Consider the following 119,986-nt stretch of genomic DNA (forward strand, 5'->3'; position numbering starts at 1 on the left):
GTAATGAAGTATTCAAAATAAATCTATCGTCATAAATCACTTGTTAAAGCTTGCTAGTGTCACAAAAAAACCCCAGGTTTTTCACTGTTTACAACACCCACTTGATCAGCACAATATCGTGACCTCCACACAGCACAGATTCATCCTGGTTTGAGGTTTCTTTGTCTCCTGCCTGGATGTTTTGCATGGATTTGACTTTGAACATAAGGGATTTGCATCCATGTACAGAAACACATTTTGGCAACTTGGATATAAATATTAAAGTAAATGTGGAGTCATGTAATATAATCTTGTAATGAACTAATCACATCTTTGTTATGATGCTTAGAGAATATGATTTCTTTATAGATTTTCAGTTAGAAGCAAACAACCTATTGCACTGCATATGTTGCAAACAAAAGTTTTGTGCTGAGAGATTGCTATTATTTTCTTTCTATCCATGTTTTTCATATTGTTCATTCTCCCTGTATACCTCTACCCACCGCTCCCTCCTCCAGAAATGAACGGAAATTGGTGTGTTGGGGAGGCCACCAGCAGGCAAACAGAGCACGCCTACACCTGAGCTTTTTATAGCCTAATAAGATGACCGCTGGATGGCGGTACTGCAGGGTCAGCGTGTGTGTTATCTGTGCTGTCTGGCAAATCTAGCCCATCATTACAATCCTGATTGGCTGTTGACTCAGACACCTAATGATACAGTCTGTTCATCTTGTACGAGGAATGTGAAAAAACTGGCACTGAGCGTTTTTGACTTTTTATTCCGTTTTTAATGCCTGAAAAGCAACATAGTAATAATAATTCTTTGTGAAAGGCAGGAAATGTGCTGTAAGCTCATGATGCCATCCCGCTGTGTTGTGTCATATCGTGGGATGGCACCGGATCTTGTCAGGGCCTGTAACGCATATGTGGCGAATTAAACATTGCATCATGTCTCTGATAGAAGAAAAACAAATTGTGGTGGTTGTGAGCAGACTTGGAATTTCCTGTTTTTCTCACCACATATTGCATTGTGAAGGCCGACTGTAGTTTGTTTGGTGTGACAGCTTAAAGACACAGAAATGTGCCAGGCAAAAGTCAGTTGTTGCATTAAAACATCCAACGATAACTTTATGAACAGTTCTTTCTGTCCATTTTATTTGCATCAAAAATATAAAAAGAATAAAAATAGTGTTACCGTTGTCCAGTATGATAAATATGAGAAGATATTTCCCTTTAGATGTTGGGGATCAAAGACTATCTGGGAGGGGAGCAGCATCTGTGGCATCTCTTGATGCTCAAGCAGCAGGGAAACTTGCCTAAAAAATCAGTGTGACTCGTTGGTCAGCCTGCATCCTGAGTCTCCATGGAAACAAACTGCTGTATTTTCAGAAAGGTGGATGTAGTCCCTGAGACATCCATTACCACTATGTTTGATGCATCACACAAAGGAAACACAGTGTAACTCTTTGATTAAGAATACCTTAACATGATTCCACCAGTTTGTGTTCAGCCTCCAGGTTAACTGCACAGCCCCGTGAATGCAAGTCGTGCTCAAGATGTCTGCTGGTGCTTCAGGTTTTAACTCTTTATTGCGACACACAGGAGAAGTTGGGAAATAACTCAGTCAGCAGTGACATAAAGCTACAAGTCCACATTCAGTCTCCATAGTAACCAACCACTGGTCAGTGGACATCAGTAGTCCTCAAAATCTATTTGTGCTTTGGGTTTTTACTCTTTGATGATGGACACAGAGGAATGTAACGCCTTTTTTTCAGCCCACATTTAGTATCCTTAGAAATCAACTGCTGAACTGGTCAATAAGCAGAGAAACTCCTAAGAAACCCATTCCTGCTTTTGAATTTATCTCTTTCGTTTAACACTCTGATGACATTGCCCAGAAAGTCAGTGGAACTCCTCGATCAGTGGTAACGTCCATCTACTGGTTCACATTCAGTCTTCTTGGTAACCAACTTTTCTCCTGGCCAGAGCCTGGAGGTAGTCACCAAGAAGTCAGTTTAACTCCTCAGTCATTAGTAACAGTGTCTACCAGTTCATATTCAGACCAGGTAATTCATGGTTCAATACTCACTCATTCACCTCTTCCATTTTTTTGGAACACAACTCCACATAATTCACGGAAAAATCACCTATTTACAGACTTTTGTAGACCCCTCCAGGGGGTCTTTTGTGGGCTCTAGCGTCCCTTATATGACAGTAGCTGACAGGAAAGGGGGAAAGACATGCGGCAAATATCGTCGGGTCCGGGAGTCGAACCCTCGACGGCCGCGTCGAGGATTCAAGGCCTCCAAATATGGGTCGCGCTATCCCCTTTGCCACCACGGCACGCCCAGTAATAAACATTTTTATAGGAGTTTTAAGTATTTGCATATTTCAGCTGTTCACAGTCAGTTGTGGTCCATAAACTGCAGTGACTACCGGGAATCCATTCTTCACACAATGACTATTTTTATTTTCAAAAGAGAGCATTCAACTAATAGCTGTCCTGTTAACATTTTTTTTTCAGATGAGCTCAGGGTTTTATCAGCTCCTCCAGAGTTACAGTGGTCCTCTTGACTGTTTCTTTGATAACTGCCTGGTCTTTCAGTTTGCTGGGTTTTTCAGCTGTGCCATCCTCTTTCTGTGGTGTTCAGTTGAACAATGCTGCATGAGATCTTTGAGCGTGGGATACTGTTAGAAAACCTAATCCTGCTTTAAACCTCTCAGCTACTTCTTGTCTATCATGTCTGTGCTCCCTGGTCTTCACAATGCTGTTTATTCACCAACGTTCTCCAGCAAATCTCTTAGGCATTTACAGGACAGGTGTATTTATACTGAGATTTACGGAAATATACAAACATCTTAAACTTTTTCCGATTTTTACTTGGCAGAATAAAAATATGTATGGATTTATCTCCTAAATCCCTGTAAAACACAATAAAGGTTTTAGTTTTAACATGACAAAATGTGGAAAAAAAGAATGTGAATACTTTTGCAAGACTGTGTAGTTATGTTTTCTATATATAAGCACTTGCTCTTCGCTGCCACACAGACAAAAGTTTTATTTTCATCCAGAGCTGTCTATGTTTCCCACCAGATAAAGGCTGTGATTAATAAAATGGGTTTCTTGGTCCCCTCCAGTCTTCTCTCACCTTCTCTTCTGCTTCTGTGACAAACGCTTGTCTACTTTTGGCTGCACATCTCTCATCCTCTCTCTTTCTTCTCAGAGCCTCTTTCTGGATAACAGTCGTTTTCATCTTCCTATATCTGAATTAAGAGAGAATATTTCTATTTCTCTTTCTTCCCTTACTTCCTTTACGGCTCCCCGTTGCTGCCTCTAGAGCCCTGGTAAATGATGCATGGTAGACTCGCAGCCGCTGAGCAATCATTAGTGAGGTGGCACAGGTGAGCAAGAGAGGCGGATGATGAAGAGACAGGGATATAGAGCGAGAAACAGAGGACAGCAAAAGTCGTGTTTCCGCCCCGAGGCGTTCCCCACGCCGTCACAAAACCAGTTGTTGTTTGTGTAAAACACTAGTCTGTGGCACTGCTTATGCCAGTGGTCATTAATCCACACAAATGCAAACACAGACGCAACACAACTCAGACACTAAAGTGCATACTGGCAATGAAGCCGTAATGGTACTCTCAGAGATGACACTCTGATGTGCAGCGTCCTAAAGCCCTTCTCTCACATAAAAACCAGTCTGGACTGGACCGCTCTGTGTGCTGAGTAGACAATATTATGAAGTGTACATAATGTTTCCCTTGTGAAATTATCACTCAACAATGCCCTGATGCCCCTGAACATAAACAAATTTGGGGTTTATAGTTCATATCAGACCTAATAAACCGAGGCGTTACTTGACAGAGGCCCACAGTGAGTAAGAACCTCCTCCGCACTGAGACGGAGCTACGGGTATGTTTCAGGAAGAACGTCCTCCCCCGGTTATCAATATACAGAATGAATTTGGCTTGATGTAACATTAATAATCTGGTAGCTGATTATTTGACTGTGGGTTTGATGTCTGGTGGAGCCTCTGAATCTGACAGATGTTAAGTTTAATTAGCATTCACACCTACTCTTCTCTGCAGCCGGGAGTCTCGCCCCATCAAAACAACACATTTACAGCGCTGGCGCACATCTTTATGTTTCCGTTTCTAACAACTCGCGCTGTGTAAACAGAATCTTGTGAGATTCTAGAATCTCACAAGAGTGCATCAGTATTTGGTGGCATTAACAGGAACTGTAATTTTAGGTTCATTGTAGACCAGTGTGTCATACACAGACAGTTAACGTGCAACCAGTGTACCCAAGCTGCATGTTTAATTTTAACCTGCTGAAGAAATGAATCAGTTTATGTGTCTTCAGGGTCTTTTCACACTTCTGCCCCAATATTCAGAAACAAACAACAAGACGTCCATCAGAGATTAGCTCAGACGTTATGACTCCAGAATATAAACGCTGCTGTTAGGAGCGATTCTATTCAGTACTGGAGACAATAATGAATTTATATATCAGGTTCAGACCATAAAGCCACTGACCTAGACCTTACATTCGAAAAGTTATTGAACACTTACATAGGGAAAGACACTTGTTGCTGAAATGTGCTATACAAATAAACTTCATTGAAACTTGATAAAATTGAAATTTCGGATTTTGCACAGACTGCGACAAATAATACACCGATATATCCCCATACCAGCTTTGACATGATTCCCGATTGCCTATAACTTTATATTCTAAGTAGCTCAACCTCTATATCTGTCCACACAAATAAATCTCTTGGCTTCAGGTTTAATTCATACAAGAATGTAATAGATGTTTTGAAGCAATCTTTTTGACTGACATATTTTAGCTTTACCCCACACTGCCCCCTACACGTTTGGAAGGTTTATTTTATTTATTTATTTATTTTTTTAAAGGATTTTTTCAAGCTCTAGTGGCCTTTATTTCATAGTGGAGTGACAGGAAAACAGGTTGTGACAGAGGAGGAAGACATGCAGCAAAGGTCAGTGGGCCGGTACACGTTCTTGTGACAGCCACGTTGAGGACCAAACCTCCTTATATGGATCACATGCTTTACCCCTGCACTACCGCCACTCCTGACTACAACATTGTTTTAAAGGGATAGAAATTGTTGTCAACAATATTTGGGAAGACTGTGAAGCCATTAGACAAATTTGATGTGTGTCCAAAATATACCCCTACACTATTACACCACAAGCCTGAACCGTTCATATAAGACCGGATTGAGACAAGTTTTCATACTGCTTTTACCTAAATCTGTTTCCAATGTTATAGAGTTCTGTGAACATTATTACCTAAGCTCACAATAAAATCAGCTCTCTAAAGTTTCGAACTAAAAAAAAAAAAAAAAAATTAAAAAGTTAGACGGAGAACTGACCTTTCACTATATGAATCTATTTTCGTTTGTAAATCAATGTGCTGAACAGCCTACCGGAGGTAGATGTGATATTAAAAGCAACATGCAGACAGGCTCACTTATTTTCAGCATTGTTCTGTCACCTTAAATGTTATTAAGTTTTTTTATTAAGTTTTTTTTTTTTTTTTTTTTACTATTTCCCTCAGCAGCAGAGGCACAGCAGAGTTTCTAGGGCAACAATCAATGTAATTGTCCTAAGTCTGACACATGCAATCTGCTAAAAGCCCTGAAGCCCAAAAGGCCCAGGTGTACCCAGGGATTACAGAGCTGGAGGACAGGTGAAGTCAATGCACAATGATGGTGACACATGCACACGTTTGTTCAGTCGTCTTCTCAAAGGCAAGCACACAGACACACAAGCAGATGCAGCCATACACAAGCCAGCAAACCTTAACATAGTCTCCCTGGGCTTTGCATTTGTTTTGCTTTAGTAAACAAATTTTTCAAAGTTTCATAAGGTGTCACAGATGTGGATCCACCTCATAGCTCTGAAAGCTTATATTGACGCATGAGTAGATTATATAAACAAGGTTCACATGTAAAAAGGTTCTAATCTGAATATTTACATGACTGAAGTGCAGATATGGTTCAGTACTAATAAGTGGTTATGAATGTAGTTTATTTTGCCCTTGATAATGTTCATGTAATTATTGTTTGTCTTTTAACATTAACTCTAAACGAAAGGAAGCCATCATAAAATTATGGGTTGTGTTTATTTTTATTTATCAAAGCTTGTGCTATCATGAAGTTACCTTGAACCTTTATCCCTGGAATTTAATCACTCCTTACTCTTATTCTCTACTGGGCTATTTATAGTGTTTGGACTCAAGGGCTGTCCATGTAAATAGTCACTGACTAAAAATGACCTAACAAAATCTCTATTTTTCAAAAACTCAAAAGCGTAAAAGCTTCAGTCCCAATCTTAACCTCCTTTTATGGTGGCAACATTGGGTTTAGCCAACTGCGTAACAGTGTGGCTTGATAACTGCGCCATTAGAAACCAAAAACATCTCTAGTGGACGGTGAGGGCAGCAGAAAAGATCATTAGTCACCAACTCCCTTCCCTCACAACAACAGACTTACCTAAAAAGCCACAAAAATGGCTGATGACTTCACTCACCCACCACACAATCAATTCTACCTCCTTTGATCAGAGAGAAGGTACCAATGTAGCCATGTCAGCACCACCACAGAGAGAAGTAGCTTGTACGTCGTCATATAAAGCAGTACGGACAGTGAACACTCTTACACACCGCCACCCACCCAAACGTCTTCTCATAAGGTCACTTTGTAACAGAGGTCTTCAACTCCTAGACCTGAAACTCCTAGACCTGAAACTCCTAGACCTGAAATTGAGGAGAAGAAAACAACTTCTCCTCAATACCTTACTGCTTGCAGGAGTGTCTGCACTCAGCATGGGTCTAGAAAATATTAAAACTAACAGGTGCACAACAACCCACGGCAGGTCAACTACACCCTGTTAGTATGTTATTTTGCAGTTCCACTGAAGAAATCAGTAGAAATGTTTGTAAAATATAACATTAAAAGTTAGTTATTCTTGTATATTTACAGAAATGAGAAGATGTCAGTGCCCATAGTATTCAGATTGGAGCAGAAAACAGTAAATTCAAACCAAGAGAGCAATAATCTTTGATTGTATGAAAATGGTTACAGTCTAAAACCTGGATAAAACATTTCAACTTTGTGAAATTGTCAGAAAGCTCCAAGTTAGAGGTAATTTTGAAAGACTTTCCTTCCTACAAGGGTTAATTTAAGGAGTGAATCAGAATACTATTGGCAGCTACTCCTCTGTTCCAAAATGTTTTGTTGATCCATAAAAGGTTCACCTCTGTATTTTGATACAGTGGCTCTCTGTAGTTCACTATAGTGTCAAAGCCTTAGAAACAGCTATGTAAGATCTTTTTACCTACATCATGCTCTGAGTCAGGTTTTATTTAAAGGATTTCTTGATTGCACATGTCAGGCAGTTATCTATTATGAGTATAACTAGTAAAGCTGAACCAAAAATGTCTGTAAATCACAGTTAATTCATGATTCAACAAGGAGGATTATAATAATTTGTCATTGGGTACAGTTGGTTTAATCTAGTTAAATTTGTCTGATATCATTTGTTTGATCTGAAACTGGCGACAACAGAAGGAACCTGAAAGTGAGAATGTAATATTTTAAACCTCACTGTGCATTGGGTAAATAGAAAATGTATGAAATTGAATTTTTGAATTATTAGACATAAAGATTTTGATTTTATGAAACTGTTCAACCATTATCAAGCTTTACAGCTATATTCAGACAACACATGCTTATGTTGTGGCTTTGAGCTATTTAATAATTTAAAATAAACACTGCATATTGTTGAGGAGGCACAAAGTACAATTTTGAGTCACTCATTTTTTAGAGAGAATTGTGAGTTTTTTTCAGTGACGATCAGTCTAATCTGTTGGCATTTATGATTCTATGTTTCAAAAACAAAATCAGTATTTTCTCTTTGCAACAGTGCAGAGCATTGGCTGTACATCAATTTAAAAAAAGAAAGTTGTGGTTTGCTTTAATGTGCACTGTTCTGAACTGGTTTTCAGCATAATGGAAATAATCCTGGTGCTATTGCTCCTTTATGTGAGTCAGGCTTATGCTTGAGTAAAATTATTTACAACAGTCTGCAGTCTGCAGCCAACAGGAACATGCATTGCAGAAGAAGACAGACTATCTTCTCTTCACATGCTGCAAATGGACCAAGTCCCCTGCTGATTTCAGGACAGGAGCAGTGAAGAAACACAGCTAGGAAAAGAATTAAGTTCTTGCAACACAATACAGCTGCGAGTCAGAAATAGCACTGCTGTGAGTCTGCTGTGTTGTAGCAGAAAATTCATGGTTACAAAAACCCATTAGACACAACAACAGAGGAACAAATGCCTGGGGAAAAAAAAGTTTAGCTTTTAATCAAAAAAATGTTTTAAATACTTTACTTTTTTATGTTAGTTGTTGAAGTGAATAGCTATGTAGTTGAAGTAAGGTCAGAGAAAAGGATGAACTTTAACTGTTTAAAAATATTTCAAAAGTATTCACTCATCTTGAACATTTTCATGTTTTGTCATCTTACAACTACAAGTATATTTGATTAGGGTTTCATCTCTGTTTGCTAGAGGTATGTTTGACACATTTACAGCAGTAAACGTCCTTTGAGGTTTGTCTGCACTGGCTTTGCTCATCTAGAGAGCACATACATTTCTTTTCTAATTTCTTTGCAAAATAGCTTAAGCTCAGTCAGATTTCAACAAGGAGTATTTGTGAGCATCACATTTAAAGTGGTGCCACAGATTCTCGATCGGATTTAGTTCTTTGAAGTCAAATTTATTCTTATAGCCCATTTCAACAGCAAGACAGTTCAAAGTGCTTAACATCATAAAAACATAATACAGTAACCTTTGCTTTGATCTTAAACATCTGACTGTAGCTCTGGCTGCATGTTTAGTGATGTTTCTGCTAAGAAGCGAATCTCTGACCCAGTACTTTTTACAGCCTCTGGCAGAAATTCTTGCAAGCTTTTCATGTATTTAACTCCATCAACCCACCAATCAACTCTGGTCTGCTTCCCTGTTCCTGCTGAAGGAAGGCATCCCCACAGCTTAACACTGTCACCTCCATGTGTCACTACAGAAACAGTATGTACTTGGTGATGTGTAGTTTGTTTTCAACCACACATAAGATTATGCATGTGGATTAAAATGGTAAATGTCAGACTCATTTTTGTTCTCTAATGTTCTCTAAGAAAACCTGTGAGGCCTTCACTGAACATAGATTCAAACTGAGATTAAACTACAGGCTGACTAATAAGGTGACTTATGCAAGGAGATGGTTAGGTTTTATTTGGGAGTTTCCAAGTAAAAGAGGCAAAATACGAACAACAAAATTCATTTTATTTTTTAAAAATATTGAAAACCATGAATTATTTTTGCATTATCTTATGTTGGACAATCACGTAAAATGCCTATAAAGTGCACTGCATCAAAAGTGAGGGTAAATAAAAAGAGATTCCTATGAGTAAGTTGACGAATGTTAGTGGTTTTTTCCTATATTTATTTCTAACTCTTCTTGGAGATTATTCTTTTTCTTTTTAAAATGAAATTTTGCGCTTAAAAGCAGCCACTAAGTAATGAGAACTGATATTGAGAAAATTGCTGCTAATTGAAATGTATCATCATGGTCAAAGGTAAAGTAAGAGACTGCCTTTTTTCAATTTATTATCATCACACATCTTATGGTGAACAAAGGAACAAGAAAGCCTGTTTCTAGAATCTCAAACAATTAACTTTATATTCTGACGTCTGATGATCCTGCATCTGATGTTGCAAGACTTTTGTAACAATTTTGTTATTGACAGTCATAGTATTCAATTAAGGCGTACATCCATTCCAATACGGATTGTTTGCCAGATTAAAAGCATCTTTTGAAAATAACGACCTTCAAACACCTAAAATTTTTTATTGGTATGATATAACATTTCTAAGAAATTAATTGTTGTTTTGTTCAGTTATAAGTGGAAAACCATCATAAGAGAAATACAGGCTTGAAAATATTAGCCTGTGTGTTTTAAAAAGTTTACAGCTGTATTCATTAAAAAGTTTGTTTATTTCACACACAGAAGCTTAATGCTACATAAACTGGAAAAAATAACAGACATAAATGCTTTAAATAAATATATCTGTATCTACTGAATCAACACAATACATAGGTATGACTTTTAATATTAAATGAAATGCTATATAATTTTGTAGTTTCGCTGCTATAATGACTATAATTCACTTTGGATCAGTTGACCAACTCCTGTAATAGAAAAATTGAATCAAAGCTTGACTAATGCAATTGTGCACAAAATTGATAAATGAACACATGATCAAATGAATATCATTTTAATATAAATGTAACGCATGTGAACAGACTGTAGAAGTTCCTATGAAAGTTTTGAAGTGAGGCTATTACAATCTAATATTTTCTAAAGAAAGAAAAGCATGGGAAATTGCAGAGCAGAAACCTGACCTGCGTAAATGTGCACAAACCTGGGACCACTGAGGGAAAGGAAGTAGGACACTAGCTTCCATACAAACTCAGGACATCACCAGGGGGGAAAAAATAAGATAAATTCACGCTCATTCCTCAAGTTAAACTCTAATGACGGGCATTATTCATTTTTCCACGGATACCGTGTTCTTGGTCAGCAGACAGCTCGGAGATTGGCTGCTTTATTTTCCCTTATTCACTGCTACCAACATCTATTAAACAAGTTCTGCTCTGGCCTGCAAAAAATAATTAGTCTACCGGATAGGTCAACTTAATCATTCCTGAAAATAATATTCAATTATCTCCACAGCAACTTCTAGAGCACGTCTCCTATTTTTAGAGCCCCCCCTCCTACGTTTTACAGAGATAGGGAATTTGATCCTTTTTATGTCAAGCCTGCAACACAAAGCAGCAGAGAGTCAGTGGTGCCAAACAGACTTGCTGGGTAACCTATTATGCCTTAATAATAGCCCGAGCTTTCTTATTGTGTCTTCCTCTGTGTGGTGCACCTCATATGAGCTCCATCCCACTCGATTACGCCTCTCCTCTTCCTCAGCCTTTCTCTCCACTGCTCCATTCAATGTCCTTGACTTATATCATTGGTTAGCCTTTACAAAGGGCAGAGGAAAATTATGACTTATAGCAAGTTCAGCTTCATCATTATGTGGTAATAAGTGGGGCTACAAAATGTTTGTGGTTTAATTAGAGCTCCAGAACCACTGACATCCCGGTCAACCTGGTCGAGGTAGGCGAAGTGTCACAAAATTCAGAAACATAACATTAACAGAGGAGCTTCTTTCCCCCCAAAGTGTGATGAGTCACAGGCAGATGATGAGGCTTAAAAATAAAACACTGTATTGTCAAGCAACTCTTGCTCTATATATTATTGTCAGTGCCAACAGACAGAGCGTTTGTTATTTTGGCTGCTCATAAAACTTCAATCTGCTGTTTTGTGTCAATAAATGACATAAATATGAGCTGAAAGTTATAAATTTCCCTTTAGAGTTGAGAGCATTTCAAGCCTAACTGTAACAAGAGTTCAGAAACTGGTTCTTAGTTTCCTCACATGCTGTTTTTGTGGACATTTGTTAGGTGTTTTTCCATTAAACTTCCCCAAACCTTCATCCTATTATGCCAAATCAGAGCAAAATCGAGGTTAGAACCAAATTCTGCTTCACCCAGGAGAGTTTTTGATGCTTATAACTCAGAAATCAAAACTTCAAACTTCATTTTTAAAGTCTAATTGATTTAAAAATAAATAAATAAACCCCATTTCAAAATCTGCTCCAATATTTATTTTAAAAAGTGAATTTACAGTAAATTAAATCTAGAAATTTCAAGAAAATCGATAGAAATGGCAGCTTAAAAGTGCAGCAAGTTAAACTTTGCTTAACTTTCTCCACTCTGCAGTTTATGTGTTTGCATTGGGCACAAGTACCATACTAAAAATTGTGTTTATTTATTAATGTGTTAAATAATACTTAGGAAGTGTCACATGTGGTCTAGTTGTTTTAAATGTGCATGTTGGAAAAAAATCAAGGATGATGGATTTATGTTAGAGCTGGAGAAGTGACTGAAAGCAGAAGTCTGTATTTTAAAATATATTTGATTTTAATCAAAGAACTTATATATAAATAAATACTCCAGATCAGCTTTCTTTGAAACAAATGAAATGAATAGAAATATATGGAGAACCCTGAAGCATAAAAGATAAAAATGAGCTACGAAACAAATTTTTACAAAAACTCGATTTTATTGTAACATTTCCAGACTGCACATGGCAGATATGTAGTCTTAATGTTTACAGCTAAAGGCGAAACAAAAATACTAACCGAAGATGAAAGGTGGAAGAAAACATAATCACAAACTGTGGCTTGCACAGACACGCAAACAAAAACCAAATTTGCAGCTCCGCGAGTGAAATTTGTTTGAGACACAACCTGCAAACTCTATTTCACACTGACACATGATGTTGCTCCTACATTCACTGTAAGCATCTCTCTGTCACTCACCGCTTCTCTAGATAAAATAAAAACCTTTTAGAATAATAAATGAACAAACAATTTGTAGGTTTCAACAGATGCTGTTAATGTTCTCCAAGAAATCACTGAGGCCTTCAGAGAGCAGCTGGATTTAGACTGAGATAGATTACACACAGCAGGACTCTGTTTAGAGGTGGAGAGTAGCCAAAGATATAATTTAAGTAGAAGCAAAAGTAGCCGTCCAAGAAATTACTCAAGTAAGAGTACAAAAGTATTCTTTGAAATACTTTTGTATTAGAACGTCAACTTTTGTTTTAAAATTAAATGACGTCATCAGGCAGACAAAAGTATAGTTATGTGGAAATTCTGGTATTTTAAGAACAAAAATAATTTTTTTAAAAATCAACGCAAATAAGTAACATAATTACAAAATAACAAATGTAGACAATAAAAAAAGCTTTTTCCAAAAGCTGATTTTAACATAAAACTTACTGTAAGAAACTAATACTTACACGAGGTAATGTATATACAGTATGTGTGTTAAAACAGGTTATAGTTCTTCCAGTGATATAATGCTTACTGTATTTCTGTTTAACGTAGAATAGAAAAAAAACACAAGAACAATAAAACTTGTGTAGGAACAAGATGTCTCACTTTAACATCAACTGTGTGTGTCTCTGTGTCTCATGCATTTCAGGTTAAAACATGTTTGTTTTTTTCATCCAATGAAATGACTCTGGGTAGAGTGTTCAGATTGCTTCCTCAAGTAAGACCAGTAATAAATTTGTTTAATTAAAAGTAAAAAAGTACAGCAATAAAACTATGTTGACACTTTATTTGAAGGGGTGTGCATAAGACTGGCATTACTGTGTCATAAACATGACATTACTCTGTCATGAACATGACATTACTCTGTCATGAACATGAAGGAGTCTTCATGAATAAGTGTCTTTTGGTAAGTAATGACTCTTTTAACCCAAATCTGCATTAAAAGTTGCATTAAAAGTGTTAACTTGGCATTATTTGGCAAATAATGACTTTTTTATGCAAAGTTGCATTAAAACTTACACTAAAAGTCAATTAAAAGAGTCAGCTTTGCATTAAAAGTGTCATTATTTACTGAATGACATAAAGACTCTTTCATGTTCACAACAGATGTTATGTCATGTTTATGACGGTATAATGTCAGTCTCATGCACACCGCTTCAAAAAAAATAAGTGTTACCAAACGACTAAAAGTTTTGTTTTTCAAAAAGTTACTCAAGTAAATGTAACTAATTTCTACCTGACTCTGACTATATTCACTAAATCTGATTACTTTTGAGAGCAGCAGACTGCACTGGATTTTATTTAGGGGCATCAGACAAAAGGAGGCTGAAAACAAATATGACAACATTTAAGATTTGTATTTGAGAAACAAAAAAACCTGAAATACATGTAAAAATTTTAACAACTTCTGGTTGGTGTTTTGCATAAAATCCATTGAAACTAAATTTTTGTCATGATTAAATAAAATAAATTCGAAAAAAAAAAAAAAATAGGACAAAGGACAAAAAGAGCCATCACTATGACAGACGATGCTCTTTTCTTCTCCGTCCTCTGTACTCTGTGTGGAGCCACTTTTAGACGCAGCCTTATAGAAAAACGACTTCCACAGAGAAGCGTGGCAGTGCTGGAGATCAAGTCACCTCTGGTCTCCACTGCAGATGGTCTCATTTATGAGAGGGTGCTCTCTTGTGGCCACTGAGAGTAAAATATGACCCACGCTTGGATTGACAGGAAATATCCCACTCTCAAAGTCAAAAACGTGGGCTGCTGGACAGACAGACAGACAGACAGACAGACAGACAGACAGACAGATAGATAGATAGATAGATAGATAGATAGATAGATAGATAGATAGATAGATAGATAGATAGATAGATCTGCGCATTTAAATCTATCTGCGCGCTCTCACTCCATGTTTTCTCTATTTCCCTCTCTCTTTTTCTCTCTCTTTCTCTCTCTCTCCACATCTTATTTCCTCCTCTCCTGCTACTACAGTGCACCTTCACTTGTTCAGCCCTCAGTCTGAGAGGAGGAGGATGATGATGACATGTGATTGGCCAGGCGGGGACTGGTAGTCCGGGGGTTGGCACTGCGAGGCTTTTCGTTGCTCCCCGTGTTCATGTTTACACCTTTGCTGACCGGGACGAGAGGAGACGCGGCGCGCCGGGGTCCGGTGGACAAACTCGGGAGTAAAGTCTTTGGGCTATTATTTTTTGCTACAAACTGTCAGCGTTTTATCTTTTGCGCTTCTTTTTTTCTTCTTTTTCTTTTCTTTTCTTTTTTTTTGGGGCGCAGAACTGGACTCGCTTTCGTTTAATTTCTCCGTCCAGCGCAGCGATGCGTCAAAGTTTTTGGTGACTCTCAGTGCATTTGTGCGCTTAGGGCTGGGAACCAGGTCAACCTGACAGATCTTGCCTTTAAACATCGTGACATCTCTAAACACAAACTTTTAATGCGAACGGAATTAAAGTTTTGGCGATGGATGCTTTTTAAACCAAAGGAAAAAGATTAACTCGCGTTTTTGCTCAGTTGATGAACTCGAGGGCGTTCAAGCCAGCCTCATCCTGTGGGTAACGACCGTGCAGGACAGGAGCCCCCCTCGGTGCGGAGGCGCAGCCGAAAAAGATGCGCCCTCTTCGGATGCAGCGTGACCAAATTGCCGGTCCTTTGGTTCTTCTTCTCCTGGTCTGTGGATTTGTGGCGTCTGACACGGGTAAGTTTCAACTCACATGGCGAAACGCACGCACAGCATCCAGCTGTGCTCACAAAGCGAGCATTTTAATCAGTTTGAAGAATTTAAATCAGAGTCATCCAGGTTACCTCTAAACCCCAGAGTGTTATCTATGAAGGGGGAAAGCAGCGCGGGGGTCTGGGACCTCCTGCTGACGAGCGTTTTCTTTCTTTTCCACACAGCAAAGTCTCAGTGTTACAGTAAACCTGAGCTCAGAGCTCTCTTTTCTTCTTGGAGCGGAAAAATCAAAGTCCCCCGGTGCGCAGGGAGTAATTAAGGTTTTGCTCCATGCCTTCCTGGCCTCTCCACAGAGGAAAAGGCAAAGAAAAAGCCATGTGAAATGAAATGACACTTGACAAACTTTCTCATCCTCAATAAAATATAGATCTTTTCAAGCACGGGTTGCTACATTTCCTGGGAACCTGCTTATGAAATGCTGAAGTTATCATTGTAAACTATTTATGCTTCTTCAATGTATTTTTCATTATGTTTGAAAGTTGCATTCAGAGTAGCTCAGACTGAGGAAGGGACAGACTGGGATTTATAAATGAGTGACATGGACTGGTGTAAAGTTCTCACACTGTGGTAACTTTGTGTAAAAATACTACAACATGACAGTATATACACAGAAAATGAATCTAAACATTTTCACAATTGCTTTTTTTTTTACATCTTAAGGGCAACTTCTCTTTTCACTGCATCTAAAATATTTTAAATATTGTAATAATGTCATTATAATTATTATTTAATTTTTTTTTTCATTTTTTTTCATGTTTAACAAAAATGTTGAAAAAACACAACTGGCTGCTTAACTTAAATATGTCGCAAAGCTTTCCAACTGTAGTTTAATAAGATGTTTATTTATTCAAAGTGTTGGGTGGCATTCACATAGTATGATGCTGCCACCATCATGTTGGATTCAGTTTTCACACCACAGCTTCTTTTGTCTTACTTGCTTTTTTTTTAGCATATTTTTATTTTGGAAAGCTAAATAATTTACAACAATTTGATATTTGTAAAGTGTAGATAGCTTCTTTCAGCCAGCTGTCCGGAAGTGTGACAGCAGGTGGGTAATAGGAAGGGAACATTCAGGCACTTTTCCTGACATCTCATCAATTTAAATGGTTGGATCAATGTGGCTGAACATTTTAGCACGTCTGTGAACATAAAAATTTTTAAAATCTTGATACTGGTGATCAGCCCATCCCTGAATTGTTCAAATATTTTTTAGACTGCAAAATATGTTGCTAAAGATTTAAAAACTCAATTTTTAAATCAATTTTCTTAATGTGCTACAATAACTTAAAAAATATATGAAACCTGAAAACAGAACTGAAAAACATCTTTTTTAAATGAAGGTTATAAATAGCAGGTTTCAAATCTTCTTCGCTTGTTTTCCTATTTAGAAATTAAAGTTAGAATTGACTTGAGAAAATTGCAGTTTGTATAAATAAATGCAACATTTCTTAACAGTTCAAAAGTTTCATTTTTCCGTTTTTCATAGAGCTCCCAAGTAGTCTGACCTGTAATCTTTTAAATTGGATGTTTGGATGCTTTGGTGTTTGTCACAACCTCCAGTATGATAAGTTTGGTGATTCCTATGTCAATTTAACACTTTGAGACTCCAACGTCATAGTAATGACTCTTTAAATCTCATTTTGGTTTAGCCTGTTTGTAGCCAAGTATAGAATCATCCTCCCCTCCCTTTGTCCGACCAGATTGAAAAACAAGGCAGAAATCAGAGGGTTTAGTGGATTGTGGATTAAGCTTGGCGTACAGTTGGTTAAAAAAAGAACAATGCAGCGTGCTTTGGGGGCAAAATCTTAGACGGCTCTGAGAAATAAATCTGATCCTCTTTCTCTTTTTTTTTGCTGTTATAGTAGTAATCTTTTGTAGAAATGTATACAGTCTCCCAAGATGTTCATCATTTTTTAAAGGCCAATAAGATATCCCGGCTCATCAGCAGCACCACTACCACCTCTGCTACCAATAGCTCCCAAGGTCCTTGTGGGTCTGTTATTCCCTGAAGCAGGGCAGAAAAGCAGCTTAGGTTTATTAAAGTTGTTAGCCATTCTGAAATCCTTTCATGAGAATTGTTGATAAAAAAAAATATTGTAGGACTGCAGGGAATTCCGATTAGAGAACCAGATTAGGCATGGGGTGGTTACTGGTATGGCATACCACGGTTTAAAAAAGCTATGATTTCAAATATGCTAAAAAAAAATTGCATCATGTCCTTCCAGATATATAAAATCTCCATAAAAACTGGAGGAAGTGCCAGTTCCTCCAGTAGTACTTCCCCCTCCTTTACCTGTTGCAGTGCACTGCCGGTCAGCTGTCTGAAAAGAAAGCCATGGCATACATTTAAAAAACATGGCCAGTGATGTGAAAACTAAAGGACCACCTCACATTATGGGCTTTTATTACAGCCCATTTGTTTTGAAACTTAACTTGGCAAGCTGAGAGCAAGCTCTGTTAAACATTCATCTGTAGATAGTCATCAGAGATCAGTTTGTTAAACCTTGTAAAGACATAAACAGCACAAAAGTTTAATAGTTTGAGCAAGAGTGCAACAAAAATAGCTGAATTAAGAGAGTTTATGTTTTTATTTGTGAATGAATGTTAAAACAAAAGTTAAAATCATTGTATTATAACTGTAATATGTCATGGTAATATGTTATAGGACTCTAGCAGCAGGAATAATGTTGTCTATCCTAAATAAAAGCAACTAAGTCACTCATTTTATTATTAAAACTTTGTGTAAATATGCTTTATCATACCATGGGAATCTCATGCTGTTCCAAGCTTAGAGCACATGTAGAAGGAGGAGGGGGGGTGAAGGAGACAATAGCACAGTGTGCACCAGTAAAGTTTCTGTCTGGGAGAGAGGAAGCGAGAGATATATTTATGGTAGCCATGATGGGATGGACGGATTGCATTTATCTTCTCTCCCATTGTGGGTAAACCTTTCCTCTGCTGCATCATCCCCCCACGATCCTGTCTCAGTTTCTCACCATTTTGTGGATCTGCTGAGCTTTTTACTTTAGAGCTTTTTTTCCCTGTGTTGACATATACATTAATTACCGTGTTGCCAGGAACACTTGTCTCGAGTTACTACCCTGATATCCACTGTTTTTGCAGCGTGCGTGCGGGGGCGTGCGCATAGGGGCATGTGTGTGTGTGTGTGGGCGTGTACAGTCCATTCAAGGCTTCAATATAATTGGAAAATTGAAAGAAGAAAGGGATGTTTATACAAAGTTGGTGTCTTTAAGATGAATAGATTCCCAGCAGCACCAATCAGAGGCAAACTTGTGAGCTTTGTTCAGTTTAGATGATTAAATTTTTCAGTAATGTTCAGTAATTATTTACTTTATTCAGTTCTTTCACTGTTTTTATCATTTTTATTAGTATTTAGTAAAGCTAGCTTGTTCTCGCTCTTCCACAGCCTGATATAGAAAGGTAAAATATCAGCATTTAAAGAACTCCCATCTGCCAAACCGTTCTAAAACAAAAAGCAAAATTATCCAGAAGTTGACATTTTAAATGGTCTTTAGCGTCTCAGTGATTACTGCAGCCTGAGTTGAGAATAAAGACTCATGACCTGAAATCTTAAGATTTTCTAAGGATGCCAAGATTCAAAAATCCAACATGTGCCAAAATAAAAGTCAGAATTTAAAAATAATAACATTGAGAATTGGAAAATCCTTGTCTGACAAAAGTCTTGCTCTCGCTTGCTCTCTCACAGCCTCAATGAACCACAGTCAGGTCTTGACATGTTTTAGAAAATACTATTTTCTTTTGAATATCCTGTTGCATTCAGTAACCATGGTGTTTTCACTGCAACTTAGTCTCTGATCAGGTCAGGACTAATCAGACTGAAAATCAGATGATTCTGACTAGCAGCTGAATTGCTGGCGCTTCTCTTCCCAGCAGGTAAAGGATGAAGCAGGTGGAAGTGTCCAGACTGTAAGACAGCAGGGGAGTGAGTGTGATTTAAATGGGCAGTCGGGAGTTGAGCATCAAGAAGCACAACATGTCAGACATTGAAAGAGAAATTCAACTTGATTTCTCATTTGTGTCAAGTTTTGAAATCTTCCCCGCGAACAATGCTTGAAGCCTCTGGAGAATCTTGTTCTTTAATATTACATGCCAGCGTGTTAAAGGCGTCTGAAATATTTGTGCCCTTGCTCTGTGGAGGGGTCAGGAGACTTCTGCAACTTTCAGACTGCTAGAGCGTGTGGTTTACATTCACGGGAAGGAAGGAATGTGACAACAAAGCTTACCTTGAGCAGACACCTAAGTAGATTTGGCTTCAAAGACACTCAACAGATTGAGATGTCAGATTAGATTCGAGTGTGTCTGAAACATGTAGTCATAACAAAAGTGCTGTCGGGCCGTTGCATCCGCAGAGGTTTGAACAGGTGGTTGGTAGCACGGATAAGCAGCTCTCTGCGAACCAGGCCAGATCCGCGGACCAGTTCTGCTTGCACACCAAGCCGGGCCGCATTCCGTCCTGAGGCAGTGCATTAGTTTTATGGCCGTCAGGCGGCAGGGGATGGGAAGGCTGGCCAGCCCCTGCCCTCTCTGCTGTATTATTCATATGTGCAAAGTGGTCTTTTTTAATATTTAAAATGTGCTTATGATGCTCAAATTCTTGAAATCTGAGATGGCTAAAGAGAAAGAGGTTGGAGGGGAGCCGCTGCTGAGTTCTCCTTAGAGTAACTGACACGGATGGCTACAGGAGGTGGTGAAAAATTTTTAAAGTCCTAGTCCACATTTATAAACTGTGTCGTTTGAGCACGAGGACCAATTGCAGCTTGGAGCTATTAGAGATGATGCCCCTGAGCTGAATAACAAAAATTTTATTTAGGATGATGTTTTCCATCTTTAGGCAAATATGGCAAAAAAAAAAAAGAGGAACAGGAAGAGAAGCGTGTCTGTGAGAAAGACATTGAAAGGCTAATCTCAGGGCAAGGCTTTTAAATATTCTTTATAGGGAAAAGGCTGAAGAAGAAAACTCTGTACCAGTAGCATTCAAGCATCATTAAACCTCTGGCACAGGCCAGACTCAGTGGTACTAAGATGGGAAGGAGGGGGAAAAAATGGAAACGCATTCAATGTGCACAGAAACGAAGTTATTGCTAGCAACATCAGGAGAAACAGTAGTTAAAAAGAAAGATATTGTTGAGAAGGGAGGTGGGGGGTTGAAAGTGAAAAGAGACACACAAATCTACCAAGAGGATGTTTTTATTAAGGCTCTTATCGATGGAAAGAGCTTGCAGTATTAAGAGCAGACATGTTTAATGCTTTGCCAATATGGTGCATGTTAGACGACGCTATAAATCTGCAGCAAACAGCAAAGGGCTCTGTAAGAGAGCAAAACAACAAGGTAAATGGGAGAGGGAGCTGACTATGAAGAGTGCGAAGTGAAATTACTGTTGTAGTTGAAGAAAGACTTTGAGCTGATACTGCCGTGACTGGGATATAGCTTCAAACACAAGCCATTGTTTCTTCTGCAGAGATAGTAAATTAAAGTATTTTATATTGATTTAATCATTTTGGTTTAACTATCTTGTTTATCTCAGACTAGAGGAACTCCTAAAATATGTCCCAGGTTTGAGTCAGTATTAGATTGTCAGAGTATGATAATATTCTGTAAGAATAACACAGTTTCACATTATCATAGTACTCACAAAAGAATTGTGTGTGAAAATGAGTAAAACTGGGAGTAAAATAAGCCTGTATTAGCTGGCCAAAAATCTATAATCAAAACTCACTGCATTTTGAATACTCCACAGGTTCAGACATGGAGCTATGATAATATGTCCGGGGTCTGACCATATCCATGTACTGTATATGATGGAGGAATGCACAGTGCATGTGGAGTGCTCAGCCTAAATGCCTCTGCAATAATCCAGATTATGCTAAAATAATGTTTTCCTTACCTTTTTTGGGGTCATTCATCAACTGCCTTACATGTGAAAGTTGGTCCTGTTTAATCACGTAGACTTCAGATCATTTCCATAAATACTCTCTAATTCTTTAAAGTTATTTTATAAAGACTTTGCATCCCACCTTGTGACTTTCAAAAAGTAGTTTTTAAACAGTTTGTTTTTCAGTGTCATTGGAACTTTAGTTTGCTTTTGGTTTCTTTTGTCTCTTTTGTTTTGCACTTTAAGTCAAAGACATGTTGTTTAGGCTATGGTTTGATTGACTGAGGTCTTCTTGTATTTTTATTCATTCTCTGTTTAGTTCCTTTTTCCTGGTATATTCATTTAATACAGTTTTCCTCCTGCACCCTGTTGTTAATTAGATTCACCTGTTTGTCATCTAGTAATCACCATCCCTGTTGTTGGATGGATGGATAGTTTCAGTGACAGATGGGAGTTGAGTTTCTGCTCTGCCAGCAGGACTGGGTACCCCCTTCCCTTCCATCACGCCCTGTGGGGGCAGATTGGGTGGAGCCGACATGGAGGCATGAAGAAAACCTCTGTGGGGTTCCATTGTACTTTAGATGAATAGGACACTCCAAAGGGCTTTTTCTGCCCCCTTTGTGTGGGGTAAAGAGGGACAGCAAGAGAACACACACGCACACACGCCTTCACAACTTCACCAGGAGCACTGCTTCCTTTTATCTGTTTTCAAAAGGTGTGTCACTATTGCCCAACAATTCATGCAAGTTAAACTTGTTTGAGCTGAAAATGTCTGATTCTCTCGACGATTCATATGCTAAACCAAGCTTGGTGACATCGAATGTTAAGAAGACAGCAGCCTCCCACACATGCTTGCATACACCCACTGCGGTTCCTGCAAAGCAGACTCATGTCCCGTTATGAAGAGGTACCGTTTGTGTGTCTAATACTGGCAGACCTGCTCGGCCGCTGGGAGGAAAAAGTGAGTTAGCACTGGAATTTTCACTTAAAGATCTTAGTGGCACTCGGAGCGTCGTGACCAATAGGATCTGGATTCTCTGCGGGGGATCCAGCCAGATCCAGAGCAACCACTTTTACCCCTAAGTCGGTACACACACACATACACACGTTGTAAAAGCCATAAAAGTGAGGACCGGAGATCGGAGACTGTGTCAGCTCCTGATTGGCTGCTCTCTGGTCCAGCTGTCTGCGTGTGTCCTCGTCTTAAAAGAGGGTTTTTCAGAACATATAGATTTCCCTCATCCTCTTAGTTGAGGTTTTTTTTTTTGTCTTCAAAGCACCAAGTCATCCCTGAAACCACAGTCTGTTAATGGTTTTGTGTGTGTGTGAGTCAGTGTGTAACTGCAGGAAAATATATCTAAGGCTGTGTTGTTATTGCCGTTTACATCAGTGGAGAAAATGTGCTGCACTAATAAAGACAGCAATTTTAAATGGATAGTTCAGGATTTTAAAGTGAGATTCGGCAAAGAGGTTATGTGCACTTAATATGTTACATCACTCTCTTGGTATTTTCATTTAGTATAAATTCAGATTTGTTGGTCCCAGAAGCTGAAGCTAACGGTTAGTCCCAAAAGGGGCCAAGAACAGAGTGGACTTCTATTGCAACCACATCATAGCAGCTACTGGAATGCTCTTTTGCAAACCTTTAACCCATTTCCACATTGGCATGTAAACAGAAGTCAATGGATATTAGAACAACCAATGGAGGTGGTGGACTAGCAATCTTTTCTAGATGAATCATAAACTGTCAACATTGTTTAGTGTTTACAATCAAAGTAGATACAAAATACAAAACGCGGCCAAAGATGCGTTGCGTTTACCCCTGGACCACAGTTTCCCATTTTCATCAAGTTTTATGCACATTTTGGGGCGTGCTGTGGTGGCGCAGGGGGTTAGCACGCCCCACGTTTGGAGGCCTTAGTCCTCTACACGGACGTCGCGGGTTCGACTCCCGGTCCCGACGACCTTTGCCGCATGTCTTCCTCACCCTCCTTCCTGTCTGCCTACTGTGAAAAAAAAAAATATGAGCCACTAGCGCCGCAAAAACTCTTCAGAGAAAAAAATGAAAAAAAAAAAAAAAAGTTTTATGCACATTTTGAAGTATGTTGTTAGAAACAGTTGATAGAAAAGGCAAATTTCCAAAATGAAAGCAACTTTAGTTTTGCAAAAAAGCTTCTACGCTTTCTTGAGATGGTTTTTGACTTTTACAAAAAAGAGTTAATGCACAAAACAGGAAATGGAAACATATTTGCTGAATTAGTTCTGGCATGGCAAACTTTTCCATCGACTGCTTGTTCTCTGCCTTACAACAGGCACAAAATTAAGAGAAATTTTTAAAGGCAAACTTTCAGCATGGAGGCGAGAATTCTCCATCTTTGTGGTCCGTGCTAATTTTCAACTTCTGCATCTTGTTTATTACAAACATAGTTACCATCAACTTCTGCTGAAATTAAAATCTGATTGAGTCGCTCCAAATCATTAGATGGAAACCCGTGTAATTCACATTTCCTCATGTATTTCTTTTTTTTGACATTTCAAATGTTTGCTTAGTATTCGCATGACAATCAGATGGAAACATAGCTACCGATTCTGAAGACAAATAACTTTAGCTCTTCTTTGCCTCAGTGCCTCAGTGGCATCTTCTAAAAGTTGTGTTGCCCAACTTGTCATTGCTTACATATGGTGATCATAACAAGATTTTCCTTATTAGAAAAACCTTGTAGTTTTGAATTTTCACTGGTCAGGGCCAAATCAATTTCAGCCACCTGTTGCATCTCAATGTTTAAGAAAACCCTGCTTTGAAAGTGAAGGACTAATTTTTTTCCCTAGTGTTTGTTTCTTTTACCAATTTCTCACACAAAACTACAACCCTTAAAATCAATATTAATATACCACTGTCATAACTCATTTCTTCTTCCCTCAGTTTCATGAAACTCTAATGGGCATATATACATAGCGTTGTATACTCATCTATGCCAACCTCTTTCGTCCATCTCTTTCACTCCATCATCATTATTTTCAGTAAGAGTTTGAGAATTGCTCTTCAGAAGGCAGCGTGAAAAATCCCATTTTTCTGGGTGTAACGCTTATTAGGGTCCCATCTGCCCTTGAGATACTCATGAATGTGGGGAGGTGTATGGGTTGTCAAGGAAGGGCAGAGGAGGGGACTCCGAGGGGGAGCTTTGTCATTCCTGTGTTTAAGTGGATGTGGGAGCCACTGGGGGGGCTCATGCGAGGTACGATCAGTCTCTTAACGCTGCAGAGCGCACACTGAGCAGCTGGTGTGTCTAAAGCACGGGAATGACACACAGACCTCCCTGGAGAGAGGGGCATACATGTGCACACCTCTGGCAAAAGAAAGAAGACGGAAATCATTTAGCACCCTTAGTCTTTGTGGCACGCAGCTAAGCAACAGCAGGACTTTCAGATCATTAACTTTTTTTCCTTGCTTGGGTTTAAAATTAACTCAGATGATGTCTATTCTATGTATTAGTGAGTGTAGGTGTGTGCAAGAAGGAAAGAGGCACTGCTTTGATGGATTGTGTGTGATAGGCTGCATGTCAGACGGCTGCTGTTCCGTGATTTAATGTAGTGCTTGTTGTGGAGTCAAAGCATCATGTTTGTCTCTTAAGCTCATTGTCCCTGTCTGTTCAGGGCGTTGATCTGCTACTTAATCAGAGGTTGGAAAGCGCGTGGCTAAACTCTTGTTGACTCTTCTGCTTTTTTTTTTTTTTTACTTTCTTTTTCTATTTTCATCCAGAAATGCACTAATCAGTTGGCAGGTGATCAAAATTGGCCAATTTTCCCTTGATTGTCTCTGATGCATGATCTGTGGCTTAATTAGTTAAAAACATCTGAGTACATTTTTTATTTATTAAATGCATAACAAGTAAAAAACATCCATTATTACAAATATAATATTTGAAATGAGATTCCAGGAATCTGATCACCTTGAGTGAAAACACCCCAGTCATGTACAATCAAATGTTAACTATAAATAATATAATTGCTCCAAATAGAATAAAAATAAAGCCTTCATTTGTTCCTTAGTGTGTGTATACTTACAGTATGTTCCCTTAACAAGAGTTATGGATGGCATCCCTACGGGATGATGCTGCCACCACCATGCTTTTGAAGATTAATACAGTAACTCTCCTTTTTGCAACCAGAAGTTTTTCAGACATGTTTTGTTCTTGTAAACTTACCCTTCTTTCAACCATCTAACAGTGTGCAGAAGCAAGAAGAAAAGAGAAGTATTAAGTTATTCCAACATTCAAAAAGTTGGAGAAAACTCAAAATCTTGTGCCTTTACTGGATTCTTATTTAAAGCACTTAAAAATTTTGACATGATGTATGGCAGAAACATTTGGCCTCTATATTGCTTCGCCTTTTTGAGTTGAATAAAATCTTAGGAGAAGCGACATAAGCTTTGATGCATTAACGATCACCTAATTCTGTCAATATGAGTTTGATTCTTCTGCCAAAAAAACTCATGACACATTTTATATCTTCTAGATGTTACTTCCCTGGTCAAAGTTGGACTGAGAGAAAATTTGAAATCAGCAATGGTCTGGAAAAGCCTAATCCTTGCATCTCTACCATTTTACCTTCTTTCAGCTTCTCTTAAACCCTTTCCCATTTTTGATCCTTTAAGATCTTGCGTAGGAAAAAACTCTGCTATACAAAATATAGAGCTTCATCCTCACAGTATAAGCAGATGCATACAAACAGCCACAGTTGCGGCAATAATCCCCATTTCTGAGCAAACACTCTTGGAACCATAGCAAAGAGCAGCGTGAAAGAACGGGATCTGGCCTCATCCACTCTTTAATTCCTCTACCCATCTTCAGCTTTGGGACCTAATTCTTACTTCTCCTCTCTATGCTCTGACTGGGAGCAAGCACACAGGAAAAAAAAGACTCCCTTCTCACTTGAATTCAGGTCTTAATCAAGGGTTGACAAGCATGTCTTGGTTTGTGTGTTTGGTGAGTGTGTGTGTGTGCGCTTCACACTGATGGGAAACAAACTGAATTACTCAGGTATCACTCCGTTTTTCTGCTTGGGTCACAAAGGGGTCGTACTCTCTCTCAGTCAGTCTGCTCATACCGACGTGCCGCTTCTTCACTCTTCTGGCACCTCTTCGGATTGCGCAGAAGGAATCCTGTTGTGGTCACCATGCAAAGTGTCATGCATCAGCCGCTGCGGAGTAAGAAACCATTTGTGCAAAGCAGAGGGATGAGAGATCTCATATAATGTGGCAGATGTACCTGCATGTAATTAAGGCTAGATTTAAGTGTCGGAGCAAACATGCGCATTGAGTGTGTCAGCGGGTGTGTATTTCAAGCCTCTTACCTGCTGCTGACCAGATGGGCTCTACAGACGACCTCACGCTCACCTCTTTTCCCCTTCGCTCTGCTTAGATTAGGTGGTGAGCCGAAGTAAGGCGTAGGCATCGCGGTGGACATACGAAGCCCACCACCCCCCACTGCAACGGCCAGTCCCTCCCCACACACACATCCACAAACAAATGCAGAGCACATATGCAGACCTCATTCTTCATATTAGATATTTCAGATGACAATATGTTGTTTGTGTGTAGGCGTGTGGGGGGGTGTGTGTGTGTGCAGCACAGTCTGCTGTTTATGGGGATTATGAAAGCAGATGGACAGACATGCTGACTGGTGAGGGTTCATTAACTCTGGGTGTCTCTATTCTGACTCTCATGCTGCTGTTACTCAGCCTCAGCTCACAACTAGTTCAGCAGCCAGAACGCATGTGTGTGTTGGTGTGTACTTGTTCAGCTATCCTATTTAGGACCATTACTGGCATATTTAATAAACTACTGAAGACCAATGGGCCATATGGGGACCAAAGCCTGGTCCTGATATAGTGGACCCCCTTTAATATAGGTTTAGAGGTAAGGTGTGAATTAGGTTTTGGTTAAGATCAGGGTTAGCTGTATACTAGTAATTGTTATTGTTAGGGAAAATGTTTGGTTTAGTCATTAAATGCAGTTACTAAAATGAATGGGAGTCAATGCAAAGTCCTAATATGGGTAGAAATACAATACCATATGTGAGATAGAGGAATTATAGATATTTATTGGCTGTTCAGAATGAGCTTGAAGATTCTGCTTGATTGGTTAAATGCTGTTTTCCATTGTTCATTTGGAACTTGGAAATTCTGACGTCACGGTCGGAAAAATCAACTGGAGCAACTTCTGAAGTCTGGGAAACTGGGAACATCTCCATTTATCCCCACTTATTTACTTATTTATGGATGGATGGATGATTTGATTTCTTACCCAGATCAGAAAAAATATTGTAACTCCCTAACTTTCCATAGTTTTTCAACTTATTTCCACACAAATTAAATTTTTTTCCCGATCTCCCTTGTTTTATGAACCAGAAATATTTCTAAAAAATAAAAAAAAAGCAGCAGGTGAAGCACACTTCATCCCATCAAGCCATAGGCAGCAGAGAAGTTTTACTCTGGGGTGACCCAGCATCTTGAGGCTAGGGAGCGTCTCCGCAGCATTCTTCCGCTCTGCTAAGGGAGATGAATAGTTACAGCGGATCATTAAACACAAAGCATTGTCTCCCTTTCTATGGCTTCAACCTTCACACTACAGCCAGCTCTCATCCCTATCTTCTGTGGCTTAATTAAAGGAACATGGATCATGTAGGGACAGACAGACACACACCTGTGGAGAGGCAGACAGGCAGACAGACGGGCTGGCAGATTCCTGGACAGATGGGTTGTTTGGTGCTCCTCTGAGGCCTCATAGCTATCAGACTCAGACAAATTGAGAGCCAGAGGCGTGACCAGAAGTAAGAACATCAATGGGGGAAAAAAATCAGAATGCTGCAAACACACTGATTAATCATTCATTTTACAAAAAGAAAAATTGTCTTTGATGATATTGAATCTTTGTTGTTCCAAATGAAAGTGGCAAGTGCTCGCTGTCTTCACTTCCTCATAATGTGTTAATGATAATTAGTCAACAAAGCAGAAGAAAAAATGTAAGAGAAAATCATCTTTCATGTTCCATTTTTGTCTGATAAAACACTAAAGCAAAAAGCCCACACCAGAAACATTACATCATAAATCACATTTATTTTTAATCAAAACATCTCTAGAAGTGGCTTGATGCCACATGTAGGGCGGACGCCAGGACATGTTGGCGGGCTCATTGTAACCAAGAAAAGAGCTATCACAGCATTTGCATAAGCATTTATCATTATTATTGTTTAAATTCATTTTTAAGTAGCACTAATACATTCAACAAATCTCATCTTGGGGCACTTCACAAAACAAATATGCCCATTCATGTGTAAACATATAAAATCCCATTCTGTTCTATTTTTTTCAATTCAATTGAACTATTGATTTGATTGATTTGATTACATACAAATAATCTAATTCTAATACACTTCAGCTGAATACAGTTGATCATATCATGCCAGTTTGACCAAGATAAAGAAACTCAAGTGATTACATCATGTTATTGACTATGCAGCAAAAATAAAACTTTGTGTAAGAAAAACCAAACAAGACACCAAGTTAATGGGGTCAGTATTAATTTCACTAACTTCGTCTAGGAAAAAGACACTTTTAAACACTGAAGTACTAGTTCATTAGCACTCTGTAGAAAATCTAGGAGAGTATTCAAAGATAATAGCAGTAATATCAGGAATCAAAGATAACACAATCAACTAGTAAGGAGTAGTTTCTATGACACAGAGGGTTGACAAAGTTTGTGGTAGGAATATTTTGTTCAAAGATTTTGTGCAGGAAAGACAGACTAGCTAACCAGAAACGCACCTGGTCCGGAGTACTTTCTGCAGAAATAAAAAGCAGCAGAGTGAACACACTGGGTTAATAACAACTAAAGCTCAGTCAGTGAATGCATCCAGAAGAAGCACACAGTCTTAAAGAAAAGCATGGAGGGGAAATCAAAAATGTAACATCAAGCTATTAGCAGCAATATCCCACTCAATAGATCTGCCCAGTGACACACGCTTGCACAAAAGCCCTGAGGAAGTATTAGTTTCTGTGGAAGGAAAACAAAAGAGGTAACACAAAGTTAATGACAGTCAATAGCTGACGAGGCAAACCACTGACCAAGTTTACTTTCTATGGAAAGAAAAAGACCAAGAAAACAGAAGTAGTTGGCAAAGTTAGTGGTAACTATATATTTGCCAATGGCATCCTCCACTAAAGATTAAAGTGGATATATATTAAAATGGGTGCTATATATTAAGGCACAAGAAAGAAAAACAAGACAACGAAATAAGTTAATGGCAGGAGTAAATTTTTTGATTGCTTTGGCACAAAAGAGAGACAGTTAATAGGTGTACCTTCTATAGAAAACAAACAAAGTATTCAAAGTTATTGGCAGCAGTAATAGCAAATAATGTATAAACAAATAGAAACAGGAGAAATATCTGAAGTTTAAGCTTAAGTCTGAATTAGTCGAGAACTGTAGGAGTTACTGACAAGGAAGAGCCACAAAAAGTAGGCAAAATGTTTGTTGTGTATTATGTGTCCTTGGCATAAGTTCACAGAGAAAGAAAACGGTTTGAACAGATTGTACATAGATATGTAATTATGCAACTCCATGGCAACTCTCTCTCCTGTGAAAAAACTGAAATTTGCACTTGGCTCTGTCGGATGAAAAATGGTACTAATCACTCTCTCGAAACGCATCTTATGCTGCATTCACACTCAGGTTTTATTAAAAATGGCTTCCTGAAATGATGTTTATGACATTTAAAACGAGATCACCGGTAACTTTACTGGTATTACATTAAATTATTTCACCTCTGTTTGTGTACAACTCACAGAAATTGTGAACAATATTCTATAATTGTCTTGAAACAAAATGTATTGTAATTTTATTGATAAATGTTACACAATGTGGTTATTATGCATCTGAGTTTTCTAAACCAAAAGCAACAATAAAAAATAAAATAAAATCTCAAGACCCATCCCATTAATGAGTGAGTGGATATAAAAACCCTTAACAGGTTAATATTTCTCTTCTGTAGCACTAAAAATGATTTTAAATTCAAATCATTAATTTGAGTAAGTTAACTTTTTGGTGGAAAAAAGAAAACCTGAGAAATAATATAACCACTGAGAAGTATGATACTTTCGGATGATTATCCGGCTGACTTTTTCATTATTAGATAAGGTGGCAAAATTTACTTTTAAAATTCATGCAGGCGTAGACTCTGCAAAGAGACACAGGCCCACAGAATCACACATCCTCTTCCTTACTTAACAGAATGTATCTTAAAAACTATTATTCCTCAACTGGGATTTTCTTTTCCTCACTGAATAAATTTAGTCAGATGAATAATTTTTTAATTTTTTTTTTCCATGTGGTGATGAAGGATTAAATAAATTTTCAGGGCTTTTTACACATCAGTACCAGGGGTGAAAATAAATGCATCTGACACCGAGTCAGAGTGTTACATTCTCTTATGCTCCAAAGCAAACTATTCCCATTTCAAATGAAAACAAAAAAAAATGCGAACAAAGAAACAAATCATTTTTTATAATAAAACAGTATCGTATTGTGACTTCACTTCTGCTCCTTTGGTGGGTGTGATGAGATGATTGAGTCTTTATGTTGGGTTCAGCTTAGGAAACTGTGAATAGTGGAGGGAAATAGAACATTTATGAGTGAGTGTCAGCTTCCACCCACGCTGCTGTCAGCGCTGGAGTTCGAACGTGTTTGTGTACCTGCATTACCTGCATAAGCTCGCGTGGATGTGTCGGCATCATGTGTTCGCGGCGCTGTTTTGCGTGGCGTTCGTTCTCTGTGCTGTTTTGAGTGACAGTTATGCGGCAGTGTGGAGTGTGTAAATCTCCTGCCGTTTTAAGCTCTCAGTTGTGGGCCTAACATTAGCACAACAATTTACACATCTGTCCTGAGGCAACTCTGAGAATAATGAAAGCCTCAGTCAAAGAGAAACTCTGAGTCTGTGTGTGTGTGTGTGTGGGAGCGGCAGGAGAGACTGTGTAAACAAGAGACAGAGGAGGTTTATTAAAACCCCACCAGCACTCACCATCCTTTTGTCCCCCTATTCTTAGTGGCCCTCACCTCTTCTCCCCCTCTTTCAGTCAGAGGAGCGATTACATGCCTGTGTCTCTCTTGTCTTTCATCTCTCTGTGAAGAGGAGAGGAATGAAGGTCTTCTGTGGCGTGTAATTACACAGAGACATCCTGGATGAGGGCGTCTGTCTCCAAAAACATACACAAAAAAAAAGGAGGAAGCCCTCCCGTCTTTTTTTTTCTCTTTAAATGCCTCTTGATTGAGGGAGATCTAACAGGAGACGTTTAGCTGCCTTTGATCAGTTTTCTTTACCTGCCACTTATGGAGGCCTGGTGCCATCACAAGTCCATTTATTTCATTAGAAGCCCTGACACTAACAGGCATGGCTCGGCTCCAGCACCGTGGGAATGAAATGCGTCGCTCCTCGATTCGTTTTAGGCACACAGTCATAATCGTGACACATTTAGAGGCTGCTGTTCTAGTCTTGCCCATGAGTCATGTTGTTGAATGATCAGGAAAGGGTGGATTTTTATGGGCCTACAGTGGTAGTGACTTAATCGCTAACTGGCCCAAAGCACATTTGCATTCTGGGAAGTTAATAATGGTCCTTTTTGGAGGCACTGTAAATGAGAAAGTCACTGCACTCTGACTTAATTCTGCTCATAGAAGTGCTGATGCCTACAGATGGCATTTTTTACTGAGTGTGATATGGCCATTTTGTGTGCATGATCAGACACTTAGCTCGTACTTTGGGAACTGCTAACTTTCTAGCAACGCCACTGGTCATTGCAGTATAATTCCTTTATTGCTTCTCATTGCATGCTTGCGACAGTGGGCAAATGCAAATAGAGCTTGCTGAGATGACTCGCTCAAACGCATTCAAAATGTAACAGAACAGAACCAGGTGTTAAATGATCAAAGCTGGTTCTGTCCATGAAAGTGTTACATAATCATAGTTTTCAGTCTGTTTTTGTTGCCCTTTTGTTCTTTCCAACCTGTTACCTGCAGGTTGAAGCATACAGGTGTTTCAATAAATTAAAATGTCGATAAAATGTACATTTTGTCACTACTTCAATTTGAGAAGTGAAAATTATACAATATATAGAGTAATTGCACACGGAGATATTTTTGTCCTTTTCAATTGATTTCTATAAATTTTGTTGGATTATGACAACTAATATAACCCAAAATTCAGCTTCTCAGAAAATCTTAATATAAAAAAAACATAAAAATGTCAGTTTTAACACATAAATCTTATGTTATGTTCTCCACAATAGTAGGTAAGACTGCTGATTTGATAGTTGTCCTCCAGATGGCTGCTGACACTCTCCACAGGAGGGTAAGCCATGAAAGACCGTTGCTAAAGAAGCCGACTGTTCAGAAAGCTGTTTCAAATTAAATTAATGAAAAGTTGAATGGAAGGAAAAACTGTGTTGGCAAATGGTGCTCAGACAGAAGCAATACCACAGCTTTGAGAAGACTGCAGCAGTTTTCCCATTGATGATTTAATTAATCATTTATCTGATGCAATCATTTCAGCCTCACTCTTCAGTAAACCTAATTAACAATGTTTTCATACAAAGCAGATTTCTGGAGCAGTAAGGTAACGGTTTTATATGACTTGTAAAATATGTCAGTGCAGTTCTTGTGTATCACCAAGGTTTTAAAAAAACAGGTTGTCCTTCTTCTTCCTTTTTTTGTTGTGTTTTTGTTCATATTACGGTAGATGTTTTGATGCTTGATGATTACCATTTCTCTAAAACAGAAGCAGCTGTCTGTGGACAGAGAACAGCACATAGAGCAGGTCGCACAACACAGACAAGACAAGCCAATAAAGTTGATCTTCCACTTTGTTGTTGTAAGTGGTGAAAAACTGTGAAACTGACAGAAAAACTCCAAAGTAAGTTGATCAGCAAAACAATGTGAAAAGCTTGCACAGCTTTGCAAGTCACTCAGAAAGACTCTGACTTTTAAACATTGATCTCTTAATATATGGCTTCACAGCTCACTGACTAACACCATTAGTGCAGAAAGCATAAATATCAAGCATATGACACCAATGGAAGGAATCTATAGTTGCTTATAGTAAGTAGCAATGGTTAATTTAAAAATACATCATGATCAGGACATTGATGTAACATTTCGAATTGATTCGGGTCGTTTGTCTTTATTTTTAATCGTTTTCTTCTCGCTCTTCTGTTTGCTTTGTAGCTCTGTTAAACTCTTACTTCCAGATTCAATTCTGTCTCCCTGATTTTTAAAATTATTTATTAATTCGTATTCCACAAGACTGAGCTCATAATTACAACATAAAAATTAGTTCATTTTAATTGGCTTGTGTGCAAATGTAAAAGTGAGGTACAGACTGTTCCTGCAGATTCTTGGATCAAAGTTTCATGACGTTTTGTATTTGTCAGGTTTATGTTTTGATGATAGTCATTATGTGCTCTAGTATATTAGTTCCTTATGCTTTTGCTTTAGAAAAAACTGGGAAATTTCATATTTTAGAATCCAATTTCCACTTGACTATAAAGGTATGCCTCAGTGTATTGAGGAGAACTGTAGTTTCGTTCAACTCTTCTTTTTCCTTTTGTAAATTTGCTTGCGTTTATGGAGTTTTAACTGTTTGTCTGAACTCTCTGGGAGATGAAGAGAGCCTTTTTCTGCTCCTCAAACAGATCTGGCGCCAGACAATAGGCTCAGGTCTCTTGTTGCTCTCAGCTGGGGCTGCTGAATAGGCTGAGAGCATGCAGCTGCTGGACAAAAGCCTGCTCAGCAGAAAGGCGGTCGGTGACCCCGAGGTGTGGCTCTCTGATCCCTGAACCCCTTCCACATGGAGTCAGCACCGAGGGGACTGCAACAGAGACCTGTCATAAACATGGCAAATCAACCAAAATTACATCTTTGAGCTGCCAACTTGTGTTTTTCTAATTGCTTCTAGTGGGAGATGATTAATGAATTAAGAGAATTAGCATTTTGTTAAAGACGAACAGAGAGCAGATGGTTAGACCAAGTGTTGAAAGAGCTGAAGAATACCAACCGCACCCACTTGAAATGATGCAAATTAACATTTCTAATGTTATATGAGATCAGAATGTTGCATGGTACTGGAAATCTATGTCTTTTCTTTTTTTTTCTGGAAATTCACTAAGTAATAAGCTGAATCAGCCGTTCGGACTCTGTGATTGTTGAATGCATGAGTGAAGCCTGTCAGCTTGTAAAGTGATGTACACTCAAAATGTTTTGTTTTTAGTATGGCTGCACAAATTTAGACTTATAGCAATAATAATGTGAGCAATATTTTGATTGTAAAGAGATACTTGGACTCCTGTGAATGTTATCATATAGGTTCTAAGCATTCAGGCTCTCTATGCAAGCAATATAATTGGTGTGACTAGTTTTTTATTGTAGCAGGAAATGTTTTCAGTGGGCATTGAAATAAGGTTGTTTCATTCTTAAAACAGCAGATGCCAATTTTTCAATTAAAACATGTTCTTAAAACAGAAATAATGAGTTTAATTGCTTTCCACTTGCTGTATAAACCAGTCACCACCTGCAGTTTGCAATGAACGCAACTCAGAAACTCACAATCTGCCCAAATGTTTGCGTATTGCATGTTTTCTTAAACGTGTAGAAGGTAACTTTTATAAAAACGTGTTATTTACATATTTACAAAAATTGTCACCATAGTATGAGACAGATGGTGTGTGGGAAAAAATCAGGCTCCTGTTCCTTCTCTTGGTGGTCCTACTGCCATCTGCAGAAATACACAGCTTGGTCAGGAACAACCAATCAGAACCAGGAGGAGGATCTTAGTGCTGTTCTGCTCACCTCCTCCTCCTTGCTAAAGCAACACTCCAGATAGGTTTTTGATGAGGGAATAAAATTATAACATGACTTAAAGCTCAAAAATGTAAATATGTGAAAGACAAATTGTTTATAAAAGTTGCATATCATGTAGCCCTAATTTTACTAAGATGTTTTTTAAAAAACTTGAGTATTTACTTCAAAATGTTTGCGATATGTTAGAAAATGATGCACTTAGTTTGGATTCATCTCTGAAATTGTTCTGTAAAGCATAACAGAGGAAAGCAGTGTTTGTTTGAGCAGCGTTATGTTGTTCTTTAATAAAAGCAAGTCTGAGCCCCAAATGTATTCCTGTTTCTCAAAATAAACACCATCAAAACTCAAATCAAACACGATTTCACACAAATCCCCATAACCGAGAATAAAAGCACCAAATGCAGAGGAGACGCAGCTCCCATCCCTGCACTTGATCACAAGCGGGCTCCCATCCTCCCTCGTTTTGTGTTTATACTGGGGATTACTTTGACCTAATCTCTTTAGACCATAATTCTGATTATACTTTGTATTATTATTATTGCTGTGTCCATTCCCCACTGTCCTGCTGGGATTTCCTGACTGCTGGAGTGCTCCTGTGTTTGGAAAATTGATTAAAACTGCTGACCACTGCCCCAGATAGTACAGACTCAGAGAACTGGATAAAGAAAATAGAAGCAAACACATCTAATATAGTGCTGCTTTTTATATGAGACATCTTCAATTTAATAGAAATGATGGCGAGTATCCTTTACCCAGCTTCACCCCTTCTACTTGTATTTGCATTTGAACATATCTATAATGAAATTCCCTTTATCAACCAGTCAATAGGCATGTGTAACTTTAGCTGCTACATACTTAAAGTGAGACTGTATTCATGCTGGTAAAGCTGATGCTCCATCTGTAGTAAAGCTTCTAGAAAGATGTTCATCTGTTTAATATTCAGATGTCATGTTTAGTGTGCATTTTCAAGACTCTGCAGAAACACCATCTGCGTTTTATGCCTGTTTTTCAAGCTCAGTAATCTTGACTGTAGAACCCTTGAACAAATTACTGTGTGTAAAAAAAATGCTGCAAGTGAAGAAGATATAAAATATGTTTTTGCAGAGCATTGTATCAGATTTCTTTTATTGTTTTTCTAAAATTGCATTTTTAAATTTTCATCTCCCCACTTTTTGGCCAATCAATACTTTACTGGAGTATTGGACACACCACAGTGATATTGTGATTATTATTTATTAATTTATCATATAAAAATGCCCTTCTTAAATGTGGAATTAGCCTTAAAAAACTCTTGAAAATTTTGTTTAGTTTTGATATATGACAAAATTAGAAATCCGATGTGAACCCCCTTTTTAAAACTTTCTTCATGCACTTTTTTGCCACTGTGCACAATAAGGAGGTTTTTAACAATCTCCAAATATGTGAGATTATGTTACCGCATAATAAAATGAATTTATTATAGGGCTTTTTCACATCTTTACAAGAGTTGCAGGTAAATATTGAGGATGCTGTAGTGAAATAACATGTAAATCAGTTTGTACATATATTTTGGGATTTCTTCTTCTTTTGCTTAGTCACAAAATTATTTTTAACTTGTGTCAAAAATCCTTGTTTGGTGCTTTGAGAGTAAAGTAAACTTACACTCAGGTTGTTGCCCAGGCTCAAAACTTTGTTGTTTTTTTTATCGTAGCTTGGAGCTAGACTTTTCTGAAGGTACAAAGACATTAATATACATTACATGGTCTCCAATCATTTTAATGGCTGTGGAAACACAGAAAGCAATCAGTGTCGCAAATAAGAAAAGAGAGACAGAAGGAAGTAAAACGAATATGATGAAGTGAAACTATCTGTGTATTTAAGGGGTTTGAAGATGATAAGAAGAGACGGTTAGCTGAGCAGAAGAGGCAATTTTGGTTGGTGTGAGATTCATCATACTGTTTTGTCTTAGACTCATCATGAGGTGTTCTGTGTAACAAGGTGTGGAAATCAATACCATCCATGTACTTAGGTGCACTTGATCTGATCATCTTGCTCTCTGCTGCCCACAATAAGAGCTGCAATCCACACTCAGACCCTGGGAGGGGAACATACTGATGAAAGCCTGGTTCATCTTCAAGCCATCAACATCCCCTATCTCTCCATTGTCGCCAAATGAGCAATAAATGCAAGCTTTACTACTTCTTCCCTCTTTTTTCCTTCTTTGTATGCACATGCTCAAGGTCTCTTGTTTGAATTAAGCTGCATATTGGTGGGTCCATTAGGAACAGAAAGGTGTGGTGCACAGAATAAAATAACTACTATGTTTCTCCCTCTTTCTAATTCAATGACTGAGCACCTCTGGGTAACATTACAATAAGTACCTTGTGTCCTTGTCTCCCAATGTGATCCTATAATTTATCCTAAATTGGAAAAAACAACCAAGAAAAAGGCGACACTGGAGTACTGTAAAGTGCAGGACAGAGAAACCTTGGCAAGGGTTTGTATTTGTGAGAGCTGCCAGAAATGCACATTCTAATTGCTGATACTGATTTAAGCCAATTCCTACTTTATAAATAAATTGAAAACCGTAAAAAAAAATAAGATGCCAGTAATGTATAAAGAATGGTTGTGAATAACAAAATAAGTAGCGTCAAATGTAACACCTGACAGGAAGAAGCTTTGATTTACTGTTTATGTTTTATCTCTTTTTGCTATAAAGGAATCCTAAAACCAGAGTTGACATTTTTGTCTGTTGCAGCATATTGTTTTAGCAATTACTATAATTAGCATGACAAGAGAGATTAATGATAGCAATGTTGTTAGCTTGGTTAGCACCATTAGTATTTCCAGAAGCAGACCCTTTGTGAATTCGCTGTACAATTAGTGGATACTTATCTTACCTGAGAGTTTTCCAAAAGAATGAAACATCCCGCAGGTTCAGACAAATCTGACTCTTCGCAACAACTAAACAGAGCAACTTCTGCTCAGCTTGCTATTATCTGCTGACATCTAACTCCAGCTTGTGGCAGCTTGACTGAAGGATCAACATGCTTCTGAAAAAAATACACCTTCCCTTATTGAGGTTCCCAACAACTTTTAAGGTATCCTATAACTTAATTTTATAAAAACTCACTGATATTGAAATTGCTAAAGCTGCTGTCTCACTGTTGTATTTGTTGACGCATATGCTGAGGAGTTACATTGGCTCACATGTGAGAAAATGGAGGGAATTTTGTGGAGCATCAAGACCACTTTTGGGAGTGTGTATTGCTTTCAGTGTGACATGTAAACTGTGGTGCTAATATAGTTGAATTTTATGTCCAAAAAATCGAATTTGGCCTGTTAGTGTCAAACGAATAGTAAGACAATTCAACACCGAAGTGTCATTGGTATTCTCATGATGATTAAAGATTCACCATGTAAATAAAGATTGAAAAAAGATCTGTAATTTATTATTTCTGATTGGCTGATCACCAATCTTAGCCCCTGAAGTGTAAACATCCCTGATTTCTCTGTGCATCTCTACTATTTAACAAAAATATTTTTTTATGTTTTACTTCCTATTGATGATTAGGAGAAAAGCTACTTACTTGCTGATTGTAATCTCTGCATAAATAGTTGTTTGCACAGAAGAGCAAAAATCAAGCACAGCTCAAAATGTAGAGAGAAGTGGGTAACATGAAAATTTTCCAAAACCTCAAGCAGTGCAGAAAAGTAGTAAGTTCTGCTCCCTTTTTCATGTGTCACATTCTGAAAATTAAAAGTAGCCATTATACCAACCTATTATTCTTCAGATCAAATTGTAATGACAGTTGAAAGGAACAATAGCAGTCAAGTTGAGGCTTTCATGAGCAAGAAAATAATTTGGTAGTTCTATAAAAATATTTGAAGCACAAATTTGGCTTAAAAAGACCATCGGAACACTTCATCTCACTTTAGTGAGGTGATGAACTGAATGTGCAGCCACACTTATATAAATATGTCCACCATGAATTATGAATCATGAGAGTCATATATAGAGAGAGACACCTTTCCTATGTCCTTAGCAGAGTATTTATCCTCGGATGTGTGAAAATGATCATTCATAAACTTTGACACACTTCAGATGAATTTTTACAACTTCCTTACTGCTAAAATTAAAACAAACTCTTTGGGAGGTGAGAATGAACAGAGGCGGATCCGTGTGGTCGGTTGCATTTTGCAGACAGACACACCAACAGCTCAACACACATAAGTGAAAGATGAAAAATCTCAAAGGCAGAAGGTCACGTTGTGATTTCAGCAGATTTGAGCATCTGCATACATCTCAAAATGCATGTGGACCTTATAAGAGCAATGCTTCTAGGCCATCCAAAATTGCCCAAATATCATGTGACCAGTTTGGGAGATGAAGTTAATAAAAGACCGGGTCGTCTGACTTGCTGATTTGCTCCAAGATGAGTCACAGAAAAACAAAGCATGGATATTAAACTTCAGGAAATGACTTCAATATGCTGTAAAGCTGATAAACCCACATTGTCTGGCATAAATTTTACTTCATGCATATTTGCAGAGAAGCTGCAAACAGAGTTTAATTTCACTCCCGTCTGTCATTTGTTTATATGATTTGGGATCTACTTAAACAGGGCGGCATTTTACTGTGGAATGTGGTTCATACCACTAAGAGAAATGCATATATACCACATGGATTCTGTAATCTGCTTGGATGTTCCTCTGCACATCAACTGCACTCTGCTCTGCAGAGTCGCACAACAACAAAAGCTGGTTCTCCTTATTGTTGTGAAAAATGGAGCTTCACTTGTGAAGTCAGTCATGCTGAATAGATTGTAAATTGTGAGTGAAGTATAAACACCTTTATATCTGCTGACTGCCTTTGTGCCTCACAAATGACCCAGCCATATGAGGGTCAAGCTGTTGTGTTCTTACAATTTCCAGCGCAGCCATGTGGCTATTAAGGAGCTGTGATGCCGTTGCTCTGTGGGCCAGAAGTATAACAAAGGCTCAAGAAATGTCAAAAGCATGAAAAAGAAAATCATAATTTAAACTGATTCTTTAGATGTGCAGTTATAGAATACATTAAGTTACACTAAAGGAATATAATAAAAGTAGGTGAACCCCCCCATGTAAAAAGCATTTCCTATACAAACGGCTCCTGTTAGGGACCACAGCTGCCCTGAAATCCATAAATACTCGAAACCGCCTTGAAGAACGCTTATAATCGCCCATTTTAGTAGTTCAAACATCAAATATACCATAATATGCAATGGAAACCACACAGTAACAGCTATGGTCTTCCTTATCTCCACTGTTGGGGGCGCAGCCAACTAACACGAAGGAAAATGAATGATGTTCATTCACTGGACATCCATTTGCCAATGGACATTAGTCCATTGGCAAATGGACTAATATGATTGCATCATATTAGTCCAATGGACATTAGTCCATTGGCAAAAAAACAAAGAGGAAAATTGGTAAAATAATGAAGAACATCAAGAAGGACCCTGGGTTCCCAAATTTTTCTCACACAGCCCTGCTATAAAAAAAAAATGTCACTAGATTTATATTTGCTACCACCGGCCTTACGAAGCAGTTTAGGTTGTTTTGTGGTCAAAATGTATTTTCCAGGAACATGATAACGTCATAAATAATTATAGAAATCTTCTGACATTTAAAAAAAAATCAGCCTTGTTTAACACCTCTAAATGATGCAAAATGCTTGAGTCATTTAGCTCCTTCTATCATAATTCCAGCTATATTTCAGATATAATAAAAATGTTTATTTATGTGAAGCCAAGCCAGGAGTTTATTCACTACCTGCCTTTCATTTTTTGTGCGTCCTTATTGGCAAGTCTCTGGGCAGCATCAGTTTTAAGGTCAAAGGTCTCAAAAGCGATTATAGAGAGTTAATCTGGCGGACTTTAATAATCCAGACTACGGCAGGGAGAGATTGGCCTCTGTGTTGTGGCTGTGGATACACTGAATAGGACTGGGTGCCTGTTGTTTTAAACCTGCATATAGGTCACATATATATACACACTGTTTCCTAAAGATCATATTGCTCATTTAGTCTGCTGTAACATTAACTGTTTTCTATTTTTTGATATTTTTTTCATCCTACTTATTTTGCTTCAAGGCAAAGCACCTATAATACTTTGATTTGTGCGTCTTTGAGCTCCTTTATCTTGTCTATAAGCAGGGTTTTTTCTTCAGCTTTTCATCCCTAAGTAATCAATACTGCTCTGAAGAATCCAGGTCATCTTGGCTGCTGTGGCTCGTCTGTCTCCACTTCTGTATCCATCAATCGCTGTCAGAGTCTCTGTTCTTGGTACTTTTCACGTTCTTCTATCCTTACCTTCCATCTTCTTGTTCCTGCTCCCAGACTCTTGAAAAATGACTTTGCCCATCTGGACTTAGCTCAGCCCGGACGGTGGGCTATTACTCCTTCAGTTGTGATTAAAAATAGATCCGAGTTCAGAGTCAGAATGAGTGAATTAGTGCCTCATCCTGTCGCTTTTTCTTATACATGAGCCCCAGCAGCTGGAGGTGAATAGAAAATTGAGGATGAAAAGTTGACAGGGACATGTTTAAACCTTTTTTCTCGACCCTGAGTGTGTGTGTGTGTGTGTGTGGGGGGGTGGGCGTGTGTGTGTGCATGCTTGTGTGTGATTGTTTGTGTGGGCAGCTGTGACTGTTTATCAGAGCCGCCTGCGGACCTCTTCGCTGGGTGTTGTCTCACGTCGAGCCGTGTGTTTGAGAGGCTTGTCGAGGTAAAGCTCCTGTCAGCGCCGGGCCGGAGGGAACGGACTGATGAAAGGGCTCTTCATCATCCTAATGGGATACACAAAGCTCTTAACCAGCACTGCTGCCTTGGCTTTAGCTGGGTGAAGGGGAAGAGAGAGGAGGAAGAGGAGTGAAAAGGCCAGGCCGAGTGTACAATCAGAGGACCACACTGAAAAACATACTCAAGTGCACGGGTCAGACTATACACGGTGTAAACATGACAACGCTGCTGGGAGCCAGTGGAAATGGACAAGTCTTGACTCTGGGCGGTCTTTGGTTTGTGAGAGGTTCAGTGAGCCATGGGTATTCAGATCTGGGACAGAGATAATGCCCTGCTGTCCACACAAACCGTGGACATGTGCCCCTGCTCACCTCTGGCAGAGGTCCAAGGGCTGCGCATGAACTCCTAAATATCTCAAATACTGTTTTTAGGTCAATCCCTTTAAACTCTTTTTAACATCTGAATATAAACATAAGCAATTACTCAATGGTGTATAATTCCCAGGTAAGCTTAGCTCCAGTTTGAGTGCATGGTTGAGATTATTTTTTATGTTAGATAAATCCCAGAGACTATCTCTCAATGTTCAGAAGGAAATTTTCCATGAAACCTTATGAAACGAATGCAGAATACATTACATTTGAATGACACCCATCAGTTTTTATACTTTCTGTATTTTTGAACGCAATGTTGCATAGATGTTGTAACAGGACGAAGGTCCCGGGTTCAAATCTCTGTTTTGGCCACTGGAGATAACCACCGTCCCTTCACTGATCATGACTAGAACTGGGTTTAAATCAGGGATAAATGTTACTATCAGGTGTAAATGAGCAATAGGACACTTTTTTTTTTATCAAGCCTGTCAGATTCTGTTTTGTTTTTGGTTGACTCTCTTTTTTTTGAAGAAAGTTAACAAAATGAAGAAAGTTCCTCTGGCCTGGCAGTCTTGTATGGTGAGCTATATGGGCCACATCTAAAACTCTACAAATATTGGAAAAAGAAAACACAAAATGAAATTCCACTTCTGGCACAGAGTTAACTGATTGAGAACAATTGCCCAGTGGCGGCTTAATAAAACTTTATTTTTCATTGTTATTGTCGTAAAGATTTCCCACTGGAGGGGTATGAGTTCAATTACATTAACAGAAAGAATAAAAAAGGTGGAGGTGTTGCTTTGTACATTAAGAATGATCTAAAATATAAGATGATAGAAAAAATGTCAGTGTCAATTGATGAAGTTATGGAATGCATTACTATTGAAATCCAATTTGAGAAGCAGAAAAATATAATGGTCAGCTGTGTGTACAGAGCACCGGCATCTGATACTGACATCTTTACAAATTACATGGAAACATTGTTTGCTAAGATGCATCAAAAGGTAATTTTCATCTGTGGAGATTTTAATATTGATATGTTGAATCCACATATGGTTAAAAGTACATCTAACTTTATTGATTCTATACATAGTTTAGGTTTATATCCACTAATTACTAAACCAAGTAGAATAACAACACAGAGTTCAACCCTGATTGACAATATATTTACTAATTATATGGAAAGTAAATTGAGAAGTGGACTTCTTATAAATGATATCAGTGACCATCTACCAGTGTTTGTTATACTTGAAGATGTTTGCAGAAAAATAAACAAGGTCACAAACATCACTTACAAAAGAATAATATCAGAGGACTCAATAAGAGCATTAAGAAACGATTTACAATCACAGAACTGGAAAGTGTTGTATGAAGAAAGAAATATTGATAAGGCTTTTGACATATTCACCAAAATATTTAAAGCATTTTATGATAAAAACTGTCCAATTGTAACTTGTAATTACAGGCAAAAAAACAAACATAAGCCTTGGATTACAAAAGGCATACATAATGCATGTAAGAAAAAGAATAATCTATATAAACAATTTATAAAATATAAAACGGTTGAAGCAGAACAAAAATATAAATCTTAAAAAAATAAATTAACTATTATTATGAGAAAATGCAAAACAGATTATTATTCTAAAATATTAGAAAATAATAAACTAAACATTAAAGGAATTTGGAAAACTTTACATAGCTTGATAAGAAAAAATTCTTCTAATACTACTCACCCTAAATATATTATTTATAATGATAAAACCCTGAATGAAAAAGTTGGGATAGTAAATGGATTTAATGAATATTTTGTAAATGTAGGGCCTACGTTAGCAGAACAAATAAATAAATCAAACCCACTGGATGTGGATTCATCGGAAATATGTATTAAACAAAATACATCATCTATGTACCTGAAACCAGTAGACAAAATTGAAATTAAGGAAATAGTTAATCAATGCAACAATAAAAAATCAATGGACTGGAAGGACATTAACATGTCACTTATAAAACAGATAATTGATGATGTGGCAGATCCTCTAACTTACATCTGCAACTTGTCATTCATATCTGGAACATTTCCAAATGCAATGAAAATAGCGAAGGTTATTCCTCTATTTAAATCTGGAGATAAGAATATAATTAGCAACTATAGACCAGTGTCACTTCTCTGTCAATTTTCAAAAATACTAGAAAAAGTTTTTAGTAAAAGGTTGGATAATTTCATTGAAAAGCAAAACATTCTGACTGATTGTCAGTATGGTTTTAGAGAAAAAAGATCAACTTCGATGGCACTGATGGCATTAACAGAAGAAATTATAGATAATATGGATAAAAAGAAATGTGCAATTGGTGTATTTCTGGATCTCAAAAAAGCTTTTGATACCATCAATCATGACATGTTATTAAAAAAACTGGAAAGGTATGGCATTAGAGGGGTGCCATTAAACTGGATTAGGAGCTACATTGGAGAAAGGAAACAATTTGTAGAATTAGATGGTCAGAAATCAGACGTACTCAACATAACTTGTGGAGTTCCGCAGGGATCAGTTTTGGGACCCAAATTGTTCATTTTGTATATAAATGACATAGTCAAAATATCAAATCTTATAAAATACATTATATTTGCAGATGATACAAGTATCTTCTGTACCGGAGAAAACATTCAACAACTCTCTAAAGTGATCAACACAGAAATAGAAAAATTACAGCATTGGCTCAAAAACAATAAATTATTTGTAAATTTAGATAAAACCAAATTTATGATATTCGGAAACAATAAAAAACAGGAAAATAATCCAACTAAAATATCAATTGACAGTGTTAATTTAGAAGAAGTACATGAAATAAAATTCTTGGGTGTCACATTAGATAATAAATTCAGCTGGAAAACACACATCGGACAAGTAAAATCTAAAATAGCCAAGAGTGTTGCTGTTATAAGAAGAATTAACTTCGTACTAGACTATAAATCTTTGTTTATTCTATATAATACACTCATTGCACCACATCTGACATATTGTGTGGAAGTCTGGGGGAATACATACAAAACAAATTTACAGCCATTATACCTCTTACAAAAACAATCCATCCGAATATTACATAAAGTGGGATACTGGGAACACACAAACCAGTTATTTATTAAATCAAATATACTGAAATTCTGGGACCTGGTAACATTTAAAACTACACAATTCATGTTTAAGGTCAGACATCAAAAACTTCCACACAGTATACAGGAAATGTTTGCTGACAGAGAGGGTGGTTATTATCTAAGAGGTGAAGGATATTTTAAAAAACAACATATTAGAACAACCAGGAAGAGTTTTTGTTTATCTGTGTGTGGAGTAAATGTCTGGAATGGATTGAATGATGAGTTAAAACAAATTACAAATGTAAACCAATTTAAAAAGCTGATTAAAGCAGAGCTCATTTCAAAATATGCTGTATAAGATGTTTAATATCCAATAGGCTATAATGTAATTGATGATATAAATAGTACTTAAAATAATTTTGTATAGTTATACATGATGAAAAAATGGAAAAATTTTTCTTTTTGATGTTATGACAGTTCATTGTAAATACATTGACAAGTAGGAAAGGGGCAGGACATTATAAGATGTATCTTCTACCTGCTCCTTTTCGAACAGAAAATTTTGCATGTCACATGGGCATAATAATTTGTTTCATATTTTATTTCTTAAGTTTGTTTCATTCCATTTTATTTTATTTTCTTTTTGATTGTTTTAAAGTCTGTTCGAAATAAATAAATAAATAAATAAATAAATAAATAAATAAATAAATAAGTAAATCATGGATTGTGTAGAACTACAAACATTTGGAAGTCTACCATGTTTCATGACAGACAGTGATTAATGGTGAGCCTTCCTGTTTCTGCTTTAAGTTTCACTCTCTCTTGCCATCTTACTGTCTAATTTAACTGAAATGGTTGCTTTGAAAAAGCTTCTTACATTTCACGTTTGACTTTGTCCTCACTAGTACTGAAGTAGGTAACTTTGAGTCTTCTACCCTCGGTAACACCGTCCACATCGAAGTGTTGTGGTCTGGTCGTATTTATTATGGTGCATTCACAGATCAGAAAAAGGCTGGATTTTTGAGTTTTTTGTCATTAGTTAGTATATAATATCAGTTCACCTCTGGTTAATGTGTAGTCCTAGCAAAGAAACTTGCACATAGGATGGAATCATTTCATTTTTGATTAAAATAATTATAACATCTCCCTGGATTTCCTTCTGACAGACAGAAAATACTTCTTTTCTGAGCACAAAGCTAAGTAAAAAAAGTTAAATATATATATCTATTGATATCCAAATGTAGTTGAAAAGTTTTTATTAAGGGGTTGCTATAAAGGGCTAACCAAGCCTGACTTGAGAAATGTTTGTGGAGGCTAATTTTGGGTTAAAAAGTCTAACTTTCTATGTATTTTTTAGTTGGATATGGGCGACATTGAATAGCCCTTAAAAGATGTCAATGGACATCCACTGTTTGAATTAGTAATGTGTGCTGCAATCCTTCAGGTGCATGACAGATCTGCTTGCTGATCAGAGCTTATAAAGGACTTAGACGGTACATCAAACATGAATCAGCAAACATTTCACCTTCAGTGTCTTTATTGTCAGTTTGCAGATCCCTACAGAGTTATAAAATGTAAAGCTGATTCAGCACATTATTGCTTTTTATGAACCAGATTTGAAGTGAACTTTTTAATTAGGTCATAATGTAAAGTAGTCTTTGTGATGCCCTCAATATTTGTTACATTAAAGGATGCTTTATTCTAGAGAGGCTTTGCTGATGTGTATCATGTTTACAGCTTTCCAAACAAAGCTGTAAACATGCCACCTTTCTAATATTTTGATCCATGGATCTGGCACTATATTCAAACTGAACTTTTATTAAATATTCAACATTGTGAAGAATGACTTACCTTGTCAAATTCATTTGACTAGGGCCATGAAAAGGACACAGTGTATGGATCAAGGTTACATGTAGATGTAGGGGGTAGCAGTGGGGGAGGCAGACTGAAGAAGAAGAAGACAGAGGGCTTGTGAAAGAGTCTCTCATCATTATTGTCATGGTGTCACACACTTTATCCACGCAGAGTCACCATCCATCAGCGTTGGCCCTGGGCGTCTGACGGGTGTCTTTCTGTCCATCCTTCTGCTTCTCCTTCTTTTAGATCATACACACAGACACAAGTACAGTACATTTTCTCTCACATTTGCAACCCCTTCCTTTATTCTTTCACGCCAAAGGGACTTTTGTCATGCTCTCATCATCATCAGCGCTGGCCATCACCGCCAATCCTGCCAGACCAGAGACGTATTCTGGTCCGGCCCCCCTCCAGGCTTTGTGATGCCCTCTTTTTCCAGTCCAAGCCACTTTCTGTCCTCTCCTTCAGGTCAAGGAGACAACCATGTGCTTGCAGCGGAGAACTGCAAAAAAACTTTGACATAAGACAGGAATCGGAGGCTCATGAATGATTGATGCCTGACTGCTGACTCATCACACTGGGGAAAAGAAGCAATATTTTGACCTGAAACATAACAAGATTTAGATTTGTTGAGAGGGGCGGAGATGCGCACAGGTTGCCGAGATGTTCCTGTTTTGTTCTGCTTGCTGCATTCTTCTCAGTTTCACACTGCGTTAGGGAGATTGAAGGATGGGGAAAAGTTTGGTCTGACCAAAAGTGATACTCTGTCAAAATGACTTGTGCTTTTTGTTGCAGCTGTTCACTGACATTTCCTTTTTCTTTCCTGTTTTTTTTTTTTCCTCTTGCTGCTGAGCGACACATTTTCATCTTTGTCTAGATTTTGAAGTTATCTCATTGGGAAGCTCATACTGGCCCATGTCTAATGGCATTAATGAATCCAAATTAAAAACTGACAGTATTTTCTTCATTAAAGCTATAGGTTTGGTTTAAAATTCTGTCTCATTCTTCTGTTCATCAGCTCACTTAATACGAGCTAAGCACAGGGAGGAGGAAATTTATTTTGAACAAATGATGGCGAGGAATAAGGGGAATGAAAGAAAAAGATCAGAAGGATAAAACAGCCATTAGCCTCTGCACAGGGCTTTCTTGCCTGCAGAACCCTGACATTCTGCAGAGTAGGGAGATTGAATCTCACCTCTAACTGCTGCCTCCCCATTTGTCCTCCTGTGCCATCGCCACATCACATCTTGTCATCTATCTCCTCCAACGTGGATTTTCAAGCTATTAGTACCCTAATCTTTACTCATCCTTGTCTGCCTGTCTCTCTGCTTCCATTCTTCATCTATTTCTATCTCAGACGTTTTCATTTTATTTTAATCTTCTTGAAAAGTAGACTTTTGCCTAAATGTACTTCGAAGCTTCTATTATTGATGTAAGCAGCAATTTTATGCCTTCACCTTGGAGATTTTAGGCTCTTTTTTTATCTTCAGTTTTGGAAAAGCTTTAAGCTGCTAATAGTGATTTCTCTTTCAGAACTATAATTCAAACTGTTTGAAATATTTGTTTCTTGCTCTTCTTCAGTGAGCGATTATGTATTGTTTATATTACCAGAGATGAACGGTGCTTTACTATTTTATAACAAAATGAATAAACTGTCTTAGTTATCTACTAAAAGACTAAAGATCCTTACCTGACCTCTGAGGTTTCAGGAAAGCTTTCAGTATTTCTAAATTCACCATCCACCATGTCTGGGAAATCTAAATTTGGAAAATCAAACAATTAGTGTGTTTTTGGTACAATGAAAAATGTTGTTGTGAGCCTGACCTTAAAGTGGATGTACATAAAAGTATATGTTCTCAGTACATTTTCCATTCACCGTCTTTTTGAGTCAGACAAAAAGCCACATAGTTTCCACAAACATGTTTTAAAGTTCCTCCATTATGTTTGTGTCACATACGGATCTTTTTGGACTCTGGGTTCGCCCAACTGTATGATGACTCCAGCCATTAGAGTGGTTACTCAATGCAATGGAAAACTAACAGGAATGTGTACCAGTAAATGTTTTTCGAGAGTTGGAATCCCTTTCAATGACATGAAACGATCAAACTATGCAGCACAGAGGAATGCAGCCCTGCCCCTCGACCACCTATTGCTGTCCCTCAAAGATTAACTGCCTGAAGCAAGGGACATCTTTGTCCCTCTGTAACAACTTCCACTCTGAAGAGTGTTGAGGTGACCTGGTAATTTCCAGTTATGGTTCATTCACTGATCAGAAAAACACCGAATTTTTTGAGCCAAGCTGAAAATTGTCCAATTCCACTCACCAGACAATTTGTCACTATAATTTCATCCCAATCCCAAACACATTTTCTAAACCTCTTTATTGCAGCTGCTTGCAGAATAGTAATGCTCTTTCATAATGTTTTGGATATGAGGCATTTCCCAGTTTTATTAGCAATTTTTCACACGCTCACAAACACTGAGGCCATCCTGCAGCCTCTCGGTTGTTGTCTACTGCATATCTGGGGAGCTCTCTGATGCAAGGGGATGCAATGAAGCAACGGAGTGACGCCAACCCTGCTGTGTTTGTGTGGGCTTTGATCATGCTTTGTTTTTTTTCCTCCATTTGTCCATGGGCTGTCACCTCTGTCACACTTGCTTGGAAACTAGCAGGAATGGAGATGTCAGTGTGTTTAGTGTGCAGTGCACATTTATGACAGCGAGGTCTGCTCGTGGGTTTGTGCAGGCCGTCCAAACCTCTGCTTGTGTGCGTGCGTGTGGGTATGTGTGTGGAAGAGGTCACCAGCGCTGCCCGTCGATCCGCTGTCAATCCGGCTCATCTCCTCATCTGTTCATTAGCATGACAGAGGAGCTCCGCTGCCAAAGCAGTTAGTCACAAGAATCAGCTCCTGTCACAACACATTACGGCAGCTGGCGTCTCTAAGCGTGGCCAGTGCCCACTGCTCACGTATTTACGCTCACCATTCAAGAGTTACACTCAATCTGCACCTCAGGAGTGTTTCTACATCTCCTCCTACTTTCTTTTCTTTCTAACTACTTTCCTTCCTTCCCTCCTGCATGGCTGCACACCCACATCTTCACTGTTAATCTCCCTCCTCCTCTCCATCATTCCCTAACTTTAGCTGGGATACATTCACCATCTCTCCCATTTTTGTGTCCTTCTTTCCCAGAGCGTCACTCCTCGACTGGCTCTATTTCTGTCTCCCTCCCTTCTGCTCTCCGTCTCCATAATGCTCGAAGAGATCAAGACTTTTCATATTTAATCCATCCTTCTTCTTCCTGTGATGTTTTAGTTATCTCTCTCCCACTCTGCAGCTCCATAAGCCCCCCTCTAACGCTGTCCTCCGCCTTCATTATCACCTGCTTGGGTGTCTGATGTGATTTGTACAGGAAGTTTGATACAGCCGTCTTCCCCTGTCTCCTGGGGTAGCTGGGTTGTCATATCGTATAATAAAAAACACATATGTTGTGCTGCATTAGGCTTTCCTCTCACAATCGTAGTTCACGCCTACTGACTGAACACAACATAATGCTAAGCTGCCTAAAGACGGCGTCTCGAACATGAATTCTATTTTTTTTTTTTTTTTAATGGGAAAGTTTTGTTGCCTTCAGATTTCGGTTTGTGCGTGAAGCATAGCTGTCTGTGCCTCCAGCTTACCGACTGCTGAGAACTTACTCGTTTTTTCGAGCTGTTTATTTCCCGTTCATTTGCCAATCTCTTACAACAGTGTTGAAAAATGCGGTTCATCATTAAAATTAACGACATTCGTGAACCTGCTTTTTTGAAGGTGTCATCTAAGCACACCCACATGTACTTCGAGTGTGAAAGAGACTAAAATTTGGTGGGAAGGAGCCGTGACTTAGCCGTAGGGCAGGAGCTGTCTCTTGTCAAGAGCTGGCCATTAGCGCTGATTGGCATTTAGCACTAGCCTCCACCTTATTCCAACAGAGACATGTCTGCTTCAGCTTTAATATTTGGATTATATAATTTATTTTAACTCCAAGAAATCTTAAATAAACACATTTTTAGAAGAGAATCAAAGCTGTCGGCATGAAAGAGGCAAAAGGAGGTGAAAGCAGAGTGTTGCAGAAGTTAAAGAAAGGTGGATCAGAGGACACATGGCAGTGAGGGGTGGGGGCTGTAGCCTCACCCATGCAAATACCGTGGGGTGGAGGGTGAGCCGCTGAGTTGGGGAGGGTAGCCAGGATAGGGTGTGTAATTACAGGGGCCCTAAGAGGAGAGGCCTGTAATCAGCCTGCCCTCAGGAAGGAATGCAGCTCATCTTCTCATGTAATTACGGTCTTTTAAACAACCCCAGCTCCCAAACACTCATCCCACTCCACTGCTCACCTATTCGCTGTTTGTGCTTATAGACAGTCAGCAACAGGGAAGGACAGATTTTAAACAAAATTGACTGCAGCGGCAGTGTTTACATCACAGTTGTGTAGTCTACATGCAGGCCTCTTGAGAAGCCGCCTCCTTGTGGACTCCCACCATGGCAACTGGCCACTGTGGAGTGGATTTTCAGCGTTGGAGCTACGGCGTCTCAACGCAAAGCCTCACCCAGGAAGGGAAGCAGTCGCATTGTGCAGCATCGAGTTTGACCTCCCTGTATAATAGCCGTGACATTGGTCTGTAATTTAGAGAGGATAATAGCAAAACATCATTGTCTCACCCACTCTTCCGGCTCTTCATCCCCCTCTTCACCCTCACCCTGTCTTTTCTTGGTCTCCCAGTCTCCACTTCTGATAGTGATTGATAGTACTTCTGCTGCACACCCGTGTTACCATGCCATAGGTGGCCGTCAGGGCGCACACAAACAGCACAGGGCCACTTTTTGATGGGCAGTGATTAATGAGCTCCATGGGGGGTGGCGCCCCCTAGTTGCGACAGTGCCCACTTTCAGCCTCTCTCTCTCTCTTTCTATTCAAATTCAGCAGTGGGGTTGCAGCTATATAGAAAAAAAGTACAAATCGTCTTAGAGAACCCACAGTCACATTCACCCACACTCTTAAAAACAGCATCTTACTTGGAGGAGACTGTCTACTGAATCTACTCTGAGTAAGAATAATCCATAGTCTCTCTCTCTCACACACACACACACACCCACACCCTCTGTCCGCAGAGATATATGATGTGGAAAAGCATGTCATGCTACAGATTTCTTCTTTTGCTTCTTAAAATGCTTAAATTATTGCAATCATCAAATTTAATATCAGATAAAGATAATCTGAGCAAATACGAAATGCAGTTTTTTAAATTATCATTTTATTTATTGAGGAAGAAAACTGTCCAAATGAACTTGGCTCTATGTGAAGAAGTGAATTGTTTCATAAACCTAATACCTGGTTGTGCCACCAGTGATAGTAACGACTGCCAACAAGTCAGTTTTTCATGTAGCTGTGAAGGACTGATGGCCCTCTTCTACTTGCAGAATCATTGTAATTCAACCACATTAGAAGTTTTTATTTTTTGCCATCATGAATGACTTGCTTAGGATCTCAATCAGACTTAAATTGACACTTTGACTAGACCGGTACTAAACTTTCATTTAGATTTTGGGTTGGGGATGTTTAACTTTGGATGGGATTCATAGTTCACAAGTTCATCTGTTACAGCAACCCATTCATCTCCTGAAGCTGCAAAGAAGACCCAAACCATCAAACTACCACCACTATATTTTAATTTTGGTAAATATGTTAGTTTTACTCCAGATATAATGCAACCCACACCTTCAGAAAAATGTTGGTAATCGAGTATTCTCCCTAAAGTTGTGAAGATCAATAGGAAGTTGTTTTACTTTTATTTTCCGAACAATATTTGAGTAGTTTTGGCTCCATACTTCTGCCATATTTGAACTATATTTGCCCAGTCTTCTCTTTGAATTCTGATCTAAAATTTACAGTCTCTTGTTGATTAGTCAATTGGTCAACAAGTCAAAGTTAATTTAGATCGGAGATGAATTTTACTTTTTTGAGACATTCGGGTCTTCTTTATGCAATTTCTAAATAAGAGATTTTTTTATTCTACAGGTTTGGCAGAAACCAGGCCTGGATGTGATTAATGACATTGAACTCAACTTTCTAAAAATGTCATTAATGATAGTAAATTCATAGTTTAATGAGGAAGATGTTTACATTTTCACAATGTTGGTATGAATAACATTTTTTCTCTTTGATAAATAAAATAATCATTTTAAAACTACTTTTTGCATATTCATGCAATCTTTCAAGTATTTTTTCATAATCTGATACATTTAAGTGACAAAAAAACTGAAGCAACCTGAGAGAGGGAAAATGATTTTTTATAACAGTGTATATTTTGTGAAACAAACAGAATGCTGCAGCATTCGCCCAGTTATCAGAGAAAAATACCACTGAGTCCTCTCTTTAATTGCCTCTTATTTGCCTTCTGTAACCATGAGGGTGGATAGCATGTTTACACGTGTGTGTTGGTGGGATGCCACATGGCGTTCCCCTCCAACGTGGCTGATTAAGCGTTATTATGTCACTATGGGAAAAAATCAGAGTAGAGGAGCTCTTTTTGAAAAAGGGCAGGTCACACTTCATGTAAAATTAGAGGCTTCTGGAGCAACACACCTTGGAGCTACGAGCGTGGGATTACACTCTATTTACAAACAGGTCTGCAAATGAGGTCTTGCAAGCCTCTGCAATTGTTGCGTGCGTTTGTGTGTGTGTGTTGGCGTGTGTGTTTGTGTGCGTGTGTGTTGTTAACCCGTCCCCAAGCTCTCTCCTCATGCCACCCAGACATGTTGGATGGACAAGCGAAGCATTCCTGTCACTGTGCATCTCCGTCACCTGCTTGGCCTTCTCCCCTCTGCCAATCTGCTTTCCAGCCCTCGGTCGCTTACCTCTTCTGTCTGAGCATAATCAATGCAGCATACTGCCGATGACTGCAACCTCTGGAAATGTTTAGCTTCACAGTCGTTTGCAGGGATGCGCAAAAAAAAAGTAACACTGTAGCTTTTAATTGATCAGCAGCACCTGGTGTAGTTTCTGGCAAGTTGTTTAATTAAGCAGCGGATGTGGGAGAGCTTAGTGGAGCAGATTGCAGACTTTAATGTTAAAGCAAAAGATTTAAATTATCTAAGATATAATGAGTCACTTGTGGGTAAATATTCCTTTCTTTTAATTAGTTTTAAACTTTTTTTATGGTCACAATCTGCCTCTTGGTTCCATTTTAGTTCCTATTTATTTAAAGCTTTCCTCTTGATAGACTAAGCTTCTTCTGATTGGCAACTTAGCATGAACATGACAACCATGTCTAAAAATACCATGTTATTTTTAAAGAAAAAACATAATCGTTTTACTTTTATTAAAAACAGAAAAGCTACATTTACTCCCATTTTTGCAAAACTTACACAACATTGATTATTACAGTTATATATTGTGTATTTGTTATTTTGATTTATACTTTAAGCAAAAATTTAGAAAACCAATCTTTAGGTTGTTCCCAATTAGTAAATAGTCAAACCTGTAGGAGCCTTTAAGCCAGCTGACCAGCAGTTCACTGTAGCATGGGATGGGGGAGGGATTGGAGAAATACTTTATGCTCTATTCAGGCGATGAAAACGTGTCACTCCAGCACTTTCTCTGATGTTTCACTACAAGAACTTTAAACTACAGGAATGTTATGATGGAAAATTGTAGCAATTTGAAACCAGAACACTTTAAAACCTTGGTATCGACACCAGAACACAGATAAACCATGTTTGTGCTGGTGGCGCAGGGGGTTAGCATGCCCCACATTTGGAGGCCTTAGACCCGCGGACGTCGCGGGTTCGACTCCTGGTCCCGACGACCTTTGCCGCATGTCCTCCTTCAAAAATGGCGCTGGCTGCCTGCAGACGCAGCTGTTGTGTGCTGTAACTGCGAAATAATTTTCCTGCTGGGATGAATAAAGTAATTCTTCTTCTTAAAAATGTAGCAGAAAAGTAATCTGAAAAGAGTTGTGTAAATGTATTTCATGGTCATGTAAATAAGTCAGGGAAGATGTCAGGTCTTAATACCTATTAGAGACAATTTAAACAAATACAGGAAAGACAAGAGAGTTAGATTCTGTTATACTCGCGAGGAGAGCAGACAGAGATGTGCTTTTAGTCACAAATCTCCAACTACTCTGCCACACATCTGTCTGTTCCTCTCTTTTATTGATCTTTAGGAACCCTGCCACAAGGGGCGCTGCAACTCTAAAAGGGTGGAGTCAAAGCATTCATCACATGGTTGCAGCGCTAAATAACATTCACTTCTAGACACATGTTATCTATACTCTAAATCTTTCTTTCTCCAGGCACGGCGTTGAATAAGACACGTTTGCATAGCTTCAAAGCAACGGCTTTGTATCACAAAAAAGCACAGAGCAGAGTTTATTGTCAGGCATGTAAAACTCTGCTGGGAGCAATTAACACCTCTGTCTTGTAGGAAGTCCTGCAGGGCAACATCTGCTGAGAGTAGCTGTCACCCCTATTTCCCAAGGAAGTCTCAGGATAGAATCAAAGTTATTTAACACACAGAAACATTATCTAAATGTAACTACAAGGCTACATGATACAACAAATATTTGATAATTACTAATACAATTTACCTAACAGAAGAAAATCCTGAATGTCAGTTCAATGTCTTCCTACCTTTGGTTTTGACTTTTACAACACAGCACTCATTACAGAGACATGCCGTGGTGGCGTAGTGGTTAGTGCGACCCATATTTGGAGGCCTTGAGTCCTCGACGCGGCCGTCGCGGGTTCGACTCCCGGACCCGACAATATTTGCCGAATGTCTTCCCCCCTCTCCTTCCCAGTTTCCTGTCAGCCTACTGTCATATAAGGGACACTAGAGCCCACAAAAAGACCCCCTGGAGGGGTAAAAAAAAAAAGGTATAGTATGTATAAAATAGCAAATTAATTTAATCTTTACCTTCTGTTTTTAATCTGATCTTTGTTGAGCTATTTACATTTTTTGACTGACACCTGCAATTATTTTCATCTTTGTGAACATGACGAACTTGGTTTTGGGAATACAGTGATATCCAACAACTTATTAAATAGCAGACTTCATCAGAAATATTTTAAAACTTATATGTAACCATTTTCTAACAAAAAATGACCCAACTCCTGTTCTTGTTCCAAAAAATGCACAGAAAAAAATTTAGATCTAGAAAATGTAAAATTAAAAATATTTTTACTGGGAAAACAAACCATTGTTATGGTTATAATGTCTAATGGTTTGCAGATCCATTTTATTACAAAAAGAGTATTTTGCAATTAAATTGACAACATTGCCTTAGATTATATCAACTGAATTTTCCAAATAAAGATGCTTAGATTTCCATATTTTTCTAGCTCGTGTTTATTAACATACGTCTGACATTTCCCAAGAAAACTACACTAGTTGCAGTCCCTTCCAGAACCCCTATTAGGTTAATTCTGCTGTAATATAAAGGTTTTAGTTTATGTAACCTCTACTTACACAAATAAAGGAGAACATGGTAGTCACTTTTATTTTTCCTACTTTTTCTTTCACATTCTCCACCTCCTGCTTTGCATGCCGAGATCTAAAGGGAGGCTGTTGCAGAATCAATGTTCCTGCATGTGCACCAAGTGTTCAGGAACAATTTAGGATCAGCTTTGATGTTTAAAGAATCCTTCCTCTTTAGTTTTAGAGAGCTATGTCTCAAAGAGAAAAGAAAAGGCCAGTATTTTGTAAAACAGGGGTCTCCACATTGTTAAACTGTCTTTGCGTTTATATTGGGCTTACCATATGGAGAATGCATATAGTAAGCATCCTTCATATTTGGTGAAACCTACATATTTCACCAAATATTTAAGTTTTACATAACTTAAATATTTGGTGAAATATTTCAGTTTTATGCACAAATATTGCCCTTATTTGAAAAGATGAACTGCTCGTTTCTGTTTTTGTACCAGGTGGAAAGCACATTATAGCTGCTTTAAAATTATATAGGCAGAAGTATCAATCATTGAGGATGAGAAAAGTAAGCTATGCACCTGTCGGGGTGAGAAATGTCTTCGTTAGAGAGTGTTCATGCTGAGTATAAAGAAGCCGTCTGCAGAGCCATGTGGAGCCACCTCTAGCGAATGTCTTGGTGCAGAAGCAGAGCTCTCAGGGTCAACATGTGGAAGCTTTCCTGAGAGAATCTGAAGAGGTTCAATTTGTGTTCGTCATAGCAGGAAGTCATCCTCTCCTTCCCACCTCCTGTCGCCTCTTGATGGAATAAAAATAATGGCATTTCTGTCACTCACTGACTGAATTAATGACTTTTCCCATTTAAAAAATTACCAATTTAGCCCCCCTGCCTGAGCCTGAAAAAGGCTGCTTAAAACTGTGTTGATTTAAGTGTGCAAAGATGGCGAACTGCATGACTCCTCATGATCCTCCTGTCTTTGTTGAGGTGGAAGTGATGTTGTCGAATCAACCCTCACTCCTGTCACCCGATGCCAACATGCATATGCACTCTGAAGCTGTCCACCCCCGGAAAAATACCGTTATTTCCCTCAAAACTTCTCTCAAACCTCAACACTCGGCCCTCCCCCCACCCGTCCTCACGTGTTCCTCTCTTCATCTTTTCCCCTGCTGGTTTCTCCTCTCTCCTGCAGCCCGGAGTTTCTTTCAGGCTGATGAAGATGAGGTCAGTGTGAATATCAATCATTCAGCGTAATTGTCCTTTAAGGCAGGCAAGGAGAGACTGCCTCCCTTCATCCATCTCTGTCTCTTTCGACCAGACTTGGTGTGTGAAACTCGCACCCTGGGGCGTCCTCGCAAGAGAGACGGTAATGAGGTAGATTGGATGAAGATGACGTATATGCTCAGTCAATCGATGTTACATAATGGCTGCTGATCACTGTATTAATTGCCATCTGTCACCGGAAGCATTTTTATAATATGACTGCCTTTAAAATCTGTTTGTTCCTAATGGTCTCATCCGGGCGTTTGTGCCTCCTGCAGTAGCTGTGGGCCACACTTCCACCTAATAGTGCCTTGCAAAAGCATTTTGTCATGTTAGAACTTCAAAGTATTTATTGGAATTTTAGATGGTAAACACATGATTACAGATACACGTATTATTCAATAGTTGTGAAGCAGAAGTAAAGGATGAACAGCTACCGTAATGTGCAACCAGCTGCCTCATGGAAGTGGCAAACAGAGTCCATCTTTACTAACTCTGGAAGATCTTCAGAGAGGGTTAGCTCAGGTGGGATGATCTGTTGTGCATTGCGCAATTGCAACTTTTAGGGAAGAGATGCAAGATGTCATGTAGGAGACTTGTGAAAGAAGGTGAGACTAAAATGTGACTTTTCAGCCAATGTGCAAAAATATGTGTTGAAGCACGGCAGCGATGGCATCATACTGTGGAGTGACTTTCTTCAACTTAGGGAAGGCAGACTCTTGACACCAGTCTAAATAGCAGTGCACTAGAAAATAAGGTTTTCTATCAAACAACCCACAACACCTGGGTTTGGTCAGCAGCTGATGCTCCAACTATGATCCTTTTCTAACCCGGTGAAACACAATGTCTGTTAAGATCCCAAAGTCTGGAACCTTTTCAATGTCATCCATGGTTTTATTTCCAAATGGCACTTATGCAAAGGAAAACTTGTCTCCTTTGTTTAGAATGATAAATAGGCTGTTTTATATATTTTCCAGGCATTATGCCATTTTATAGCACAATCAAGTAACTAAGTTACTTTCAGTTGATATAAAAATGCTGTATATAACAAATATGGCAAAAAAAATGTTTACTTTGTAGTTAGACACCTTGAAATTGGACCTCTGTCTCTTCAAGAAACTCTTGGTCTTTCTGAAACACTGCTTTCACCGCTCCTCTATTAACACTTTAACAACATTTTTACCGGTGTTGCACTGAGAAGTCCCTCACATAATGAACTCATCAGACTCACAGTTGCACCTGGTGTTTGCTAACTTTTCCTGACTAGTCTGAAGGAGCTGAGTGGGGGAGTCGTCGGTGGAGGGGTGCTCTGTAATGTGCAAACTTGGAAACTTGGAAACTGCAGCCTGAGGAGGAGGTTTGTCCGAGGAGGAGGCCAGAGGTCCAAACATGTGTTTTGCACAGCTGAATGGTTGCCACAGGAAAGTAAAGAATTTCTCAAATATGCATAAAAGAATCACAGTAACACTATGTATATTTTTGATGAGGGAGTAACATCATACCAACATAAGAAGCTCAACAAGTCAATTTCACATAATACTGCCCCCTTAAGAACATCCAACTCTATCTGACACTCTGCCTTCAGCACATCATAAATGGAATGCTCCTCCAATAAGCCGTTTACAACTATTCTTAGAAACTTTTGACTAAGAAGTTCCTATGATAAGCTCAGCAGACTCGCAGTTCCATTAGGTGTTTGCTAATTGCTACTGCTCTGTGAGGCAGAAGCTCGTCTGGAGGCTGCAGCTCAAAAGAGGAGCTTTGTGCCCCATATGGCTGCTGCAGGAGATTCAAGGGTTCCTTAAACATGCATAAAAGAATCAAATCAGGTATGTTTTATCAAGACTTATCAAGGTAGTCTGTGTTTAAGGCTATGGTTTGGTCAAGAGATCTATGAGATGGAAAAGGACTGAGATTGGTAGGACCAGAGAACAACTCCAGTCATTAAAAGCTACTATTCTTTATTTTTTAAAATGTTTCCGTGTTTCAATACACCTGCATGAATGGTTCACTCCAGGTCTCTACAGAACTTAATGACATACTGAGGAGGGAATGTAGACATGAGTTCAGTTTTGTTGGAGACATCTCAAACAAGAAAAGCACCGAAGGACTCGAGCTGAACACCCTTGATGTAAGGTTGTGGGGATAGTGACTAAAAACAAGACAATCATAAAAGAAAACCTGTAAGAAACTGGAAAGAATTAGTTCTAAACACACATTCAAGGCCACAACGGGGAGGTTCTGGATCTATTGTTACTTGGACAGTCGTTAGTGGTGCTCAGGAGACAACTTAATATCAAACTGGTCTGGCTGCACAAGAAGATCCATCCTTGTTTGTTCTATTTGTTTGTGTGATGGACTGGCGACTTGTCCAATGCAAATACTTTTGCAAGGCACTGCGTATCTCTGTGTGTGTTTTCAGATAAGGTCATAGAATACCATTTGAAGTCTACTAGAGCTTGACCAAAAGCTTTGAATCCAGCAGGCTGGAGGGAAGAAGAACTGGTGTCAAGGGAGGGCAAAAAGAAGAGTACTCCAGAGTCACAGGCGGAAGGAGGGGGGGTGGGATGCTGTTGTTTGTTTCTTTTTGACCTCATAGGATACTTAAAGGAAGAAAAAAAGGAAAAAATCTTCTGATCCTGCCAAATACAGCTTGACCTCGTGTCTTTCATGGTGCGTCTCAGTTGTTTGGCTGCTTCAAAGTATTCCTCTTCCTGCTTTATTCTCTCCTGCATGCCCCCCACCTCCTCTTCCTCCTCTTCTTCCTCTTCAGAGTGCAGTGCTGGGATAGCGAGGGCACTGGAGGGGACAGTAATGACTAACTCTGTAAAGGTAATGATAAAGTACAGATGCTTTAGACTCCACTCTGGCTAGAGGCACTGGGGGTAAGAAAATTACAGTCATCTGTGTGTGTGTCGGTGTGTGTGAGAATGAGAGGTAAAGGGTGGAGAAAGACAAAGAGACAAGAACAGAGAGCGTTTCAGTCAGACGGGAGACGGGGACAGACATGATTCATCGCCCTGCCAGATGCTATAGCGATCCGCCGCTGTACATCTCTCCTCTTTGACCCGTCTCTGGTCAGCGCCTCTCGTCTTCCCAGCCTGTCACCTTTTCCCACATTCCCTCCCATCTCCATCCAGGGCTGCCAGATTGGGAGACTTTCCACCCAATTGGGTTGCTTTTGAACACGAACTGGAAAAAGCAGCTTTGGCTGGGTTGTTAAGAGTTTGGGCTGCTTTTCACAACATTTTGCGTTTTTTTTAGAAAGCGTTCAGATGAACATTATTTTGAAACAATAAAACAATTGTGTGCCTTTTGACTCCAGACATTCCAGTGCAACATCATAATTTAAAAGCAGATAGTGCCACAAAACATTCAAGTCTCATTGTGTTCAAAGAGTGAAGTCCTAATGGTATCTGGTCAGAATATAAGAAAGGACAACCAAAAGTGTTGGAAATTGTCACAAGTAGAGGACATATGAGATTGTGTATAGACATATATATGACTGTATCTAGCGCTATAAACTTGTTTTTCATAAAAGGTTGAGATTTTGGCCTTTTTTTTGGAGTTGGGTGGGTTTTACGTTATGTTTGGGATGGAAACTGTCAGATCTGGCAACTCTGTCTCCATCCCTAATGTTTCCTTCCGTCTCCCAGCTGGACCAGGCCGCACAATGGAAGGGACCGCCTCACCTACGGTCGAATTTAGCATGCATAAATAGAGTGAGAATGGTGCGCAATAAGCATGGGTTGTCATCTCCAGTGTGGCTGCGTGTGTGCGTGTTCACATGATTGTTCTCTGAGAGGAAGAATAGCGAGAAGCCAGTGTTTGGTGTCTATCTGTCTGTCATTAGAGTAATAAAAGACTTGCTGTGCTGCACAGCGAGGAGTTCGCGTCTTTAAGGCTCCTCTGTTTTGCGCAAATTGCCAGCTGCTGAGCTGTGATGGATGTTTGTATGCTGGCTCAAAATCACAGGTTCTGCTTTAAACTCCTGGCTCCATTATGTTACAGTGAGACATGTCGGGCCGACTGAGACAGAACTTGTTTTTCTGTTTGTGTCTCCTACCTCTGTTATCCAAAAGTGTTCTTATTTTAATTAAACTGTGCACTCCTGCAGGGCTCAGAAAACACACACACACACACTCATACTGCACAGTGTGGGAACATGCAGACCTCTCCTCCCATCTAGTCTCTTCCTCTCCTGCCCGTCATGCCTGAAGACTGACAGGCTGTGTTTTCAGCCGATGTTTGAACACGGACCGATCAATGCCGGACAAAAAGAAAAGGAGCGAGGGTGAGGGGCGTGGGGGGCTATGGTGGGGGAAACACAATTGGTTATTGACAAAGATTTCAGAGTCTGAAAGAGTGGGGGCGACGGCTTAGTGAAGGGAGAGAGGAGGGGAGGATCACGAGAGGCGCTGATTGCAGTTCACGTGCATTGTTAAGCATTGGGTTGAGATGTGTTAACTGTCCAAGTTGTTTGTGCTCAGTTGCATTTACACCTACTTCCTCGATTGTGTTTAATTCAGCAGGGCGGACTCTGGCCAGGGTAGGAACAGAAAACGGCTACTTTGACTGATGTGGGCATAGGCGGAAAACCCGGGGGGGACACAGGGGACAAGATCCCCCCTTCATAATGGTGTCCCACCCCAAAAAAATCATTGTAAATACAAATAAAGTTTTGACCCTTTGCAACTACGCCACTTAATCACGTGAGATCCCTGGACGGACATCGAACGTCAGGGGCGAGAGTATTGAACAGAGCAACTGCGATTGTTTTCCCAAGTGTTTTTTGCCAGTATAGCCACTACTTATTCAAGTGAAGCTAATTTATCTGTGGAAGTAGGTCACCTAGTAGGTGGCTCATAGGCAGCAGACTTTACAAAAGTTAGAAATAGCTAGCTCAAAAATGGACCCATACCTTGTCACTCCTGACTTGTCTGTTGATTTGATCAAATCACCAACCACTATAAATCTAAAGAGTTTTTGCTTTAGACTTCTGACTTTGATGGACTGAAGTAGAAATTAAAGCATGGTGCAAATATATTCTGTTAGATGTAATCATAAAGGTGTAGCATTGTCACATTTCCACCTGATACCATTGTTGAAATTGCTGGGTGAACATAGAAAATCATGCATATACGTAGAATACGAACTTATACAGAACAAGACTACCACTATTACGTTTAATAAAATTATTTAATATGCTGAAGACTCACTCTTACGAGATAAGTCACAAAGGAGCAGCTCTACCATGAATATTAGACAAAACCTTTCAGTTTCTAAATGTGCAAAACAGGTAGAAATGTATTATTAATTTTGCAAGTCACTAAACGTTAATGCATTTTGATTTTCTTCTGGTGCCCTGCATTGCACAACTCTCAGTGATAAGGATGCATAGTATTTGTATTCTCCTGCCATATGTTGTGGGACTGTGTACAAATCAATCAGGAATGGGTAGAGAGATGTTATTTGCACAGCCTGTCCTGAAATCATCAAAATTCTTGAAATGTAATTGCTTTGGTACTCTCTTTGAGTGAAAATCATTCACTTTTCAGCTTTAAAGCTTTCCGATTATTTTCAGAGAACCCGAAGTGAAAACAGTTGAGTGCTCTGACTCATTCTGACATGCAGTTATTTTCACATACAGTCGTGCCTTTCTGTCAGTCTAGACTATAATCACTGATCTAACGTCTAACATTGTTATGTTTTTTATTGTTCTTGTGTTGTGCAGATGTAAAACTTTGTAGTGTTTCTTATAATACCTTGCAAGGTGCATATGAGTAGCTATTGCACTACCTAAAGTAGGAAGTGGAAAACACATTTTCAGTTTTAGAAATCAAATAAATTTTATTTACTTTTGCACTGCAGGAACCAAGGCAGATGCTATATATATATATATATATATATATATATATATATATATATGTATATATATATATATATATATATATATATATATATATATATATATATATATATACAGTATATATATATATACAGTACAGACCAAAAGTTTGGACACACCTTCTAATTCAATGGGTTTTCTTTATTTTCATGACTATTTATAAGGCAAGAAATCCCACTTATTAACCTGACAGGGCACACCTATGAAGTGAAAACCATTTCAGGTGACTACCTCTTGAAGCTCATCAAGAAAATGCAGAATGTGTGCAAAGTAGTAATCACAGCAAAAGGTTGCTACTTTGAAGAAACTAGAATATAAGGGGTATTTTCAGTTGTTTTACACTTTTTTGTTTAGTGCATATTTCCACATGTGTTATTCATAGTTTTGATGCCTTCAGTGTGAATCTACAATGTCAATAGTCATGAAAATAAAGGAAAGTCATTGTATTAAAAGGTGTGTCCAAACTTTTGGTCTGTACTGTATATATATATATATATATATATATAGTTTGTTTTTGCCTATTTGCTGGTTGACACTTTTTCTATAAGCTAAGTGCGAATGTACGGTGAAGCTAACTAAAACTAAAAGATAAGTAAACAGACTTTTAAACCAGTCAGTCTTATCAAAATATTTGCCAAAAGGAATAGTTCAGGACCTGAGCCTGGGAACTAGCAGGAAGAGAGTTCACTTCAAATACATGGGCTTTGTTTTTCTTTTTTGGTTTTTACTGTAATTTGTAAATAATAGGCTATACAGGCATATGTGTATATGTGTGCCTGGGTCACATTGTGTGTATTTGTCCTTGTGTGGGTCAGATGCGATGTTTCTGTGTGGTGTTCATGTGATCTGCATTTGTGTAGTGGTGATGGTGGTTTTGTGCGCCACACACACGATGAACGCTGAGGACGTGGTTGTGTTCATGTGGGTCAGGTGCGGTGATGGTTTTTGTGTGTTCCTCCGATAATATTCGGCAGGCCTCCCTGGTCTCACACACTCTCAGTTTCTCTTTTATTGTCGCCCTCAGTGTCATGTCTGTCTTACTCTTGATCTTGTGCAGTCATCTTCATCATACAGCAGTTCAGCCTTTCGACAAACTGCATACTAGCTATATAGTGTGAAAAAAGTAGCGACTTATAGCCTAGAAATTACTGTAGTATTTCTGATTCCAGTCTGTTACAGATTTTATAGTTTCTGGTAGTTCTTCTGTCATGAGGCAGCTTTAGACTCCAGAAGCGATTTTCAGACCTATATTTATCTCCATCCATTTTCAGTGCTGCTACCAGGGTGAAAACAGATTGGCTATGAGCAGAAATTTACCAAACGAAACGATCATGGAAGAGAAGCAGCACTCTTGATGAGACTTTGAAGCTTCAGGGTGAAGCTTTGTGGAGCTAAGTGTTTTTAATTTGAAAAATATCCACAACATAGAGTTTAATATGTTCTCCTTGTTCATGTGTGGTTTCTGTCTGGGTACTCCACCTTCCTTCTATAGGTCAATTGGTGTCTCTAAATTGCCATTAGGTGTGAGTGTGTATGAAATGACTGCTGGAGTATATATATATATATATATATATATATATATATATATATATATATATATATATATATATATATATATATATGTATATACTGTATATATGTATATGTACAGTATATATATATAATATTTATGTCAGTCGTAAAATCTTCACTGATTGTCAAATCTAATTGGTAGTTCAGGCACAAAATTAATATGTCAACTTCTGAGTGCATCCCTTGTAATAATCCCCAGTTTTACAATCACTTACTGACAGAAAGCGTGAAAATGTTTGTGTTTTTGATGGAGATAATCTGTCCTGCTGCTGTGGCTTTCTCCGGGCACCCTTGTACTTTCTGACAGAAAGTGACTGTAAGCTGACTGCAGATGAAAGGCATCTTTTCACAGGTAAGAAGTGAACTGTAAGTTCAGAAATTGGCTGAGGAAGAAGTACATGTGAGCCAGACTTTTCAAAGACAGAGGTGGAAATAGGATGATGGGTTCATCCTGGTTTAAGCCTGGAAAAGCTGTTGACCTTCCATGTATCCTGCAGTGGAGCTCCAAGCTTTGTGGAGCTTCTCCTTCAGCCTTTCAGAGCACAGCCAGACAGAATCTATTCATGGGAATAGTGGCACACAATAGCTGAAGATGGCATCTTACTTTCTGGGTAGTTTCTCTTGTACTCTGTTAGCAAAGTGACCAGGTTGGGCTTGATGCTTTCAAAAAACTGAGCTCTGCAAATTTGCCTGGTTTTAAATCGGCTGTTTGCTCACACACCTCTTTATCCACAGAGTGTAGCAAATGAGATTTAGGAACTGTGAGACTGCTGTGTAAGAGAGGCAGAGCTATTATTTGTGTTTATTTCCATCTGTGTGTGCGTGTGTGTGTTTACGATAGAGGAGGAAAATGGGCTGAGTGGAATGAATATGCCCGTAGGTTTTTGGAAACCTCCTGTCTGGAGCTGATGCTGTCAGTCTGCGCCAGTCTTCCACTTAATGCTTATTGAATTCAGATCATTTTCATGTGCTGAAGCAAGTTTTCTGCTGGAAGGTCAGCGGTATTTAAAATTTATAACCTAGATTAGGCTAAAGGGAAAGTGATGATAATAGCTCAAAGAAAGACAACATTAAGCTATTCAATAAATGTAAAAAAAAAAAAAAAAGAGCCACTAGGTAAACTGAACTTTTGAGACACGCATAAAAAGTGCATTAGTTTGCAGTTCAGGTCAGAAGTTAACATACACCCATCTTGAATCTGTCATACTGATTTTGTTCTTTTATACTTAAAATGCAGTTTTTTTCAGGGTGAAATTATTTTTAACAAAAACCAAGTTTGTAGTTTTGTAGATTTTCACTCATCCATACTAACACACACCGACTTGTATTTATTTTAGAGCTGAAGCAATTATTCAGATGAATCGTGATTAATCAATTATTGAAATAATCGCCAACTAATTAAGTAATTGAATATCATTAACTGGAGTATAAAAGGCTGAAGTCTCCAAAATATACCATTTGCTTAGAGAACAACACACTAAGAGCAGGAAGGACAAAACTGTAAAAAAAAAAAAAAAAAACTATCTACACTTTGCATGTAAGATGAAAAACCGTATTTGTAAATATGTTCCACCAAGAACTCAAGTTTCAGCTTCATCTGGTCTAATATTGCATAAAATGAAAAATCTGCAAATGTGTCAATAACTGTTAGCTGCAGCTGTAATTTGTTTAAATGTCCCTTAGAAACTCACCTTCCAGAGATGGTGTATTTAAACTTGTGAGCAGAACTGTGCATTAACCTCTCCTATGATGAACCCCAGCAGCCATCAATAAGTGGGATCTACCCATCTTTATTAGGGTGAAAAAGTCTGGCTGAAGAGGTCAGAAAATCTCTGTCCTTGCCGCCAGAAGAGTCTTGGCAGCGCTGCCTGGAGTGATGTGTCACCTCGGAAATGTCAGGGGATAATGTGAGATCAACGGGACCTATATGTGAAAGGTCAGCGGCTCTGCTCTTCAGCCGAGAAGTGCGGACTCTTCCAGGGAGACCAAAGCAGGAGGCCTCCCTTGAACAGATTGGTGTCGATATGTGGAACCAAAAATGTCACCACTTATGATGCACACTGTCAACACCTTAAATGGCTTCCCAAAATACACCTTGGAAAATACAGTTGGATTGAGAATCACCAGATAAGCTGCTGCACATTTACTGCCTCCAGATTTGCTGAGTTTTTTTTTTTTTTTTAATTTCCTGCATTTCTTATAGGATGTTGAGACTGAATAACATCTGGCATGTGTTTTTTTTTTTTTGTTTTTTTTTTCTCAGAGAGCAGCGACTACAGCGAAGCCGAGGTTCTGCCCGACTCCTTCCCGTCAGCTCCAGCGGAGCCCCTGCCGGAGTTCCTGCTGGAACCCGAAGACGCCTTCATCGTGAAGAACCGTCCGGTCCAGCTGCGCTGCCGGGCGTCGCCGGCCACCCAGATCTACTTCAAATGTAACGGCGAGTGGGTCAATCAGAACGACCACGTCACCAGGGAGAGCCTGGACCAGCTCACAGGTATGCAGGTATTCAAAACGTGAAGAACTGTAAACACAGCTACACACACAGTAATGTCACCTTGTATTATACAGAGATAAACATCAAACTTAATTACCAACATCATTTTCAGCTATATAATCCATTAGGTCCTTTAGGATTTAATGTGCGCGTTAACTGCTTCTGGCATTCAGCCACTGCATAATTTACATGCACTGTGAAATATTTGCTTCAGTGGTTTCCCTCCCTCTGCCCTCTCTGCGCAGGTCTGGTAGTGAGGGAAGTGGACATCTCCGTGTCGCGGACCCAGGTGGAGGAGCTGTTCGGCCTGGAGGACTACTGGTGCCAGTGTGTGGCCTGGAGCTCGGCTGGCACAACCAAGAGCAACCGTGCCTACGTTCGCATTGCATGTCAGTATCAAGGCTGTCAGTCCTTGTATGAAACACAGAGAAAGAAAGGAGACGTTCCAGATTTTCTGCTTGTTGTATGTGTCAGCTTAAGCATAAATGCAAATAAATTGGCTGCAGCATCCCGCCGCTGTCCCCCCATGGAAATATATGCTGCGGTTTGATTGACAGGTTGCATGTTTATGAGGGTATGGAGTGAAAAATGCGATTCAGTGATGGAGGCTTTGCATAGCATGTGAGAGTTTGTGTGGCAGACAGAGTCACCAAGAAAGGCTGCGTGTCAGTCACAGTACGCTTGTCGCCCCCTGTAGACCTGAGGAAGAACTTCGAGCAGGAGCCCCTCGGGAGGGAAGTGCGGCTGGAGCAGGAGGTGCTGCTGCAGTGTCGGCCCCCGGAGGGCATGCCTGCTGCGGAGGTAGACATTTCTCTCCTCATCAACGTTACCTTAACATGTTCTCTTAAATGTTGTTTATCTCTTGGGGAAATATTTACACCTTCTTTTGCAGCTATCTGACATCATGGCAATAAAAGATCTCTTTTATTGGCATATACGTTATTACATGCTGTTTCTTCAGCAACACATCAGGTAGACTTTATGTTCTTGGACTAAAGTAATAGAACAAATGTTCATATGTGATATAAAACACTTGAACAGGGAAATAATTTCTGTTCATCTCAATAAATTAGAATATCATCAAAAAGTAGAGTTATGGATTTGAGTTAAGAAGTCATAGAACACTGAGTCAATGACTCAGGACTGCAGTGTGACTTGAGAGAAAAATTTGATATAATTTTATTATATATAGGAGACAAAACAGAATAGAAAATTATGTGGGCTTAAAACTAAAGTAGCCAGCCAACAAACCTCTGCTGACAATTAAACTTACACATATTGCTGGATGAAAGCTAGTAAAGGAACTAATGTTTACCTAATGTCAGCTTATATTTTTTGTAATTTAATCATGGATCCTGAATGTCCCATAGAAAGCTTATGTAGTTTTGTCAAGAGGCAGATGAGACACCAGACCTCACAATACAATCAAGCTGAAAGCCACTTTCAAAGAAACATGGGCTTTTTTAATTCCTCAGCAGAACCACAGGCTCATCACGTCCATGCTACGCCACATTGATGCAGTAATTCATGCAAAACAAGACTCAACCAAATCTTAAGTGCATATAATATACTGTATGCGGACATAACTTTCAGTAGGTTGACATTTCTTCATTTAAAATCATATTTTATTGGTTTTCTGTAATTCACTAAGAAACTGAATTTGACTTTTCACTGTCAGCCGAACCAAGAAATAATTTAAAAATGTACAAATGTAAACATTAGAATTCTAATTTTTCAATTAAGTTTATCAAATAAAATCAATTGCAAGTCAATTTAATTGACTGCACCTGTATATGGAAAGCAGCCATTTGATTAGAGAGGGGCTTAAAGCTGGAATTTGAGAATCAACACAAACCAACAGACTTTCTATCCTCAGACAGAATGATAAAGTTTCAGAAGTGTTTGATCATCACCGTGTGTTGTGGAGTCTTAATACCCTGCAGGTTTATCGTGTTTACTGAGCGGCTCTGTGGATGGCGTGCTGAGTCATGTTACTGCATAAACACCTGCTGATTTGTGCAGTTTATTTTAGGAACTTTCAACTTAAAGTATTAAAGAAATTAATTTGATTATTTCAGTTTTTAACCTTATTATCCGTCTCTTTTAATAACTGTTGATAAACGATATCAGTAATTGATATTCTTCTTCCCGTGCATCATTTAAAGGTGGACTGGCTGAAGAATGAGGATATCATTGATCCGTCACAGGATTCCAATTTCCTGATCACTATTGATCACGACCTGATCATCAAACAGGCCAGACTCTCAGACACGGCAAACTACACGTGTGTGGCGAGAAATGTGGTGGCCAGACGGCGGAGCAGCACAGCCACTCTCATTGTTTATGGTAACTTAAGCTGCACCACATGTTTGTCTTTTTCATTTCTCAAACCTCATCTCACTCATCTTTGATTGTTTATCCAAAACTTTGATTCGTGGAGTCGAGGAGCATTTGAGGTAATTGTGTCACCATAATCACTCCTGTGTTCCTTGATTTAGCAGTAACATAAAACACTTTTATTTAATTTTATCTATATTTATGTACAGTTGAAATCAGATATTTAGGTGCATCGTATCAAAAATAGTGTTTTTTTTTTCTCTCTGTGTGACATCAAAATAGACCAATAAAAGTGTTATACACAGTTACTTAATTTAGTGTAATCGCCTTTCAAACAGTATGATTTTGAACGTTTTGGCTTTCCTTCCACAAACTTCTCACAATAGTTTGCTGTGATTTTGGACAATTCCTCCTCATAGAAATGTTTTAACTGCGTCAGGTTTATCAGCTGCCTCACGCTCACAATGTTTTTTAACAGACTGGGATCGGGGCTTTCTGATGGTCACTTGACAAAATATTGAACTTTGTAACTAACTTGGTGGGATTATTAGTGTCACTAATAATGTAATAGTAATGCACCAGTCTCTCCTGCTGCAAAACATGATGCTGCCACCTCCATACATGACAGTTGGAATGGTATTTTTAGGCTTACAAGCTTCCCACTGTTTCCCCCAAATATAACAGTAGCTGCGTTTCCATTACAAATGTACGCAAAACTTTGTCAATATTCCACTACTGTTGAAAAACACAATTTTACAATTGCGCTGTTTCCATTAAATAAGAAACACAATTAAAATCACATGCGAATAAGTTTGTTAAAGCGAAAAGCCATTGAAAAACATGCCGTGGTCCTTCAACTGTTTCTTGTTGTCTTCTTCTTGTGCCAGTGGCAACATCCAGTTATTGATTATGTGACTCCTGTGTTGCAAAAAAAGTGTTTCCATTGGAGTTTTGCCAAATAATCCAATTTCGATACAGCCATAAAACCACCTCATCCTATTTCCGAAACTTTCTATTGAAAAATGGGAGTTTTTCCAAAATTGGCATGTTTCCACTAAGCCAATATATTTTCAAAATATCAAATTACACAATTCAATGATCTATGGAAATGCAGCTACTGATTTTTATGACCAAACACTTTATCATCAAATCTTAAGACATGTCTTCAAAAATGAAGGTCTTTGTCCCTGAGTGCACCTGTAAACAATAATCTGGCTTTTTTTAACGTTTCTTTTGGAGTAATAGGCTTCTTCCTCATAAATATAAAGCAGGAAAACTGAGAGGTTTTGCCGTTTGTGTGTCTCTGTGTCAGTTAGCGGAGGTTGGTCTTCTTGGACTGAATGGTCAGAGTGTAACGCTCGGTGTGGGCGTGGCTGGCAACGTCGTACACGCAGCTGCACCAATCCAGCCCCTCTGAACGGAGGAATCTTCTGTGAGGGCCCGCCGGTGCAGAGAGTAACTTGCACCACACTGTGCCCAGGTAAAGAAGAAACCTTTCCAAACTTTTATGTGCTAAAGCCTGAAAAGGCTTCTTACTCAAAACTGTAACTGCTAGAAGAAGGAATACAGTCATTCACCATTATGACCATCTTTGCTTTGCTGTATGTGAAAGCTCCTTTAGATTATGGTTCCTACACACTGTTTAAAAGCATTGAATCAGCTGGGAAAAACTTCCTGGGGCTTCCAGACTCATCTCTGTATTCTGTTTTCTGTGCAGTTTCTGTTCTATGAAAAGCTGAGTTCATTTAAAATGTGTGGCATAGAGACCAAACTTATTCGTTATTTTTTCCAGCTTGACATATGGAAGTTTGCTGATTCTGTGAAATTCTAAACAGCTCAAATTTGTTGAGAGGTAAAAGATAATGCAGATAATATTTAAAACATTATTTTCTGTAAAGGAAGGAAATTGTCATGTAAGGGTGTTCATAATTTTAAAACTTCTGGAAAAGTTTTTTGTGCTGCTGTGCAAGGAGTTAAAATGTGGAAAGTTTTGTGGAGAAGAAGCAATGTTCACATGAAAAACAGTTTAAAATGAGTAAATAACATACAGTCTTTATCAAATTCAAAGAGAAACATAAATTTATTGAATGTTTTGTCACCTGTTTTTATAATTAATATTTAAGTAATATAGCTATATATGTTTAGTTTTCTATTGTTTAAATCTTTGAAATATAATTTACAAGAGAGACCTGTATTGATAAAACAAGCCAAATTACAAACACAGCAACAAAACAAGCAATGAAGAAATTTTGACTCAATTAAATAAGCTAATTAAACATTAATTTAAAATGAGTGGCTCATTTCATGACAATGAGTCACTCAGACTGTAATCATAACTAAAAATCTTAAGATAATAATATCAAAAATGTTATGATGAGAAAACAACCCTAAAATATTGTATTTATATACATAATGAGATAATGAAATATATTGTAAATACCATTTAATTAACATTAAATCCTGCTTTTAGCCTAATGAGATAACTGACACAATGTAACTGTTCAAATGAAAAAAAAAAACTTAAAATAATATAGTAAAACTGCTATCATGACAAAAACATGCTTGTGATTTTGATATCTGAAAACACTGAAACAAGAAAAATGTTATTCTTACAAAACAAGATAATGAATTTTCTGTCACTACAAAGCAAGGTCAGAATTGTTATATATTCATATAGTGGGTATTGAAACTCATCTTGGCAATAAAGCTCAGGTTTTTGTTATCTCAAGTTGATAGTATAAAGAACTCCTATACAGATAAGCAAATAAAATATATATATTTTAATCCACTGGCACATGCACATTTGCAATGTTTTGAGTCTCTTAGTGCAAAGTTTTAGAGCGTTTAATGTTTAGAATACCCTAATCCACAAACATCATTAAAATAGTGAAACCAAATCACACTTTTTTATGTTTGTGTGTTTAAAATGATCTGAAAGTCTGAATAAATGTGTAAGAATCTGGGTAGACTCCAACTCAACAAACTCAGACACTTCCAGCCATTACATTAGATGCCAGGAGAACGTCATGTTCAATCCTCCTCTACCTGGACTAATGGAAATACTGGGCTGTAAAATGACTCACATCTTTGTTGTCCTTCCAGTGGACGGAGGCTGGACAGAGTGGGCAAAGTGGTCCGCCTGTGGGACAGAGTGCACCCACTGGCGCAGTCGCGAGTGCCAAGCCCCACCGCCAATAAATGGAGGGAAGCACTGTAGCGGAAGCATGATGGAGAGCAAAAACTGCACTGAGGGCCTATGTGCAAGAAGTAAGTTATTTTTCTTTTTAAAGTTTCTTGGTTTTTGCATAAATGTGGATCAAAGTAGAAAGTTTTTGCTACTAATGCACCAATCTGAATTTTTGGTCAATTTTCTAGTCTTTGTTTATTGACCTTCCTGCAAAAAACCATTATTTGAAAGAGCAGTCGCTGTGAGACGAGATTCTGCTGTTATGTTACGTCAAAATTCACTCTTCCTTACAATCTTAAGTTATTCGTTAATTTGGTTTGCACAGCTGGGATTACTCAAATGTCTCTGCGTGTATTCCATGTAAAAAGAAGATGCCTATTGTCGGTCCAAATTTTCCAAATAGTAACTTTTTAAGTTCTTTTTAGCCCTCCTGTTATCTACTTAAAATGTTGCTCTCACACAGTCTAAATTAACTGAAACCTTGTTTTACAAGGTTGTGGAAAATTCAACATCCTTTTAACATTTCTGTGTCATCTTTCCCCAAGCACTCAGAGTTTGTCTTCTCAAAATGATCAGATAATTAAAATGTTGTCACAACAAAACAAGCTTAAGGTCTCATCATCTCAAAATAATGTCCAATCCTCCTCTACCTGGATGATGTCATTAGCTGAAAACAAACTTTCTAGCATCATGAAATTAAGTTCTTGTAAAACCTTTTTTTTTTATGGTAAACTTGCCAAAAGCTGAAGTTCACCTACCTTGAGATAGTAATAGACAGTGTGTAAAACACATTTTGAACACATCAGCAATTTTCTATTTAATTTAGTTTATTTTTATATGGACTGGCAACACAGGCCATCCCTGTGCACTTCACGAGACAAACAGATCCAGTTTATATGCAGAAATATTCAGTCTAGTTGAACAAAAAGATTTAAAATCAATAACATACATTACAAATTGATCCCCATGATAAAACACTATGGTTTATTTTTGAAACCGGTACAAGGAAGAAACCTCCAGCAGAGCCTTACTCAGTGTGAGCGACTAGCTGCCTTAACTGGCTTTTAAGAAATATAATTCTGAAGGTGCAACTGACATGAAATCATAACCAGATTTAAGTTACGACCCATCCAGTCAACAAATACAAATAAATCAGACTCTAGCTGCCCATAAATTAAGTTTTGTGTAATAAAATGAAATGACACATGAAAAGACAGTCACTGAACTTTATTTACTGCTTTGTAAAAATCTTCTCTTCTAAATGACAGCTTCCAGTCACCTTCCAGTATGAAGGAACTAGTTGCCTGCATTGCACAGGTTTGATCTTGACCCATTCTTCCACAAAAACCTTCATCCAAAAGATTTTCTCCTGGATGCGGGTCAAGTGTTTGGATGGAACATTTAATCAACTTTAGTCTCTTTCTTTGAAACCAGGTGATAATTTCTTTGACTTGTATCAGGGGTCAATGTGCCTTGGTTTCATTTTTATCATCATTTTTATCATATGGCACCATTTTTATCATGACCTCCAAAAACTGTTTATTATTGCATTCAGAGAATTTAATATTGGTTTCATCTAACCAGACTGTTGGAACTGAGAAATTGCAACAGATTTGTTTCCTTCAGCAGTGGAGTCTTGCACAGTGAGAAAGCAATGGAGGATGAGTACATAACTTGTGGCTGGTTTTACTGAAAGGAGTTTAGACTGTCAGCAATGCCATCAGTGTGTTTGGCAGTAATAAGGCTGTGAGGGTCTTCTGGGAGATCACTGGTTTTGCCCATCGTGAGACGTGACACTTTGGTAATGGGAAACCTTTTTATAGGCAGTAGATTGGGACTGAATGTCTGATATTGATTTGCAATAAGGAGCAAAATTGCTTCCTAATTCCTGACAGATTTCAGCTGGTGTCATGTCTTACACAAAATTTAATTTGTGGATATATATAAACCTGTCACAATACACAATTAATCAATTAATCACATGAGGAATTAAAATGAGCCTGATCATTTCTATCCTGATGATTACTATTTCTTTGAAGGGCAATTTTGTATAAAGAGACATCTTGGTCCATTTTATTTACATTTTCTGTTGTTTATATTTCAATTGTTTTGTGTTTTATTTTGGATATTTAAAATATCTTCTAGTTCTAGTGTAAATATTTCTTTATAAAACACATTTTTTTAGAAATGGTCTTAACACGACAATATTATTAATATTTATCATTGTTACTGATGTCTGGTTAGATTTTCATGTCAAATGCACCTTAAGAAATATATATTTTCCTAGAAAAGGTGTGGTGTGTTCAGTACTTTTTTTTACCCTCTGTACTGAAAAGACTATTTCAGTCAGAGCCATAGGTGTCCATTCCCTGAGAGCATGTTTGGTGCTTCAGGTAGCCGTTCATATGATAACTATAAAAATCTCGCCTGCAGTGATTTCTTTGCTCTTAGTTCAGCGTTTTGTAAAGCAAAGCGCATTTCAAAGCTTTCTTTTTGTAAAAAGCAGTTTTCCAGGGGTGTTAGGCCACTAAAGCGCCAACGTTTCGAGAGATGAAAGCAAGACAGACAGATGATTCATGAGGAAAATGTTTAGCTTTATAAAAAGAGAAGGCAACCGCTCCAGATCTAAAAAGCTCAACAAAAAAAAAGGGGAAGTGAAAAGGAAAGCCGGTGCAAGTATGGGCTAAGAGAGCGGATCGAGTGGGAAGTGAGCGTGACACGGCCAAGTTGAAAAATTAGCGCGGAGGAGAGCATATGAGAGTGAGTCAGACTCACTCTGACACCCAATGTGCTGCCCGTGACGAGCTGGGAAGAATCCAACCGACAGCGCATTCGCATCTCACAGTTGCACAACCAAAAAGACAGAGGGATGCATTCAATTCATAGACAAACTTACAAGAAAGTGACAAAACAATAAATCCAACCCAACAGAGAAAGTTCCCTAAAATTGTGAGCATTATTCATTTTGCGAGATGGTACGCACACACAGAGCAGCTCTCTGCTTCAGATCTGTCAGACAAGCGAGCAAGTCCTGACAGAAAGAGGCTTCTTCACAGCTGATCTGTTCTCATTCTCAGGGGAGAATCAGGAAGAAGGTCTCTGAGGTGGTTTTTACGTAAAGGGAACACACAGACTACTGTTCTCCTGATCTGTAAATGTGTAACATGGCAGACTGCAGGTGACATCTTGATTTCCCCTGCATGTTTAAATGATTATTCTGCGGGTCACAAGCTGCTCTGATGAAATTCACATGATCAAATCACCGGCGCTCGGTCCCACATTTCCCCCTCGTCATAAATGTACAATGCTGTGAGACATCTCCACCCGTTGCGCTCATTACATCCCTGCTAGATTCTAATTTCTATTGGACGAAAGATGAACTCCAGGAAACCATTTGGTGCTTTGATGATGCTACAGAGGGAAAGTTATTTGATTTGAGATCTGCTAAGTGACACAATCCTGAACGATGGGTTTGATATTCTTCCGACTGTTCAGTTATGATTCACTGTGGAAGTTACTGCTCCCATTGGGACAGATGTTGAGTTTTTTTTTGTGGGATGAAGGTTATAATTTACCCTGCAGGGGATAGAGAGTGGTCTGCTTAGATCTATAGTGTCTCTTTCTTTGTAGCACACAAATACGAGAGTCATTTTTAAATTACTGATTATTACTTTTTTTGCTCATAAATGAGGTTTTCTTCATTTCTAGTTTTCTATTGCATTAAATTATTGCATCTTTCATTTGCATAACTAGCTCACCCTTTTTATGTTTTTGTTCCCATTCCTTTTGTTTCTTTTTTCTCTCATTCTAACAGATAAAAAGGTCTCAATAGAACATGCGAGCCATCGTAAGTCCACCTTCCACACGATTTTGCTTTCCGCTCTGTTTGTCTTCATCTCCTTTATGTGTTTGAGTGAACATGTGTTCATACATGTTGGGAATCTGAACGTGTGTGTCAACATCTTCTGCGTTTTGTGTCAGCACAGATGCTGCATAGTGAAGACAGGCATCGTCTTCCTGTCCAGCAGAAAAGTTTGATGTTGTTTAGTCTTTTTGAAACAAGTTTTCTACACTGTCTGGGAGCTTTTAGACAAGTTTCATTCAGAAATTTTTCAGGCGTGAAAAAGTATAGGACAAGGAAACAGAGAATGGAGAAACCTCTGGAAGTTTAAATCAGTAAAACGTGGACCCTGTTGAAAAGTTGACCTTAACTTAATCACGTTTCCCTCCTTTACTCTCACTCAAGGCTCAGAGTATTTTCTGGCATTAAAAGATTTGATTTCTCAGTTCATCTGTGACTTGGTTTACATTTGTACTGATGGTAATTCCTCTGGCTTAATGCTATGTGGACTAAGGGGAGAGTAGCTGCAGCAACACACCTAATTCGCTATTGTTCCATTTCTTGTAATAAGTGCAGACGGCTGTCGGATTCGGTTGAGTCGCGCCACGTGAGCAACAGGGCTCCCTTCTGCCAGCTCGCCTGCCTCCGGCTTTCTTCTCCTCCTGCTGAAGAGTCTTTCGCTATGCTTATCTCCCCTCCTCAACACGTACAATGCCTCTCCACAAATCACAACCTTATCTTCCTCCTTCCTGTCCTTTTTGCCAAATTGCTTCTCATCTAGCCCTCTCATCCAGCCTGTCTTACGTCTTCTTGTTTTTTTTTCTGCTTCTTTTTTTTTTCTCCCGCCAACTTTGCTCCTTGTCTTCTTGACTCCTCTCTGCTGTGGTGTGACTGGCTCACGTGCATCTGGTTCTGCCAGAGTTGGGGAGTCTGGGCTAAGCAGGCGGTGCACAGCCCACTGACCAGTCAAAACCAATCACCCAGTAGGGGAGGCTGAGCGAGCTCAACAGGGTGCAGGTGAAGTTCGGGCCAAATAACCCCCCCCACAGCCGACCTCTGTTCGTGATTATTTTTGGGATGAGATGCGTCTCTTCTCGGTAGAAGGAGGCTGTTAATTAATGAGATGATCTCTATTAACCCTTTTCTTTAAACTGAACACGGGGTGCATTTTACCGGTCAGCATGTTGTGAAGAAATGCATGAGAAGTTGTAGCCTGTCTGCGCAAAAATCTATAGCTGTTTGCAAATGTGTTTCTGCTCACAGCCACACTTACAGTCAACATCAGAACATTTTATTCAGATTTTATGTTATAAACCAGCACAAAACAGGTCTTTCTAGTTATGTGTTAGAAACAACAGGTCTCTCTGGAGGACAACAACAGGTTTTTCTAGTTATTTGACCAGTAGCAATCTGAAAAGTGTGGCGTGGATTTTTATTTAGTCCCCCTGCACACTCATGGCCCACTGGGGACAGATTTTTGCTTCAAAATATGATTTGATGGGTCGTTGGAAAAGACTGTTGTTGTGCCAAAAGGAGTTGGCCTGTCACCGCAGCTATTCAAGACTAAAATACAATCTCAATGCTAAACATGCTGCAGCAGCCGAGACGTCCCCAATACTAATATCAGGGTTCACAGTCCTCATTTCTAAAGAAATGTTTTTAAAGAAGTTACATGAGGTTCCTGAAACACTTGAAAACCGAATGTGTATAATCGCACTTTGCACTAATCTGATGGTTGAGTTGTTGAGCTCACATGTCTGTTTATTCAATAATTTAGCAACAATTTTTTTTTTGGAATTGTCAATATATGGTTTCTGATTAAAATGTAATAAATTACGTTCAATAAATTACAGACCCTCCAATTAACCACTAGTTTTGATCAAAAATTATTTTTCTAAAGGTTTCTGTGGCGTTTTTATGGATCGTTCATAAAGTGACAAAGACAGACAGGAAATGTGGACATAGACAGAAGGGTCGAGAATGACGCACAGCAACAGTTTGGCCAGCTGAAGTCAAACCAAAAACCAAAGACTCTGGTGCTCAGGTTATTTCAGGCCATGTGGTTTATGCTCGGAGCATTCTGCCGCCGGCCTTCACTGAGGACTGTTGATATCATCTGCAATCTGTTGTGTTGTAAAATGTTTAGAGGCAGTCAGATTGAGATAACGATGAGCAGAGACCGCTGCTGTCTGCTGGGGGCACAAGGAGCGATTTCAGCAACTGTTAAACTGCCCTGCACACTGACTGACTCTCCTTGTAAAGAAGTGTGGAACTCTTTCAGATCAATCCATTATTTTATTCTTGCATGTTAATTCAGAGGGAAAAAGATATATGATAGAAAATGGTTGCTAACAAAATCACATGTGGTCCAATAACTGGCACTTTTCTTTTTTCTGTGAAATAAATGCACCTGAAACTTTTATTTATATCATTCTATTATAATTTAGTTAGAGTGTTTATGAATTTTTCATTAGTAGCTGATGACTTAATCTTTACAAGACTATTTTTTGATTAATAATTGGATAGTGAAAGGTGTTTAGTATTTTCTTTTTAAAGAATTTGAATCAGGAGAAACTAAAATTTTGCCACTTTAAGAATTCTGGGTAGAACAGACGAGGAAGGTTTTCATCTGAAATGCAAAATGTAGCTGGTTCTCTCAGCTCTCTGGGTTTGGTATATTCGCCAGCAAATATGCCATTTGCTAAAATAAGCAAATGGCATATTTTAGTCTTTAGCATTTTATGCTCCGGGTAACAGACTATTAAATTAGTTGACTTCAGTAATCAATTAATTATTTCAGCCCTGTTTACTTTATCAGGGCTAATATTTTCTTCAGAGTCATTGTATAGTTTCAGCAGGAACTCGAATAACTTCCTTTTTTTTAGCTGTATGTAGATAACAACATGATTTATCGCCGTCCTTGTTGTCTCATCTTACGCTGTCTGCCTTTGCCCTGCAGCGTTGTCTCCTGGTATGGGTGTAGCGGTGTACACAGGCCTGGTAGTAGCCTTGCTGCTGACGGTGGTCATGGCTCTTGGTGTGGGTGTGCTGGCGTATCGCCGCCGATGTCGCCATCTCCACGGAGACATCACAGATTCTTCATCTGCTCTTACTGCAGCGTTTCATCCTGGCAACTACAAGGCTCCCAGGCAGGGTGAGTTTGCACACATTACATCCATACAATGGCATGGAGAAGTATTCACACACACATATACAGTATATACAGATGTATTTGCATTTCAACTGTATTTTCAATACATCTTGTTTTTTTTTATTTGTTTTGATGCTAAAAGAAATTTGCTCAGTGGAAAGAGAATGACACATCATTTCAAAACTTTAAAAAAATATACAAATCTGAAAAGTGTGGCATGCATTTGTTTTTTGCCCCTTTGAGTAAAGACTTTGCAGAACCACTACAGTTGTAATTACAGCTGCAGGTTGTTTGGGGTATTCCTCTAACAGCTTTGCACATATACAGATTTAGTAAAACAGCTCATTGATTGGATGGAGAACAGCAAATTCTTAATTATGCTTCTGGTGTTAGTTGATTTTGATGGATTTTATTGAGGAGCATCAAAGTTTTTACTTTACGAGCAAAAAAACTTCATTTTGTTTCTTCTTTTTATAAAATTGTTTTCTTGTATTTCCATTAGGGAATCTAAACACAAACACACTAGATTTACTTTGACAAAATAATTACAATTTCTTTGCAAAATAAAATAAAAACAAACTCCTGACTTTGCGTGACAAACACAAAACAATTCAGTTCATTGAACTTGAACACTGTAACTGTAAATAAATAAAACTCCAATGACATTCACTGAAATTTAGTGTTTTAATGTGACAATATCTGACGTTAAAGGAGTATTAATACTTTTCAAAGGCACTTAGTGAACTTTTTGGTTTTGAACATTATGGATGTAACTTTCTATATTTTTCTTGCTATTCTTTTAAAAGAAGCACCTCTTATATTTCACCATCGCATTACTATATATAATCCTGCTATGAATCAGCTCCCATGTACCATTACCTCCTCTCAGTCAAGTCTCGATCCCTTTCTTAATGCATCACATTTTTCACACTTTAAGCATTTATCAGAGTGTCTTTTCTCCTGCTCTGGCTATCAAATATTAATTAGCAACATTAATCCATTTTATTCGCCCCACTTTGAGCGCTCTCAGCCCCGCCTGTGACATTTCTAGTCCTAAAAGCCCCATTTTTACCCCTATGTTTGCAGATAATCCTCTCCACCCCTCGGCTCCTCCGGATCTGACAGCGACAGCCGGTGCTTTCCGTGGACCGCTCTTCTCCCTGCCTCAGGGCATCAATGACAGCCCGCACAAAATCCCCATGACCACCTCCCCCCTGCTGGACCCGCTCCCCAGTCTCAAAATCAAGGTGTACAACTCGTCCACTCTGTCCTCTCTGGAGCTCCCGGCTGATATGGGTGTTGGCGATGGCGAGATCCTGAGCCTGAAGTCGGTGGGCACCGTGGGCCGAGAACGAGAGTTTCACAGTCACACGCTGTCCAGAGAGCCGGGGCTGAGCACCAGCGCCACGCTGGGACATCTGGGCGGACGACTTACCATCCCCAACACGGGTAAAACTCCTTCCAAGAAAGAATAGCCAATGTCAGACGATGTTGATTACAGATTAAACATGTCGGCACGTCTTCTCCCAAAGGTGTGAGCCTGCTGGTCCCGCCTGGCACAATCCCTCAGGGGAAGTTCTACGAGATGTACCTCATTATTAACAAGTGGGACAAAACAACGTGAGTGTCCTTCATCTTTATTCCTTTTCTCCCCACCCTCCTTCAGCAGCCGCAGGGCAGCATAGACCTTTCTCTCACCTCAATCAGTAACTTCTCCGATGCAAGGCTTACTGCCGTGATAAAAAAGTTCTTTTGGAGTCTTTTTTTCCTGAGGTCAGAAATTTGAGCGAATTCCAAGCTGTTGAGGCAATTAGCTTTTAATAAATGAAGTGTGGCAATTTGTGGAAAACATGTATGTGCTGGGGGTTTGCAGGTTACCCTCAGAGGGGAGCCAGACTGTGCTAAGTCCCGTGGTGAGCTGTGGTCCATCAAGTATGCTGCTGAACCGGCCTGTTGTCCTGACGCTTCCCCACTGCGCTCAGCTGGACACGCCTACGCCCGACTGGACCCTCACGCTCAAAACGCAAACGCACCAGGGAGCATGGGAGGTAAGTCATTCCTAAGCTGTTTTTAGATTGTTCAAAGATCTTTTTGTTTACAGTTAAGTCAAACTTCACTCTTCGTTTCCAGGAGGTGCTGACGGTCGGGGAGGAGACTTTGTCATCTCCTTGCTACCTGCAGCTGGAGGAGGAATGCTGCCATGTCCTCATGGAGCAGTTGGGAACGTATGGCCTGGTGGGCCAGTCCTGCCCTCCACGGCCGGCCTGCAAGCGCCTGCAGCTGGCTCTGTTCGCTCCCCGCGCGCCATGCCTCTCCCTGGACTACAGCCTGCGCATCTACTGCATCCACGACACGCCACACGCTCTCAAGGTGCCGCTCCGAAATTCACATTTTGCCCTCCACAGCATATAAAAGCTCTGCAGGCCTCACTTACCTTAGTATTCGTTGCCTTGAAGAAAATATCAAACATTTTGTAGATTAAAGGGAATAAAGAACCTTTTGTGTGCATCCTGTTAGATCTAAAGAAAATGATTGTACCTAAAGTCAAAATGTTAGTGGCGCTGTGATGGTCTGGAGTTGCTCTTCTGCCTCAGGACCTGGATGACTTGCTGTAATCGATGGAAGCGTCGTTCCGCTCTCTGAAGGAGAACCTCTGGGCATCACTTTGTGAGCTCAAGCACATTAGGGTTATTAGTATGATTGATTAAATGGGAAAAAAGAAATAACAAAGGCACTATTATACGCTGACCTTTCAAAACTGTGTGATTATAATTTTTTGAATTCACGTGATTGTTAAAAGTGCTTTTAAATAGGCACATAAAACACTTAAGACGCCGTTTCACACAATGGCAGCCGCTTTGTAGCTATATCCTGTCTGTGATTGCCGGTGCTGGTTTGCATTCAAGTCTTAAATTAGGTGATGAGTTCAAAACCATTGTAAAGGGCTACTTTCAGAATATCTAATTGCTTTCATGGCTCACATTTCTGGTGTTATTGTCTCCTGCACTGTGTCTCTAATGAACTCCACGTCAGATGAAATCTCCGTCTGCATGATCTCATCTGTACTGCTTCACTAACTCGGCTTCTCTGTGTTTGAGAAAATTCTTCTAACCTTTTATTTTCCTCTCTGCTGAAGCCTTCTGAAAGCCTGTCCCACCAATCCTGGCTGTTTGCAGCCAAGATGCTCTTTGAGTAACTTTTATCTGCGGAAAGCTTTTTTCTGAGCCACATGGGGACGCTTTAAATGAATGTTCAGGTTTGACTGCCTGTAAAAAAGCTGAAGTTGCGCTAATGTTTCTCCATAGCACTCTGAAGGTTTCATGGAATATATATGTTTATAAAAGTGGATTAAAACAAACGCAGTAGTGAACATAATCACACTTTTTATCGATAAATAAAATAAACCTAATTTTCTTCTAATTTTCTTCTAACAATAAAATTAATTTATTGTTATCTTTGGAATGTAGGTAAGACAATCATTTATAGAGCACAAGTTAGAAAAGAGAAAAAAGGAGAAAATCAAAACTCAGATTGATTTAATTCACATTCAATTATTTTGAATAAGGTTTGGTCCAATGATCATCAGTTACTTGCAGTTCCAATTATAAAACATACACTACATTCAAATTCAGTTAATCTTTTATTCCTAATAATGAAGTCGCATGGAGTCGTTTATATTGATCCACATTGAAAGTGAACGAACTCCTTCTAACAAGAAGAAGCATTTAGCAGAATCAGGTTTAATGCATATGATAATCTGCCCCTATTGGCTTGAGACATAAAAAGATTAGAAGGCAGGAAAAAACTTGAAAACGGCCCACAAGTGCTTTCTGTGTAAAAGAAAATGTAAACGATGAAGGTATCAGAAGCACCTTAAATAGTTTCATCAAGAAAAAAGACACAGCTAAACATAGAGGCATAGAAACAGGGACACTTTCTATAGCTCAAAATATTCATCCAGATCCTTATAGTTTTGAAGTGCAAACTAACACAAGAAAGCACTGTTTGTTTATTGCTAAAGCAGCTACTATTATTATACGAAATTTGTTCATTTTTCTTTCTTTCAAATGTTTCATTAATTTTCCACCCCTTCTAAGAAGCAGTGATTTCTGTTTAGAGGGGGGAAAACGAGGCGAATTCTAATAATTAATGGCATAAAATAGTATGTCCACCAATGACAGACCAAGAAAAAGAGACAGAAGCACTCAGTAAAGATTACTTCAAAGGTATCCTTCATAGTTAATGGCACCAAAAGCTTGTCAATAAAGCCATCTAGAAGAAGGAGACAGCTAATCACAGAAGCACTGAAGTTCTATAGATCAAAATACTCATCCAGTTTTTTGGGGTTTTACAGTCAAACCCAGGAACTCCAGTTCTTGAGGGCTGGTGGTCTGCAAGCTTTAGGTATGTCTGTGGTTCAACACCTGTTTCAAATAGTTTAATCATTTCTTCTGCCAGTTGACAGATTTTGCATGCCAACGATTCAGTCAAGGAAAAGTGTGTTGAAGCAGGAAAATATTATGCAGAACATCGTTCCTCAAGGACTGGAGTAGCCAAAGTTAACACAAAATTAATAGTATACGTTGAATCCATGCAGAAAAGAGGCAGCTAAAGAAGAGAAGGAAATCTGAGTGAATCACCTAGCAATTAATTGCACCAGCAATTGCAAATAATGCATAAATGTTGAGACGCTCCCTCTGGTTAAATAAGGGTAGAAATTTACATTCAAAATATGTTATATAAAATTTACTTTAAAAGTCTCAAACAATAAAACAAAAGTCATAAAAGGTCAAAATATTGATGCATGCCTCTGAATAATAATAAAAGCTAATATACCTTATTTCCATAGTGGCTCGTGGCAATAGTGGCACATGGCCTCTGTCAGTCTTTCTCCAGCTATGCATCCAAATTAAATTTCAGCACATTAATATTAAACCTTCAAATCCCTCAAGAAACAACAGGCCAGTAGAGTAGAAAAATAATACAAACTTCGTTCTAAAAATGAGAACAACAAACTGAACTCTGAGCAGGTAAATATTCAAATATAGTCGGTTTTCTATAAAATGCTCACCAAAGAAACACATGATTAAAATTCGCCTAGCTTTTATACTTCAAAAACAAAATCCTACCAAGTATTTTTGGTCTTCTAGTGCAATTGTCTCAATACACTTGAAGTAAGGCAAAAATAACTTATTAGGAACTTTTCTGCAAGATATGGGAACTTGTTTTAAGAAAGTAATTCCTTGATATTGATGGAAAAAGTAGTAGATCCACTGACAGATTATTTCACTTATATCAAGAAATATTTCTCATATTAGAAGTGAGAAAGTTATATTTGCACTAGAAATCGACAAAAGACACTTGGTGATTTTTTGTTTTGTTTTTGCAGCAGTCTGCACTTTCTGTTCCTACATTCTACAAACTTTGTATTTACATTTAAGTGAAACATTTTTTCAAAACTTGATGCATTAAAGTGATAAAGTCAGTATTTTCCTAACTGTGTATGCTTTCTGTCTGTACGCAGGAAGTTCTGGATCTGGAGAGGAGTCTGGGTGGAGTTTTACTAGAAGACCCGAAGCCGCTGTTCTTCAAAGACAGCTACCACAACCTCCGCCTGTCCATCCACGACATTCCTCACAATCACTGGAGGAGCAAACTTCTGGCCAAGTACCAGGTGCTTCACTAAAACATTCTGCATTCATTTTGGATCATTTCTTCATGAGACAAATGAAGTTCTTTCATTTGATTTTGCAACTAAAAAGTTATTTGTAAGTCTAAACCGATTCTTCCTGTGCAGAAGAAATGGTTTCATTTTTGTTAATAAAAAAAGTCTATGAAAGTCTATAACAGTTAAATGTTAATGATTAAAAATTGTACAAAAGCAAAAAGCACTGATTGGAAATTTTGTGTGCAAATATTAAATCTGAAGAGATTTTCTTATCAGAGAAAATATTCTGTGGGGCATCTTTCAGCGCTGCTGTAAACATTGTGCCTCTCCACTGACTAGATACTGCAGAAATAAGATTACAGTCTGAATATGTTCCAGAAAAAACAAACAGGAAAGCTGATAGCGGTCCTAATTTATGGGCTTTGTGCGCTTGAAATAAATCGCAAGCAGACAGTTGTAGGAAACATATGCTCCTTGAATAGAAACCAGATGCTCCTGTGGATGATTCTGTGCTGAAGGTTTTAAACATGCTTCTTTGCACGACAGGAAATCCCTTTCTATCACATTTGGAGCGGCAGCCAGAGACCTTTACACTGCACCTTCAGCCTGGAGCGAGCCAGCCTGGCCGTGTCGCAGCTCGCCTGCAAGATCTGCGTCCGGCAGGTGGAAGGGGAGGGACAGATATTCCAGCTGCACACGGACATCCAGGAGGTAACCTTTACAACTCAGATCCTCAGCTGGACTGACACTCACGTGTTTACACCACGGTTAATCTGAACTCCTCTGTCAAAACAGACTCTCCCACCTCACTCACCACTCCCGTCGGGAAGCACCTGCCTGCCTTCCTCTCAGGTGGGACCTTATGCCTTTCGCCTGCCCGACTCCATCCGACAGAAGATCTGCGCCAGCTTGGATGCGCCCAGCGCTCGAGGGTGCGACTGGAGACTTCTGGCTCGCAGTCTGGGCTTTGACAGGTCAGATCCATCTCACATGTTCATGTCTGGGTGAGATGGTTTATACATGATGGATATTTGCTGTCAAGATAAAGTTTCACCAGCAGTTTGGAAGGAAGGAAAAGAAATGTGTGTAAAGACTTTTCCATCTCAAAAATGGCATAAAAATCAAAGCAGCGAATTCACAGAGCTCTGCGTATAAACTACATTTGTGCAAACCATATTTTGTGCAGCTATCTAATTTTCAAACTAAAATAAAGCACACAGTTATTAATGTTAATGAAAATCAAGTCATGTTAATGACTTGGAAGATTTGAGAAGAAAAATTAGCTTATTTTCAATTCAGAATGCAAATGTTTTAAAACAAAAACAGCATTTCACATAGAGAGGGCTACAAACTAGATTCCTTTCCAGCATAATCTAATGTTGTTCTTTTTGTTATGAGAACAGCCGTTGTCAGGACATTAAGCTCTCTGTACAAAACTATTTTCCTCAACTCTTTAATCCAGGTTGCATCTTCTCTGAATGGGACTGGAGAGGGGGACAGTTGCAACCTGTCTAAAAAAAAATAGAGCCGATTTTTGTTCATCTGCTGGATTTGATGAGTGTGTTTGTGCCTGTATGTCTTGAGTGTAATCTTCATTGTAAATCTGGTTTAGAAATTAAATGCATAATGTGTGAAAGATCTGTGGACAACTGGCATTACTTAGTTTTACTTTAGTAGACTACATTCTCTCAGGACGAATAAAAATGATGTTCAATATAAAAACGTCAAGCTGCAGAGATTTATGTCCATCTGTTGTACACTATATGGACTCTGGGCTCCTTTTACTGCATCAGTGGCAAGAAGGTGATCAGCCTGTGGCTCTGCCTAGCTATTGAGGAAATCCTGATTGCTTTGACAGGACATGTTCAAAGTTCTGTTTGGGAATATCCAATAAATTAGTCCAGTAAAATAGCGTTTAAAACATCTTTAAACTTTCCCAGAGAAACCAAAGCATTCTAATTTAGTTTTTCCTAAAAATGACCAACATAACAGGATGCAATCCTACCAAGTTCAGAAAAACAAAACTGTGTAGTTTTTCCTTCCACTCAATTTTCTGATCCTGGAACAACCTGTGTCTCTTTCAATGACCTTGTTGTGTTGTGCCCTCTCATGGAGTTTTTTATTGACTGTATTCTGGACAACTGTTATGTTTGCTGTCTTCTCCATGTTTGTTTTGATCATAATGTAACATTTCTGTATTTAAAAAAAGTTCTGTTGCAACTTTTCTGAGAAGCAGATTTAATTTTTTTTTCATAACCCACAATCATTGAAGTGTACCTGGATATTATAGATGGTAACATTTGAATTGTCACCATCTAAAAGTTATACATCTGCGTTTGTACCTAAATTTCCAAAGACGTAAGAAATTTCTAAACCTGTGATTTTTTTTTTTTTTTTTTTTAAAGATAGAACAGGAGTTATAATTGTTACTGTTATGATGTTTTTAGAAATTAAGTTTGCGTGTCTTCTCTCAACATGTCCTCTCCTCTGTTGCAGGTATTTGAACTACTTCGCCACAAAGCCCAGCCCCACAGGTGTTCTGCTGGACTTATGGGAAGCGTGTCACCAAGGTGACGCAGATCTGGTCTCTCTGGCGACGGCTCTGGAGGAGATGGGCAAAAGTGAAGTGCTGGTTGTCATGACAACAGATGGGGATTGTTGATTGACCAAGATACACAAGACCAAGCAAGACATTTTTGGACTTTTGTTTCGGGGGGAGCAGGAGGGGGATTTATTTCCACCGCAGTGATGAAAATGAGAATCCTTGCCTATGAATATGCACACGCTGACACAGATCTTTCATCAGCAGAGCGTTTCGGTTGTACTACCCACTCCTTTGCTGAGTCCTGACCAGCCATTGTAGCTGCATATGAACCATAGCCCGTCCCCATGTGTGCCGTCCAACTGCCAGCCTGATTCAGCCTCAGCTCTCCAAAGCAATATTGGATTTGCAAGATGGAAAACCATTCTGGGCGCACCAACTTGAACAAATGCTGCAAAGTCTACCAAGATTGTGATGTAACGTGTTATTAAGTGCTGAAAATTACATTATTCTTACATATTTAATAACATTGTTTTAAATTAAGCTACAGAAATCCATTTAGTCAACACGCAGTTAACTGCTGACATGGGATTATTTCAGTAGCAGCATGGAAGTGCATGATTTAATGATTCAACACCATCTCATCTCATGGTACAGGGTTTTGTTTTCTTCATTCTTATTCAGAGTAGGCTGTGAATGACAGGCTGCACCAACCTGCCTGCAGCCTTACACACACACGCACGCGCGCTCTCCAAAATACACACATGGAGAAAGTGGTCGTTAATCGACTCGGAAACAGGCAGGCGAAGAATTCTCGTCTTATGGACAGATAAGAATCGGATCCTAAAGGTTTCAGTCATATTGCTTCTGGCTGAAAAGGGGAGTAAAAAAAGGGTCTGCCTCTCCTTAACGGTGGGAGATTAAATTGCAAAGTTTGTTTCAGGATTGGCAGATAACTAGACTGACTCTTTTTATTGTCCCAACAAACGCCTCAAAGCCTTGGCATATCGCTCCGACTCACAGGGGTGTTTCTCTTTCATGTTTTCTTATGTTCCTCCATCGCTCTGCTGCGCTCCCTATCTGCCGAGAATAAACTGAATCATCCTTTAAAAGTTTCCTTTGGGGAACGCTTTTTAATTTATTGTCCATATTTGTGGATTGCATTTTTTTTCATTCTTACTGACAGAGTTATCATATAGGACCTGTTTTACCATTTGTGCTTCTTTAGGCTACTGAGCTGCTCTTGATTATTGTATTTTCATTCTACAGCGAAGTGAATAGATGGTGGTTATTGGTAGGAAAAATAATTATATTTTTTGTTTTGTGCACCGATTCAAGATGTTAATATTTCCAGTGCCTTGCAAAAGTATAAACACCCACTGAATTTTTTCCACATTTTCCCAGCTCAAGATGGATTGTTTTCAAAAGTTTTAACACATAAAAATTTGTAAAATTGTGCCATGCATCTGTTCTCTTTACTCTGATTCTCCTCAATAAAATCCAGCACATTGTTCAAATCAACCACAATTCGGCTTTCTAACTAACTGGGAGGCCAGGCAAGGAGAGGCAGCCAACATGCCCAGGTTAACTTGGGAGGAGCTACACAGATCCTCTTCTCAGGTGGGACAATAAATTCACAGAAAACCATATTTTATGGGTGATGAACAACTGAAAGGCATTTTTGATAGAAACTTATGAAAAATCCCATTAAAGTTTAGTCACAAACCATGTAGCAAACAAGCAAAATGAGATTATTTTGGTCAGATATGGAAAACTGTGTGGCAGAAAATGAATGCTGCACATCCCACCATCCCCATGATGGAACATGGTGGTGGCAGCATCATTCTATGGGGATGGTTTTCTTCAGCATGACCAGAAAACTGGTCAGAGTGGATTGGAAGATGGATCTTTTAGCAACTAACCCTTAACATAACACCAGAGCTGGTTTAGAGTTAAAACTTACTCAAGTGTTAGACTGGCCCAGTCAAAGTCCACACCCAGATCCAAAGATTTTAAAAGAGATGTTCACAGATGCTGTCTGTTTAACCTAACTCGGCTTTAGCTATTCTGCACAGAAGAGTGGGCAAATATTCCAGTTTGTAGATGTGCAGAGCTGGTTGAGACATCCAAACAAGTTGTAAAAACCCTTGAAAATCATATATCATTTTTGTTATTCTTCACTATAATGTCTATAAGACATAATTCCCAATACAATATACTGATGTCTGGTTTTTACATGACAAAATTGGGGATCGTTCAAGGTGTATGAGTACTTTTGCGAGGCATCATAATATATAGGACCCTTGCTTTGCTGCGTCTGAAAAAGAGACGATTATAGAATAAATTAGCCTTACCTGAAATCAATTTGGCAGCAAGGGACCATATATGTTAATTTACCGCAACACAAGCTTAATTATGTCTTGTAAGACATTCTATCCTCCTTTATCTCACAGTGATGGCTTATTGACGATCTTTCTCCTGAGCTGCCTGCTCTGTGGTTAGGCTCCTCGAGCCATTTGTATTATCATTATTGATCGATCAGTTATTGTTAGATGAGAAAATGAAATTTCATCCTCCACAGATTTAGTTTTTTCCTTTCTGTTTTGTGTCTCCAAGAAAGGAGAAGCAAGTGTTTATAGTTCTAAAAAGACAGAAACCAAAACAGCGCCAGTATCCCTCCTCTTCAGCTGTGAGTCATGCAACTGTTTTGTGTGAATGAAGTGAGCGTGCGTGAGTAAATGCATTTGTGGGGGCAGATTGATGTTCACAAACAAAAAGAAATGTATACATTATTTGGAGCTGTCATTTCTCTCTGTAAGTGCTATGCAAGTACAAAGGAAAAGTGAAGCATTTCCAACTTCTTTTGTTTCCTCCAAGAGTATTTCTATTTTTACAGATCACAGCATTCATAAGGTTTTTGATTTTTGTATCCTGAAGTGGTCTAATGGTGATTTAGTTTTCTTCTTTTTGGGGGGCGGGATGGGAGGGATGCTAATCTTGCTCAAAGATTTCTCCATTGGACTGGAAGAGTTGGATCACTCACCTCACCGAGGATGCCATAAATGACGAAAAACAAAAAACAGAGTGGTGCAACGGGCTCAGGACGCGCCGTGGCTTACATGGTGAGGCCATGCCCTGCAGGTCTTTACCAGACTGCAGTCGGTTCAGTGAGCACCGCGGGATGTTTCTCTTTTCACCATTCTTGTTGCAGAAACCTCCTTGCTGATGACTATACAGTGTTTTTTGCGTGCAGATCTCTCTGTGTCCGCTGGATTGTTGGCCATAATCGCTGGAGTTGCTAAAGCTGAACGTGATTGGTCGGCTCACTTGAAGGAGACAAACTCTGCCTTTGTTCAAATATTCAGACATTTTTACAGAAACTCTAAATGGGTTCAGTGACATTATTTTGTCTCTGTGAAGTACCAATTGTAAATACCTGTCTAGCCTTCTTACTTGTAACTAAATATAATTTTTATGCAATAAATTATATTTCTTAGATTAACATGGATATGTGTTTTGTCCTTTTTTTTCTTTAATTCCATCATATCTCACTGTTATGAAGTCAAATAATGCATTAGAAAAATCCCTTAGAATGCTTCTCAAATGGTTCTATTGGACAAAATGTCTCCTAAATGGCATCTGTTGCGTCAATTACACCCCATTTTAACTGAAAATGTGAAGGAGCTCAACCTGCACCACTTTGCTTCACACCTCGCCGACAAATTCCCTTTAGGTCCATTTAGCTTCGAAGGCTTTTAACAGGCAGGCCGACGGGTCCTCACATTAACAGGTCTTGGAGACACTAATAGTGCCCTTCAAGGAATGACTTGGGCATTTACATCAAGGGTTCTAACCTCAGTTCTTTTATGACTGCAGCCTGTGTGGGGAATTGTTGGATTATTCCATTTTGTCAGAAATAAATATCCCATTTTTACTGATTGTGCACCTGGATGTGGCCTCAAAGCTTAGCAACACTTGGCACTTGTTGTATTAATTATTTCACTGCTAATTGGGAACTGACTTGACAGGCAATGCACAAATGAAGCGGATCTTTAGTAATGTCTAAAACGCTGCCTTCATTCTTCACACAACTTAATCATTTGAAGTGAAAATACAGAGTTACAAACCTGCTTCATGTATGGTGCTGTGAAAACGTATTCGCCTGCTTAAAGATTTCTTCTTTGTATCAAAATTTTATATTTTAAATCATTTAAAAATATCAGGCAAAGATAAGTAAAGACAAATGATTATTTAATTTATTAAACGGGACTAAAGACATCGAAACCAACTTCAACCTATGTGAAAAACTCTGGCAATGAGATTTTCACTTTAGAGTGGAGAAATTTTGTCCCACTCCTCTTTCCACAATTGTTTTGATTTAGCTTAATTAGAAGGTTTCCAAGCAACAAGCCTGTTTAAGGCTATGCCACGGCATTTTAATCAGATTCATGTGCAGACTTTGACCAGAAGACAGAACTATGATTCTGGGAGTTTTCCTTTGCTTTTTAGCAAGTTGACATTCGGAGGTCAACTTGCTGGTGTGTTGCGGATTGTTGTCCTGTTGCATAACCCAAATGTGCCTAAGTGTAAGGTCGCAAAATGATGGACAAACTGTCAGCATGTCCTGTTAAAGACAGAAATGTATTATTTCAGCAATTACTGTAGGTCATCCATTTCCAGAAGCAACAATGCAGCCCCAAAATATCACATTACCGACATGTTTGACTTGGATTTCATGTTCTTTTTCCTTACACCAGATATAACACAACAAACAACGTATAAATGGTTCCTCTATTGTCTCATCAGTCCAGAGAAATGCTCTCAAAAGTCTTGGGGGTCATCAATAACGACTTTGTGTGATGTTCTCCTATGGTGACCGCCTTTACTAAGTTTCTTTTTTGTTGTTGAATCATGGCATGATTTGAGTGCTGTGTTACAACATTATAACAGGGGTTCTCGAACTGAGAAGAAAAATTAAGGTGTGGTACAGTGTGAAACTCTTATGGTGTCATAATCCTGAGTAAATGCACTGCAGTGATCCTTGTAATCACACCAACATTTAAAATAACATTGTGTGACATGATCTGTAGAACCCAACATCAGGAAAGAGACAGGCAAAATTATGCTGGAGGGAAAAATGTCACTATTAAACTAGAAACACAAGATGAGCAAACAAATGAATCCAACTATGAATGAATGAACTGAGGAGGTATAAATACTAAAAACAGATGATTAAACAGGTGATTAAATACTGAAAACAGAAAGAACTATGGGAGGAACTATGGGATTACACAGAAAACATATATATAGAGAAATATCTAAACACAAGGAAGCTTTAAGAAATAACCCAAAATATCCCAAAAATAACTCAAAACAAGAATCTGAACACAGAATTCATCAAACATGGAAAACCAAACTTCTCTACATGATGACTGCTTTTATTCAAACCCCATAAGCAACATTTCTTCCAATTTTTCCAGCTGACATTTAGGGTGTATATATAATAAAGTTCCCTATTAATAATTTAGAAAGGAGCCAGTTTTAACACTCTCCTTTTTAAATTTTGACAGATTTGATCTTGTTATTTCCATAATTTTCACCAGAAGAAAGGAGTCTACAGATTTTCCTTTCCAGCAGCAAAGCAGGCCATCTCTTGTGACTTGTGTGCCTGAAACATCCAACCTCGTTTCTTCTAATAGGACCAGAATGACGGGACAAACTGTCCTACAGCGCCATCTTCTGGTTCATATGGCCTAGCGAATCCTAATTTATTTATTTTTTTTAATGAATTCCAAAACTGAATCTTCAAAAACAACAGAAAGTGAAATTATTAGCACTTTAATAGTAACAGATTCACTTTCAGGTTTCAGTTACAGTTTTTGTGTTAATAACAGTTTACTCATATCATGAACTGAAAAGGTCCAAATCCTGTTGTGATACCGTTTTAAAAGTCTATCAGAGTAACTGGTAAACTTGGTATTAATTCAGCCCCTACTTATTATAAGAAGTTAGAGAAGCACTATTCTAAGATGTGTTTTATTTATTTATTATTGAAAAGTGTATTTCAGTAACTCGTAAAATTTAAATGTATATAAAACATATTCATTAAGCACAGAGTAAAATATTTTAAGTTTTACCTACAATATATCACAGGTGTAACTCGCAGTTAATAAAAATTAAAAAATCTGTTTTTCAGAAAATTGGAATATTTCATCAGACCAATAATAAAAGGATTTATGACAGAGAAATGTCAACCCGCTGAAAAGTAAGTCCTCTTGCATGAATTATTGCATCAATGCCAGATGGGATGAAGGAGATCAGCTGGTGGTCTGCTGAAGTGTAATGGAAACCCAGGTTGCTTTAAAAGCAATCTGGGTCATCTGATTGTACAGACTGCTTTCACTTAGGGCTTTCTTGAAAATTCTCCATAGAAAATATCAGTATTATTACCTTTGACAATGTGGGTTGGTACCAAGAACTGGAAAATAAATTCAACATCATTGAGGTTGTCAGCAGACGGTAGCAGGAAGTTTTCTATAATTTCTTGGTTTTCCACAGTATTGACTTTTGACCAAAGAAAACACAGTGGACTGGCCAGCAGATAATATATCAAACTTTACACTAGACCTCAGCAACTTGTCCTTCTTGGAAATGTTTCAATTGGTTCAAAATGAGAGATATACGACTCATTTGGGTTTTTGTTACCTGGATTTGGAACAATCATTCAGAGTTAACCTCCTGTAATTGTGGGCCCCTCGTGGACAAACTTGGATAATCAAAGTATGTTTTACAACTGATGACACAGATGGGGCCCACCTGGTCCAACTATATGGGTCGTACTTGGGCAAATGCAAGTTAAACCCGTAAAATATGTCTTCCCCCATCTTGACTGATTCACAATCTTCCCAAATAATCTGCTGCCTACTTCTTTAGCAATTACCTTTGGTGCCCAATTTGTCAAGAGTGTCAATACTGGTTGCAATTTCTGAAAAGCTAATGAAGAGGTATAATCATCAAAATCATTTTAATATATTACTTTTTGTTATAAATCTATATAATATATGAGTTTCACTCTTTGAATTTAATTACTGAATTTAAAAATCTCTTTTTAGTGCAGTACTGAAATGCAGCTGCAAAAATTTAACTAAAGTTGTACTTTTATTGTAAAACGCTGGTGCTTTTCACAATAAAAGCACCAGATTTTACTTTTACGACACACTTAAAAATAAAAATAAGTCTCTCTTTAAATATTTTCATATGATGTTTCGGTTTCCCCGATTATGCAAACAGTTCTGCAAATAAATTTTGCTATTTTAAAGTTGTTGTTTTTTTGTATTGTGTTTGTTAGTTTTTGTTTTCTAACTCTTAGAACCGGAAGTGGAGTTGTGCTAATGATTGCAGCTGTTAAAAATCCCAGCTCGAAAATCTGTTAGAAAGTTAGTCAGCTGACCAGAGAAAGACCTATGCTTGCCAAATGAAGTTTTGCTTGCTGAGAAGACCTTCAGGTTTAAGCTTCGGAGTCTTCAGGGATGAGGTACGTCTCGAAATACATTTTATTTACTAGTAACAACATTTAGCAAGGCTCGGGTTAGCTAGCTTTGTTTGTAGCTTTTACTGTTTACCCTTTTTAATTATTCCCACCACACAAATTGAAACTTTGTCAAATTCAGCAAATTAAAACAGTGTACTGGAACATAAACAAGAAAAAGTACTCGGTGATATCATAATTTCTTTAAGGAAATATGGCGCTGTTATATGATCTTTGACTAATAGTTTTTATGGCATTAGCATCATGTGAATATTAGTTCCTCTTTCTGACCCACTAAATTGCAAAATCAGCTTTTACTTTAGTATAACAATAGTCAAAGCTTTTATCACATTAAAGGGAAAACCTGTTTTAATAAATTTTCTGACGAATTTCTGCAGCATTCTGATCATGCAGGAGCGTCCTGTCAGCATTTTGCAGAAACACTGAAGAGGTGTGATGAAATTAAGGCTTTTGATTGAAGTCGGACTAATGAGTCAAACAATCGCATGCCTGACAAACATGGGATGTGAGAAACGTTTGTCTGGCGGAGGATTTGACTCCGATTAAATTGGCAGGTCATGACTCGAGTTACCAAAGAGAGAGACTGATCCAGGTCTGTGGGAGAGAAGTGGCACACTGATTTAACTGAAGTGATGACTCTAATAATAGTGGGGTGGTGACAGTGCTGATAAAGCTACTCTACATGATGGTTTTGCATGCAGAGCCACTTAAAAGTATTTTCTCTAATGGCCTTTATTACAAGATGACGTTGGTTGTCAATTGGCCCTTCTATAAATAAACTGAGATGATTTAAAATCAGAATGTTTATGCTCTCTTGAACTTTTCCAAAAAAAAAAAAAAGCGACGTCATGTTCAAAAGTACAAACTGTGCTACATTTTCTTCAGATCATCCTGTCCACTCTTCTCTATTACTGCAGTAGAAAAGTGATCTGCTTTACTTCAGTAGGCAGTTGGGCTCTGTTTGTTGTTTTTTGTTGTGCTGATTTGTGTTGGTCTATCACAAATTCCCAATAAAATACACTGAAATTTGTGGATGTAATATGACAAAATGTGGAAAAGTTAAAGAGGCATGAATAATTTTGCAAGGTAATATAAAACAACAACATAGGGAAATCGTTGAGTGAGATTTTTAAAGGGATTTTAAACTCTTCAGCTCTTGTTGAAATCTCATTCTTACTGCAGTCACGTTATCTTCAGAATGACTCGAGTAATACTTTCTTCTTCTTCTCTCCTTTCCTGCCTCAGCCTGCCCTCTTCTCCCTTGTCTTCACCCTCTGAGTACCCTGGATCCTGCCTGTGAAGATGGACCACACACAACCTGTGCTTCCCAGCGTCAACTCATCCTATCTTCCACCTTTATATGACCAACAAAGCCAGGATGAGGAGGATGACGACATCAGTCCCTCTGCAACCCTTCTTCCTACGATTTCCTCGGCGCCTCTGGCTATGCGCTACAGTCCAGAAGACTCGTACAAACTGGTGTATCTCACCTTTTTTCTGATGGGTATCGGCTCCCTGCTGCCCTGGAACTTCTTCATAACGGCGAAGCAATACTGGCTCTACAAACTTAGCAACAGCACTGACCAGAACAAACACTCCGGTCTCGGTGTGAGTAGCGGGACGATGACGTACAGCTAAAGATCTTTGAGTTTCTGATATGGCAGTGTGAATATCATGTGATAGTATGATTGGACAAAGTGTTTTTTTATTACAAAGAAATTCCCTTTGAAATGTTAAAGGAAATTTACATACAATAAGGACTGCAGCTATTTCAATAATTGATTAATTGTGATTAATCCAATTCATTGTTTTAGCCCTACATACAACGAAGAGAAATAGTATTTTAGTTGACTTAAACACTACAATAAAATAGTAATGTTCCTGTTCTCTCCCATTCCCTTCCTCATATTTTATTTGAAAATATGATTGTGTGCTTTGTTGTTCTTAAAGAAAAGTATTTTCTCTCTTCTTCTTTACACAGGACTACTTTGAAAGTTACGTGTCCATTGCTTCAGCGGTGCCTTCTGTGCTGTGCCTGATACTCAGCTATTTTCTTGTTAACAGGCTAGTACAAACTATACGCACACGTCACACAGATTACAGTCCATTTCAAAAAGATTTACATTGTACTTTTCCACAGAAGTGTGACGTTGTAAGAAAATTATAATTTTTTTTTTACAGATAGAAATGAAACCATGGCATTTGTATTCAGCCCCCCTTACTCTGAAACCCCTAAACAAATCCAGTGCAGCCTATTGCCTTCTGAAGTCATGTAATTAATAAATTGATGAATCTCTCAGCTGTTATGTGAAGACGTCAGGGGTTTGTTGGAGAAAATCAGTCAACAAACATCATCATGAAGACCAGCTGCTTACCATTAAAGTTGGTAATGTGACAAAATATGTAAAGCTTGATGGGACACATCAAGCTTTTCATATTTATGAAAATGGTGATGAAGCATAGAGGCCTCAGAGACTCTACTGCGCTGTTTATTTATTTATTTATTTTTATCCCAGTAGCAACTCTCCTCTGTTTGATTGCTCATAGGTTGTCTCCAAAGGTTCGAATCCTGTCCTCCCTCGTCGTGATGCTGTTGGTGTTCGTGGTGACCACGGTGCTGGTGAAGGTGGACGTCTCAGAATACAGGATGGAGTTCTTCGCCGGCACACTTGTCAGCGTTGCTGTGGTCAGCGGAGCCTCCAACATCTTCTGTGGCAGCATGTTTGGGATCAGTGGCTATTTTCCCATGAGGATCTCTCAAGCCTTTATATCAGGTTAGATTGCTGATGTTTTCAGTTGCCTGTGTAACATCTACATCCATATATATATGTTTATATATGTATTTATTACGGTAAACCTTTATTTAACCATATAACAAGCCAATTGAGATGAAGACCTTTGTCACGAGATGTCTTGGCCAAGAAAGGTAGCAGCAGCATGCGTCACAATGAACAAGACAAGTAGACACGAAAACAGACATTAAAAATATATAAAATGCAAACAGTTTGACAATAAAGTGCGGTGGTTGTTACTGTAATACTTTAAAATGTAAAAATTGTGTCAATTTTAAGAATTGAAAAATGGGCACTGTAGACAGGATTTCTGTTTTTTGGGGGCTTTTTTAATAAAGTATTCAGTTTTAGTTCAGAACTTGTTTCACTCAACATTTTCAGCATATGTATTTTTAAATACTAAATTTTGCAGATAACTATACTTTTGTCTGTTTGATGATGATATTGTAAAATACTAAGTCAGATGTGATGATTAGATACTTGGAAGTAGCCTTTTTACCAAATACCATTTTTTTAGGCTTACTCTAGTAATTTCTTGGGTGTCTACTTAGTTAGTACTTTAACCAATTCGTATCATAGCCAATATACAAATGTATATCAATATACCGTTACTGGTCTTGAACTCGTCTCATTCTAATGCAAAGATGAAGGTTGGCCAGCAGATGTCGCCATATACTGCTTGTAAAAAAAAAATAAAAATACTTCTCGATTTCTACTATTTAAATGTATATAAATGACATTTATTGAATGAGATTTAAATAAGTGTTTACAGTTTTAAATCATTACTGAGAGGCTTTAGTTACGATTTTAGGCTTCATTTATTCATTGAACTGTGGCTCATCTAATGATGGTTCCATTGATTATTCTGCAGAGCAGTTCAGTTATTGAATTTGATGGCCAAGGCAACCATTACATAAATACTGAAATAATTATATTTCATTTTAGCAATTCCTAGAGTTATAGGAATTGTGAATTTAATAAATTGTGAATTTAATAAATAATTTATTCAAAGTATCACATTTCATCCATTTTCTTCCACCCTGGTTGAGTCACGGGAGTAAAGCTTATCACATTCAACTTTATTTATGTCATTAAATTTAAAATGTTGTTGCATTTTAAATGTTTTTTATGGTACATTTAAAATGTACCTTGTACAAGGTACATGTTGCCTTGTACATTAACTTGTTTTTCTTTTTTGTTCTAGGCCAAGCGATGGGGGGCACCTTGACTGTACTAGCATCGATAGTGACCCTAGCTGTGTCTGAGGATGTGACCACCAACGCTCTGTCCTATTTCCTGATAGCAGACGTCTTTATCCTGCTCTGCATTATTTCGTTTTTGCTTTTGCCAAACTATGCATATTCAAGGTGAGAATAGTAATTCTCCTTTGATGCTTTCATTTAGGAAAAAAAACTTTCTAGATTTTCATTTGCTACATTTACAGCAAACATGCTTGAAAATGTAATAAATTCAACAAACGCTGACACATCTTCTCTTTCTGTCAGGCACTACATGGCGGCAGCGACCTGCGTCAGTCCTGGGACGCTCAATGAGGAGCGGAGTCCAGCAGGCGGAGTCCCTCCGCTGCAGCCCATCATTAAGAAGGCCGGGGTGCTTGGACTCTGCGTCTTTTATGTCTTCTTCGTCTCAATCTCAGTATTCCCTTCCGTCTCATCGGGAATCCAGTCTATGAACACGGACAGCGGCAGCCCCTGGGCAACAACTTATTTTGTACCTCTGACCAGTTTTCTCCTTTATAACGTTGCAGACTTTAGTGGCAGGCAGGTGACAGCCTGGGTGCAGACCCCTGGCCCCACCAGTCGGGTCCTGCTGGTGCTGGTGCTGTGTCGCTCCGTGATGGTGCCACTTCTCATGTTCTGTAACTACCAGCCACGGAACCACCTCCATACTGTGCTGTTCCCCCATGACGTTTACCCTGTGGTCTTCAACTGCCTGCTGGGTCTCTCTAACGGCTACCTGGGTACCCTGCCGATGATCTATGGACCAAAGGTGGTTCCCCGGGAGCTGGCCGAAGCCACAGGAGTGGTCATGTCCTTCTTCCTCACTCTGGGGCTGGCTGTTGGATCTGCGTTTTCTGTTTTAATTGTGCACAATATCTGAACCAAAGCCATATATAGCTTTGTAGTGAAGGAAAACATACAGCCTTTACTTTCACTGGACCACCAGGTGTCAGTTCCTCTGTACCTCATCTGGTTTCCAGTGTCGTCTCAATCCTACAGTAATTGGTGCCGATTCTAAGAACTGAAGCATTATGTGTGCAATTTGACATATTGCAGAAATTATACACAGGATATGGAGGAGATGAAAGTTTGGGGTAAGCAATAAATGAAACACTTTGTTTATAATTTTGCTAAAATATAAACAATGTAAAAAGATTACATGATGATGAGTTTAAAATGTAACTGTGTAACAAGTACATTTTGCTGACGATAAAAGACCCAAGTTGCTTTTGTTTTAAGCAAGCTTGATTCATCATTTCTATGGTACTAACAAGGCTTTGTGAAGGCTGGGTCACAACACTTCCTGATACTTTGTCCTAAATGTGTTTTGTAGTTAAATTAATTGATTAATTCAGCTTACTGTGAATTTGGAAGAACTTTGTCCTCCTTCCATGTGATCTCTGGCTTTGAAACTACTTCCAAATATTGTGGTCATAAGAAAACAACTCCAGAAGCTAGTGCATATGCCAGCTAATCTTGCTGTTGAATGACCTTGAGTGACCCATCAACCCATTACCAGCTTTGACCTTCATCTTCACAAGGGGCTTTTTGCACATTCTGTACCAAAATTCTCCCTAGGACAAGGAACCTGTCCCCTTCTTGTATTCTTCTAGTATTAAGCAATTGCAAATTGTCTGAATGAACCTAACACAAGGAGACCTTTATCTGCCAGCAAGGTAGAATGATGTATATTTGGCAAATTTTCAGTTATTGTTTAACTGTAGACTTAGCATTTTCTAGAGTCATCTGACTGATGGTACTCCTATCTTCTGCAAGTATTGAGGAGGAATGACACTGTTTTCACCTTGACTTTCTGTGAAACTTTATAATTGGTATCATGTTTGAAATCATGTCTGTACAGATACTTGAGCTTTGGTAAGCAAAAATGCCACTAAGCATGACTATAGATTTAACATATTTGCAAAGTTTGTACAAAGTGTGATGACTCAAGGTTAATATGGAGACAGTGAGAACTGTTTTGGTTTGGAAATTACTTTAATTGATAAAGTCAAATCAACTGAATCGTTCAGTTGCACAAAGCAGATTTAAGATTCTGGCATTGCAGACAAATTTACAAAGATAAGAGTGCAAACATTGGGAAGTAGCCTCCACATGTGCTCATAAAAACATCTGCAAAATGTTCAAGATTCACACATATTTGCTAAGATAATGACAAGCCAGTACAACAGTAATTGGTTCACAAGGTTGCAGTCAGTAAATCTATAGGTGTGGGGTTGAAATAAGTTTAATCTGTCATTTCAAGCAAGCAATACAGAAAATACATACAAAAATCAGACCTGACCAAGTTTCACATCATCACTTATGTCTTCACCCCAACCTCCCACCTTCAAACCCTTCATCTCCCAAACTATAGAGAGAAAAAAAAAAAAAGCTAGTCCATTTCTATCATATTCAAAACATGAAGTCATTTTAGTTAGACATCACAGCAGTTTTAGTCTATTAGACAAAAATTAATAATGGAAGCAGCTCTAAAGTAATTTTCCTTTTAATTTCCGTTTCCAGCTCGTCGTCATGCTCTATTCCTTCCACACATAACGTTTGCAGTGAGCCACAGTCTGAAAGACAAACAGGTTTAGATAGCCATCATAAATCAGTAATTTCAAAAAATCTGACAGATGCAAAACAGCATTTCTACAGAATAGTTAGGCTATTGTCAGCTTCCCTCTGACTTCAATATTTTTTCATCCTTGATTGAAATTTTTATTTTGCAAGTTAATTTTGGGTTCATTGACATCTGCCGGGGGTTTTTTTGTTTGCATGATTTCATCCCATGTTAATTTAAACGGCATGAAATTAGCATAATTTTGGGTGAAATTTAAGAGTTTCTTTTAGGTGATAGTAAAATAGTTAGTGAATCGCCAAATTACTTTAGTACTCTACCACGGCAGCTTACTGTTCTTCCTTTCACATCCAATAATGCATCGTTTTCCTTAGGCTGAAGATATTTTCTCCTGCATTACAAATTTACCAATCTGTTTGATTGTTTTACTAATCAGACTGATTGGTAAAACAAGACATTTTATGCACATTATGATCAGGCCTGAAGTTGAGGGCATTAACATCAAGTTGCATAATGTTTCTATGGCAACCTTTCATAGCATTTGTGCCCAGGGGATACAGGTTGAGCACAAACAAAACTAATTTTCACTTCAGTGTTAAATTCTTCTGTAAATGTTTATCAAAATGAATCGGTTATAACTATACCCACTACTATTAATAAAATAATTTAAGTTCCTCATATATTTTAGTGAAATATGCAATAGAAACTTGCTTCTTTTGCACCAAATTTTGTTCATGTCCAGTTCAATCTCAACACTAAGTGTAAATGTGTTTACATTTGATCTTGTATGAAATTAAAGTTTTTTTCCAATCCAAGTAGTTTCATGGATTAACCAGAAAACAAAATTCATGGCAGCCCAGTTTGACATGAAAGTATCCTGTTGAAGATCTGTGTACTTACGCCGCACAGTTCTGCTGCTCCCTTGACCTTGCACCAGTAGTCAGGCCCCCGGGAACATGCCAACATTTCTAGGAAACGACGGTTAGCTGCAGGGCAAGCTCCCACTTTCTGTAACAAAAGATGCAGATTTCAGACTCTGAATTTAAACATTGATGAAAGTCCATAGCATGTTATATAGATCTGCCTATAAGTGCATCTCTTCCACAAAAGAGAAAATAATTACTTACCATACACACAAAGTCTGGGTCGAGCATCTGAAGCAGTAGCTGGACGAGAACTGGCTCATACTGTTCAATCAGCTGGTCACACTGCAGACAGAATCAAGGCGTTACAACAGGGTTGATGTAAGGTTATGTTTGTGTATATATATATATAAAAAAGGAGAAAAAAAAAAAAAAGTTAACCACCACTCACCTCCGTCTTGTACGAGTCAGGCAGGAAGCTGCATACTTTCTTCACAGCCTCCTCAATCTCTTGCTCTGTGGCGTTCTTCTGCAGAATGCCATCGATGTAACTCACGGCCATTTTGCACACCTCACAGTAGCCGCCAACTTCAAAACGAGCCTTGTCCAGGGCAACTGGAACATATTTATTTTCCATACGTTGAACTACCTTAATCTCAGTTTTGCATATCTATGGTTTACATTAAACAGACCAAGCTGCACCACACAGGTAAGGGTCATATTAAAAAATAAAAAAAAAGTCATATTATGACTTTTTTTTTCTTAGCTTGGCCCTAATACTTCACCATAGCAACAAAGCAAATACGATGAATATATTTAGAAGAGACTATGTACCAATATATGCGCGGCTAGCACCGTTGCAGAGTCCCAGCACTGTGCAGACAGTCTTGGGGTCAGCCTGTTGCACCAGCAGCTCAATGATGGCCTGGCCGTATGTCTCAACCAGGTCTTTGCACTGGGCAGTCAGAGAGGAGGGCAGAAATGTGCACACCTTCTCCACAGCCTGAACAACCTCCTCCTGAAACCATAAACAAGAGTCAGACACATTAAGGCCAAACACATGCAGAATTTAGGCAGCAGGGCTGTTTAATTGAAGATACTAGGAAGAAGAACTTGTGATATATCCCCACCTCTGTTGTATGATCCTCCAGCATGGACTCCAACTGCTTCATCACAAACTCGCAGATTGCACAAGTTGGCGAATCACGGATGCGTACCATCGGCTGCAATATGATTAATGTTTAATTATGTAGAAAGTTATTTTTAATTTTAAAAAATAAAGTGAGAAATCATTAAAATCCGCCTCCCAATACCCACCCTGGAAGCAGGAGCCTCAACTTTGGTGGCAGGGAAAAGCTTAGCAGCCACCATGGTTTTGGCAGCAGGGATGACCTTTGCAGGCTGAAGGTCCAACATGGGGACGGACTTCTTCATTTCCGGACAGAAACCAGCAAGAGCACAGATCTCCTTTGGTTGCTGTGGAGAGAAGTAAACCATTACTTTAGCACTCAGTGTCCCGTCTTCTGCAGCGCTGCCTTGGGGCATGTCGTTAGGAATGTGAACATGTCGTTACACAACACTGCCAGTCATGCACTATGCACGCAGTACAGACCACAAAACCAATCCAAACACCTAACGCAGCCATTTTACCAGTGCCAAACACACCCAGTGTTAAGAGTGTTTATAACTGGAGAACCAACTCAAACAGACAACTGTCCAACTGAAGATTAGTGCATCTCTCAGCACAATGTGCAAATCCACTTGAATATACAAGAGCATCTCACTGAAGAGGTAAAGATCAGCAATACAAATTTAAAAAGTAAAACTTGTACTACGGTACATAGATTACACACAGGGTGTCAATTTTCCTTTATGGATTTCAGCCAAAGAAAAAAAAAAAAAAATCCAAAACTCAGCTTCCCAGAAAATTTAAACATTAGACCAATGCAGCAAGATTTTGTTACAGAAACTGTTCCGCTTACGTTGTGGTTTAAACAATGTTGGGGGAAGACCGCACTGGAGGTCAGTAAGAATAGTAAACCATGAAAGAAGAAGCTGAATGAAAGCGAATGCAGTGAGTCAATGACTCCATGCAATCAGCGGAGTTGTCAAAACAAAAAAAACTTTAACCAGTTGTATTAACTGCATGCGTCTGCATCATTTGATCACCAAAATCCGTTTTATTGCATATTTAACTCTCAATCTGATTGAACTGACATGATGTGAATTGGCACTTCAATCTGAATTAAAGCTGGCGGTTTGAAGTGCTGGAATGTTTAGTGGAATGAAAAAAAAAACATTAAAAAAAAAAAATCAAAAAAAATTGCTGAACTCAGTGCAAGGTCACACTGATGTAATTCATGCAAGAGGAACCCTGACCAAATAAACGGTGCAGCACTGATCTTGTGTAAGAGTCAGAATTTTTTGAGAAACTAGTTTTGGGTTTTTAAAGCAGCCATGAGCAATAATCAAAATAAAGACCAAAATGTATTTATCAAAATCACTATTACAAATGTAAACAAGAGTTTTACTTTTTGAATTCCATCACTAACATTTGAGATGCCCCTGCATTTCACGACTGTGAAGCAAGTTTGGAAGCAAAAGAAACTTTTACTGTGGTCATTTAACGTGATGTTGAATAGTGAGTAGTTCTAAGGTAAACTGTTCAGATGTGTGAAACAACTATTCTCATGCATCAGTGGCAAGTGTTAAGTGCAAAAAATGGACTTCCCAAGAGCAAGTAGAAGAACTAGAGGTTAAAAGACTACAGGCTGAACACAGAGTGACCTACCTGTTCCTGGGGGGCAGCAAAAAAACCCAGGGGGTAAAAGAGGGAAAGAACAGAATGACATGGATGAAGAGGATAAAAGTAAATGGGGAATACAGGCAAAATTAATAAAAGGAAACTTTTTAGAGTAATTCATACAGTGAAAAAAAACTAAACAAAAACAAATGAAACTGCTGTTGGCACAAACATGGGCTCAGCAACCTCAAAAAACAAAATCAGCCATTAGTACTGAGGTCTAAGCATTAGATTCGTGTTGCAACATGGGGAGATGGGTCTTAAAGACTCTAAAGAACCCACAAGGACTCACCATGGACATCAGCTGCTGAACAACAGCAGGGCCATACTGTCCTACATACTGCTTGCACTGCAATGAGAAACAACAGTTCAAAGTCTGATTTCAGGTCATTTGGATTCATATGAAATAGACGCATTTTAAGTCTTTACCATATCGGACAGGCCTGGTCCCAACATATCACACTGGTGCTCAATGTTCTGAATCAGAGTGTCGATGAAGGAGGTGTTGGCCTTCGCTTCTGCCTGAGCATCAGAGAGGAACTTGATGCAGTCCTGGCACACTACGTCACCCGTCTATTGAAGGAAAGATGTTCAAAACAAGATTAAAAGAAAAAAAATTTTAAATGGCAAGGCTTCTTTAGATGAGCAGAGGGGTGACTGCAAGAGTACCTGCTTTGGAGCAGGATATCCTGTATTCTGGGGATACAGGAGGTTAGGAACATTGAGCAGGAAGGGTGCCACACGCTGGGCAAGGTCCATCTCAGGGATTTCATTGGTCTTGAGCTCCTCCTGGGGCTCAAACCTGGCTAGGGACATCTGGGCAGATTTACACAAACCCATCGCACCGCACACTACACCTGGATCCTCCTTAAAGAAGAAAGGAAAAAAAAGACAAAAAAAAAAAATAAATAAATAAATCAAGGAAAATTATGGTAAGTGGCTTTATTTAAATTTAGCTAATTTTGCTCCACGTCTTGTTCTAGCAGGTGAGAGTTGAGAAGAGGAGAAGTAAAAATGCTTTTTGTCAGGGTTGTGGGTTGCACAGCGACTGCTCTGTTCTCCTTCAGATTTAGATTCACTTCCTCATCAATGGCCCCTTTTCAGCAGAGTGCACTTTGTCCACACAGCTGCTTCTGTTCCTCCCACCCCATGTCAATGAGCAGATTGACTTTTATTTACCCAGTTTAATTGATAAACTTTAATACAAAATAGGATAACACTTAATTTAAAAGCATTATATTCCGAGCAATGTTGCTTACCAGTTCCCCAGTGATTATCCCAAGGAGGATGGGGTAGTAGCTGTCCACTATCTCCTTGCACTCAGCCCCCAGACCCTGATCAGGGATGAGATGACACGCCTTCTCCAGATACCCAAGAATTTCCGCCTGCAATAAAAACATCATTGATGCTTTTAAATCTCAGCAAAGACTGAAGAAACTCTGAATTTTTGCCTCATTTTACCTCAGTTGCATTGTCTTTCAGCAATTGTTCAACCACCATCAATATCTCTTTACACATGTCACATGGTACTGTTTTCTGGAGAAAAAGTGGCAAACATTTTAGAAAACACACCACATTTAGAAATGGTCAGAAAAGTCCAAATTATAAAAATCTCACCATCTGAGGTTTGCTCCACACATTTTGCTGGCAGTGAGAAAAAGCTTTACACAGTGATGCCGTCTTTAAGCTCTGGCACCAGTAGGGGGGGCCGCGGGCACACTGCTCAGTGCCCAGCAGAGGTGTTGCTACAGCTGAAAGAGACAATAAATTAAGTCAAATTTGACACTTTTAATGGTTTTCTAGAAATCACAATCAACTACAAAACAAAGAAAGAGTTAAGTTTCTGCCATTGTATTCAATTATTTAAAGACAAACACAAGAGAACAGGTTAAGGAGATTTATTCTGTCTGTTTTTTCTAGTCAAGCAAGATTTCTTAGAAACAAGAACTTTAGAATTGGAATGTCAGTCACAAGTTCCAAGAGGAAGTTAACGCACTTTCAACTGTGATATTGATCAGTAAGATTAACAAAAAAAAGCAAAAAAACGCAACTTTAAAATAGCCAGCGGATAAGTCTTATAGCTCATTGTCTGACCAACATGACTCTGTGCCACTGTACATGCCAAATGCAAATGCCAAACACATTTCCTGAGATTTGACTTTAGAAACTGCTCCTGTAAAGTTCCACACATTAAAACTGGTCCCTCCAAGTTTAGCAATCCCTTAAAAAGAGTTGAATCCTAATGTTGTGCAAGCTGCTCAATAAAGCTTACAGTATTTCATCTGTATACAAATACCTTATCAAACCGTTTTTAAATCATCTTGCATAACACAGATATCAAAACCTATTTGTATGAATTGCTAATATGATTAGTTTATATTCTTGTGGCCTTAAAACACAGCGAAGAATGGTTTCCAAAAACAGATACCAATGCAAAAGTAAATATGCATGTCCCTGTTAAAAAGGAACATTCCCCAACAGGGACAATGAAGTGATACTTATAAAGCAGAAGTGGTAATTACATCCGGCAAGTAAAGGTCATGCCTTTCATACACATGCAAAAAAATAAAAAATACAACCAACAGTTCTTGATTTTAGTGAGCTGAAAACAGTCGTGTGGAAAAACACCGGAGACTGCCTCATTTACATTTTTCAAATCTTTATCAAATGAAGCCGCAACCAACTTCAACACTTCAGACATGACCAATTACTCTTTTTAATAAAATAAACTAGCTCATGATAATAACTCACCATGACACCACAGGACAAAATGTGTTTTTGTCTGATAATTACTAATGGTGCAACACTCAAACCTGCTCCAACAGAAACCTCTGATCTTCCAGCTCAGAGAGGGCAGGGCCCCTCCCATCCGCTACTTGAGTCACATGAGCAGTCAGACAAAACAAGCTGTTCCCAGGCAAACTAACTGTTTGAATGAGGCCAGCTTTCAGCACATGCTTTAGGATTGCCGTGAATTTTGTATAAGCATGAGGGCACAGAAACTACTTTTATAAGTTTATGGCACTTGAGCAGAAAATGCACCAAAAATGTTAAAAATAGCTGTAAATTGCAATCAGACTGCACTAACTTTAACAAATAGCCTAGATCAATGCAACTAAAGTACAAAGTATGCAGCTCGTGAAGATATGTTAAAGTGACGCTAAAATCTAGGAATGTCCTGGAAGACAAGAATGTCGAGGAGCATAGAGCATTTTAGACTCTATAATCACAAGTTAAACTAAAGATAAGCACTAAATACACAAGCCTGAAAAAGCATTTAAAACATGCTTGTAGTCTTTATGCAATCTTCAACCCCAACAAGATACAAATACATTTTATTCCCTTCAGGTCCATAAGACCTATAATACAGGAGTAAAATAGTCTTGTTTCAAAGTTTCTATTAGAAATGATTTGTTGCAGTGACCCATTTCTATCTGGTCATTACGTTGATACAGGCTCATCAACTTATCGGCTGACGAAAATGTCATAGATCAGCTGCTTAAAACGAAAGAATTAAAAAGAAACAAAAGCACCCGGAAAAAAATATATCTGAAAATGTTCCAAAATACAGAAATGTTAGTGAAATGACGAAGTGTAAATTGCTGGCGTTTAAAAACTACACGAATGAAAAGCAGAGGCTACACTGAAGGTTAATCTAGTCAAAGCAAGGCCACAGGAAAACAAAAAATTTAAAAAAAAACAACCTCCAAACATAGCTTAAACCCGTTAGCTTAGCTAGCAGGCTAACATTAGCTGTGAAACTGAAAGATAAGCGAGCGGACAACGTGTAAACCTCAAAGAGGATTTCACTTATAACTAAAGACTACTTATTTTATAGCTTGAAAAAAATAATGTTTTCAACAGTTGAAGCTCATTTGTGTTAACAATAAAACAACCCTGATATCCAGGGTGTTTGCCCTTTAAGTTAACTTGTTTACCAAAGCTAACAACACATGAAACGCTTCCGCGTCCCAATCATCAAACGCACTCAGTTAGAAAATAAGAGCTATTATTGTAACCCGAGACGAGTCAGAATTCAGTGATAAAATAGTCCAAACACAATTTCTAAACTGAGCCTTGTACGTTGATTTTACCTGAGGACACGAAGAGCAGAGTTAGTAGCAGCATGACTGCGTTGTTTCCAGTCGGTTTGCGTTTGTCGGTGGTTGAAGGAGGAAACTGCAGAACGGGAACTGAGTTCAATCTTTTATGATGGCTCACAGTCAGCTGACTCAGGCATGTGACCCTCAGTCAGCAACTGATGAGCACGATGTCAAAGTTCAACACTTTGCTAACCTTTTGGAATCTAAAAATGTCTGTTATTGCAAAACTCTTTAATTGATTAGGTTTTATTCGATGTTGAATGCCTTATTAAGTTCTACTAATCTGTAAAAAAAAAAAAAAAAAAAACTTGCAGAAAACTGCAAAACAGCTGAAACACTGAGTTCCTTTAAATCAAGGGTAAATTCATGCCAGTGGCTGCTGAAGCGGCACTGGCACTTCAGCTGCCATAATCACTGTAGCCTGTGCCATAAACTGCCACAGGCTACAGGTGTTATGCCGAGAAACGCATGCCCTGTCGCGGGAACACGCATCGCCGTGACCTCTCGCATATTGCTGAGTAAACGGACTGAAATATGACCGAAGAGGCAACTTTTAAAAATACTAGTAACATTATCATGTTTCTTAACTATGTAAGTCCTAAAACGGTTTTATTTCGCAGGTGAATTGAAATACGGTTTTGACACATAGGCCTATGTGTCGAATGACTTAGTCAGTGTCTGATTAATATGTTTTCCGCTCATGGTTTGCAGTTTCCCGCTTTTTCTTTTAACACCATAATAGCTTAACGCTATTATGTCATAGCTTAACGCATGACAAAGCAGAGGCCCATTATGTAGAAAATTTGATATCACCATTTAGTTTAGTCTATTAATATAGGAGGGGATGCATTTTTTGGCAATGCATTTCTGAGCCTGATAATATCTGCATCCCCTGTTTATTGTCCTGTTGATATGAAACTTTTACCAGTAGCTCAGAGAAGAAGTGTGATTATGTAGAAAAGGTGAAACTCCTCTTAACTCTATTTCTACAGGTTTGGAGGGGGATGCATATTTTGGCACAGCAAATTATTTCATCCCCAGCTGAAAAGGTGTCTTACAGATATAAAAGTCATACCAGTAGCTCAGAGGATATGTGTCATTATGTACAAAATGTCATACCATCCAATATTTTCACATTACAGGGCATGCATTTTCTGGCACGGGACATTTGGAGGCTCTGATGGCCTTCCTCATCTGGCGTCACTGGACTATTTGATGTTATGCGTTCATTATTTCACCACAAAGGGTGAAAAATGAATATGTTTTCAAAGAGTTAGATTTTACTCAAATCTAACTCTTACTCAAATCTAAGAGTTAAATTTGAGTAACGCACTTTACTCAAATCTAACTCTTAAGTAGTACACATTCATCAATTTGTGTCAGCTGGGGGGTTCTTGACACAATGCTGGTGGTACCATTTGTTGCAGCTTTTATAGGCAACCTGAAAATGCTAATATCTATCTATCTATCTATCTACCTACCTACCTACCTACCTACCTACCTACCTACCTACCTACCTACCTACCTACCTACCTACCTACCTACCTACCCACCCACCCATCCATCCATCCAGATAGATAGATAGATAGATAGATAGGCATCTATCTATCTATCTAGAGATATTAGATAGATATGCATCTATCTAGATATGCATCTATCTATCTAGATAGATAGATATCTAGATAGACATCACCATTAACTGTTTAATATAGGAGGGGATGCATTTATTGGACAGATAGCCATTTTTTGGCTATCTATCTAACTATCTATCTATCTATCTATCTATCTATCTATCTATCTAGATAGATAGATAGATAGATAGATAGATAGATAGATAGATAGATAGATATCAAATAACCCGCCCAGAACCTGACCAGAGCAGACTTTACATGACCCGACCAGACTTATACCCCTCCAGATATGATCAGACCCCACCAGGCCAGACCCAGACTAGACCGGACCCCAATCGACCAGACCCGACAAGAACCGACCAGACCCAGACCATACCCGACCCGACCAGACCCAGATCCAACCCGACCCTTCCAGTCCCAGATCCAGACCAGAGCCAGACCATACCCGACCCTTCCAGTCCCAGACCCAGACCAGAGCCAGACCTAAACCAGACCAGACCAAACCAAACCAGACCAGACCAGATCCAAACCCATCACGACATGACATGATGCAACACTTGCTCACTGTTTCACATACGTTTGTGAATTGAAGGGCATTTGCTGTGACTTCTCTTTGGTGTCTGAGTCCGAGGTGGCTGAGAATCATGTGTATTTTTTGACGCTTTGACATGCCTGATAATTCTTGCATGTTGCACTTTGATGACATTTGCCTGGTCTGGCTAAAAAGTGGGTCTAGTTTTAAGACTGGTACCAGCATCAAGAAAAGAACAAGTGTCATAACTGGAACAAATGTTTAAAACCCTGCAAGAATCACCGGCTTTGGTAGGTGCCTTAGATTGGTAATGAGCAGTTTATTTGATTCAGGTGTGTTTGTGTAGAGATGCATCTAAAAGTTGCAGGATGGTAGCCCTTGAGGACTGGAGATGGGGACCCCTAGTGCACACATTAAGGTGGCTATTCCATAGTGGGGAGATTTTGTTATTTTTACTGTATTAATTTAACTTTTTATCCAGTTGTATACAAGTTGATTTCTATTATCCACCCCATTTTCTATACATATTTTATAGCATAACAGAATCTATGGGAATGGGGTCATTTAAAGAGATCAATTAAGTGTCATGTTTGTGGACTTGAGGAAAAGCCGGAGCACCCGGAGAGAATCAACAGACAAGACAAAGACGAGATGAGAAGACAAGACAAGAGATGAAGAGATGAGATTAAATTGCAGAACTAGGGTAAGTTTTAGAGCAGTGGTCTCAAACTCTGGTCCTGAAAGGACGGTCTACTGAAACTTTGAGAAGTCTCTCTCCTTCAGCACACCTGCTGATACTAGCATATCAGCAGAGTTCTGTAGAGCTTGACTGGATGCTAGTGAGGCAGTTTTGCAATTTAATTCAAGTGTGTAGGACAAGGGGCACATCTAAAAGATGCAGGACTCTGGCTCTTGAGGACTGCAGATTGAGACCACTGCTTTAGATACTTTAGTCAATTGCAGGGAGTGTTGGAAGTTGAAGGTGGCAGAGAACCATCTTTTGGCTTTTGGACATGCCTTATTATATGTGCATGTTGCACTTTGATGATATTTGCTGGGTCTGGCTCAAAACTGGGACTAGTGACAAGACTGGTACCAGTGTCAAGACTGGGACAAGTGTCATAACTGGGACAAATGTTTAAAACCCTGCAAGAATCACCAACTTTTGGAGGTGGCTTGGGTTTCCTAAATTTGCTTTGGATGTATTGTACATCCAGCCCCCTGTCTTCAGCCTTCTGCAGTTCAGTCTTCATGTATTTCTTAATTGGATCTGAAACAGTAGTGAAACTGTGATGAAGACTCCGCTGTTCTTCCATGTTCGTGTTTTTCTTACATCTCTCTTTGCCACGCTTTTCTGCCGCCAGTCGAAGGTTGAAGTTGGAAAAGTCGAGGGTGATTTGTCGTTTTTGTTGGTTCTTTTTTTCTTGTTCAGCCACATACAACTTGTCAGCCGCCCTCATTTCATAAAACCTTTTTCTGTTCTTCTCCTTGTCGGTTTGTATCCCCTCCAGTTTCTCTCTTGCTTGGTAAGCATTTGTTTCCAAAACAGATTTTTCCATTGCAGCCTTTCTCTCCTGTTCTTCCTCCACTCGCTGTTTTTCTTTCATCCTCCTTTGTGACTCGAGTTTATTGATTCTATCCTCTCTTGAAGCCAACCTGGAAGCTTCCTCATTTTTTATCTCCGCCAGCTTGTCATACACGGTTTGTATCTTCATCTGAGTCTCTCTTAATCTGTCGGCTTTATATTTTTCTGGATTTCTAGAGCTCGAGAGAAAATCCCCCCAATTCACTGGGTTCTCCTTGCGAGATTTTGCCACCTGCTCCATTTTAGAGCGTATTTGCTTTTTAGCATTTTGCTCAATGCAATTTCTTTCCCTTTCTCTCCATTTCTCTCTGTCCTCATTTTCCCTTTGGTTTAGGTATGCATCTCGGAGCATAATTTGCCTTGTCTCCTCTTGTCCAAGTAGTTGTTTCTGTTCTGCAATATGTCTATTTTCACGCATCCGGCCAACATAATCGTTGGCGTGAGCCCGTGTGTTCTGTTTCCGTTTAATAGCGTCATTTTTAATGCGTTCATCAGCATCGTTGTTCCAAGAATTAATCTCCCCACTTTCTTTTGCAAGTTTTTGTGCTGCTGCCCTCTTGTCTCGCTGATATGCCGCCAACACCTTGTTGTATTCTTTCATCCCTTGCTTATTGAGTTCTCTGTTAAAATTCTCCACGGCCTTGTCTCTTTGCATCATTTTGTATTTGCTGTCTTCAATGAGGGCACGTTTTTCTTGTTCTTTGAACATCCTTTCTTCTTCAGCAATCCGGTCAAATCCTTGCTCTTTTGCTACTTTCTCTGCGTCTTTCTTTGCTACGTGTTTAGTGCGTTTTGCCTCCAAAAGGTCAAGTTTTGGTCGCAAGCGATCAAAATTCTTTTGGCAATTTTCACTGACAAGATTATGTGCTCTTGACATTTGCTGAATTGTATACCAACAGTATGATGGTAGGATCACTGTATTTCTCTCCATTTTTTAGTGAAAGTATTTCACAATAACCAGAATCCCAAGGTTCTTTACACGAAAAGCAGGTCTAAGTTAAATCCAGAAATGTCTAATTCCTATCAATCCAATAAACTCAGCTCACAGACTGGTTCCAATTCAGTGTGGCTTGCAATTCATCCAAAGTAGAATGAATTGCAGTGAAATTCAGTTCATTGAGGTGGCTCAGAACTGGCATCACAAAAGTAGACTTTGTGACATCACTATGACATATGTCATTGAACAGACTGTCATCTGTTCAATGACATTACAAACTTGCATTCTGCAGCCAGGAACAGTTTCTGAATTAAAGGCATTATTCTTCATTAATTCAAACTCAAAATACTAATGTCACTGAAAGTACAGAGATACTCCAAACGTGCAGCAAAACTGAGCAGCACAATTGTAGAAATAAATATTGAATACCTCAAAGGAAATTTTAGGAATGACAATGACTAAAATTATTGTTTTAATTACAATGACTGCGTGTTCAATGACTGTATTTTTGTGTTTTGTTTAGTTTTTTATGTAAAGCACTTTGAACTGCATTGTTGCTTAAATGTGCCATACAAATAAATGTCCTGCATTGACCAAAAACTAACACCATGATCTTTGGAAGAAGCAGGAGGGGCATAAAGTGGTTTATAGACAGTAGGCTGTAGTGACAGTTTTAACAAGTATATAAAAAAACGTTTTTGAAATTTTATATTAGAGTTACATACCCCAGTTATAGCGTGCTTTAAATCTAACGAGAGATGGGGTGAAGACATTTGCAGCCCGTCTTCACCCTCTCTCTCCTTCCTGTTTCCTGTCAGTTTATTGTTAATTTTAAAATCCCCCAAGTGCCAAAAAATTTTAAATAAATCAAATATTAACATTTTTTTATTATGATTATTAAATTATAAAAAATGTAGGTCAAGTTTATTAGCATAGCAGTTCACAGTTCACAGTAACAGCTGCCACTGTCTGCCAAGACCTGGCACAGGCTGCGGGTCAACCTGCCACAGGCTGCCATGGCTGCAAAACTTAAGAGGAAATGCAAAAGAAAATGTTCCCCATGTCCCCTAGCTCTGTAGCAGAGCCAGATCCAGATCCACTGGTTGTTTTTTTTTCTTTTTTTCTAAATAACATCATTCATATTCAGTCTGACACAAAAGCCGTGGCATACGTCACAAAAGCTAGAAGCTGCCGTTATTAAGCTGTGGCAGGTCGTGGCTGCCATGACCTGCAGCCTGTCTTGGCAGCAGGTCGTGTGGCAGATTGTGGTTTTTTATATGTTAGTTAAAACTACAGTCTATCGACTATAAGCCATCCTGCGCCCCTACTGCTTCTCCCAAACATGATGTTTTGTTCATTTTTGGCCAAGGGGTGCAGAGGAATATTTTTACTTAGGTGAGCTTATTTTATTGCTCAGTCTGACTCCTCACCATTTAGAATTAGATTTGATTTATTGTCATTGTACAGTAAGTAAGCTGTACAAAAAAATTGTAACTGAATTCTTATATTCACTACTTGCATGGTGAATGCAAGTAGTGAAGAAACTCTCTCTCTTTGTCTTTCTCTTTTAATCTTGCTCTCTCTCCTTTAGTCTCTCTCTCTCTTTCAAAAATCTGGGGGTTTTCCACTTTTATTTAAATTTTATTTAAATATATATATATATATATATATATATATATATATATATATATATATATATATATATATATATTTTTTTTTTTTTTTTTTTTTGTCACCACAAAATGCACTCTAAAAATGACGATTATTTAATAAGTGAAAAAGATATATCCATTCATCAAGTTTATTTGTATAGCACATTTCAGCAACAAGACAGTTCAAAGAGCTTTACATCAAAAATACATAAAAATACAAAATCATTGAACACTCAGACATTATATTCAAGTATTCCTAAAATTTCCTTTCAGGTATTCAATATTTATTTCTAGAACTGTGCTGGGTTGCAGTACGTTGGAGTATCTCTGTACTTTCACTGAGATTTGAATTTTGAATTTGAATTAATAAAGAACCATACGTTTGATTCTGAAACTGTTCCTGGCTGCAGAATGCAAGTTTGTAATGTAATTGAACAGACGACAGTCTGATGATGTCATAGTGATGTCACAAAGTCTGCTTCTGTGATGGCAGTTCTGAGCCACTTCAATGAACTGAATTTCACTGCACTTCATTCTGCTTTGGATCACGGTGAAGTGTACGCACTGAATTGGAACCAGTCTGTGCGCTGAGTTTCTGGATTTAACTTAGACCTACTTTTCGTGTAAAGAACCTTGGGATTCTGGTTATTGTGAAATACTTTCACTAAAAAATGGAGAGAAATGCAGTGATCCTACCATCATACTGTTGGTATACAATTCAGCAAATGTCAAGAGCACATAATCTTGTCAGTGAAAATTGCCAAAAGAATTTTGATCGCTTGCGACCAAAACTTGACCTTTTGGAGGCAAAACGCACTAAACACGTAGCAAAGAAAGACGCCGAGAAAGTAGCAAAAGAGCAAGGATTTGACCGGATTGCTGAAGAAGAAAGGATGTTCAAAGAACAAGAAAAACGTGCCGTCATTGAAGACAGCAAATACAAAATGATGCAAAGAGACAAGGCCGTGGAGAATTTTAACAGAGAACTCAATAAGCAAGGGATGAAAGAATACAACAAGGTGTTGGCGGCATATCAGCGAGACAAGAGGGCAGCTGCACGAAAACTTGCAAAAGAAAGTGGGGAGATCAATTCTTGGAACAACGATGCTGATGAACGCATTAAAAATGACGCTATTAAACGGAAACAAAACACACGGGCTCACGCCGACGATTATGTTGACCGGATGCGTGAAAATAGACAAATTGCAGAACAGAAACGACTACTTGGACAAGAGGAGACAAGGCAAATTATGCTCCGAGATGCATACCTGAACCAAAAGGAAAATGAGGACAGAGAGAAATGGAGAGAAAGGGAAAGAAATTGCATTGCGCAAAATGTTATAAGGCCCAAACTCTCTAAAATGGAGCAGGTGGCAAAATCTCGCAAGGAGTGCCCAGTGAATTGGGGGGATTTTCTCTCGACCTCTAGAAATCCAGAAAAATATAAAGCCGACAGATTACGAGAGACTCAGATGAAGATACAAACCGTGTATGACAAGCTGGCAGAGATAAAAAATGAGGAAGCTTCCAGGTTGGCTTCAATAGAGGATAGAATAAGGAAAGAAGAGGCACAAATGAGGATGAAGCAAAAACAGCGAGCGGAGGAAGAACAGGAGAGAAAGGCTGCAATGGAAAAATCTGTTTCAGAAGCAAATGCTTACCGAGCAAGACAGAAACTAGAGGGGATACAAACCGACAAGGAGAAGAACAGAAAAACGTTTTATGAATTGAGGGAGGCTGAAAAGTTGTATGAGGCTGAACAAGAAAAAAAGAACCAACAAAAACGACAAATCACCCTCGACTTTTCCAACTTTAACCTTCGAATGGCGGCAGAGAAGCGTGGCAAAGAGAGATGTAAGAAAAACATGGACAAGGAAGAACAGCGGAGGCTTCATCACAGTTTCACTACTGTTTCAGATCCAATTATGGAATACATGAAGACTGAACTGCAGAAGGCTGAAGACAGGGGGCTGGATGTACAATACATCCAAAGCAAATTTAGGAAACCCAAGCCACCTCCAAAAGTTGGTGATTCTTGCAGGGTTTTAAACATTTGTCCCAGTTATGACACTTGTCCCAGTCTTGACACTGGTACCAGTCTTGTCACTAGTCCCAGTTTTAAGCCAGACCCAGCAAATATCATCAAAGTGCAACATGCGCAGATAATGAGGCATGTCCAAATGCCAGAAGATGTTTCTCTGCCACCTATAACTTCCAACACTCCCTGCAATTGACTAAAGTATCTAAAGCAGTGGTCTCAATCTGCAGTCCTCAAGAGCTATCTTGCATCTTTTAGATGTGCCCCTTGTCCTACACACTTAAATGGCAAAACTGCCTCACTAGCATCCAGTCAAGCTCTACAGAACTCTGCTGATATGCTAGTATGGGCGTTAGGTGTGCTGAAGGAAAGAGACATCTAAAAGTTTCAGTAGACCGTCCTTTCAGAACCAGAGTTTGAGACCACTGCTCTAAAACTTGCCCCAGTTCTGCAATTTAATCTCATCTCTTCATCTCTTGTCTTGTCTTCTCATCTCGTCTTTGTCTTGTCTGTTGATTCTCTCCGGGTGCTCCGGCTTTTCCTCAAGTCCACAAACATGACACTTAATTGATCTCTTTAAATGACTCCATCCCCATAGATTCTGTATAGAAAATGCTATAAAATATGTATAGAAAATGGGTGGATAATGGAAGTCAACTTGTATACAACTGGATAAAAAGTTAAATTAATACAGTAAAAATAACAAAATCTCCCCACTATGGAATAGCCACCTTAATGTGTGCACTAGGTGTCCCCAACTCCAGTCCTCAAGGGCTACCATCCTGCAACTTTTAGATGCATCTCTACACAAACACACCTGGATCAAATAAACTCCTCATTACCAGCCTATTGCTGGTGAGAGAATTCAGTCATATTGGAGCAGACATGTATCTTAAAGTTGCTGGATGGTAGACATTGAGGACTGGACTTGGGGACCCTTGGGTCATATTATAAACAGGTTGGTAGTTTATATAAAATAAGTCTAACTCTCTATGTTCAACAGTATACTTGTATCTGCATACTCATTAGATGCTTAAATTTGCATACAAATGCCTGTTAGTTTGTTTGTTAGTTT

The 119,986-nt window shown here is 38.7% G+C and overlaps 3 protein-coding genes across 6 annotated transcripts; 2 read left to right on the forward strand and 1 right to left on the reverse strand.

Annotated features, from left to right (window-relative positions):
* Positions 1-14,508: 14,508 nt before the first annotated feature.
* Positions 14,509-92,110, forward strand: unc5b (unc-5 netrin receptor B). Of its 2 annotated transcripts, XM_032553722.1 has the most exons (17): positions 14,509-15,242; positions 67,648-67,878; positions 68,124-68,267; positions 68,576-68,679; positions 70,044-70,224; positions 71,528-71,695; positions 73,318-73,482; positions 77,217-77,249; positions 80,203-80,397; positions 81,481-81,843; positions 81,927-82,014; positions 82,268-82,442; positions 82,525-82,764; positions 85,919-86,068; positions 86,609-86,773; positions 86,858-87,036; positions 88,559-92,110. In XM_032553722.1, exons 1-17 carry the CDS (start codon positions 15,155-15,157, stop codon positions 88,722-88,724), a joined length of 2,835 nt encoding a protein of 944 aa, XP_032409613.1. In that variant the 5' UTR covers positions 14,509-15,154; the 3' UTR covers positions 88,725-92,110. The 2 variants fall into 2 exon arrangements, with proteins under 2 accessions (XP_032409613.1, XP_032409614.1); XM_032553723.1 differs by lacking the exon at positions 77,217-77,249.
* A 3,871-nt stretch (positions 92,111-95,981) lies between these two features.
* Positions 95,982-102,563, forward strand: slc29a3 (solute carrier family 29 member 3). Of its 2 annotated transcripts, XM_032553015.1 has the most exons (6): positions 95,982-96,138; positions 97,399-97,761; positions 98,135-98,217; positions 98,701-98,927; positions 100,150-100,312; positions 100,451-102,563. In XM_032553015.1, exons 2-6 carry the CDS (start codon positions 97,456-97,458, stop codon positions 101,064-101,066), a joined length of 1,395 nt encoding a protein of 464 aa, XP_032408906.1. In that variant the 5' UTR covers positions 95,982-96,138; positions 97,399-97,455; the 3' UTR covers positions 101,067-102,563. The 2 variants fall into 2 exon arrangements, with proteins under 2 accessions (XP_032408906.1, XP_032408907.1); XM_032553016.1 differs by lacking the exon at positions 95,982-96,138 and having other exon boundaries at positions 97,644-97,759; positions 98,135-98,927.
* Positions 102,163-110,672, reverse strand: psap (prosaposin). Of its 2 annotated transcripts, XM_032553013.1 has the most exons (15): positions 110,528-110,672; positions 108,051-108,184; positions 107,895-107,969; positions 107,693-107,818; positions 107,103-107,300; positions 106,863-107,006; positions 106,726-106,782; positions 106,422-106,427; positions 104,948-105,106; positions 104,761-104,853; positions 104,465-104,648; positions 104,082-104,245; positions 103,895-103,975; positions 103,668-103,775; positions 102,163-102,762 (listed from the first exon to the last, which is right to left on the reverse strand). In XM_032553013.1, exons 1-15 carry the CDS (start codon positions 110,559-110,561, stop codon positions 102,724-102,726), a joined length of 1,602 nt encoding a protein of 533 aa, XP_032408904.1. In that variant the 5' UTR covers positions 110,562-110,672; the 3' UTR covers positions 102,163-102,723. The 2 variants fall into 2 exon arrangements, with proteins under 2 accessions (XP_032408904.1, XP_032408905.1); XM_032553014.1 differs by lacking the exon at positions 106,422-106,427.
* Between the last annotated feature and the right edge of the window lie 9,314 nt (positions 110,673-119,986).

This window comes from Xiphophorus hellerii, chromosome 22 (genome assembly GCF_003331165.1).
Source record: "Xiphophorus hellerii strain 12219 chromosome 22, Xiphophorus_hellerii-4.1, whole genome shotgun sequence".
In the NCBI taxonomy this organism is placed as follows: domain Eukaryota; kingdom Metazoa; phylum Chordata; class Actinopteri; order Cyprinodontiformes; family Poeciliidae; genus Xiphophorus; species Xiphophorus hellerii.

Bases quoted from the DNA above. Each gene is read 5' to 3' on its own strand.
- unc5b (XM_032553722.1), top strand. From the start codon at position 15,155: ATGCGCCCTCTTCGGATGCAGCGTGACCAAATTGCCGGTCCTTTGGTT. The intron at 67,879-68,123 runs GTATGCAGGTAT...CTCTCTGCGCAG, and splicing joins GAGCCTGGACCAGCTCACAG to GTCTGGTAGTGAGGGAAGTG. The intron at 70,225-71,527 runs GTAACTTAAGCT...TCTCTGTGTCAG, and splicing joins AGCCACTCTCATTGTTTATG to TTAGCGGAGGTTGGTCTTCT.
- slc29a3 (XM_032553015.1), top strand. From the start codon at position 97,456: ATGGACCACACACAACCTGTGCTTCCCAGCGTCAACTCATCCTATCTT. The intron at 97,762-98,134 runs GTGAGTAGCGGG...TTCTTTACACAG, and splicing joins ACAAACACTCCGGTCTCGGT to GACTACTTTGAAAGTTACGT. The intron at 100,313-100,450 runs GTGAGAATAGTA...TCTTTCTGTCAG, and splicing joins CCAAACTATGCATATTCAAG to GCACTACATGGCGGCAGCGA.
- psap (XM_032553013.1), bottom strand. From the start codon at position 110,561: ATGCTGCTACTAACTCTGCTCTTCGTGTCCTCAG. The intron at 103,776-103,894 runs GTAAGTAATTAT...CTTTTGTTACAG, and splicing joins ACCCAGACTTTGTGTGTATG to AAAGTGGGAGCTTGCCCTGC. The intron at 102,763-103,667 runs GTAAGTACACAG...TTTGTCTTTCAG, and splicing joins GAGCAGCAGAACTGTGCGGC to ACTGTGGCTCACTGCAAACG.